This window comes from Oryzias latipes, chromosome 13 (genome assembly GCF_053564925.1).
Source record: "Oryzias latipes strain Hd-rR chromosome 13, Olatipes_Hd-rR_3.1".
Lineage (NCBI taxonomy): Eukaryota > Metazoa > Chordata > Actinopteri > Beloniformes > Adrianichthyidae > Oryzias > Oryzias latipes.
In genome coordinates, this window is record NC_136249.1 from 13,629,300 (window position 1) to 13,773,478 (window position 144,179).

Here is a 144,179-nt window from a genome sequence, read left to right on the forward strand (position 1 = left end):
AATCCACATGTGTTAATTCAGTTTTGATGCCTTCAGTGTGAATCCACAATTTTCAGTCATGAAAATGAAGAAAAGTCTTTGAATGAGAAGGTGTGTCCAAACCTTTGGTCTGTACTGTATATACTGTACTGTACTCTGTGTATAGATAGATAGATAGATAGATAGATAGATAGATAGATAGATAGATAGATAGATAGATAGATAGATAGATAGATAGATAGATAGATAGATAGATAGATAGATAGATGACTTTATTAATCCCACAATGGGGAAATTTCATTTCTGTATATATATATGTATCTATGTATCTATGTATGTATATATATATATATATATATATATATATATATATATATATATATATATATATATATATATATATATATATATATATACACACACACACTGAGATCCTCACAAAAAACTAATGTTTGTGTGAGATCCTGCTGCGATCCCCCAGGTAGCCACCAGAGGGAGTAATATGGCCAAGAAGAAGAGATGATGGGAGGAGAGACCGTGTGCTAATAACGCAAGTGCTGTGGTTTCTGTAACAATTGCAGGCCTAAATACCTCTTTGGTTCTAGACTTGAATCAAATGCACTGACATAGAGTAAGAAAATCTGCTTCAAAGATCACATTTCGCATGAAACCTGAGCAAGAAGGCAACTGTAACACAAGACAAAGGTAAGGATTTTATATTGTTTTATTTATTGTGTTTGCAGACACTTTGATGCATCAAGAAACAACTAATGTAGGGGGAAAAAAGCAGGCTGTTTATTACTAGAAAATAACACCATGTCTCAACCTGAGTCAGAAAACTGTTTATTAAAATGCACACGCACATATGTATGGGTCTGTTCTTAATGTTCTTTGACTCAGCTGTACGGATCTCACAGTGCCTTGAACTCTTATCACTTTTGGGTTCCATGCCCTATTATTAGCCTCCCACGCCACCGTCTCAGCTGAGTCTGGAAGGAAAAATATTCATTACGTAACAATAAAGGATCTGTCTCCCAGACCCACTTCCTGAATACCAAAGCAGCGTCAAGGCCTCATACTGAGGCAGAACGGAAGCCTCGTCCGTTTGTTCACTGGGGCCATGCAGATCCACGCTCACGCGTCTCCCACCCCTCCTTCTCAACACCTCTTTGTGGGTCAGTGATGCAGCAGGAATGACGCAGCCATGGCGGTAGCCTACAGAGGGCAACTTGGCACCGGGGGGTGGGAGCGCTCGTCTCCCAGAACCACAGCCCAGCAACAGAAGTGACAGGGGAGGGAGGTAAAGGCCCAACCTAGGCTGGAGGAGGAACGTTAGCCGGATGAGCGCTCTCTTCTCCTGAACAAACAACAGAGATTTCCACTGCGACACAGGCGGGCCTGGCTGGACCTTCTGCACAGAGGCCCTTTGGTATGTGTGTCTGCTTCCTATGGCTGCAAAAGGTGCTATCAGGGATGATAGAGTTAGTGTGCTTTGCTACAAGGCCTTCTCTGCCTCGTCATGCTCCCTCTGCCTCCCTACTGAGGAATGTCCCCACAGGCCGTAGCAGAGACCACAGGAGATCACTGAGGTCTGTTTACTTCATCTTCTGGTTCTGCAAATGTCCCGCTTGTGACATAAATGTTATGATCATCCAAACCCGCTTTGTGCAGCGGAGGGTCACAGGGGTTGCTGATGCTTATCCAAGTTACTTGTAAGGCGAAGGACAGGTCACTGATTTATTGCAGCGTCACTTGTTATTTATCTTTTGATTTTCAAAGCGTTCCAGTGGTCTTTTTGATGATTTTGTTTTGAGCCCAAATCAAACAAACCTGTGTCGGCTTCTAGGACGTAGTTTCTGTAGAGCGGCAGGAGTTCATTAGATATTCACCTTTGAGTTGTGGGCGGGACCGCTGGCGCAGAACTAACCATTTCCCCTCCCCGTTACCGAGAGTTCTCCGTTTCCACTCTCTCTCGCTAGCTTAAAGCCCCTCACAGCCCTAACCTAACATTACCGATGCAACAAAAACGGCGAGCAACAGCGGCGCTACAGCTTTGATCCAGATTCCAACTCAGACGAGACCCACTAGAGATCTTTCCTGCCCACGGCTGGAATTGCCCACAGCTCCCACAGAAAAGGAGTTACAACAATTCAGGGATTGTTAAAGAATAAAGGCATATTAGAAAATGTCACACATAGAAACAAAGGGAGATTTCATTTCTGAGAATCCCAAAATGCTGTGTGGAAGTTGGAGTCCTTGACATAACTGAATCAGAGGAGGAGAGCAGTGTTGGTTTAGCATTTCCTCAACATTGAGCTTCAGATGCCCTCAGAGGCTCCTGGCTGCTCTTTGCAGTCAACTTCTTCTCGGTCTTTCTGCACGAGTGTTGGGGACCACAATTTTCATCTTTTTTTGTTGTTTTTTGTTGTGCTACTTTTACAGTTTCCACACATCCGTTGTCACATGATCGATCTGGGGGGGGGGGACTTTTTTTTGTGTGTCTATATCGATAAATGTGAGAAAGAAATGAAACGTGGCGTTTGCTGCTGATGGGAAAGTCAAGCTTTTGGTCAAAGCTGGAGAAGTCATTTCCTGGCGAACAGGAAAGCGTCTGCGGCCGTCCTGATGATGATGAGACCTTGGCTGACTCAGAATTTGATCTCATAAAGGAAGCGGCAGAGGCTGGGTGGTGTTCAGTCACAGATGGAAGAACAAAGGAGTTGGCAGACTCCTGAACAGGACTAAGTTGCTGTGAAGGGGTAAATGTTGAAACTTCATACAAATTCTTCTGAAAAAAATGAATGAAATCTTTAATGACTTAACAAAAATAGGCATAAACAGCAAATTCTCCCAGTAGCCTTTGCATTAAATGTGTAAATTTAATCAATTTTGGACTTATTGCTGTTGCTATGTTTAAAGAAACCCGTTTTGTAGCAGATTTGGTGACTTTTTAAAAGCTTAATATTTGAAGTAAACGCGTTTTGTGCAGAAACGCAACGACGAGTTTAAGTTTCATTCTAGAATAAAGGAAGGAGCACTTCTAAAAGTGTGATTTCAACCAAGAAATGGTTTCTTTAGATGAGTCAGAGGTTAGAGGTCTACTTGCAGACGGAATCCCCCTTGATGCTAAATATTAACTCTTGACTCATTGCATTTTTAGTTTTGTGCTGTTTCGCTCTCGATGCATCCGCTTTTTTATAAGAACAGAAGAAGAAAAAAAGAACAACAAATAAATTTACAGCAGAAACCGTTTTTGCTGAATTGTGAAGATGTGTTCCGTTCCGGTTTCTATTTAGCAGAGCTTTGTGAAGAGGTGTAACCCATTGAACTTATTTTTGTTCCAACTTAAGACTGTGATGCTCTAAGATCAGCAGATGGAACTATTAAAAAAAAACACACATTTCCTTTTTTACCTAATAGATTGTAAAAAGCCGCCATCGACTTCTAAAGACCCACTCCAATCAAAAGTGGTGTTTTTTTTTTTTTACATGTTCTTGTGGCATTTTCCTCATGATGGAGGACATATAATAAGACAACTAAGCTCAAAATTGCATTTCTGAGTATTTATTTATTCAAATCGTTGCGAATGAGAAGCAGATGGAAAACTGTCGTTTTTTAAATAAAAGCTTATTTTGGAGCTCCCTGCTCCGTCTGATGCAATCTGATGCAACCGTTTGCAGAAGATTTTTTTACAGACTGTAATTTTATTTAATTGTAACTTTTTTAGACATTCAAGATATTTTGAAGTTGTTTTCCCTTCTCTTTGCGCTACACCAGTGGTGTCCAAATTCTTTACAGAGGACCAGATTTGATGAGGTGAAAATGTTTGACAGCTAACTATTTGGCCTGCTATTTTTTCAGCTATTTGAACCGCATTAAATGCAAATGAACTATTTAATGAACATTTTATTGCTGTGGTATACTTATAATTTCTTCACATCGAAAATAAACGCATCTAAAGACGTTTTTACCAAAATGATTTGTCAATCTTTTGCAGCGTTCATCCCAGTTAGCTTGTCATAGTTAACATGTTTTGTCTGCTCTTTACATTGAACTCTATGAAATCAGACACAGTCTCTTGGCATATTAGGCAGACACGGTTGGTTCATATTTCACTGAAACAAAAAGCACAATTTTCCTTTTTCCTGGAAACCGTGGCCCTCACTGTTCACTTGTCTTTTTCATTTACAGTTGATATCGTTGATTTTACAAAAGGAGCCCATGGGCCGGTGGAAATTTAAACGCCGGCCGGACATCCCTGCTCTATACCTTTCCAAGCTTTTCTCAAAATCAGTACAGTTATCTGTCTGATTAGAGCTAGGATCTACGAATAAGGAAATTATTTTTAAAATCAGTGAAATTTCTTTTGGATCTAAACTCTTAACAATGGAAAAACTTGATTTAAGACTCAAAAAAACTCAAATTCTTATTTTTGGTTCAGTTTTAAGAATGTTATTATAAAGTTCAATAAAGTTAAATTGCCATTGATTGGCATTATGTTAATGACAAAAAATTAGATTTATGTTAAGTGCTAGTTTCAGATTTGGGTTGTTTCTCCTTTTGTTCACATTTTGTTCTAAAATGACTCATTTCCACTTAGTATTGCACTAGTTTTTTTGTCGCTATAATCAAAATGCACTACTTATAGGTACGTAAACACTCCAAAAATTCAAACCATTTGCATAGAACTAGCAAAAACCTTGTTATGGGCTGTTTAACATTCAGTTTGAAGTAATTCTATCTCAAAGTGAGCTTTTTAGTTTATTTTTCCTTTTTTGAATGCTAATGTGGAACTCCTTGTTTCTTATAGTAAGATTTCTTGTTATGTAAAAACGATTTACTGCGAAGACAAATCATTTGACTACTTTCTAGTGATTTTCTTCTAAATGTTAGTCTGCTTTATCTAATTTTAGGGTCCCTCTTTACTGCAAAAACACGCCGCCTTAAAATAAGTCATAAAATAGTTTTAAATGTGAAAATTTTCCTTTAAATAAGTGTTGCTATTTAAAGACTTTCTTAATACGAATATTTTTTCTTGCAACACAGAAAATAGGACATTTTTTTCTTGAAACAAAGGTCTTTTTATTTTCTCAGGTTTGCGTTTTTGTAGTGTAGTTAGTCTGGGTAAAAATCCTCTGCAGTCATCTTTTGTAAACAGTCGCTTCTGTCCTCCGAGGCTTTGGAGCGTTTAGCTTCCTCCCCCCTCCCCCCCGTCTGCAGTGCTGACGCATCTGCTGTTTTTGCATCAATCAGCAGCAGCAGCAGCCTCCACGTTGGTCCACCTCTGAATCCCTGCTGGGAGCACACAGCTTACGTTGGTTTCCCCCGCCACAAAAAAAAAAAAGCCTGTCTGAACATCTGTCCCGCATGCCGTGGCTGCGCAGTGCAGCGGGGGACGCCTCTCGTCTGCTTCCACGTTATCTAACCACTCTGACTGAATAAGCATGGTGCGGCTGCACAGTCAGAGGCTGTGCGCGCCAGCTGGAAGCAGACGGCGTCGTTTTTGTGTGGAGGATGTATGTTCCTCCTAAGAGTGCTGCCGGCTTTTGAACGTTGCTAAATGGTTTCCCTGCTACGGTCCACATGCACTGAAGGAGACCGACTCCCGGCACAGACCAGAATGCAGCCGTGGAGTCCAGACCGGAGCTGATGTGGCGCCCTGCAACCCTCGGCTCTCCCTTCGGTCCTCCACCCAGCTTAGAAAAAGTTGCCGTTTCCTGCTCAGTGGCTCCCGAACAAACGCGCCCATGAGCCCCGTTTTCACCCACGCGTGCTCCACTTTAGCGGCATAAGCTGCGAGTTATCCCCCTGGAAGAGGCACAGCCGGGACATTGGCTGCACGGATGGAGGCGAAAGGACGTAGATGCTGGAGTCATCTGCACGCTGAGAGGGAGGGAGAGGAAGAAAGACGTCAGAAACAGCTCTGCTCCTGACAACACGGCTGTTCAGCCACCATCATAGGGGGAAAATACTTTCGCTTTGCTCTCCTCAAACTGGTTTGGGTTTTTTTAATGAGAAGCTTGGTAAACATGAGGCTGTAGGGAAGGGAATTCTGCATGAACACGGCTTCCTGCTCGCCGCCTCTCACTTTTCTGATTGACTAAGGTATGTTTTGCATGTTTACACTCAATTTCAGAGTAGTTCTGCGGAAGTCTGCTTTGCAGAGGTGCCTACAGACGACTGACAGTTCGCTCTTTGTTTCTCGGAGTGCTGCACCGTCATTTCTCAGTTTGTGGTTTCGCCTGTGGGGATTTCGACTTTTCACTAAAAGAGTATTATTAACTTTGACTTTGATCGTAACCTGGGTGGAGGTGTGGCGGCCCCAAAAGCGGCGGCGACAACGTCCCAATTTTCTCGTCGGTAAAAATGGACACAAAATGAATATAGTTCAGTTAAAAAATCAGCTGGTAGAGAGGTTAATACTACAGAATCAAACTCTTTGAAATCCACCCGCACTTTCGACGACACGTTTCTGATAACAAAGTGCTGTTTTTTGTTTTTTTTAGAAAAACAGGTGTTAAGTTGAAGACAAAGGTGAGGCCCGATTGATGCAGGTTCCCTTCATCCAGGTCAGTGTGCATGTGAGGGTGAGGGAAGCCGCTCGATCGCCAGCCAGCTGAATCCCAATAAGTGCTGCGCCATAGCATGTTGCCATGACAACGGAGGCCTGTCTGAGGCAGAAGGCAGCAGGGCGGTTGTTTCATCCGATTGTGAGGCTTTCCAGAACGGCGGCCATCTTGTATTTGTTGCACAGTCACAAAAGTGAAAAACAAATGTCCAAATATATATATATATATATATATATATATATTTTAAAAAGGGGCCAATGGATGACCGTATATCATCAAAAAATGGCTAACCAAAGTCTATCCTGTCGAGGAAAAATATATCCAGAATCGGAAACGGTTCTAAATACCAGTTATTCCTGGTCATTTAAAGAGCAGAAACACATTTTCACAAAATAAAAACGGAGTGACCTCCAGATTATTTAACCGAATCCTCTTTTGCACAAGAACCTTCCTGCAGCTCAGACAAACCATGTGAAATCTCAGTGCAGGTGAGCTGAATCACCAGACTGACGTGAGACTTCCAGCTGCCGGCGCTCAGACATCAGCGAGGCGGCGTGGGCTCAGGTGGCAGTGATAGGAGCGGGGTCACCCTCACAGCATCATGCTGAGTGAAATCCCTCTGCAGACACTGCCGCTCAAAGACCAGCTGAACTCCCGATAGGTCGACATCTGCGACGGACCAGAAATCTAGGCCTTTCAGTCTGGACCGCCTCAAACCTGAAATATCCCTGCGTTTTTGGGATTTCTTTGTGTTTTCATTAAGTCATTTAACTTTCTTTGGCCAAAATACCACATGAATAAGGTAAACTAATCCCTTCTTTCATTTCTGTGATAGTCTGATGGTGTGCTCTGAGTCACCTTCTCGCTGAACTATTCAGATTACACACTTTAAATAAACATCTGAGGTGAGCTGACGTACGCATGCGTTGGAGGGCTATGGCCTACAAATAAAACCTCAGATATGTTCACAAAGAAAGGATTTTCCGATTTCCTTTTTATAGTAAAACAAAAATTCTTTAATTTTGACATCTCCTTTAGGAGTTGACCTGCAACTAAATACAATCACTGCTTGTAAAACGGCGTGTTTTGTGAGCTGCTGCTGGCTTCAGTATTTTGTAGTGAGAAGCCTTTTCTGACCGACGGTTATAGTTGTGGAAGCTTCAAACAGATTTTGTTGCTCCAAGTCACCCAAAAACAAGCCAGTTCCATAGTACTGAAGAAAAAGTTCCTTTTCACACCTAAAACCCACGGCGAGGCCTCCTTTCAGCACCGTGGGCCTCGCCTGTGGAACAGCCTGCCTGAGGACGTGAGGGCGTCAGCCACTGTGGAGGTTTTTAAGAAAAAACTTAAAACACATCATTTTAGAAAAGCTTTTACATAGTTTTTACTTGTCCATATGTTTTTATTTTATTTTATAAAATTTTAACAACTAATTTGATTTGTTTTGATTTTAATGGTGGGATATGTATGTGTTGGGTTTTGTGTGTTTTATTAATTCATTTATTTTTTATTATTATTTGTATTATTTTTACTATGTTTATTATTTTAACTACTATATTTTTATCTTATTTTTATCTTTTATTCTTTCTCTGGGAGGCACTTTGAGATGCTCTGTAGCATGAAAAGCGATTTATAAATAAAGTTGAAGTTTAATTTGAATTTTTTGGTCAGCGCCAGTTGCCATTTTAACATCAGTCTGTCGTGACAGACGAGCGGGCTGACCTTTTCTCCAAACAACAGAACCCAAGAGAGCAGCGTGCAAGTGAAAAAAAAAATCCTAATTTCCCCCCCAAAAAAATATGCCTAAACAGCAAATTTGAATTAATCAATAAAAATCGATTTATCGCCCAGCTTTAATGCAGAGGAATGAATGCTAAGAAGCCGCCTAAATGTCATTCTGTTCATTGTATGTTCTGTAATGAATTAGAGTCACACCTGAAGGTTAAGGCTGCCTTCATGCTTTTCTTTATGACTGTGAGTATAAAAGCATCACATCAGAGGCGGCCTTTTCTCTCATCATGATACTACCACCGCGCCGAGAGGAAAACTTATTGTTTTTTATATTAAGATTGAGATAATTGTGAGATGTTACTGCCAAAAAAAAAAAACTCCACATGGAAAGTAACTGGACTAACAAAAAAAAAAGCAGCCGTGGATCACCTTCACTTTATTCCATTTCATGCTCATGTGCAGCCCGTTAAGAATTTAACAATGATGAATTTAACAAAAAATAAAACAGAGAAATTAGACTTTTATCTATATTTCTGTGGAAATGTTCTCAACACAATGTCTAAATAAGTGATATACAGTATGTTGCGTTTACAGAAACACAGAAGAGTCTACATTTTTATAAAAACAAAAATATTATTTTAATTTTAAATTTGTAAATTTTTGTTAAATGTTTTTGTTTTTAATTTAAGACAAAAATGTTGCAAAGGTATTTATTGTAAGAAGCTGCTCAGCATGATGTCCTATGTTGCACAGACTGGTCTGTAAGAATTATGCTGCCATCTAGTGTTAGAAAGGAGGAAGCAGGACTTCCATCATAGTAACCTTCTAGGCCTCAATAAAAAGCCACCTTCTCTGTTTTGAAGTAATCTGGACTAACTATGATCTTGGCTTTTTTCCAGATGACTGCGGTCCCCTCGTTTATCCGGACCTGATGGACAGCGCGCACCCTTTCGCCGTGCTAAACAAGCTCAATGAGCAGCGCTCACAAGGCCTCTTCTGTGACGTAACCATTGTGGTGGAGGATGTCAAGTTTCGAGCCCACAAGAACATTCTGGCGGCCTGCAGCAGGTATTTCAGGAATGCTCTGACGACCCCAGACCCGTGGACCTCTGGCCAAGTCCTGGAGCTTTTGGACCTTAAATCAGAGGTGTTTGCCAACATCCTCAACTTCATATACTGCTCAAAGGCGGCCTCAGATGGCGCAGAAGACAGAAGGGGACTCACGGCAGCTGGCAAAAGACTGGGCATTCCATTTCTGGAAATGCTTGCAGAAGAGGAGAAGCAGGATGAATGTGATAAATCCACAAACATGTTTAAAAAAAGAAAGAAGGACCTCGTAAGAGCAGACGAGGTAGACGGCAGCAGAGGGCCTCGCATCACCAATGCCTTTTCTATCACGGAAGAGTGCCCCACCAACAACCCTTTCACCCCTCTGGTTGAAGCCAACAGCGAGAGGCAGTCTCCAGATTTGACCCAACACCCTTCAAGCTCCACGTCCTGCCCTAACGGGACCGGCGAGACGACCCACACGCTGTCGGAGCACTCGTATGCAGTAAACAAATCCACTGAAGGCAAAGAAAGCAGTCAGTCGGACAGCAAGAAGGCCTGCAAGCCAGCCATGACGCAGCCAAAAAACCTCATTTACAAGAACGCCGGGCCGCTTAAAAAGCGCCACAGGCTGAGGGGCGTTTTAGGGAAAAGTGTGTTCCCAGCAGAAGCAGAAGTGGAAACGCCAAACACAATAACACCTGTGTTAACGGACTCTGCTGCAAGCGTCCCCGTGTTGACGCCGCCTTCCCTCTATTCAGAGGCAGAGGCGGAGGAGCAAATGAACTCGGGAGCGCCAGCAGCTGCTGACAGCCCCCATAAGGAGTTGGGCCCACCACCCCTCTCTCCTCACACAGAGGACAGCATTTTGATCTACAGCTGCGAGCACTGTCCAGAGATATTCTCTAACAAAGCTCTTCTCATCCTTCACTCAGAGGTGCATAAAAAGCGTTTTGTAAGTCATTTGTTTTGCAAATTTTGTCACAGAAAGTTCATACACCTCAAACGGCTACGCAACCACGAGCAGGGCTGTCCAAAGGCGGCAAGAGGCCCATCCATGGGAGATGTCAGGAAAATACCAAAAGAGACCGACCGCCTTCCAGAAGACACAGAAGAAAATAAAGCAGAAGACGTAGTGACATCACTCTCCCCAGCTGGCCTGTCCAGCCCTCCCACTCCAGAGTCCATTCCAATGTACCAAACACACGGTGAAAAGACAGTGAAGCCAAGCAGCAGTCAGAGGAAATATAACTGCAGCGTGTGCAAACGCGTCTATGTCACCTTGTCGAGCTTGAAACGCCATGAAAACGTGCACTCCTGGAGGAGGGCCTACCCATGTCATTACTGCAATAAAGTCTTTGCTCTGGCAGAGTACCGAACTAAGCATGAAATCTGGCACACAGGTGAACGGCGCTATCAGTGCATTTTCTGTCTGGAGACCTTCATGACGTATTACATCTTGAAGAACCATCAGAAGTCCTTTCATGGCATTGATCCAAGTCTGGCAGTTAAGAAGAAATCAGCCAACGGCGGGCTGAAGGGGAGCGTTTACCCCATAAAGCTCTACAGGCTTCTGCCCATGAAGTTCAGAAAAAGACAGTACAAGACGTACAGTCAGACCTACTCTGAGAGTCTAGAAGGAAGTGAGCCGTCTTCTCTGAGCAGCAGTTCTCTCATATCGCCATTTGACGATAATGGTCTGGTGGGCCTTCCCGACGCAAGTTCGATCCCTTTGACATTCATGGCCACAACAAAGATGGTCTCCCCGGTCATGCCTCGTATCAGCTATGACAAGCCACTTGATGTGGACCAAAGTCTGAACGTTGAGTTGGAGAGTCAATGTGGTCCAAGGAATGAAGAAAGTAGAGATGAGCCTTTTCAAAGCAGGAGCGCCATTTTTTCCGTGCAGCCAAACTTGAATTTTGCTGCAGATTATACCGATGACTCACAAGTGGTGTTAAACCCAGAGCGCGTCAATAATAACGTGTCGTTCTTAAGCTCCATGAGCACCGTTAAAAAGTTAGGCGAACTATCTGCTTCTGCAAAGAGAGTTGAGGACATGACCAAGAAAATCCTTCAGTCAAGCACGGAGAATCGGTTTGGGGCAAAAACAGAGACGTACATCGCCAAGCCTGCATGTCAGGGTGCATCGGTTGACAGTAACACGCTGCCTCTCTGCCAGATTACGGTAAAAATAGGCAATGAGGCCATCATCCGACGCCAAATCAAAGGTTCTAAACTCTTCCCCAGAAAGAAAAGGAGGATCCGAGATCTGAATGGTGGCCAAATCCTCAATCAATCTCCTCAGAGAAGAGAAAAATCAGAAAGTCAGAGACTCCGATATAGACCAGATGCTACTGCCACAGAAACCAACATGTTTGAAGACACCAACGACTGCGACACAGCTGATGAGCTCTGGCGTCCGTATTACTCATACAAAGCGAAGAAAAAGATCAAAAAGCTCCGATACAAGCACAGAAAAGCTTTGTTTCATCTTCATCCCGAGCCGTGTGTGGACAGAACGGCTGGCAGTGAGGCTCACGTCGACCGGACGACTACAGGACCCAAACAGAACCCAAGCAACAGCAGCCCCAGAGCCACTTACACCTGTGACATATGTGATAGCTCTTTCATCACAGAGACCGGTCTGAGAGCTCACGTGATTGGCTCTCACCCTTATTTCTGCAAGACCTGTGGTAAGCAAGGCCCTCCAGGTGAGGCACCTGCAGCCGCTGATTACATCTGCAACAGCTGCATGGAAGATGGTTCCTGCTTCGGTAACACACCTCGGAGTCCCAACCCAGAGAAGAAATACCGCTGCTCCTTTTGTCCGCAGCGGTTTCTGTACCTGGCCACTAAGAGGAGCCACGAGAAAAAACACCAGGAGACAAAGGGGTGTGGGTTTAACACATGCATGCCTTGCTCTACATTCTCAGCACATGAGGGTGAGGATAGTAAGCGAGATGCCATCAAAACAGAGGACAGCGATAATCAGGGAGGCACTGACATAAAAAGTGAAAGCATGGAAGGAGAGGACTTCTCGTGTAGCAAAAGTACGCCTAAAAGAGAGGACACTACAGACCTCTCGCATTCGGTCCTCTACGAAGATGTGTCAAAGCCCACTACTAGGAGGCCAGCTTCCCCGCACGCCAATTCCATGTTCTCCCTCACCTCACCAAAGGTCAAACATGAAGTGGCCAAAAAGTGGATGGACGAGCAGCAGTCTTTGCATCTACTGTCAAAAAGACAACCTTTCGATAAAGACGGCGAAACCAACAAAAACATCCCAGTGAGACCGGGAAAAAATGGCCACGGTGACCACGATAAGTCCAACAAGATGCTCAGAAGGAGCGACACTGTAGCTACACCCACCACGCTACTGAACACAGACAAATGGGTGTGCAAAGAGGAGCCCCTGTATTAGATGTACAGACAGACCTCTCATGTGGTTTGGAAACTGAAAATCTGCCTATTCAAACCTTAATATGAGAGTCATACATGTAAACAGAATGACATTTCTTCCTGAACCCAGAGACCCAGGCTTTGTCTGAATTCCCTCACTGCTTGGTGCATTATATAGGACGATCGCCGTTTTGTTTTGGGATGTCTGAATATTTCATTTCAAAATCTGGTGCACTGGAAACTTTCTAGAAGTCTCTAGATAGATACTTACTAGATTGGTGAACATAGACCACAAAACGTTGCGTTTGAACTATTTGTCATTTGAAAATAATTTACTTGCATTTATTATTTATAAATCATCCATGTTTTCATTGTCAGAATACAGTGGATTCATGCACAGTCTTTGTAAATTGTCTATATGTACTGTATTTTTCGGAGTATAACTTTTTTTACATAATTTGGTCAAGGGGCAAACTTATATGTGATTTTTCAAAATTATATATAGCGCTTTTCTACTTACACCAACGCCTTTAGAGTCACAGACCCATTCACCAAGTCATACACACACATTCACACACTGGTGGCAGTTCCGCTTGCCGAACACTGGCGCCAACCTCCCACCAGAGGCAAGGTGGGGTTCAGTGTCTTGCCCAAGGACACTTTGACTCGTGGACAAGCCGGGAATCGAACCTGCAATATTACGATCATGGGACGACCGCCCTATCGCTGCACCATTGCCGCTAGAGGGCGCAGTACGTTTGTGTATCAGTATTTGCTACTGACAGGAACCAAGAAGAAGCGCCGCCTAGTAGCCGGGCTTGGCGGAATTATTTCAAAGTGAGACAGAAGATATAGAATTGACCAGATTTAGTGATATTGATAAATTTATTTCAAGTATTGTAGTCAAAACAATAAAAAAACTCATTGCAGAAATGATGAAATGCATAGATTAAACAAAAACAAAGACACAAGTCACATTTACTTAATTAAATATAGTGATCATTAACTAAAGTCAGGGCTCGTAGGGCTCGATTTATTGGTTGAAAAGGAGTGGGAAGAGGCGGTCTTATATAATCCCACCCCTACTAAGCATGTGCTCTTTGACATGGTTAACAAATGTTGCGCTAACATACTAGATTCCACCTATTTTTTATGACGCTAGGTAAGAACTGATGCATTAGGGTAGTGAAGGAAATAGATGGTGTTGCATTTGGCAATTAAGAAATAAAGTAGTGAGCATGAATCACATTAAAATCCAGGGCACTGGATAGTCCCACACTATATAGGGCTGGTCTTTATAGGGGTCAGGAAGTAGTGAGGGAATTCAGACAAAGCACCACAGACTATTTTTTGGATAAAATAACAAACGCTGATACAATCTCTTTTTCTTTTTTGTTCATTGTCTATGCATGTAAGGCAGAGCCACTGGCACGTGGAATTTTTTTAAATGCTGTGCAATATTATACGAGAATCTGCACTGTCAGATAAACTTCACTTTATGAGCAAAATCATCTTTGTCACATTTTTTAACCTCCAGCCCACTTCCCTGGACCTGATGTGTTGCACTTTTTAGGTAGACCCTTTTTCTTTAATACTTTGATATTTGGAAATTTTCATTTTAAGGACCAATGTTTAAACTTTTGAATAATTCACACCAAGATGACTCACTTTGTGTGTTATGAAAAAAATAACATGGGGAAATATTTGAATAAAAAATATTGACAGCATAAGCACTTGGTCTTCATCTCTGCGCACAATTCAATCCTCATGGCTCTGACACTCCAGCGTCACGTCGAACAACTGCAGAAACATGGTTTCTAAAGCACAACACGCCAAACAGAATGATTTAGCCAGCCATTCAAAGTCTGTCCAAGAACCATTTCCCTGATCGTCAGCCATATGTTGGTGATCTTCTCTTTGAGCTGCGGGGAAGCGGAGGCCTTCTGAAAAGTTCCCACATTCTTCCACATAAACTGTGATGAGCCTCAAGACAAGATTTCCAGATGTTTCCAAATTCCATGATACTTTCTAACGACGGTAAGCGCAAACGTGTGGTGCAACAAGATGGATCCCTGCGTTACAAAGAAAACCTTCAGAATAAATTAGACGCCAAAATCCATCGAGAGAAAGCTGTCCTTTTAAGGATCATCTGTAGGTAGTAGCTGTTTAAAGTTTCACCTGTCAGAATAGCTTTTAATCGCTTGATACGTCAGATAAATCAAGCCAGCATTTAAGAAAAACTAGGTTTTTACTAGTTTTTCTGTTGTAACAGATTCATTTTTAGATGATGATTTTAGTTTATTTGTCAAAGTTTGACCAATTTTTGCTAAATCCTACATCTGTGCTTTAGTTTATATCATGGCCTGATATAGGCATGGGCATGGGGGGGGGGGGGGGGGGGCAACGACCCGCTAAATGTGATGACCCTCAAAAATCCCTACAATATATTATTATTATCAATACATTTATATTGTTGTTTATAATAGTTGAATTAGTACAAGGTTTAAAAAAGCTTCAGCTTCTGTCTAACTCCATTGCAAACATGTTTTTAATGACTGACTATAGTTATCAGTGAGTGTATGCATTTATCTATTGTTTTTATATGTTTGAGATATAATAAAACATTTTTTATAAAATTGCAACTGTTTATTTATTTTATTTCTATAGCCCAATATTACACCAATAGTCATCTCAATGGGCTTCATACCGATAATTGTATAAGAATATGAAATCAGTCATACAATATAATAGGTAACTAACTGCTAAACTGTAATGTCACTGTAATAATGCAAGAGCTTCATGATTTTCAGGTCTGTATCTGACAGTCACTGAGAATGAAGCATGCTTTTAGTCTTTATGGTTTACTGAAACTCTACCTGGGAAATTTTCTTGGACTGATTTGCACTTTATGCTGCAAAAAATATAGACATAAGTGTAAAAATAATTTTCAAGTAAATAAAAATTGAAATGAATACATTTAAAGTCCAATCAGTTTTTTTCTTTTTTTTAAAGCATTCGCAGTGGTCTTTTAACTACGATGATGCCGTTTTTAGCCTAAATCAAAACATCTGTGCCGTTTTCTAGGATGTAGGCACGGAGGAAGCCCACTTTGCGCATCCCATCTATTTACATGCTCTCCCCCAAACTCGCAACCCCTCACACTCCCAACCTAACATTACGGGTGTAACAAAAACGGCGAGCAGTATTGAAGCTATCCAGTTTAGAGCCAGATAACAGCTCAGACGAGGAAAACAAAGACATACATGGATCTATTTGTCTGCAAGCGGATGCATCAGAACAGTGACGTGCAGTCAGGAGAGGCAGGTGAGGCACAGCCTCACCTGTCATTATGGGAAGAAAAGAGAACAAATAAATTCAATTATTATATTTAATCAGTAAGTTGTGCTTTGCGGTCATTTTCCATTTAAATGTACCATTTTTGGGTGTTTTTTCTTTTCAAAATCGCTGAATTTCCGCATTTGCCGTTCAGATACTAAGTGACGTGCGATGAGGCACCAGCCCGCTGAGCCTCACCTTGGATTGCGCAATACCTATGCAGTCAGACGGTACTGCTGTCTCTCTGTATGTCGGTTCAATCACTTGTACTATATGAGCTGAGTTTAAATAATTTAGCAGATGTATATGATGCACAGTGCTTGTTTTTATAAATAACTGTATGTGAGGGACGTGTTTCTTGTGCTGAGCGCTAAACGACGGCGAAAAAGCCGCTGGGTGAGGCCAGCAGTTCTCGTGCCTCATGTTGCAGTTCTCGTGCCTCATGTTAGGGGGCGCCGGTGAGCCCTGAGATTATGACGCTAAAAAATACTAGAAGAAGTGATAGGAAGCGGCAACTCATTTTCTTCAGAAGGAGCGGCGTATGGACTTTATTTACAACTAAAGGTAAGACGATAATAACGTTTGTGCTTTTTTCTATGCTGCAGTTTGTATATGAAAAAAAACATGTTGAAATTATATTTTAAACAAAACGTTAACTGTTGTCAATCAAATGGTGAATAAGCTACTCAGTTATTTATACTCATGGTTCATATGTTTGTAAATCTGACTGATGACGTCAGTGCCTCACCAGCCATTAACCTCACCGCACGTCACTGCATCAGAATGGAGCAGAGTAGGGACCTTTTTGCTTGCCGTAGATTTTGTACGTCACACTTACAAGCTTTTACAAACTGCATTTTTCTTCTGCTCCAGATTCACAACGATTTGAATAAAGAAATACTCTGAAATGTGAGTTAAAGCTTAATTTTCTTTCTATATGTCCTCCATCAACAAAAATTGTCACAAGAACGCGTTAAAAACACCAAACGTTATTTTCATTTGTGTGGGTCTTTGAATCCATTCATTTGAGTAGTAAACCAGAAGTTTGGCAGCTTTTCCATTTTAAAATCAACTTTATGGGGGGGGGGGGGGGGTGTTTGCTCTGTAAAAAAAAAAAAAAGGTTTTGTTTTGTACGGTGATATTTAAATATAGAGGTAGATAATCCATACCTGATGTTTTCAGTCTATCATGTGCTGGAAACAGCTTATTATCAGGACTGGAGGACATGCCTCCAGAATGTCAGGAAGAAACCGGCAGCATCTAAAAAAAAAATGTAAAAGTATATTCATTGTTTTTGCCAAGAAGACCCAAAAAGAAAGTCAAGAAAATATAGAATATTCTAAGTAAAAATAGCCCCAACTGTTGTCACACAATACAAGAGATTTTACAATTAGTTCTATTAAAAAATAAATGTAAGGGCAAATAAATAAATAAAAACTATATCAAACACATGTTTAGCCAAAAACAAAGAAAACAAACATTATTAGCTGATTTTATGGTCAGCAAAATGTACATTTAATCTTTAGGCATTTTACTATTTTATTCTCTATTTTTAGTGTTTATTAATAATTAAAGGAGACAAAAAAGGTGGTATTTGCTCCTCAAAGTTCATGATCAGGTCTGTTCTGGCGTGTTAGCTCCAGTTTTAGACACGAACTGAACTGGTTCACTGGAAGTATCCCAGATTAGTTAGCTAAGCTAGATGTCCTTCTCTAAGTCTGGTTTCTCCCAAAGTGTGCCGTTGCATAAGAACTCCGACACCTTAAATCCCTTTTAACACTGCTCCACCTACACAGTTCCAGGCTGAGAAGCTCCTGAAGAGAGAAAACAAAAAAAACCTGAAGATTTCTCCAAATGTTTTCATTCTCGGGTTTGCACGAGAGCTGACGTGACGCGGTGTTGTTGGGGCTGGCTCTCCTCCGCTTTGCCTGCATTCATAAACGGATATGATGAACCAGCGCTGAATGCAGCGGAGCGGCAACAACAGACAGCCCTGACCATGGCGGAAGAAGACGACGCTAAGATCCGGATTTTACAGAGTCTGCGGGGGAAAATATGTAAGTGTGAAGCCGACGTGTCTCCCCCGACGGGAACGGGAGACTCCCAGACGGGCTTAGCGGCGAGGCTGGAGCCCTCGAGGGGCGCGGCGCTCTATCCTCAGGCGCGAGCGTGAAGGCAAAGACGGGCAGCTCATCTGCCCTCCCCGCTCTTCCGAACCCTAACTTAAGCTAGCGCGCTAGCAGGAGCTTCGACTCTGTTTTGTGAATGAATCCGCTCACCAGGCTGCCCAGCCTCCGCCAGCTTCGTCTCACCAAACCACCAACAAACACGCTGTTATTGTACGGCCATGCGAGATTCACCTTTATTTAAGAGAAAAGCTTCTCAGTGACTGAGCCATGTTAACGTTACAGAGGCTAGCTGCTATCATCAGCCTCTTCGGTCTAGCGTCACAAGCTAACCCATTCAGTTTTCGTGGTACTCACTGCAGGTGTAACACCAGAATCTGTGCCTGTTCAGTTTAATATTACCCAGTAGGTGTACTGCCGGAATCTGACCCATCAGATGTTATGTTACCCCATTCCGCTTCAGTGGACCCGCCATAGGTGTATTACAAGAATCTGTTACCTGTTCAATTTTCATGTTACTCAATGTAGGTGTACTGCCAGAATCTGTGACCCATTCTGTTTTAGTGTCACTTGCTGAAGGTGTACTACCAGAATCTGTGACCCATTCAACTTTAGTGTCATCCATATACGTGTACAGCCAGAATCGGTGACCATGACGTTATGATCCAAATACTAACGGAATATTAGTTGTATTTTTTATCAGCTAAATGCCCTTTTGCTGTGGATGGTAAATAGTGTGCTCATTAGATTTAGATAAATAAGGAAATTCTGATCAGGGAAATGTAATTAATTTGAATTTGTAGAGAATTTCTGTTTATGTTTGTTAGATACATCTGTATAACACTAACATCCATTTTTATTTATTTATTTATAAATGAGATAAATCACAGGTATAATGGGTTACTATTCTGTAAAACAGCTATATCTGTCATAAACGGTTGAAAATGAAAAGAGAAAAATGACAAAAGTCCAGTACCTGGAAATTTGTATACAGGATCAGATGATGCAAAGACGTTTCCTGTTATGTTTACATCCGGTTTTAAACTTTTAATACCTCATTAGAACTCCTCCTTTCCTGACATTATTTATTAAAAAACCTTTGAACAAAAGTCTCCTGCACTTACGGCTCCTAATTGCGTGTGCGGAACAATTTAATCAACGATTATATTAGAAATATTTCCAAATAAAAGCTAGACTCTGGAGTAAGTTCAAATAGGACCTATTTCATATTCAATATTGGTTCATGCAGTCATGGTTTTGCTCCGTAAAGTTTTGCCAGCTGCCAACATTTGGATGTTTCAAGTTCTACAAGCTGAACTGGTTCTTGTAAAGCAAAGGATGAGAATAAAAAGGGCATCATTCCGCTGGAGCAACCCCTCAGTGGACGGAGGGCAATCGGCACATCCTCACAGAAATATTTCATGACATGTCTGTTAAAGTTGATGCCTTTCCACATAGAAGGATGGACTCTTTTACTGCGCCAATGCGACTATGGATGTAGGCGAAAAAATGTTGGTACGTAAAGGGGCACAATAGAACGGTAAATGTCAGTTTCACTATTATGAATTAATGAGAAAATGGTAAGCAGAACAGAATTGAGGAACCATCCTGGCATGTAAGTCACTGTGCAGTGTTGTGAAACCCCCGTTCTTCCTCGTTCACATTTGGCCTTTTCCTTTCGCTGACATCAACCATGGTGGCATTTTGTGCAGATGTGTCTTTGCAACAGCAGATGGCTCCTAAGAGTTTTTTTTTTTAATTATTTTTTAGGCGATACATTGAAAAAAAATCAACTTTTAACTGGGTTTTGTTTCTTCGCCCTCATGTCTTGGATTTAAGTTTGTCCGTTCCAGTGGAAGTGTTGTGGAAAAAAAGAGGTGACCTAAAAAAGCTACGTGTGTTTGCATATTTGCTCCATTACATATTGTGTTCTTCACCTACAGGGTCATCTTAGCACAAGCTTAGTGTCACCAGCTCCTCTTCGTAAGATTAGCCCTGTTCTATTCTTGTTAGCCTGTTTTAAAACACTGATCTGCTGGTGGCTCCTCTTAACCAGCTTCTTGCCCATCTTTAGGTCATCAATCCAAAGCTGCCCAACTAATTTCGGCTACTGCTGTCCCTGTAATCCGGCGCCGCAAATCTTTCTCTGTTACGACTTCTCCGTGTGACACAGATTTGACGTATTTTTCTGCACGTCTGGCGTCTCTGCAGTAAGATGGAAGTGGCGTGCGTTGCAAAGGCTGTCATTTATGAATCAGCGATGTTCTGTCACCGTTGGTTATGCTGAGGAAGTCGATGTTTCGTGTTTTTAACCACATGAGAGCCTCCAGTCTACTTTAGCTACATCCTCCCTTCAGTTTGCCCTGACAGCTCAAAACCTCCTCACTTCATCCGAACGATGTCTAATAAATAACTATGCTGTCTGCTTTCAGGGTTCTTAGTCTTTTTTAGTTCATTTTTATTCTTAAAATGAATTAGAATTGGGATGTTATCACTGGTTCCACTGAACCGGAATTGAACAGAAATTTTCATAAAACTCAAAGTCCCACTCTGATCCTCTTTTGATCTATTTTAAAAGTGTTTCCCAGTAGATTTCTAATCATGATTATGCTGTTTTTAGCCAAAAACCTGTTGTTTTCGAAGACATAGTTTCTGCAGAGCAGCAGTAGTTGATTACAAACTCACCTCTGAGTTGTGGGTGGAACTGTTGGTGCAGAGTAAGCCCACCCCCCCTTCCCGTCATCCATTTATTACGCTCTCTCCACTGGCTTACAAAAATGACAAAATCAAATAGGTTAGGGTTTAACCTAACGTTAGCAATGCAACAAAAATGGCGAGCAATATTGGAGTTATCTAGCCGAACAGTATGGAGCCAGACTCCAGGTCGGACGAGGAAAACAAAGACGTGCATGGATGTATTTGTGGATGCATCAGAATGGAGCGGAGCAGGGAGCTTTGGACATGCAGATTGTAGCTTCCACTTCACACCTACAGGCGTTTTCTTCTGCTTCTGATTCACAACGATTTGAATAAAGACATACTCAGAAATTCTATTTTAAGCTTAATTTTCTTTAGATGTGTTTTCCATCAGGAGAAAAATGCCACAAGAACATTAGAAAAAACCCAACCAAAACATAGTTTTCATCAAGTGGGTCTTTAAACTGTTACAGCATACAAACTGCAAAGAATTTTCCTGCAAAACGCACAAACTCAAAAGCCCAACGTCCGGTGAGTTGTTTAAAAGGGGAACGGTCTTTTTAGTCGAAGAGTTTACCGTATGTGTTTAAGGTAAAGCCACAAAGTAAAATGTGTTACAGATGACAAAATGCTATTGGTTTAGTTACTAGAATGGATTTGGATTGTCATAGTGATGCACCAAGTACAGTCCTAAGCTCTGCCTTTGTTTGAGTGTTCATGTGTTTGATTCTCCTCATCTGAAGACGGGTTACATCAGCCGTGTTTCTGTTTGGGTTCAACAGGTGAAGCTAAGAACCTTGGTCCAGTCTCGGGTCAGAACCGTCAGAGGGATCTATGTACGTTTTGCACCATAAGTCTGGATCAGGAGGAAGTGTTCCGCACCAAAGTGTTTGACAAATCTGGCAGGTATGCAACTGTTCTATTTCAAGTATTATTAAAAGCCAATGTTTATTTATCAAAATATATCATTTTCCTTTAGAGCAATTTATTTGTATTTGTTTTAGGCAAAAAATTAAAATAAAAAAAGCTTTTTTGTTAGTTTTTAAGCTAGAAATTCCCTCAATGAATATTTTGTCTTGTGTTGAGTTAAAAACCGAACTGCATGGTGTAACTGTACGTTTCACCATTGAGCCGAATCACACGGGGAAGGTGAATCATTGCATCCTTACCGTTCACCTTGAAAGTGTCAAATATGTGTGTTGCACTGACTTAAAGAAAAATCCATAATTTATGGTTTCATTGCAATGAAGTAAGGTTTTTCTTTATTGTTACTTGCTTATTAGAAAATTAAAAAAGGATTTTTCTAAATTTTTTAAAAGCTTTTTGTTGTTCTGTAAAACATAAATCCTATGTGATCCAAACATTAAAGCTTGAACTGAATTGTAGAGAATCAAACAGTTACACTCCTAGTTTGAATCCCTGTGCGTTTCAAAACTGTTGGTGAATTGGTTTTATTTTATTTATCATGAAAGCATGAATTGAATTGTGAAGTTTTTGAATCAAAATAGACTTCTGCAGTGAGAGCATTACAGCGTCTGACTCGGTTATCTTTTTTTATGTATTTTTTGGTTAGGAAGTGGTAGAACTTCCTTTATCTTGGTTGGAAAATGTTTCCATTAGCCTGTAAGATGAACAGATTCAAATTTATCGTTGTCCAGATATTTTTATCTTCAATCTTCCGTCTGATGTTGAGCTCTGACTTGTTTGTATAGGCGGCTGCTGACAGCCATAGAGGAGCTTACATGTAATGTTAGTAATTGAACGGTTGTGTAATATCGAAACGATGAATCTGGCATGAAAAAAAAAAAAGCACAAAGGATGAGTGAGTGATGAGTGCGCCTTGACTGTCCTGAGCTCTGATGGAAGCCGGAGCGCTCTGCTGTTCCTCAGAACGCGTTAATGTCAGGAGACTCGTCAACACGAGTCACGTCACACCTCATTTAAGGGAAGTTATGCTGGTAATCCAAACAGGCCCGTGTTTACATGGAGGTAAAGATTCATTTTTGTCATTTCCTCCTCAGAGAAATTCTCTGAACTGAGCGGTGAATCATGGCCGCCTCGAGATGTTTAGTGTAAATTTCTATCAGTCATGTGAGTAAATGCCTCAGAAATGTGAAGAGACTCTTCATATGTTTTTTTAGGTGCAACAGCTAAAATCACAGGTAAAATAATACGGCCAGGCTTTCATTCAGCGAGCTTTTAAAGAGACATTAAATATGTCCAGAGTTGATCTATTTGGCTGTCAGAATATAAACATTAGGTACTTAAAAAGGGAGCGACAGATTATGTAATAAACACAAATAATCTCCTTTTTCTCTATCATTTATATCATCATCAATTATTCATTTATTTATAAAGCCCCTTCCACCCCCAGCATAGCAGGCCCAGCGCTGCACATGGGGAGAGCAAAACATTGTACAATCATAAAACAGAAAAGAATAAAAAGCATAAAACCAAATGACTGTTTCCCATTTTTTGATCAGTTTTTTTCTGGGGTCTTTTGGAAAACTTTATATCACTTTTCACGGCTGCTTTTTATTGGAGTTACGTGGACTGCAGCACATCGTGGGATTGCTGTGGGGTCTCCTGGACGTCCTTAAGAATTTCAGTTAAGGTGGAATTCTGCATGTGGACGGGGAAGCAGCACATTCCCGAAACCAGCCCTTTACAATTTGTTTGTCTGAATTCCTTCACTGCTCCCTGACAACTCCAAGACAGTGCAGGACCATCCAGTACCCTATAAATAAATGCAATTCAGACACATGCTCACCACATTTTTAGTGTGAATATTATTATTATTATTATTATAACGGCAAATATAATATCACCCATTTGCCGAAGTAAAAAGCCAATAACCATCAACATTTTATGGAGTATTTATCAATCCACTCTGTGCAGAAAATGAAAACTTGGATCATTTATAAAAAATTATTTTATGGATTTTAGTCTATATTCACCAATTTGCAGAGACTTCTGGGAAATTTCCAGGGCTCTGGATTTTGGAATTGTAGATTTGGACACCCCGAAACAAAGGCGAATGCCCTTTAGAAAGCACTAAGTAGAGAGAGAAATCTAACTCAGCAAAAGAGTCACAGGAAGAATAAAACCTTCATTGATTTTTTTTTTTTTTTCTATAAGAAAATGTGTCTATATTCACTTAGTTACATTTAATTGGAAAAGGTTTTTGTCAGTGATGAAATACTGTTACCAAACAGTGTGCTAGTCCTGGATTAGATATGTTAATACTTTAAAAACAAATTCATTTTTAAAGCTAAATGAATAAATTAATATACATTTTATACAGTAAATGTTTCCTGTTTCTTCCAATTTAGTTTCAGATTTATAGAAAGAAAATGAAATTAAAAGACATTTAAAATTTCACCCTAGAATCAGATTTAAGCAGAAAAAAAATAACAAACTACAATACAATATTTTGGTAATTGCTTATCTTCCACATCATCAAATCATGAAGAATCTTTTTTATGTAGTTTTTTTTAAATGAACATAAATGGGGGTATAAGGAAGAAGTTAGATTCTTATGGATGGAAGGTGGGCGGAAGAAGGATTGAGAAAGCTCTCGGCTTTCCTTCTTAACTCACCGAGCATCTGTCAGTAAACATGGACCCGTTTTTTTTTTTTTTTTTAAAGGTATTTCACAACAGCCTCCTTTTTTTATGCTTCTGCCTTTGATACCTCTCAAAGAGAATTAGTAGTCTCAGAGGAAGTGTTTCCTCTCACGTTCTCCTCCGTTTCTTTGTTTCACTTTCAACTACTGGATCCTTTTTTTTTTTTGGTTCACTTCGATGTTCTTCCAGCTGTGGAGCTTGATTTGATGCTCCGCTCCTGTTGTTGGACAGCGTTGCTGCTGATCCTCAGGAGATCGTCATTAGATTGTGGGGGAAAATACAGAGGGAAAGGTCAAATGGGGGGGGTCTGATAGTTAAGGCCTGATAGTTAAGTTGCGAGATTTCTAGTGAAAAAGACAATGGCTACATACAAATTCCATCCCTACTCCCTAACTACTAAAAAAACTACCCAGTGCCCTGGATTTTAAAAGTACAATGGAGTTTAAAAACTAAACACATTTTTTTAAAATTATGACTTTTAATTTACGAGAAAAAAGTCGTACATCAACTATGAAAAAAACACCAAAGTTATCGGAGCCATGCTCAAAGATAAAAAATGTGGAGCATTTTGTGAAGCTTCATTTCTTAATAGGTTTCAAAAACAAAGAAATTCTGAACCTTTTGGCGACTCAAAATCAAACTATTGTTAGCGTAGCCGTCTTTCCGGGGTTCAGAGACACGTTTGGGTGTAGAGAACCGCTACTTTATTTTCCTTTTCATTCACATACCCAGAAGTTCATTTGTCGCCTTTCGTCATGAACCTGTCAGGCACACAATAAAACACCAAAAGAAAAGAAAATATTCTGTTATATTAGCATAAGAACATTGAAAATGCCAAAAGTGCTTCTCCTCCTCAGACGGAAGCATCACACAAACGTAGGGATCTGGTCTTTGGTGGAGGAAGAAAGGATTCAAGTGGACAGATGCAGGGACACCGACGTCTTCATCAACGGCTGCAGAGATCCTGCAAACCACCCATCAATAAATAAAACATGAATAAATTGGAAATCAAACAAATGAGCTTCCAGACGTTTGGAACGTTATCAATAAACATTCAGCTCACCTGTTCAACTAAGTTTAGTCGGTCTGCGTTCACTTGTCGCACTGTATTTATTTATTTATTTTTAAATATGTCAATATCTGATTTTCCCAAAGTAAAAACCTGTGCATTCATGCAGACTGTTTTTTCCAGGCACTGGGTTTTAGAATTGCAGATTCGGACTCCAAGACGCTGGCGAAGGGATGTGCTAAAAGGTGACCACCAACTTTAGGGTGCTCTAAGCAGTGAAGGGATTCAGACACAACCCCGTTCCTACATCCCAAACAGGTGTCAACAATGACATGAAACGTGTCTTTAAACACCACCTTGCTTTCTCCACTCAACACACCAGATTGCTTTGGATCAAGTTTCATTTTAATGACATCTAAACACCTAAAAATGCTTTTTCTGCAGTGTTCAGATTTGTGCAAAGCTCTTAACCACCTCACAATCTGTACATCTCACTTCCTGCAGTCGCATTTCTTTTGTTTACCTGCAGAAACCTTGGGTAAACGTTGTGCAGGCCTCCTGACTGCTTTTAATCATCGTTATTTTTTTCCAACATTAACTGCTTATTTGGAAAATCCAGAAAGTCTAAAATTAGTTTTATTTCATTTGCCTCCAAACTCAACCTGGAAATTATTTCAGTCTAAGAAAAATTCCTCGACAACTCTCAGGATGAGCCTGTGTTGTGTGTCTTTGCGCTCTATTGTTTTTTAAATGAAAGATAATAGAATTCACAGATTTTTGTAAAATAGAGGATTTTAAATAATGTGAGTCCTTTATAAATGTTTACTGTTTAGCAGACAAAATATTTATTTAATTTGAGAAAAAGAGATTATCTGTAATTATAATTTAGAAGAACATGCAATTTTAAAAAAGAGAAAAAATGGTGAACTAAAAGTAAAGAAAGTTGTGTTTCTATGCAGATTATCTAGTTATGGAAAGATCTTCAAACACAAATAAACACAATAAACGCAAAAAAAACAATTTCCAGAATATGTACAATAAAAAATGTTGTCCATCTTGTCTGGTACGGTTATGTGTTTACATTTTTTTTCTTTTTTCCTTTTGTTGAGAGAAGAAAAAAAAAAGCACCAATAGTTTTAAAATTTAAGTAAAATGAGCAGAAATATTAAGTTTTCTCATTTCTGTTCCCCTTTCAATGTTTTTTTTTTGTGTTATTGTTTGTGGACACAAAAACAAAAAAATTATAAAAACAAAAAAAAAACGTCATGAAGGAAAAAAGGCAAACTGGATCTGTTTGTAGAGCTGCTTCATTAACAGAATGATTGTTTTCCATCAGAAGCGGTAACTCCCTTTTAAATGTAACGGATAAAGAAGGAACTTGTCTGACTTTATGACACCTTAACATGTAATTACACAAACATTGTGTGGAACTCTATAATACAAAGCAGCCTGTGTTCATTTGGGCAGAAAGAAAGTTAACGTCTGAGATGTTTTTGAACTCATTTTTTAAGCCAACTCTACAGATATAAATAGAATCAACGTGTCTATAGATGTTCTCTTGTTGCTTTAAGCTCAAGGCATTTGCATGCACATCGACATCACAAAATGCAAAACATATCGTTGACACACAACGGCTGCATCAATAAATGTGTGATTTATCTGAAAAAAGATTTTTACAGAGTGCATTTGCATGAAACTCTCTTGAATGTATGGCCTAACGAGGTTTAAAACTCCATAACTCCATCTTTATTATCTTCCTTTTTCCTTTAATTCACAGCCCTTTCTATGGAGAGGATTTTTACTTTGAGATCCCGCGGCCGTTTCAGTTTTTATCCTTCTACGTTTATGCCAAGGGGGTTTTTCAGAGGGACTTACCTGTTGGTGAGGCTCACACACAAAGCTTAAGGTAAATGCTGTGCTGCATGAATGGGCGTGTTGGCGCTGAATCTGCCTGCTTCTGTCTTCAAGGCAAGGTGTCGATCCGGAAGGACGATCTGTGTAAATACAGCGGAAAGGAGCACTGGTTTAGCCTGCAGCCAGTAGATCCCAACTCGGAAGTTCAGGTAATTTCTACACGTTTATCAGGTTTTTAAAGTCAAACTCATTGGCTTTATTTGAGCACTGGGCCAAGACAGTGTGACGACACTCAGAGGAAACGGTTTACTTCCACCAAATGAAGTCAGTTCAGTCGCCTTTTTTTTTTTTTTCGCAATACGGACGCCGCCATGTTTGGAGTCAGACTTCATCACTAAGCAGTGATTGGTCTGAGTCGAGGATTGAATGGCAACCACTCTGGCCAATCAGGAGTGAGCTTGTTGGAAGTCCACATCCAACTTTGGACGTGAGATCACCTACTTTTATCGAGGCAAATGATTGATCAGTTTATAACTTGAAAAAAACATGAGAAAGTCAGAGGTGGCAATATTTTACAGTCAATGATCCAAACTCTTGATCATGGCCTGATGTTTGAGACACTTTGAAGGAACCTGATGGTGTTTTTTTTTTTTTTTTAAAGAATTCCTGCCCGGTCAGTTTAGTACAAATGAAATTCCAGAATTTTTCTTCCTCTGATGAATGACAGCCTCCCCACAACCCTGTTGGAAATGTGAACAGGAAGTCTTTGAGAGGAAACTTTCTGAGAAATTTCGCCCTTTGTCACAAACATCACTGTTTTCGTCGGATTTGCAAAAAAGAACGTGAAGAAAGACACTCAGGCAATGCCGTTCTGTTGAGCTCATGCTTTCATTCAACCTTTTTTTTTTTTTTTTTTTTTGCATAAATAAGGCAGTTCCTTTAAACTCCGGACAACATTTCTGCAGCAAAAAAAGGTGTGCACTGACCAAAAAAAAAAAAAAGATGTCTGCTTCATCAGAGTAATACTGAAACGCATATTTAGATTCTGACCGTCCTAAGATTGTCTCAACAGTTCTGCTGAGGCACAGATGGGCCCACAGTGTGGTTTTGTTGGGAGAAGCAGCACCGGCGAGCCGCCTGTTGACATGCTGACCTGAGCTGCACTTTGATTGCATTTCAAAGTCGCTAATAGGGTCTGATCCTGTGTTTTTAGAGGCGCGGTCTTTTACTTCAGAAAGCATTTGTTTTAGACTTTTTAAAGAACAAATGGAGTCTCAAGTTCTCTGCTCTTTTCTTTTTACTTTTTGCAGGGTGGATGAAAAACATTGTAATGGACTAAAATGGCTAAATATGAAGGTTTCTCATCTGATCATTTCTCCTGGGCTTTCACTTAACCAAAAATAAGCCAAGTTATTAAATCATATGCCCCCCCCTCCTTCATCTGTGCCCTGGGATGCATGTGGCGCTTCAGAGAAAGTGACCTTAAAGTAATTCCGAATTCATGCAAATTTAAAACCGCCAGGGATTACTTTTAATCCCCTTTAATCTGTAAAGTACGGTAACTTTCTGCTCAGGAGTAAACGCCTTCATCTGTGAACCATGGAGGTGTCGACTTAAAAAAAACTTGATTATATGAGAAGTTGACAAGAAATAGTGTAAGTGTTTAAAAAAACAAACAGATATTCATCAGCCAGCGTCTGGGCTGCAGCTATCATGTTAGGAGCTTGCAAATGGAGGCTTTTCGGGCGACTCTAAGATGGTTATTTCAGATGAGAGTTCTTGCCTTGGCAGCACAGAATGAAAGTGTGGAGGCGTTTAGTTCAGCTCTGTTTTTCTCTCTGCGACACTTCGGAAGTGGAGACCTGCAGCGCTCACCACATCCGACCCTGTAAAGATCTGTCTCAGCGATGACAGGATTCTCAGCTGTTGTGGCTCTCATCACACGTTTTACCTCCCTCAATTAAAAGCTGAGCATGTGCGGTGAGGAAGCAGGCCCGTTTTACTCACCTGTAGGAGGAGGACTGCCGCTGTTTGTCAATTTTTAGGGCTTTCAAATTAAAAGCCACTCAGCTGAACCCCACAAATATGGTTTCATTGATTTTTCTGTTTTCCCGTCATGTGACACATTTCACATGTTCTGTGTCTGTGTGTACACAACCGTATTCAGAATCATCTAATCACTGCAAGTGTTGAAGTATTGAAAGCAAAAGCTTTTTGTTTCCTTTTGCCCCAAAATAGTGTTTATCCTTAAAAAAAAAGCGCAAATTATCACACTCCCTTCGCCGTTCTGAAGGCTGAAACAGGGATTTGGTTTGTCACATTGTTCCGAGGTGCTCTGTAATTTTAAATTCTCTTGTTTTTTTATGGATGATATCTCTTTTTTGACATCCGTCACCTGAGTTGGTTGAAGTTTGCTATTCATGGCTTTAAAACTAACTGCTCCCATGATCTTACAGGGCAAGGTTCACCTGGAGATGCGGCTGAATGAAGTGATCACAGAGAACGGCTCCATAGGTCAACATTTACTAGTCCGGTAAGTTTCACAACCTTTGTCGCGACTTAAACGCGTCTTTTACGGTTTGTTTCCATTTGAATTATGAAAGCTCACCTAGAAATAAAAAATATTCCTTTGGTTTTATTTAACAGAAGCTTCATGTTTTCATTCATAAATAAATGGAAGGATGTGTTCCTAAATATGACTTTTTTCTTTTGTATCTTCTTGCAAAAAAACTTCCAAAAAATAGTTCAAACTCAGAAGTAAGATCACGTGGGGAAAAAATTGGCTTCATTCAGATTTTTACATAAGATTAGCCTTTAAAAAATGTAAGTTTCATAAACAGTCACAGCAATCTAGGGGTGCAAAACTGTTCAGACGCACTTGTAAATATCATGATATATACTATAAGGGTAATTATTGTGTTGGTTCCTGTGTCCGTACTGCTTTTAGAAATGATCCAAAAAACCCTTTTGTTTAAATCTAGGCATGGGACAAAACATAATCCCCTCACTAATCACTGTTAGGGGCGCTTGCCATTTTTTTCGGGGTGTCTAAATCTAAAATACCAAAATCCAGTACCTGGAAATTTCCCAGAAGTCTTTGCGAAAAACCAGTGTGTGTCAATGTTTAAATATAGACCACAAAGCATCCCGTTTGCATATATTGTCATATAGAAAAAAATCTTTCTTTGGTGGATTCATAAATACTGTTTGTTAAATATTCAAATTTGCCACATAAAAGAAAAATAAATAAATATACAATTATTAAGGAACAGTATTCAAATTAGAGGGAAAAAGTCAAAATTTTGCCAGAAAAAAGTAATCCAATTTTTTGAAAAAAGTTGACATTCTAAGGAAATAAAATAGTAAATTTGTGATTTCAAAAAGTCGTAATTTCAAAAAAAAAAAAAAAAAAGTCGTAATTTCACAACGAAAAGGTCTTGCTTTGTAGTAATTTTAGGAAAATAAAGTTTACTTTTTCATTTGCAAAAAAAGGGGAGCAGATTCAGAGATTCTTGAGAAGCGTGGCGTCCATCCCATTTCTTGCCTGCAACAGAAATTAAAAAGGTCATGTTCGATTGTCTTTGTTGATACATTTTAAAAGCTAAATGTGACATTTTGTTTTTAAAGATACTTGACCTTTGCAGTAGTGTACAACTTTTTCAGGCAAATTGTACAACTGTTATCTCATAATTATACAAGTTTTTTTTAGGGAAAATTTCAACTTTTTTCTCATTATCGTACTGCTTTATGATTGTAAATTGTGTACCTTTTTTTTATAATTGTACAACTATTTTATCAAAATTGTAAGTATATTTTCTTGGAAATTTTTGGACTTTTTTGCCTTAATTATTTTTCTTTTATTGTTGTTAATGTTCTACTTTTTCTCTCATTTTGTACTACTTTATGCTTGTAAATTGTTTGATTTTTTTTTTTTTTTTTTGATTTTTTTTTTTCATTACCATACAACTATTGTCTGATAATCAGAAATATTTTTTCTTGTAAAATTTGTCTTTTTTCTCATGATTATACCACTTTTTGGGGTAAAATTTCTACTTTTTTCTCATAATTTTACAAATTTTATTCTCCCCAATTTTTGGATTTTTCTCAGAATGTTAAAAAATAACTTAGTCCGATTTGTAAAATCGAGGACTCTGGATAGTTCCGCACTAGGGATTAGGGAATAGTGAGTGAATTTGGAAATGGCTAATGTCCTTTTCTGTGTTATTCTTGTAACGTCGTTGTGCATCATGGGATTAGCTGATTGAAGGGCGTAGCTAAAAATGGAAGGATGATTCTAAAGTTGCAAGTTGAAAGACAAATCTTTTAGCGTGAGGGTGTGACATCTGCCGCTGTTTACTTCTGTTCTGCCGGCCTCATTCATACTTGAAGAGCGCTGTGATGTGGAGGAAGTGATGACTTGTGAACAGGAAGCCTGTGCGCCTCAGACTGCCGCTGCTGTGGTTTTCTCTTGCTGTCATTCATTGTGTCACCCCCGTTGTTTGCTCAAAACCCTCCACAGCAGCAGCTGAACCCGATGAAAGGTGAAGATAAGTCGCTATAAGCTCATCGTTGGCTTATCTTGTGCAAACCTCAAGTCTTCCTACACAGCTTCACAGGAGATGCTTAAAGCAAAAAGCAAAAAAATTGAGACAGGGTTAAGAGGGAAGGCACTGAGGGCTGCAGGGAACATCGTCATGATGATCTGGCGGAGCTTCGACAAACATCCTGATATTTGGCTGCTTGACTTCTCCCTGTGGCCTCACTTAGCGATGCGCTGCATGTATCCTTATCCTCCGGTGGCGACTGCTTAGCAGCCACATCCTGTTTAGGGTACCTGCAGAGTCTGTTTGTTGTGACATGAAACACGGGTGAAAACAGCAGCGGTCCCCGTGTGACTCCGGCCGAACATGAGGGCAAAGCACATCCTCAGCTGCTTTAGCTGTTTGTTCTTCAAGCTTGCTTGAACACAGAGGAACATTCTCATTTGATCATTGTATTTATTATCGGATTTTCAAGCAGAAATTAGCAAAAGCAAGATGCTCCGTTTTAGTTATTTTACAAAAAACCCTGAGTAATTGACTAAAAAGCATCTTTGTTAGAGCCAAACAGGTTCATTTGAGCAGGTGTAGAGCTCAGCCATTCACACACTCATGTTTTTGTGCCTCAGAGGACAGCGCAGCATAAAGGAGAGGTGGAAATAAAAGCTGTCATTCATACATTTGACTCAGGAGAGCATGGAGAGATGAAGGGATGGCGGAAATGCAGCCTGAATGGCGCCATTGATGACAGGTTAAGGAAGCGTCATGAAGCGGCGCTGTTGTCACGCCTCGGCTGACCTCTGTTTTTACATAGAAGATACAGCTTTCATTGACAGCCCTCTGCTGTATACCACGGGCATGTGTTTGGGCTAAAAACAAGTTCATTTTTATATTTTCAGAGGTTTTTCTGAATGAAACTTTTGTTTAGAAAATCAAACTCTGCTAAAGGAGGCACACAAAACCTCACGAACACACTATATAGCAAAAACACTAAATCAGCAAGTAATTTTGTCTAGTTTCTAGTTTAAAAATTGTTTTACACTTGATTAAAGACAAACGTACCATTGTCTTTCAGTAAGTTGTTTAAGACAATACATTTTGAATATCTTTTCAAGAATTTTTGATCTTGAAAACATAATTTTATAAGCAATATATTTATATTTTTAATTTAAAAAGTAATTTTAGGCAACGTTTTTTTTTTTTTTTTCAAAATAATTTTTAATTTATGAATAAGATACATTCATCTTCTATTCATTCATTCATCTTCTAATCCGTCTTCCCTTTCGGGGTCACGGGGCTGCCGGAGTCTACTTGGGGGCGAAGGCAGGGGGCATCCTGGACAGGTCGCCAGTCTGTCGCAGGGTCACAATCACACACCCGCGCAAACACTCTCACATTCAAACCTAGAGACAATTTAGAGTGACCAATTAACCTATGAAGCATGTTTTTGGACGGTGGGAGGAGAAAACCCACGCATGCACGGGGAGAACATGCAAACTCCACACAAAAAGATGGAGAATAGTTTGCTGTTCTGTTTCAGGTCCCCCAGCCAGGACTTGAACCAGGAGCCATCTTGCTGTGAGGCCAGAGCGCTAACCACTGCACCACCGTGCAGCCGAATGAGATTATTGTTTTAGAATAGGATTATTTAAAAACAAATTAATCTTGTTATTCTCGTCTTAATTTTAATTATGGTCTAGAAATGAGGATAGTTGGACTGTTGTATAAAAATACCTACTTTGAGGATGTGACACTTTTTTTGAGGACTAACACTTTTTAAAAGACAAATGCTGCTTGTTTTGTTGGCAAATAGTTTCACTTACAAAAACATCTAGTACTCCATATTTTTCTACTTTGTCTTGAAAACAGTTTTTCCTGTTAATTTTTTGAAGGTTTACAGACTTTCTTGTATACTTATCATTAATTTACCAATTAAAAGCCTTCCCGGTGGTCTTTTAATAATGATTATAACGTTATGTTTTTTTTGCCAAAATCAATGTCTTTTTCTAGAACATAGTTTCTGCAGAGAAGCTGGAGTTTATTAGAAATTCATCGCTGAGTTGTGGGCGGGACTGTTGGTGTGGAGCAACCCCACCTACACTAGCCCCTCCCCGTTGCTGAGAGCTCTCTGTTTACATGCTCTCCTGCTATCTTACAGACCCTCACACCACCAACCTAACGTAAAATGGCGAGCAATATTGGAGCTATCCAGCCGTCCAGTTTAGTTCCAGATTCCAGCTCAGATAAGAGAAAACGAAGACGTACATGAATCTATTTTTCTGCTTGTGGATGTATCGGAATGGATTAATCCACTTGCATTATTTCAATTCAATTCAATTTTATTTAGCCCAATATTACAACAATAGTCGCCTCAACAGGCTTAATACCGGTAACTGCATAATAAACATCCATAGAATTCAATAGGTGATGGCTAAACCAGTGTTTTTCAACCTTTTTTGAGCCACGGCACACTTTAACCTTGACAAAAATCCCGCGGCACACCAGCACCCCCCCCCCCCCCCCCCCAAAAAAAAAGCAGAAACTCATAGTCTGTTTTGATCTACAGCCCCCCCCCGGCAATCTGACGTGCATTTTTGTGATAATTGTGGCAGAAAAAGCAGGAAGTTGCAGATGTTTTTTCTAAAAGATGTAATAAAAGTTAAGTTACATACAAACTGTATGTTCGTCGTGGTTTCAATCCGTGTAACAAGGACGACTCATTGTACGCTAAGGCGCTGTCCCTTTAAGCCAATGCATCATGGGAGATGTAGTGTGAATACGGCGAAAAAACGGCAGAAACACTTGCGTCTCTGAGTTTCATGGTTTTGTTCACTTGTTCCACGGTCTGATACCGGATTCTGTGGAAAGCTACACCGCTAAAGATGAGCTTTAGCTGGTGTTTTTGTTGGAAATGAGTGAGTTATGAGCTAAATTGGAACAAGGAAGTTTAGACTTTAAACACTTCTGATTGGTCAGAATGATGACATGTGATTAAGCCTTCAAGAATGATTGGTGGAGTCGTGGAGACAGTAAAAGCTGCGGGACTTTTCAGAAAACAGTTATAGCTGCAGGTAAATCGCGGTGCCGTCATTCTTATCAAAATGTCTTTAATAGAATCAGTTAAACACAAAGAAATAAGTATTTTATGATCTTTCATATTCCTAACTACTCAGTGTTTTATCAGGACCTGTTTGGATGAACAAAGAGCTGATTTCCTGGAGATGGTTAATGTTTTTAGATCAGTTAATGAGGGCAATTTTCCACGGCACACTTGACCATCTCCCACGGTACACTAGTGTGCCGCGGCACACTGGTTGAAAAACACTGGGCTAAACTAAACAAAACCAACTAATCTAAACCGGGCATCCCTGCCCTTAGACCCTCCATCGTGGTAAGGAAAAATTATTTAAAAAAAACGGATTCCGAAAAAAAAAGAAGAAAAAAAAAAGAAACTTCAGGGATGTCCACATGAAGGAGGGATCCTCCCCCAGGGCGGACAGGCGATTTACCAGAACTCTTAGAGAAGAATTAGCCTATCTAACTCTACAACTACATTTTTATTTATTTATTTATTTATTTATTTGGAGCCCCATTACCTTCCACAAAGTGGTCTTCCTGGGGTCCATACACAAAAAATACATACATTTTACCAATTTCACAAAAACCAAAACTGATTTCAGAAAATACAGTGACTAATTCATCATATTTACCTTAAAAGCTTCACATGTTAAAATAAGTTAAAACAATTTCATTTTTATACCAGCATATCAAAACACATAGCAACATAACTTCAACAATAATACATAGCATATCATTCAAATTGTTAGTTATTGTTACATGTTTGAATAGTCCAGCAGACGGGCTTCATCCAGCGAGTTGGGAGTTGGCTGGGGGCGCAAGACGACCCAGAGGCAGGGTCCCGCTAACAATTGGAGCAATCCACTTGTCATCTTCTGATTCACAACCATTTAAATAAAGAAATAGTCAGAAATATAATTTTTAAGCCTAATGTTGTTTAGATATGTCCTCCATCATCCGAAATATATACTAAGAACATATTAAAAACACAAGTTTTTAGAGGGGGGTCCTTAAATAGAAAAAATGTTAGTCAAGTGGTAAAATATGGTTCTTGACTGGAGAAAGGTAGTTTGCCATTTCTCAGTGGGTGGAGTGTCCCTGCCCCAGGTGGAGGAGTTTAAATATTTTGGGGTCTTGTTCACGAGTGAGGGAAGACCGGAGCGTGAGATTGACAGGCGGATCGTAGCAGCGTCCGTAGTTATGCAGTCACTGTATCGGTCCGTTGTGGTGCAGAGAGAGCTGAGCCGAAAAGCAAAGCTCTCAATTTACCGGTCGATCTTTGTTCCAATACTCACCTATGGTCATGAGCTCTGGGTCATGACTGAAAGAACGAGGTCCCAAATACAAGCGGCTGAAATGAGTTTCTTCCGTAGGGTGGCTGGGCGCTCCCTTAGGGAAAGGGGGAGAAGCTCAGTCACCTGCAGAGAACTCTGAGTAAAACCGCTTCTCCTCCACATCAAAAGGAGCCAGTTGAGGTGGCTCGGGCATCTAGTCCGGATGCCTCCTGGATGCCTCCCTGGAGAGGTGTTACGGGCATGTCCTACTGGGCGGAGGCCCCGAGGAAGACCCAGGACACGCTGGAGAGACTACGTCTCTCGGCTGGGAACGCCTCGGGGGTCCCCCAGAGGAGCTGGAGGAAGTGGCCGGGGCCAGGGAAGTCTGGGCATCTCTGCTTAGGCTTCTCCCCCCGTGATCCCGGTTCTGGAAAAGCGGAGGAAGATGAATGGATGGATGGAAGTGGTAAAAAAAAATAATAACCCGTTTTGTGTTTTTGTTGGTTAAAGAGGCAAAAGTCAATTATTTAAGGGAACGTTTTCATGGATAGTTCCCTGGTTTTTTGCTGTGGGAATTCCAGTAATTCTATCTCTGTTGCATTCTCACATCAAACACTCTTCAAATCTGCAAATCAGTTCTTCAGCTAACATTTGACCACAGGGACAGATGCACAGTAGCTTGCATGCAAGTCTATTCATAAAAAGTGGCGTTTGGAGGCATCATTTGAAATCCTTCGACATTTTTAGCATTTTGCCGTCCCTGGATGAGCTAAATGATTACATTTTGCGTTTGAAAAACGACCGATCTGAAGACAAAGAAGGCAGAGTGACAGCTATTTACCGAGCGCAGTATGGTGAACCACAGCCGGTCTTCCTGCTTGATGTTTCAGAGCAACACAGGCTTTTTTCCTCATTGACGCATGACCTACAGTAGCTTCACACCTTCTCTTTGATGGTTTAACTCAAAAAGTCCAGTCGTTCAGCTCCAAACTGGACTGTTGGTGGTGTTTTGCTGTAGTAAAAGTGAAGGGAGAGGAAAGCAGTTTGAACTAAAGATCTGCTGAAGCCACGAGGAAACGCTTAAGCTGTCGTGAAACTGACAGAACTTTATCTCTGCGAAGGAACATTTGACACAAACTGGCAAAAGATTGGTGGTTTTATGAGCAGCAGCTCAGAAATCAAAAGGTCTGATAACTGATCTACAAGCAAAAATATAACAGTCGCACGTATATTTGTGAAATTTGCAATCTTTAACACTAAAAGAGCCATGGGGTGCAGTTTCTTTCAGAATAAAACCCAGCGAGAGCCACAAAGTCCCACCTCAGCGTTTAGAAAAAGAAACTTTATTTATATTTCTACTAAGCCATTCATTTATAAAGTTTAGCTTTAAAATATTTGCAATAATTGAATTCTGAAAAAGTTATGTTTTTCTACATGTAACAATTTGAATTTTTACATTTGACAGCATGTTCCTTTCGAAATAAAACATCCTATGTTAAATAGGATCCTGCTGCTGCAGCAGATTTACTTGCAGTTTTATTTTTAATGCGATCCTAATTAAAATGCAATTATATACTTTAAGAACTTCTGAACAGCAACTAGTCAGAGTTGTGTTGCAAGAGATCAGCTTCTTCTAATAATAAACCTCCCTGACAGTAGATAAAACCCTTTTATCATCGTTTAGACGTGTTAAAAATTCTAAAAACACTTGACTAACTGAAATAAATGAACCAAAACAGCAGCCTGAGGTCGCAGAGTCCCTGAAAGATTATTATAGATAGAGACAGAAAAGCAGGAGTTTCTGAAGCGGTTTGGGTTTTCCTGCTCACTCATGGCTTCCTTCTCTGTGTCTGTGCTTTTAGGATAATCGAGTGCAAGGAGCTGCCTTTGATCAGTGGCCAGAACTGCGACCCCTATGCCACAGTGTCACTCGTCGGGCCTGCCAGGTAACCCTGAACTGCACTCAACCTGCACAACCATGGCCAGTCTTTCCTTTAGATTGTATGTGACTCGTTACATCCAGATTGAGGTATTGAGCAACATTCTGTTCTGTCAAGCGAGCGTGTGGAACGTGGGCACCACCTACTTTTATTGAGGCATCTGTATGACCAGTTTATAATTTGAGCTACATAAAATATATCATAAAAAAACGAGGATTATCAAGAACAGGCAGCAGAGCAAGAGTTGTTTTTCTGTCCAATAGAATGACTGAGTAACAGCTCTTTATTTCTCTGTAGAAGTCTATGGGATTTTGGCTTCTTGGAGCCAACGGGTACTTCCTGTCCAGCTTTCCCATTCATTCAATGGTTGTAACCCTTTTGTCTCTGTGGTCAGGTCGGACCAAAAGAAAACGAAAGTCAAGAAGAAAACAAGCAACCCCTGCTTTGAAGAAACCTTCTTCTTTGAGGTAAGCGGTTTTCGTTTGTTCATCATAGACTAGAAAAACAAAAGACAACATTGTGTTTGTTGAAGGAAGCTGTGACGTGTTGATCTGCAGGTCACACGCTCCAGCAGCTACTCCAAAAAGTCTCATTTTCAAGTGGAGGAGGAGGACATAGAAAAGCTGGAGATCAAGTGAGTTTGGTTTTACCTGCACCACCTGTGTTCACTCTCCTCAAAAAACAAAAAAAAAAACAACCTTCTGATTGCCCTGGTTTCTGGTTAAGGACTTGGTGCTTCAATCCTACTGGACTCATGGGTAAGATTAGTCAGACGCGAAGGTAACCAGCCATGCATGAGTTTGAGGTTTGGATTTGAGGTGATGTCATTGCACTGCTTTTGCAGTAGTTTTCCTTCACCCAGCAGACAGGCCCCACTTTGCCATAAACCTTTGACAATACGGTTCTGTGCTGAACACACAACAGTTGTGACTTTTGCCGTTTGGTTTGCTGTGTTCCTACATGGTTCTGCCGCCAATGCAGCGTCTGTCTTTGCAGAGTGGACCTGTGGAACAGTGAAAACCTGGCTCAGGATGTGTTTCTGGGGGAAACCAGAGTCCCTGTCAAGGTCCTGCGTAACGACCTCACCCACAAAGCTTGGTAAGATCTTCTAATCATCCTTTACATCATCACAATCTGAAGAAAATGGTGGTTTTGGTGTTTTTAACATGTTCTTGTGGCATATTCCTGAGGATGGAGAACAGAAATAAAATAAAAATTAAGATTAAAATTGCAGTTCAAAGTATTTCTTGGTTCAAATGATTGTGAATCAGGATGAAAAAATGCTGTTGGAAAAAACATAGATAGAAAATACGATGAGCAGGCCACAGGCTCCATTCCAAATGCATCCGCTTGTAGACGACAGGTGGTCGTAAGGATCCATGTATGTTTTGAAAACTGTACCCCTGGATAGCTCCGACAATACTCGTCAGTTTTGTTGCTCCGGTAGTGTTTAGGTTTGGGGTGGGAGGGGCTTTAAGCCAGCAGGAGAGCGTGTAAACAGATGGGGGACTTGAAGTGTTGGTGGGTTTACTCCACGCCAAAAGTGGAAGGTGAATTTCTAATAAAATTGCTGCCCCTCTGCAGAAACTTTGTCCTATTTTGGCTAAAAATTAACAGACCACTTGAAAATAGATCCACAGAGGATTGGAGTGGATTTTTAAGCACCAGTTTTTAGATTGTTTGTGTTCAGAGGTCATGATTTTCCACCCATAACATCACAGTTTTTCTGTTGTTGTTTTTTTTCTTGCTGTTGTAGAATAGAATGAATCTGTCTTTAGATCAGATCTTTGTGAGGCCCAGCCTTCTGCTTTGTTGTTGCTAAAGCAGCTCCATATTGCATTTCTGCGAGCACAACATGTACTGCCAAGATTTTCTCCAAGGTGACTTGGAAAAAAAATAAAAGCCTCCCCAGATTTGTGCGTTCAGCAGTTTTCCCTTTTGTGTGGATGCGCCCTGGCTTTGCGTCAGAGTAGGTGATACAGAATTATGCCAGATCGCAATCTGCTGGTGCAGCGAGGCTCAGAGTGGAGTGCGTGGGTGGCTCTTTGCATGGTGGCGGTACCGAATGTCCTCTTTTCTTTGTGCTGGAGGAGGTCCACGATGCGTTCAGGTAAAAACTGCAAAACAGAAAAAAATCAGAAGGTGATCTGCTGAAGTGTCCTGCTGCTGTGATGACAGATTAGGAAGCATTTGCTCAGAATCCGATTGAGATTTGATTTTGTTGCTTTTTTAACTCTACATGTGTTCATGTTGCACCTGTTGGCTACTGGGGGGGGGTTGCTTATCTGCTTCGGATGAAGATGAGATTAAATGTAATCCAAGGAGAAAAAGCAGAGAATATTCTTCAAAAGGAAACGAAAATGATCATTTCGTTCCTTTTAATTGTTCTGGCCAATATTTTTGTTGAGTCAAATGCCAAATTTTAGTGTTTTTTTTTCCCAGTTCTCTGAATAATCTATATTATTATGGATTTAAATCCCCATATTTGGTTTGTAGATATTTTTTCTCAGTTTTAAGCAGTTTTTATTAATATTGGACTAAAGTCACTTTTTTAAACTATTACAATTCCACCCAATAAGAAATATTAACTCAAAACTTTCTTTTTTTCTAAATTTATTATAGAATTTCTCTAATGTGTCTAAATGTAATCCAGGCTTTAGCTGCATTTGACAGTCCTGGAAATTGTAGAAATAAGACAGTAGAAGCTCAAATTTATTTTTAACGCCACCAGATTAAATAAAGAAAAAGGCTAAAAAAAACAGATAAATGTAGGAACACCAGTTGCTGCCATGTTTTATTTTAACTTTTAGTTATGAAAAAAAGGGATTTTAGTTTAAGCCAAAGATGATATGAGTTTTTTTTTGTTTTTTTTTTTTTTTTACCAACTTCCTTTATACTACAATTAAAAACCAGTTTTGGGGGGTAAAACATTTTTTGTAAATGCATTTTTATTAGTAATATCCCTCTGAAATGTTTTTTTTTTTTTACACAAACCTTTAAAGTTCCTGCGATCATCTTATGATCTATTTTCAAAGCCTTCCCAGTGTTATTTAAATGATGCTGGTTTTAGCTACATTCAAAACACCTGGGACATAGTTTTTGCAGAGCGGCAGTTGTTCATTAGAAATTTGAGTTGTGAGCGGGACCGTTGGCGCAGAGCAACCCCGCCCCCCTTTCCCTCCTTGTTGCTGTAAGTTTAGAGCAGCGAGTTTGTGTCACGCTCAGCATATTTTCTACGTCACAAATACAATCTTTTTCAACAGCATTTTTTTTGTCTGCTACTGATTAACAATGATTTGAATAAAGAAACAATCCAAAAGTAAATTTTGGGCTGAATTTTCTAAACATGTCCTCCATGATCAGAGAAATGGTGCAAGAACATGTTAAAAGCAGCACTTTTATAGGACTGGGTGCCTGATGCAGATCAGTGGGGCGTCTTATCAGCCTCTGATCTGTTTGCTGACACGTGAAACAAAGTCAGCAGCTTTAAGACTTCCGCCTTGATGTGATCTTTCAGGTATCTTCTTCAGCCCAAGGGGAACGGTAGCAAGTCCAAATCTGATGACTTGGGGTCGCTGCGCCTGAAGTTGACCTACATCGAGGACATGGTGCTGCCATCTGCCTGCTACAAGCCACTCTGCAACCTGCTGCTGAAATCCCCAGACGTGAAGGTAACGCGAGTGTTCTGTCCAAGTAAACATTTTAAGACGCGCGATTTTTATCACTTCCCTCATCCGTTGATCCATCTCTGCTCCACCAATTAATTCACTGCGTTTGGTTTCCCTCCTCCAGCCCATCTCAGCATCAGCAGCACACATCTTGGGGGACATCTGCAGGGAGCGATACGAAGTCGTTCTGCCGATGGTCCGACTGCTGCTTTACCACAATCGCTTTGTGCCTTTTGTTTCTGCTGTGGCAGCGCTGGAGCTGGACAACACTCAGTAAGTTCTGACCTGTTCATGTAGACCAAACCCCAAATACCCCAAAGAAGAAAAACTGGAGAAAAACCATTCAACACCGTTTTGTCCATCAGTCAAGGGGTAAAAACTGTAGGACATTTTAGCCTATGAATTTGCAGGCACAGTCACAGAGATGAAAATTAACAAAGTAACCCCACCCCCCAAGCAGTCGCTAAAGTCTTAGTCACATGCACATGTATAGGGGGCACTGAAGGTTTCTGAGTTGTCTGAGCCCATGGAGGGTCATAGAGAGGGTCATAGAGAGGAGCGGCTGCATCTTAAGGTGAGCGCAGGTGTTTCTCGCTGCACGGCCACCTCACGGGATGTCATAAAAATGTAACATCCCATCGTTGTGCGTGTGGTGTATCTTTTGCGAAGTATTTTAAGGACTAGCGGCAGATGCACGTACAGGTGATGCTGTTTCGCCACACTCTGGTCATTAGTGAGGTGTGAGAACTGGACCCTTAATGGTCACAGGTGATGTGCAAGTGCCGGTAGGATGGCCAGACTAACTACGCTCTGATTCTCTCATTTTTTCATTTCTATCATGTCAACAGCACTAACGGGCTCCTGGGCGCAATCTGCAGGGTTTGGGGGGTAAAAACGCAAGAATTTCACGTAGTTTACTCTTACTTACCTTTGTGTGTTGTATACATGTTTGCTTAAAACCTGTCGCTCGAACACTTTGGCTCTATGGGTTCATCAAGCTGTCTATGACCTTCATGCTTCATGCGGGCCACCTGCGTACACGTTTGACTATCCAGTGTCCAGCCATAAGGAAGATAATGCCAAAAATAAATGTATAGAATGCCCCTTATGTTGTTTTTTCTTTAACTTTTGCTATTTGTGTAAAAAGCAAAAGACAAAACCAAACCTGCTTCAGACTAAGGAATCGCCAAATTGTCGTACTTTGCCCTTTTTCTCCCGAAAATCAGAGGAACTGTTTGTGTTTGTCGTTCATGCAGGGAGGCTAACACTATATTTCGGGGCAACTCTCTGGCAACGCGCTGCATCGACGACATGATGAAGATTGTGGGAAAGAGTTACCTCGCTGTTACCCTGAAGCCCGTAATAGATGAGGTACGATGACGAGGAACAAATAGACACACACACACACACACACACCCAGGTGCAGCATTAAGCCTTGGCTCCACACTTAACTGTTACAAATAGTCAAGATATTAGTCTGCTCTTCATTGAAATAATCTCCATGGTAACGTACTTCAGAGTCATTCTCTTTTTATCAACTAAATGTCAGTTACATGATGCAGAAACAAATTTATAACAATAACTGTGATAAACGCTGATAAATAATCATTGTAACTCCAGCGGTCTTCTTCACCCCCTCATCTCTTTGTTTTTACATCCATGAACCTCTTCTTTGGTCTTCTTCTAGACCTCTGTCCTGGTATCTCCAACTTCAGCATCATTTTACCAACATCATCACCGTCCCTCCTCTCAGACCATCTCAATCTGCTTCCTTCCATTTATCTCCAGACATCTACCATGAGCTGTTCCTCTCACTATTTCATTCATGTTCCTATCCATCCTCCTCACTCATCATGGGTATACCGGTACCTCAACTGTGAGAGACCAAATGAGAAGGAGGGTCTAAAGGTAGGGAAGCCCAGTTTAGTGCCTTTCAAAGTGGACTTTGAAATGTTTCTTACCAAGCCACTCCTTCATTTCGAGGGGCAGTGTGTTTGGGATTGTTGTCATGCTGAAAGTTCCAGCCTCGTTTCATCTTCAGTGCCCTTGCTGATGGAAGGAGGTTTTCACTCAAAATCTGACGATACATGGCCCCATTCGTTCTTTCCTTTACACGGATCGGTCGTCCTGGTCCCTTTGCTGAAAACAGTCCCAAAGCATGATGTTTCCACCTCCATGCTTTACAGTGGGTACAGTGTTCTTTGGATGTAATTCAGCATTCTTTCTCCTTTAAACTCGATGAGTAGAGTTCTTTCCAAAAACTTCTATTTTGATTTCATCTGACCACAGGACATTCTCCCAATACTTTTCTGGGTGATCCAGATGCTCTCTGGCAAACTTTAGATGGGCCTGCACATGTACTGGCTTTAGCAGGGGGACATGTCTGGCAGTGCAGGATTTGAGTCCCTGGCAGCGTAGTGTGTTACTTATGGTAGTTATTTGTGTCCCAGTTCTCTGCAGGTCATTCACTAGGTTCCCCATGTGGTTCTGGGATTTTTGCTCACCGTGTTTGTGATCATTTTGACCCCACAGGGTGAGATCTTGCAGGAAGCCCCATGTGGAAGGAGATTATCAGTGGTCTTGTGTGTCTTCCGTTTCCTAATAATTGCTCCAAAGGTTGATTTCTTCACATCAAGCTTCTTACCTATTGAAGATTCAGTCCTCCCAGCCGGGTGCAGGTCAACTATTTGGTTTCTGGTGTCCTTAGACAGCTCTTTGGTCTTGGCAATAGTAGAGTTTGGAGTATGACTGTTTGAGGTTGTGGACATTTGTCGTTTATATAGATGACCAGATCAAACTGGTGACATTAATACAGGTAATGAGTGGAGGACAGATGATTCTCTTCTAGAAGAAGTTGCAGGTCTGTGAGCCAGAAATCTAGCTTATTTGTAGGTGACCAAATACTTATTTTCCACCATAATTTACAAACAAATTCTTTAAAAATCAGACAATATGATTTTCTGGATTTTTTTCCCCTCATTGTGTCTCTCACAGTTGAGGTTTTCCTACGATGAAAATTACACACCTCTCTCATCTTTTTAAGTGGGAGAACTTGCACAGTTGGAGGCTGACTGAATACTTATTTTTGCCCCACTGCACCTCCAGCTCTGCCTCCTATCTCTTTCTCAGAGTCTCTACGACATGTGGCTGCTCTCACTGCAGTTTTCGACACCTTTCCTTTCGTTCTTGATGACACTCTTCAGTCACACATCTCACCTGAACCCATCCTCCACCCGTTCCAGCCAGCGCTCTAGACTAAAGTTCTCCACCCTTTTCACCTCTGCTCCCTGTTACCGCACCGTTCCACTTCACTTCCCCTTATTTACACAGAGAAACGGACCCGACATGTTGCTCCAACTGCTCCCTCTTGAGGTAAGTTTGCTTGAACATATTTTGATCTTTTTGTGTTTTTTATTTTCATTCAGATTTGTGATTCCAACAAAAGCTGTGAAATTGACCCCATTAAACTAAAGGAAGGGGACAACGTGGAGGTCAATAAGGTAAACAACACAAACTGAAGTATTTCAAAAACACTGAAGTCAGCAGCCGCATTCTCTCCAGTAACAAGCATTTGTGTCAACAGGAGAACCTTCAGGGTTACGTCCAGAAAGTTTTTTCTTTAATCACCCAGTCCAGCTCCAGCTGCCCCCCTCTCATGTGTGACGTCTTCAGGTCTTTAAGGCAACTGGCGTGCAAACGCTTCCCAGGTAGAGTTTTCCCATGTCAGAGCTTTCATTTCCCTTTTTTGTCTGATAAATGAAGATGTGAGGTCATCTGTTATCATGGAAACATTTAAACGTGTACATGATGGAAACAAATTGCACCACAAGTTATGTAACTGCTGATTAATTACTAGTTAAGCCGCCATCTCAACAAAAGGCAATTTGTAATCTACCAGGAGAGGGCGCCAGAGCTTCAAATGTAACTGAATGTTGTGAGGCAGTGTATGTTTTTCCTTTTATAAATACAGTTTGTTGATGCATGTCTTCAGGCGACCCACACGTTCAGTATTCGGCCGTCAGCAGCTTTGTGTTCCTGCGCTTTTTCGCCGTGGCCGTTCTTTCTCCGCACTCTTTCCAGCTTCGTTCCCATCTTCCTGTAAGTGCACACCTCAACTTTACACGAACACGCCTCGAACCGAAAGTGACCTGCTCCCTGGCACTGATTGCAGGATCCAGAAATTTCACGCACCCTCACGCTCATCTCAAAAACCATCCAGACTCTGGGTAGCTGGGGCAGCTTGTCCAAGAAACTGGTAAGAACAAAATAAAATGTTCAGCTGGGTAAAGAGAAAAGATGCTCAAAAAGCGTCTTACATTGTAACATAGCATCATCAAATGCACTTCTTCTAATCTGCATCATTTACATTACAGTCCAGCTTCAAAGAAACATATATGTATGACTTCTTCAAATCATTCCAAGAGGAAAAGTGCATTGAAAAAGTTAAAAAGGTACATTTAGTAAAAGTCCATATTGCTTGTAAATATTTATGTTTTTGTGTTAAAACTTGTGTGGACTTTGTTTTCAGTTTCTTGATGAAATCTCCTCCAACGTCAATAAGGAGTCCAGCGGCCTGGAGGATGCAGTGGTTCTTAAAGAAGGGTAGGAGTGGAAGAACGTGTGAAGATTTCCACATTTATGTTTTGAAATCAAGTCTTTGAGATGAATCAATGAAAAAACAAAAAGAAAGTGTGGTTTGCTCATTGACCACTCAGAAGGTTCAGGGATGAGAAAATATATTAATCTGCTTAAATGAGAAATGACTGAAGACTGAAATTTTATGAAAGCCATTTTATAACATCCCTGATGCTTCATGCAGATCACACTGGAGAGAAGCACTAAAACCAGACCAGAGCAATAAATACAAACCAAATGGGGAAAAAAAAGAATAAAAGAAGGGGCCAAAGACACTTGGAAAACCTTTTTTATTAACATTTATTTTGAAAATCTGAACTTTAACTAACTTTTATTCTGTAAAATATCTCAGATTTTTTTTTTTCTAAAATGAGACTTTAAAATTCACTCCCATTTAAACAGTATTATGGTGTTTTTAACATGTTCTTGTGGCATTTCTTTTTTGGTTATGGTGGACAAATGTTAAAAGTGAACTACTGCCACTCTGCAGAAACTATGCCCTACCCAGTTTGCGCGATTAATGCTAAAAAAAAGGCATAATGATAATTAAAAGACCTTTTAGAATAGATCAAAGGACAATCGGAGTGGTTCTTTAGATAACAAAACGTGTGTGTTTGACAGCCACACTTCCCTCCTCTTCTCTTTAAGGGAAGTGCAGAAACGTGCTCAGGGGAAAAAGCGCCTTGGCAAGAAAAACTTCAAAAAGAGATGGCTCAGAGTGACCAACAAGGAGCTCACCTACCACAAACACAAAGGTGAGCGCCGCATCCTCTCTTTTTAGTTCTTTTTGTCTTTTTCTGTTCATTTCATTACATGTGTAGCTCTTTTTTGAAAACTGAGAGATGTTTCTGCGTGCCTGTATCAGCCAGAAGACTTATGGGAAAATCAGGTGTTTAACAGCCATCCATCAATAAGCGGAAATATTTGAAGTGAAACAAATTAATTAATTGAGTTAGTTAAATAATTGAATTATTTAATGACATTTTAAGGAGGTGGATTTATTCTTACGTTTCTCTCCCAGATCAATATATTTCCCTTTGATTTTAAAGTTTTATAGTTTTCAGCTGTGAAACCTTTGATTTTTATAACAGAAAGTAAATTAAACCAAGTTTATCAGACGTTTGGTCATAAAATCTAAGCGGAATTCCTTAAAAGATAGGAGATTGATGGTAAATGAGATTTATTGCATATTTTATCAAATTTGTTGTAGCATTCAACCAGCTCAATATAGTAAACAATCTGCATAAATAATAGCAAAGGTCTGAGTGAATGCCTCACTTGTTGGTTGGAATAGAAATAAGTGTTTAGGGGATGGATTCTGGTCCGACACATCGCTTACTGTCCCAATGTAAATATGTACTTTTTTAGGTAATGGAATTTAAACTTTTTAATAGTTTAAAAAAGTTAGAAAAACATGACCTCTCTTTACAGGGAAGGAGGCCATCTGCATCATCAACGTCAAGAACATCCGAGCCGTGGAGAAACTGGATGAAAGTGCCTTTAACCGCAAAAATGTAAGGCAGCTGAACTGCAGTGTTTACATGACTGCCTTTCAAATGAGACAAGTGTCATTGTTTTTTTTTCTATCAACTGTTTTGGGGAGAGAGTTTTGTCGGGGGGGTAGTGGGCGCTGATTGTAACGCAGCTTCGTGTCCGTCAGATGTTCCAGGTGGTGCACTCTGAGAAGCCGTTGTACGTTCAGGCGGGAAACTGTGTGGAAGCCAGCGAGTGGCTGGAGATCCTGGGTCAGGTCAGCCGCTGCAACGAAGGGCGGCTGGCCACCTTCCATCCATCGAACTACACGGGCGGAGCCTGGCAGTGCTGCAAAAGCCAGAGCAGCAGCGCTCCGGGCTGCAAGCCCTGCACAGCGTAAGTGCTGCCCCCACGTTCACATCTCACAGTTCAATTCAGGTCCATTTTATTTACATAGCTCAATATTATAAAATAAACAACTGATAAAATCAGTTATAAAATAGGTCATTGCTAAACTAAACAGACTAGGCTTATTGGGGAATCCCTGCCTTAAAACCCTCCTCTTTGTTATGGAAAAACTCCAAAAAAAAAACAGATTTTAGAAAAACTTCAGGGATGTCCACATGAAGGAGGGATCCTCCCCCAGGACGGACAGGCGATGTACCAGAACTCTTAGAGAAGAATTAGCTTATCTAACTCTACAACTACATGTTTGAATAGTGTATTAGATGGGCTTCATCCACATGGAACTGGGGGACAGCTGGGAGCACGAGACAAGCCAGAGACGAGGTCCACGGCCAAGGACAGGAGCAATGACAAACCATGAATCGCACTGCACCAAACAGAGCCATGAAAAAAAACTAAATTCTATATAAATGATCAAGAATAGAGGAAAGTAGAAGTAAATAAAAATGGAGGACAGAACCCCAGTGAACCAAACTTTCCCCTTAAAAGCTAACTGTTATTATTGAATTTAAATGTGTTAATAGTAAGTTATATGCACTATGGCACATATAGCGAAGGATAATAGTAACAATAATAGAAATCTACATTTTTAGCATATCAAAATGGATACAATATAGTATTAATCTGAGCAGGGGGAATGGGACGCCCTGGCCCGGTCTATGAAACCATCTTCCCTCTGCTTATTTGTTCAGAGGTCAAAGTAAAAACGATGTTCCCGTCTCCTCTATCAGGAGAATTTTATAAGTTGTAGTAAAATGTGTGGTACAAAGACGGTATTTTGAGCTTGACTTCAGTTACAGAGGTTGGACAGAAGTACTGATGTAGCTTTTCCAGCACAGATGGATCTGCTGATGTTGAAGGGGGTTATCGATGTTAAAGTAAAGCTGCTTGTCAGTCAGATGGATGATTGAGATTCTGCTTTCCTGCTTTCACTTTTAAACGTCAAAGAGCCCCTTTAGACAAGTTGTCAAAGACTTCGACCCCGACTGCTGACCGATACCTGTCCGTGGGACAGTTGGTATCAGGCCGCAGAGGGAGAAAAAAAACACGACCTACTAAAAGAAAACAGAATCACACACCCACCTCAGCCTCACACAGGCCGGTCTGTGAACATATTGCCTGACGGTAAACCGGTCTGTTTCCTGAAAAAGGTTGAGGACCGCTGCTTTAGAGGTATTGTTGGTGCTGAAACTGAGTGTAGGTGAAGGATAAATCTCAGGTTTCCATCTTTGACTGGATAACCTCTGACAGATCCGTAGGAGGTCTCCGTCTGCGGGGCGGCCGTCGGGTTGACCCGTAACCCTAGAGCGCCGTTACAGAGAGCATGCAGGTCTGCTTTATGAAGAGCAGAGGAGAAGTCCATAAATAAAGTTCCTATGTGAGGGAGTGGAGGTGTCTGCTTACCATGTTCAAGGGGATCAAACCAGCATCCTTCAACAGCTGTGCGCCTATTATCCCACCACTGGCTGCACGGTCAGAGCTGTTGTTTTTTTTAAGCCCTTTTGTTTTATGGTGTTTTGGCAGTTGTGCAGTAACTGGGGTCAGTGAAGGCGTCGTCCTTCTTTTATCTGCCATGACGGATGGACGTGTCAGTAAGTCGCTGAGCCTGAGCGGCTGGGCCACTCCACCACAGCTCTCTATTCCCTCACCACGGATGAAGAGCGGATCAGAGTTTATTTTCATGCACTGATGGTGATGAATTGGATGAAGGTTCAGTTTATTACGTAATAAGCTCACATCATTCAGAGTTATTGCAGGTAGCGGCTGCATCCTGCCTCAACTCCGTAGTCTTTTGCAAATTCCACATCTGGATCTGCTTTTGCTCCGAGGTCACGTGACGTGACGATGCCTCTGCAGGCAGGAGTGGGGATGTTTCAGCTGTGTCCTGCGGTGTTTGTCTTTAGGTTCATCTTCTGTTGTTTTCTAGACTCTAATAAAGACAGTCATGATCCACTATTTAGTGCCAGACTGCTTTGAATGCCTCATTCAGTAAAGATCTATAGATATAACACCTCAACAGCTTCTCTAGATGTCCTTGATAAGAAGATTCATGCATTTTTCTTGACTTTACAGCAAAACTCTGCATATTAAGGGTAAATTTGAGCATTTAAAAACCAAAACAGGAAAACCTGTTCAGTCTGTTATTAGAAATCCTCAGGGCATATATAATTTTCTTTAGATATGTCCTCCTCCATCAGAAAAATGTCCCAAGGACGTGTTAAAAAAAACACCATTTTGATTGGACTGGGTCTTGAGAAACATATAGAGACTTCGTAAAGTTTCTGATTCACCTCAAACTCTGACCATTAGGCTGTGAATACTGTACTTTAGAGGAAATCACATCAAACTGTGGAACCGGATCACAGCTTGCCATTTGTAAAAGCTCCTTCAAAATAAAATGTAAAGTCATGGTTACAAAAGTGGATTTTCTGTTTTAGCCAAAATATTTTGAGTTTTCCCATAAATAGCTGAGGTTTTTTTTAAATGGTAAATATTTGTTTTGCTTGGAAGAAGTAAAACTTAGTGTTTTAAAGTCATGTTTTTTTAATTACCCTTTTTGATTTGGGCAAAAATTCCTGGGCTTGTTTTAATCAAAATTAAACCTGTGGTTAGGGGGGTCGTAAAGAATACTACCAACGTATTCCCTGCGTGTCGTAAAAGGCGACTAAAAGGGACGGAGCGAGAGGACTGGGAATCCTCTCCCCTGTAACTACATTCCTAATTACGGACAGGGCAGAGTTGGGAAGGGGAGATTACCTCCCCAAACCCTTAAGATTGGGTCTTTGAATGTGCGGGGGTGTAGTACGGACGGAAGCAAAAGAGATCTGATTGGAAGGATGTTTGGAAGGAGGGGAATGAGCGTGTTAGCACTGAGTGAGACAAAGATGAAAGGGAAGGGTGAGTGTGTGTTTGGAAGTGTGAGTGGGAGAATGTCTGGTGTAGAGAGCGGGAGAGCAAGAGAAGGTGTGGCTTTGCTGGTGAGCTGTGAGGTGAAACGATGTGTGGTTGAATGGAAGGAGGTTTCACCAAGACTGATATGGGTGAAAGTGAAATTTCGGAAGGAGCTGTGGGTGTTTGTGAGTGCATATGGTCCTGGCAGTGAGAGGAATGAAGAGGAGAGAGTGACCTTCTGGAACGACTTGGATGAGTGCTTGCAAGGATTTGGAGCAAATGTGAATGTAGTGCTGATGGGAGATCTGAATGCTAGAGTGGGTGATGTGAAAATTGAGGGTGTTGTTGGCGTGCATGGTGTTCCTGGAAAGAATGATAATGGTGAGAGACTGATAGGAATGTGCACTGAAAGAGAGATGGTGATTGGGAATACATGGTTCAGAAAGAAAGAGATCCATAAGTATACGTGGGTGAGGCAGAGTGGTGGAAGAGTGATTGACAAAGCACTGATGGATTATGTGGTGGTTTCAAAGGTTGCATGTAGTAGATTGCTGGATGTAAGTGTAAGGAGGGGAGAGTGTGGAGGTATGTCTGATCACTATTTGGTGGAAGGAAGGTTGCGTGTGGGTATGCCATGGGTGAGAGTGAGAAAGAGTGGGGAGGCAAGAAAAGTTCTGAGAGTGAGTGTTTTGAAGAACAGAGAGAAAATGTGTGAGTATCAGAAGGAATTAGGTGGCAAGTGGAATATGGTGAAGGAGCAAATGGTTGTTGGAGTGGAGGAAGAATGGCAACAGTTCAAGAGTGCAGTGGTTGGAAGTGCAGAGGAAGTGTGTGGTGTGAGACGTGTTGGGGGTGGTCTAAGAAAGGGAAGTGAATGGTGGTGCGAGGATGTAAGGTTGGCTGTAGCTGAGAAGAGATGTGCGTACGAAGTATGGCTACAGAGAAAGGACAGGGAGTCATATGAGTGTTATAAGGAGAAGAAAAGGGAGGCTAAGAGAGCTGTGCGTGAGGCAAGAGCGGCTGCGGACGAAAGGTGGGGCAGACAGTTGACTGATAATTTTCGTGAGAACAAGAAAATGTTTTGGAAGGAGGTGAAGAGGGTGCGAAAGGGAGTGTCGGGGAGGGAGGAGAAAGTGAAAACAGAGGATGGAAGGATGTTGAATGAGGGGAATGCAGTAAGAAAAAGATGGGCAGAGTATTTCGAGAGGCTGCTGAATGTGGAGGAAGATCGGGATGCTGTGATTGGGATGGATGGAAGGGAAAGTAGACTGAATGTATTAGAAGAGTTGAATGAAGCGTTGATTACGGGAGACGAAGTTGTGCAAGCTGTGGGAAAGTTGAAAGTAGGAAAGGCTGCAGGTGTGGATGGGTGTGCTGTGGAATGCCTGAAGTGTGGTGGAGCGATCGTGATTGAGTGGTTAGTGAGATTGTTGAATGTGTGTTTTGCAAATGGGCAGGTGCCGCTTGATTGGATGAGTGCGTGTGTGGTTCCCCTGTACAAGGGTAAGGGTGATAAGTATGAATGTGGTAGTTTTAGGGGTATTAGTCTGTTGAGTGTTGTAGGCAAAGTATATGGGAGAGTGCTGATTAATAGGGTAGTGGAGGGAACTGAGTGTATGATTGGTGAAGAGCAGTGTGGTTTCAGGAGAGGTAGAGGGTGTGTGGATCAGGTGTTTGTTGTGAGACAGGTGTGTGAAAAGTTTTTGGCTAAGGGGAGGGAGGTGTTTTGGGCATTCATGGATTTAGAGAAGGCGTATGATAGGATTGATAGAGAGGCGTTGTGGGTGGTGTTGAGTATGTATGGTATTGATGGTAGATTGTTGGAAGGTGTGAAGAGTTTTTATAGAAACAGTAGAGCGTGTGTGAGAGTGGGAAATAGCATGAGTGATTGGTTTCCTGTGAGGGTTGGTCTGCGTCAGGGATGCGTGATGTCTCCGTGGTTGTTTAACGTGTATTTGGATGGTGTGGTAAAAGAGGTGAATGAAAGGGTGTCGGGTACGGGTGTGAGCATGATAAATACTGACGGCAGCGAATGGAGTGTGAATCAGTTGCTGTTTGCAGATGATACTGCACTAGTGGCTGACTCAGAAGAGAGCTTGGCACGTCTGGTTGAGGAGTTTGGAAGGGTGTGCGACAGAAGGAAGTTGAGAGTGAATGTGGAAAAGAGTAAGGTGATGAGGTGTACGAGGTTAAAGGGTGAACGTAGATTGAATGTGGCATTAAATGGGGAGCTGTTGGAAGAGGTAGAGTGTTTTCAGTATTTGGGGTCGTGTGTCTGTGTGGATGGTGGAATGGGGGGAGAGGTAGAGTTTAGAATGAATGAAGTACGAAAGATATGGGGGGTAATGAAGAGAGTGTTTGAATGTAGGTCACTGGGAAAGGATGCAAAAAGGAGATTGTATGAGGGTGTGGTGGTGCCTGCAGCGTTATATGGGGCTGAAACATGGAGTCTGAAAGTGGCGGAAAAGAGGAAGCTGAATGTAGTTGAGATGAGATGTTTGAGGAGTATGTGTGGTGTGACGCGTATGGATCGTGTGAGAAATGAAGTTATCCGAGAGAGAACTGGTGTGACGCAAGAGTTGGCTGAAAGAGCAGAGCAAAAGGCACTGGGATGGTTTGGACATGTTGAAAGAATGGAAAGGGAGCGATTGGTGAAAAGGGTATACAAATCTGATGTGAGTGGAGTGAGAATGAGAGGAAGACCGCGAATGGGATGGACAGAGGGTGTAAGAAGAGCGTTGAGTGCAAGAGGGATGACTGTGGTGCAGGGGAGAGAGGCTGCTCAGGACAGGGATGGGTGGAGAGAGTTTGTCTATGGATGAATGGATGGGTGTGGTAGAGGTCTGGTCTTGGGATGAAGCGGCAAGGGGAAACCAGCCTTGGCTGAGGCCCTGCTGTGGAGGTGCCCACACTGGGCTGTGCAGCTGACCCTGGTGCAGTGTGGTGTGGCTTAGACCAGACCTCAGACCAGTCGCACGCACATACGCACACACGCACTCACACACTGAAGGAGGAGGGTTTGGGGAAGAGACAGAGGGAGCTAAAATTGTGTGCCTTGTCTAGGCTACCCCACCTTGGTGGGACACAGCCTTGGTAAATAAAAAAAAAAAAAAAAAAAGATTTTGTTTTATTGTTCTTGTGTTATTTTTGTCTAAAAATCCTAAAGTTTGAGGAAATGAAGTACGCTGAAGTACTAAACTACAGAGTTTAGTTGGTTTTGAGTGTAAACTAATAAACACGTTCCTCTCCGCTCCGGCTCGTCGGAGAGCCGATCTGATGCATCCTTCTCCCGTTTCAGCACCATGCTGGCCAACCTGCAGCTGGACATCGACTGCGACCGCGAGGCAGAGAGACTTTTCTCCTTCCTCTCCTCAAACGATGTCAAGCTCCATAACATGGAGGGTCAGTAAAACATTGAAGAACACGCTTTATGGAACACATATGACCTGTAGCCATGGCTGTAACATGTGAAAACACTGAAACTCATACAGGACTCTTGCATCTGTTTTTAATTGTTCGGTTCTCTGACTTTTGTACAGCTCTGCGGTGGTTTTCCTTGCTTTGTGGGTTTAGGTTCCCATGTGTGCACTTTCACTTCTTCTCCCAGTCCATAAATACCAGAACAAAGGCTAGAAGTCCTGTAAACATTTGTTAAACTCTCAACGTTCACCTCAAGTTAACAACCTTCCCCATTATCCTCCTGAACATCCTCTGGTGTTGTGAAGCATCACTAACTGCAGGGAAGTCTTGATGGAAGCCAGCTTTACGGTGCTTGTCTCCCCCCCTCAGATGCGTGTGCCAGCATGGCCGTGTACCAGGGCCCCCAGCGAGAGCCAGAGGAGTACTCCAAGTTCACCATCCAGGAACCCAAAGAGACCTTTCAGACACTCAAACAGCTACGGAACGTGATGGAGGAGCTGCAGAGGCAGCACGACACCCGCAGCGACACCACCGCACAATACGGCAGCCTGTGAGTCTACGACCATCCGCAATATCGGAGAAATGAAAGTTTGGGTTTGTTAAGTTATTACATGCAATTTCAAAATCAAAGGAATAAAGCCCATAATAATACATAGATTCATTATATCAAACATATTTGAGATATTCATTCATAAATTCATTAGAACATTAAAAAAAGTAATTTTCTTGGCAATGTAATTGCTCCTTTTCATTAATAGACATAAGGTTAAACTGGTATATGTGGGCCACAGCTCATAACAAAGTAAAAGAGAATACGTTCTGTTAAAAATAAGTATATTTTAGTTTATTTATTTCTGTTTTTTACAGTAAAATATAAAGCTTTGCAGTTTAAAACTGCTCTTTTTTTAAATTTTGAAACCCAAATACATTTTAGTACAAATTTTTTTTAAATTACAGTGTGATCTTTGTCATTTATAGTTTTTAAAAAGTAATCCAATAATGTCAGAGAATTGGCAGAGAAAAATCAGGACTTAAGGCCTGTTCACACCGGGACGAATTTCGCCGGCGATTTTCGCCGACGTTTAACGCCTCGTGACTAAACAAAGGGCACCAACGAGAGTGTGCACACCGACGCGAAAAAACGCCAGGCGTTAAAGCGTCGAAAAAAAAAAACGCCTCGGGTTCGTTTTTTTTTTTCGACGCGTCGCGTCGAAATCTACTCGACCAATGAGAACGGCGCTTTTGCTCACGTGTCTGGAGCTTCTGAAGTTACAGTAAAACACAACTTGGGGGCGCTCAAACACAAAACTGCCTTGCTGAGCACACATACCAGCGAAGAAGATATACGCCAAGTAGCGTCTACACTGCCGCGAAGCAATAATGACGGACATTCTAAAATATCCCCGAATCAAGCACCAGTTGGAGCAACTGGTGCTTGAAATATTCATGTTTTCTTTGTTTGATTCTGACAAGCGCGTAAATACTTGCTCTCTTCTTCTGAGTGAAAAGCGACTTTAAGAAGCGTAAAGTTGCGCAGCGCCACCTTGTGTACAGGAGTATTTCTGTTTTACATTAAGCGCCATCTAATGTCAGGGAATGAAATTGCATGTTCACTCCACTCATCGTCAGCGAAAATCGCCTGGGTGTGAACACAAAAAACGTGACGAAAAACGCTGGCGAATAACGCCTGGCGAATATTCGTCCCGGTGTGTACTGTAAAAAACAGAATAATGCGGGTTTCAGAAATCTTTAAATAGTCACCTACGTATAAAGATGATTGGGTCTGAATCCTCTAACTAACCTTTGTTCCAGTGATTAAAAACATAGAAGCAGAAACGCCTTCAGTCCTCAGATCATGATCTTGTTCTGCTCCTGCAAATCCCTTTTACTGTAATCATAAGTGCAGAGTCATGGCAGGTGCTCAGGTGAAGCTTCAGGCTCCGATTGCACAAGATATCAAAACATTTTAAACCATCCAGAACAAAAAAAGCTGCTCTGGAGACCATCTCCCTGCTGGAGTGGGTTCCATCATCTGCTGCAGAGTTCTTTGTTCTGCTGATCCAATGGTCCATTTTTTTTTTTACTTTAGCAAGTCGTAATAAAGTAGAAATGTGTAACTTCTTTCAAATTAAAACTGTATTTGGTTTATTTTAATCAATTTAGTAGAAAAACAGCTGTTCTTTTTGTTTTATTTTAAAAAAGCTGCATTTGCTTTCTTTGTTGCAGTGACAACCCTATTGTGGGGAAAACCTCTTAACCTGTGGAGTGGGTGTGGCTTAAACGGCCATGCAGCGGATTTTTATTGTCCTTGAAGAGCCCCGACCCATCGGAAAAGGCGTCTCCGTGACGGAAACCTTCAGACATGAAGAGGAACGCCTCTGCAGGGCTCGGTCGCTCCTCGTCTCTCAGGCAGAGGCGGCTCCCGATCTCTTTTTTTGTGTCCGCTCCGCGGTTCAGCATGGGCACGGTGGAAGCGTCGTCTGATGGTGTGTGAATAGGCTGCTATTACCTGTTTTTATTCACTCTGTTCGACATCCACAGCTGTGAAAATCCTTGGTTTCTAACATCCTGCTCTCCCCCCTTGAACCTTGGAGTTTCTTTCTGTCTTGGCTCCATAAACGTCCCTCCAGTTAATATATATATATATCTATATATATATAGATATATATATATAGATGTGTGTGTGTGTGTGTGTGTGTGTGTGTGTGTGTGTGTGTGTGTGTGTGTGTGTGTGTGTGTGTGTGTGTGTGTGTGTGTGTAGATAAAACCAGTCTGCCTTACTTTGATGGATGTTCCTTTCCCATTTAATGCTGAGGAAATAATGCAGAAGCACTTTACATATTTGGAAATGTCCAAATGAAAACGATTAGATACATGGTATCAGCTTTCCTCTTTTTGATCAGTTACATGATCTCAAATACAGTTTTGCTGTTTCGTTTCTGTACAATAAGATTTCTATAGCCTGTAGATTTTAAGATATTTTCTTGACCAAAGGCAGGACGTACATGTTGATGTATTTTGACTATAAACCTTTGAAAATGGAGACCAAAAAATAACAGAAATATATTGCATGTGTTCAGTTTTGAAGCCCGATAGCACGACTGTGGTGAAGAGTTGTTTTTCCTCGTGATTGTGAATCGTACATCTGAACCTGTGCTGTCATATGAAGAGCCTCCCGACACACCTATAGTGGCCTACGTGAGTCTAAACGGAGTTCAGGCACGTTTTGTCTCCGGCACGTCTAAGCCGGGTTTGACAATCGCAGGGCCATCTTTGCTTCTGTCCCTTACATTGACTGTATATGAAAACTGGACTGAGTGTCCCCTCCCCCCACTTGCGTTTTTAAGCAGGAAGTACGGTTTGCTCAAAGAAGCCAGAATCTCACAGACTTCAATTGAGAAGTTGCTGTGTTCACACTGGCCGGGTAACGCGCTGTCTAGTTACCACTTCCAATAAAAAGTCGTTGTAATTCAAAACTATCAGGTTCACATGTAGCTTCTTAAGCTTTTAGGACCAATTCCGGGATCTGTGTACAAAACGCTTGTCCAATGAACGTGCGTTGAAAGTTAAACCAGTTGAACTTTGGCCAATCAGAGACTCGGATTTGGGTGGAGTCCTTTTTAATTTCACTGAAGTCCCAACTTTTTGTTAAGTGATCATTAAGAAGAAATTAATATTTGCAGTTTGTGCCCGGCCGGAATTATATGACACCAAGGCCGAATCCGAATTCTTCCAATCCCTGTATAGCTTCTCCCTACCCTGACATGTAGCCCTCCAAACAGAGAGTTATAGAAAAATAGTGTCTTCTAATTCGGAGATCCTTCCCACTCGGAATAGGGAGAAGCCGGTGAGGTAGGGGAAGAATTCGAATTGAGCCCAAGTCTTTGGTATATCAGAATAAAGCTGTGACAGAAAAAAGCTGGAGCAAGATTCACAAGATTTGAACCAATTCAACATTTCACACCAAGCCTCTTCCAGCTGTCTGCACATGTGCTACTATTGGGTAGCAACAGTCCAGTGTAAACATCACACGCTAAACGCACATTTCAAGAATGCATGTTTAGCGTCTGTTCTTGATCATGTCACATGCCCGGTGTGAACGTAGCATCAGAATAACTATTTCTTGCTAACATGTTTTTGCTAATCCTCGTTTCTTTGTGATATTTTGTTCATTGGTGCAAGTTCTTTAAGTTATAAACTGGCCAATCAGATGCCTCAATGAAGTAGGTGGAGCCTGCGGGGCCTCAATGTACCACGTTTAAAACATTTTATTGAGCGATTTTGTGGTAGGGATGTGGACTTCAACAAGCTCACTTCTGATTGGTAGGAGTGGTCCCCATAGAAACTCAAACAAACTCGGACCAGTCACTGCTTACCAACGTCTGGCTCCAGCATGGTGGCGCCCCTGTTGCAAAATAAATGGCGATTGACTTGACCTCGTTTCGTTGAAGCTGAAAGTAACCCATTTTCTACGAGTGACATCACACTCACTCAGTCCACTTCTCATATACAGTCAATTGTCCCTCACCAGCATCACTCCACAGCTCTAGCTGTCCCGCTTCGTGGTTTTTACAGTTTTCTTCGAGACTCGGCGGCCTGGAGCGGAGCGTCAGAAATGCACATTTCTAAAATGCTTCTATTTTTAAACAACTCTGTATGGTGACGTTTTTAGTAAAACATGAGAAATATGAGAGAACTTTACTCATCGTAGCGTCGTTCGTCACCAAAATGCGATTAAAATTTATTAGATGTACTCTCCTAAATGGAAGTATTTTGTTTTTTAGCCGCCAAATCCTCCTGAAACCAACAGATTCCTGTGGTTGTCACTGACTCACTCCTCCTCAGCTGTTTTGGGCTGAAACACTTTTATTTTCTTGAACCTTTTTGTGCCCCCACCCCCCTAAGGTCACTCCTGCACCTTTTCCAACAATGAAGAAAGGGAAACTTGATGTAACATGTTGGACATTCATTCTGGTGAAACAGGGTCTGCCATCTTTTTTTATTATTATTATTATTTTATTTTTTTTATTAAATGATCTGTTTTGTCTTTGATTCATCACTTATATTTCTAACGTGCATGTTATTTCTTATTTAACGGTTTATTTTTCAAGATAAAAGTATTTGTATCCGTGTTGTTGTTTCTGTTGTTGCTTGCCTCTGCAGAGTAGATGTGTTGCTCTGCTGGTACCAGCCTTGTTCTTCGTCTGTCATGTGTTTTTTTTTCGGGGCTGCCTTTTGTTTGCGGACCTTCAGTTCGGAGATGAACGGCGGGGGGGGGGTTATTTAAGTGAATGTGTGGCGCCTCCTCTGTTAAACTCCAACAGGAATCGCTGCAGGTTAATGAGCTGAAGGACACTTGTTGAACTGTGAAACAGTTTAATGCTCATTTTAATTTGGAGAAAAAGCTCTTTTTTTTTTTTTAATTAAATTCAACCCCAGATGTGAGGATGAAGTTGTAGAAATTCACTGTATACGAAGTGGAATTTCAGCTTTGTTTCTAATTTTAAAAAAGGCCAGTGGAAGTTGATTAATGCATTTTTTAAATAGTTCCTTTAATCTCCATCCTAATATTTTCTGATCTGCTCCAGGAAACTCCTGCAGCAGCCTGGTGCTTTGGTACCAAACCTGCATCCTGAATTGATCCATCTGAGAGAAAAATGTGTGCTTTCAGACTAAAGTAGGATGTGACGTATGTGATTTTTAAGCACTTTGTTTAAATAATGAAAATGTTTATTTAGCTGGAAGAATAATTAGCACCAAAAGTAAACGAAAATGTGTAAAAATGTGTTTGTTTGTCCCCAAGAAAAATGAGAAAAGCTAAAAGTTTCCAATTTTTTTTTGTTTAAATCCAGTTTCTAATGTAAAAGAGATTATCTACATTTCTCCAACTTCTCTCTGAATGTGTCAGACTCTTTTTAATGTCTGGTTTTATACTCCACAACTGTTTTTTTCCATGCTGTGTCAGTAAAAAATAAAACCTTTGCAAACATTTAGCATATTTGTCATGTTTTTACACTTCTTCTGCATTGGTCATGATCATCAAAAGTCCATCCATCTACCGCTCATCCACACTGGTTAATACCTTGTGTGACATTTGCCTTGTGTGACATTGTGTGACCATTTGCCTCAGGCATAGCAACACATCTCCTTGGCATAGAGATAATGAGGTTGTGGATTATGGCCTGTGGAATGTTGGTCCAGTTTTTTTTATTTTATTTTTTTACTTGTCCTGTCCAACAGCTGAGCAAACAGACGAGAGCTGAAGGCCTCTTGTGTTGGACATATTTAACTGTTTTCTGACACACAAAGTGTATATTTGGATAAACCCCTTTTGTAATTTAGGCAAATTTTCTATTTATTTTTGATTATATTTGTGACTGTTTTTTGTTGGACTGAATGGTAAAGAAGAGGTGGACTTCTCTTGATTGGCTGTGCAAAGTTGCTGGATATCAGCAGGCACCGGAACACGCTGTCATTGTCAGAGTTCTGACTTTTTCCTTAATAAAGGGAAGAACCACACAGGAGATTAGAATTTTTGTTAGACTTCTGCAGAAGGAAAATCGGTCTGTCACAGCGCAAACTGTCAGAGGAGTTCTGCCAGTGTATCCAGTCTCTTTTTATTGAACACTGAAGGTTGCAGACATTCATGTGGGTCATTTAATCAGGAACAACAGGAACATCTTATTTTTGTATACTCAGGACTTTTCAGGTCATTGTTTTCTTACTGAAAGATAGAACTGAGACAATCATATTATGGTGAAAATAACATGTAAGTAAATGATAATTACATAATTCTAACATCCCTCCCTTTTTATCATTTCAAGTAAACACAGATAAATGGAAGGAACAAACGTGAAACATGGTTATTTAATCATAAGAACAAGGCATCAAAACATAATTTCACCACTTGCTTTAGGCACTTTCAGTGAGAGATTCAGACGATGCCTCTGAAGTAGGAGTATTCACATGGGTACGGGTCCTCCTCAGCTTGTTGGATCAGCTGGTAACCGATGAAAGCCTGGTATCTCTGTGTGTTCAAAATGCCACCAATAAAACTCACCTGTGTGTTGTTGTTTTTTACATACGCCTGCCCATACCATAATCCCACCGCCACCATGGGCCAATCGACAACCTGATCAACTCTATGAAAAGAAGAAGAGTTGCAACACATAAGGCCAAACCTGATTCTTTTCTTTATTTTCTTTAACCTGGGGGGGGGGGGGGGGGGGGGGGGGGGGGGTTCCATTGAGATTTAAAAGCTCTTTCTCAAGGGAGTCCTACCCCCCACCAAAAACACATTTCAGAGGGGCCTTTTATTGTAAAGCTTTCATTTTGTTGTCTAATCAGCATCTTGACACGGCAAACCTGTGAGGTGGGATGGATTATCTCTGCAAACGGGAATTGCTCCCAAATATGAAAAATATTAGAGAGAAATGGCTATTTTTTTAGTGTAATGTTTTAGATCTTTGAGTCATCTCATGACAAATGAGAGCAGAAACAAAAGTGTTGTGTTTATGTTTTTGTTTATTGTGTTAATGATGATTCTGATTCCATCCGTAATCGTTACCAAAAAGCATCTGAAAACGTAAGAAGTTTTTATTCTTTTGTTCTAATCTCTAATTAGATTTTATGGAGAGAAAACAAAGATGTCAGTCCGTCGTAAATCACGTTTTCTGGCTGTGTAAAGTATCAGAGTTAACACTGTTGTGGCCAAGTAAAAGTTGCCAAAAACTGTTCTCACCGTTTCTCCTGGCTGGATTTTAAGGGAGTCTTTTTTTGCCTTTTTTGTTGTTGTTGTTGATGCTTTAGTTTCTATTGTTTCTACTGATTTGAGGTTTCCTTTGTTGATTAAAGATAAGACAAATGACTTAAAGTGAGACATTGAGAAAGGTTCTCATCACCCCCATGGTCCTGGAGACGGGATCTTTACCAGCTGCTGAGCAAAACACTGTAACCTGGATCAAAGAGCCGACAGCCTTTTCCTTCACTAAAGAAATACTCAGCAGTTTAGAAAACGAACCAAAGCTCTTCATGGCAGTGGGGGATTTAATTTCAAAATATTGCTAAAATATTGCAAAAAATGCTAAAAGCATGAATCCAGGGGAAGATCACAGCCACATCTTAAAGTCTAATCTGTTGGTGGTCATTCTGGTGCTCCAGGATGTGGTGAGTCCTCACGTTTACCATGAGGAATCAAGTATAGAGGATCTCCTGACAGGAAAATATTAGTGTTCAAAGGGTGAAACAGACGCTCTCACCTTGAAGTCTTCACATTACGTGAGCCTGAGGCTCCATGTGGGAGCTGAGGCGTTTGGGGTGGTTAAGAAAACTTTTATCGCAGACATACAGACGTTATTCAAAGACATGCTGAGTTCAGATCTCTGAAGCCCTAAAGTTGTCTGCACCGGCCTTTTTTTTTTTTCTTTCTCGAAGGTCTAATAAAGAGAAAATTGGTGCTGATGGAAAAAAACAAGAACTATGTCTTACAGCTGAGGGATCGAACCACAAAAACGGTAAAAGCGTCACACGTTACTTTGAGGTTGTGTGCTTTCACTCATGGACATAATTAAGACCTAATTAAAAGAAAAGAGTGGCCTTGAGGCAACATGTAAACATTAAACTATGTGTGTTTAAAAAAAAAGAGAAATTTTATTGAGTAATAAAAAAAACGTATTCTAACAAACATTTCCCATCATTAACCAATAATCTGGAGCTTGGTTGTGGCGGCAAAAGCGGTCCAATCAAAGACAAGTCCTCCAGTTCTGATTAGACTTACTGGCTCTACGCCAATGAATCCAACTCGCCACTAGGTGGTGATGGGTTCAAAGTTCTGCCCCTTTTTCTTTACCTGAGTGTCAAACACACACAGCTTGAGTTCAGATGACACAACTATAGTCAATCAGTCGTCACCTGCCCTGGTGAACTGATGCAGATGTAAGAAATTTGTGTTTATTTGGGACAAAATGTGAACGCCTCAGGGGAAAAGCAGGCAGTTCCTCCTGATCATGCCCTGAACCCTATCACTAGTGGGCGTTGAAGGCTCCCATGAATGCAGGGGTCTGCAATGTGAGGCTCTGGAGCCACATGTTGCTCTCACATCCCCCCATCGTGGCTCTTAGGCTTTGAAGAAAAATGCTAACAGTCTGAACAAATGTCAGGTTTATAGTTTTAGTGAATTCATTTTGTCATTTTTGTTTAGATTTTTTAAATGTTAGATAACGGATCAAACCGATGCTAAAAAGCTTTAATCTACTGTCGGAGCTAAAATAAGCTTTAAGCACATTTTCTTATTATTTGCTGCACAACAGTGTCTACCTGCTGTTCAGAGGGAAATGATATAATTGCATTTACATGTAACCTAGTGATTTATGTAAAGAAATTGAATGCTACACCATTTTTTTAAAATTAAAAAGTAAAAGGAAAATAAACGATGACAGGAGCACCATAATGACAGAAAATGTCATGTTTGACTTTGTGTTTTTATTTCAACTTAATCTCTTGTAGCAGGAGGAACTTTTTTGACACAGGATGTATTCTATGTTGAAAATTATTTGTATGTGCTGCTGTAAAAAGTAAAACAGTTAAACTAATTAAAATAAGGAAAATGTGAGTTATATTTCAATTATTGTGCATATATAAAAATACAAAAATATGAATAAAATTTAATGATTTAATATGGGAAGTGGGATTAAATGTCTTTTGACTTTTCCATCTGACTGTTTTCCTCCAGTTCTTCCCTTGTGGGTTTTTGGTGGTCCTGTTGATGGTTCCCACCTGTTCTGATGTGTGATCACCACAGCTGTTTCCCATCGTCGATTGTCCTTCACTGTGGAGTCTGGTATTGTTTTGCTGGTTATTGTTCGGCAAAAATATGGAAGCAGCTCTCTGAGAACCAGTTTGTCTAAATGTTCACATTGTGGAGGAAAAAGATGGACGTGTTTCTTTACTCTTTACATGGAACATCTCCACTTTCCAGCCTTAAACTCTGTGGAAATTAAAAGAAACAAAACAGACTTTAGTTAAATGAGAGAAATGGAAAAATGTGATCACCCAGTTTAAAGCATTTCGGAGTAAAAATGTACACATTTTTAAGAGACTTAGAACATTTGCCAGTGTCAGAAGTCAGAGCTCTGTCTACCCCAGTGGGAGCAGTCTCCAGAGTACTGAGTGCACTTCATCTCCCAGCAACCTCCTCAGCGTGCACTTCCTGGATGCCACACACCTGGCTTACCGAATGTTGTATTAGGACCTGAGCTTCTGTCCCCTGACCCTGTATCTGACTCTAGTTGCTTGCCGCAACTCACCTGGATCCTGACTACCAGTCTCTCATCTGATGATCTTATGCCTGTTATTGACCCCTGCCTGCCTGTCACAAGAACAGGCAGATGGCTGGTTCCAAATGCAGCAGGTTTATAAGCTCAGCTAAAAGTCATCAAAGCTAAATCATGGTCAGACAGGCAGGAGTCAAAAGCAGGCATGAGATCACCAGAGGAGCACAGCGGTAGTCAGGCTCCAGGTGAGAATCAGGGCGGGAAAACAGTCAGTTACAGGGTAAGGAGACAGAAGATGAGGTCCAAATAAAACGGTAAGGAAGGCAGAGTGGCACAAACAATAATATGCATTAAGTGTGGCTCAGTGCAGCGCTTAACCCTTGTGCTATCCTAGGCACTTCAACATTTAGAGTGAGGTCATCTAGACTCCACAAGACAGTGCGCTGAACTTTTTTCTTCAGTGATTTGTGATCTTCACTGGTGTTAATGGATTACATGAAATCCTCTTCCCCTTTATCCACCTTTGTCATCGTAGGAATAACACATCAATGGTCATCTTGACCCCATGGGATAGCACAAGGGTTAAGTAGACTGTGGTTGATTGAGTGAATGAGAGTCAGGTGTGTGGCATCCAGGAAGTGCACACTGGGATTGCTGGGAGATGAAGTGCAATCAGTATTCTGAAGATGGTTCCGCTGGAGACCAGAGGGGGAGACAGAGCTCTGACTTCTGACACTGTTTCACTCACAGAACTTGAATTATTTAAAATAGTAATGTCATCTGCATACAGACTAAGTTTATGATGGCCGTGTTTTGTTTCAATTCCTCTAATGCTCTCATGCTGTCTTACTGCTGCAGCTAGAGGCTCAATAAATATAGCATAAAGAGAGTGGGGGAGTGGGCAACCCTATCTGTTTCCAAGAGAAAACCTGTCGGAAGTCTGTTTGTTAATTCTGAGTGATACATTGGGGTTGTGATCGAATATTTTAATCCAATCAATGAATGATTCCCCAAACCCAAATTCATGGAGGACAGCGATGAGAAAATTCCAGTTTACTCTGTCAAAAGCTTTTTCAGCATCCAATAAGAGTATGGTCATTTCCTGGTTTTTAACAGTGGCAAAGTCTATTATGTTAACAAGTCTGCGGATAATTATGTGAGGAGGGATTTTTTTTTTCTTTCTATTAACTATACTAGTGCCTTGAAAATAGTTTTTTTATCTGCCTGCATTGATTTTTGAAATGGGGCGATAGCTTGAAGGAGTTGTAGGATTTTTCTCTGGCTTGAGAAGAAGGATTATGTTTGCAAAATTCATGTTAGGAGGCATTGATTGGCTTAACTTGATAAATGTAACCATTTCAGAGGTGAATTTCGAACAATTTTCTGCTGCTCTGCAGAAACTGCAGAAAATTGTTTTTATTCGTTTATTTAGTTTGACTTAAAACGGCATTATCATATTTTAAAGACCAAAATGATAGATCAAAAGATGATCAGTGTGGGATTTCAACTGTTATTTATTGCTTTAAGCTGTTTATCTCGGGAACACATTTATGCTTTTGATTTTTTTTTAAACTCCATTCCAGTGTGTCTTTACATTCACAGATGCACAGATCATCAGGATCTTTTTCCAGTCACTCACTGCCTCATTTGCCCCACCCTCCCAGATGTCTTTTTACTGACTTATTAATGTTCTCCTTTGTCACATATGCTTTCAATGTTATGCTAAAACAGCTGTACATATGACCTATGTTATTTTTGTTTGGTAAGTCCCACTAAATATATAATCCTTGACAAATCGGCCCAAACACTGTGTTGACACATTAACAGCAGTTTCGTGTACATCTGTGATCTGCGATGATGCCACTGAACAAAGTCGAGTTCAGAAAAACACAAAGGCTTGGTTCAGTGAAGGACATAAATTCATTTTTGTAATGACAGCACATGTGGCTTTAAGGTAAAAAAAGACCCATTTAGAGGGTAAATATGGGAAAATATGAAAATATGAACTTAGAAGTGAGAGGAAAGCCTGTCAGCGTTTATGGATGCATTCATGAGTGTTTGGTTACAAAGATGAAAGAGTTTTGTTTCCCATGAAGGGGGAGCTTTCAATTCTTTGCTTTTATCTTTAGTCACTCAAGTCTTACTAGTTTTTATGTGCAAATAAAGTTTGACAAATCTTCACTAAAATTATGAATCTCAGTTTTAGTTCTAGTTTTGTGCTAAAAGTGTCCACAAAACTCTTTTGTAGATTCTGATTTGATGATCCTATTGTCAAACAAGCTTTGAGGTTTAGAAAAGTTTGGAAAAATGCTGGATTTTGAACATCAGCAACAGAGTCACAAATAATATAAGATGCATCATAAATTTCTCTGTTTTAGATGCAGAGAAATGTGAGCTGTGGTTGTTTGTGTCCCAAAGGTCTTTGATTCAACTGCTGGAGGGAAGAATTCTGCATATATTCCATTTATGTTGCAAGAACTTTATCAAATAAGAAAAAAAAAAAAATCTTTGTCATTGCTGGGAACCACTACACTTAGGCCAAATCCAAATTCATTCCCTACCCCTCCAGCTTCTCCCTATCCTACATTTATTCGTCCAAGAGGAGAGATATGGGCTAGGTCCGAATTTCTTAACACTCACTATATAGTCTGTTCGCCATTTTAGTAGTGCTGTCCGAATCAACAATTCCAAGATCGAGTGCCCTAGAAATATCCTAGAAGTCTCTGCGAAAAACCAGTGCGCATCGATGCTCACTAATATGGAATTTTTTATTTTCCATCAGATTCTGAATTTTTAAACCTTTGCATATTCTTTCTGAATTTTCTTTTAAACCCTTGATTTTCAAACAGTAAAATCTTATGCCCTGAAATATCATTTACTATCTTCAGTCTTTCAGTGTTTTAATTTCGAGAATAAACATCTTAATGGCCCAGAAATTTGATGGGAAAAAAGTCACTTTTATTGTCTCACTAGAACAACAAGTCGATCGAAGAACACATCGATATCCAGCCAATCAAATCATGACACCAACGAAAATAGAAAAGAAAGAAAGAAAAAAAGAAAAGTTAAAATCCAAACATACCTTCTGAAAAAAAACACATAACATATAAAGCATTAAAATTAGGTATATACAGTACATTTTCAGGCAAAAAAAAACAGAAAAGTATCAAGTTATTGTTAAACAAGTAAAAATACAGAAACATTTGTGAGAATACGTTTATTAATCCAGGAGATGTTTGAATCAGATTTCTCTCTTGGTCGTTAAATGTCTGAATTATCCTTACAGAGTGGTCGATCCTTTTTTTTCAGTTGACCGTATGATGATGTGAAGACTGTGTTCAAAAACAGCTCCCAGTATTGAGCGGCAGTGGGGCATTTCAGTTTAGGGGAACGCCGCATTCATTTCTTGTAACCCAAATGTTTTGAGGGTTTTGATGAAACAAATATTTGACAATAAGCTGCTATGCAATAAAATGAATGTTGGTGAAGGTTCTCATTCATCCAGGTGACGTCGTCTTGAAGCTGAACCATATCAAGCGGTCTTAAAATCTTGCACCGGTGTGAACCTAGCTAAAGATGTTTTATTTAAAACTACAACAAAACGTTTTGCTCCAAGCTTTTTGTTTCACAGTTCTATTCCGGTATGTGAAGGATATTGTGTCATAGAATTCCCGCACAATTTTTATTAATTTTTCTTTCATGATCAACGGTTGGCACTTCTGTAAATTCAAAGGGGCGCCATCAATACGTCGCTTCCAAATCCAAGTCCCTGACTGGTCAAAATTTGACCTGGTTTGACTTTCAGCGCGCGTTCAATGGCCACACGTTTTGAATGTAGAGCCCTAAAACAGTTGGAGAACCTTACGTAGCTCCGCTGAAGAGCAAATGTTTTGAACATGGAAGCCCAAATTGGGGATTTATGTGCATTTATATAGACTTTTCAATGGTTGTGGTTGCTTGAATCCTCATTGGCAAGGGTGGTGTGAACATAGCTTGAGGTTAGCTTTAAAGACCCACTCCAGTGAAAATTGTGTTTTGTGTATTGTGTGTGTTTCTGGCTCAAAACTGTTTTTATTGCACCAGTAATGTTAGGTTGGGCATTTGGGGGGCTCTAAGCCATAGCAGGAGAGTATAAACAGATGAGGGACTGGAAGGGGGGGTGTTGCTCTCTGCCAACGGTCCTGTCTTCACCTTAGAAGGGAATTGCTGATGAACTACTGCCGCTCTGCAGAAACTATGTCCTAGAAAACGACACAGGTTTTTTTATTTTGTCTAAAAACATAATCCTGATCACAGGGTTATGCAAAATCAATTTTTTTAACCTTTAAAGTGTATCATTATGTTCATTGCTCTCAAAAAACCCAACCCCAAAGTGGTATTTTGACCAATTCACGCATTTCTGAGCATTCCTCTAAAAACCTGAGCTCTGAGCACCAGCCCCCGCCCCCATCCCACTCACATTCGTTTGTATGAAAGTGAGGAACAGCCCCTTCTAGAAAGAGTCTGTGCCCATTTCATGGCTGTTGACATCTTACTTCTGAGTAAGAAAAGGAGCTACAAAAATGAATATTTAATTATAAAACCGTTCTTTAGTGTGCCAATGATAATATATGATCATAGAAATGGATATAGTTTACTCACAAAGGCTTAAGAATAGCATCTATTTCACAATAGATCAAACGATGATTGCAGTGGGTCTTCAAGGTTGTAATCACTTAAGGAACTTTGACCTATCTTTTGTTTTATTTTGTTAATTCTTCTATCACTTTATTTAAAGCCTCAATAAATCAAAAGGAAAATATTTTTAGCAGCGAGATAAAACCGTCCTTCTCATCTTTAAAGTACAGTATTCTTTATCTCTTTGAGGGCACCGTCGACATTTGGACCACCGTCAGCCGCGTTTATTTGCCAAAAAAAACCTCAACTTTAACTACGTGTTGTTAATCTTGACTCTCCATCCTCCTCAAAATCCATAAATCCTGAGAGATTACATCGAGTCTGTGCCAAGAGTGGGTGTTAGAAAGAATGCACCTGTCTGGCTCAATGGCACTCTTAACAGTTTTTTGGATGAATGCTGACACTTGTGGACGAACTCGTGCACTGGAAGTGCTCTGGGTGGGGATCTGGATGGGAGTTAGTCTACTGCAGGGTAATTGGGGGGGGTGTTGGCATCCATCAACAGAGGAGCTGTGGGAGAAGAATTCCTGCTCTCCGTGGATTCTGTCACAGGGTAGCTCCTCTGAAACACAAAAAAGTCAAAATATTCAACAAGAATGGTGAATTTTTTCAACACAGCATAATTGAATAAAAAAGCATAAAAATGTTGTATTTGACCAAATGTATGTCAGTTGTTAACATCAAATAAAATTCCAATTCCAACATCTACTGATGTTTCAGTGTACAGTAATCATCAAACACCAGAACATCATTTAAAGTTTGGCGACTTTATCTATATATGTTTCTGTTTGATCATTAAAAAAACAAATTACAAGAAAAAAAAGCAGCTGTGGTGCTTTAATTTTTCAAATGTTCAAATAAAGAGGGATGTAAAAATTTGATTTAGTTTTTTAGAAATGTCTGAAACTTCAGTTTGCGTGCAGAAAGAGACTTATGTGCTCTTTTTGTTTGAATAAATTAGATTTATGATTAAACAATTTAAACCATCAATACAACATAAGAAGATAGTGGGGAGTTGTTAGAGCAGAATTCAGGCCATCACAAAAGATCATTAAAAAAATCACATTTATTTTTACTTTTTAAATTTTCCATTTTATTATTAATTTTAATTTTCCTGTTAAAACACAAAACATGTTAGGTTGTTCATTTTATTTTTTTAAACTTCCTAAAACGAATCACACCCTCAAAACTTTAGTAAAAAACGATTTAGTTTGAGTGGTTTTAATAAAAAAATAAAAAAAATATCCTTTTAATAATATCAAAGTTTTCTGATTGGGTTGTAATTTGGGATGCATTTACAAAGATACATTATTCACTTTTCTTGCAACTTAAAAAAAGACAAATGAAACAAGTAAATTCTTCCAAATAACACAAACATTTGACAAATCGACTGAAAATTCAGTATAAATGACTCCCAAGAGCTAATTTCTGCTTCTTATCTGTCTAAAATAACGGTTCTTTCCAAAATGATTATTTCTGGGAGGAAAACATTTTAGATATCTAACCTTTTAATGATGGATGTTGCAGCAAATTAATCTTAACATCAGAAATAATGAAAATGCTAGAAAAGCATATTCTCACAGAGTGCAGGTCTGCTAGAATTTTGTTTAGCGCTGAAAGAAGAATCCACAAGTTTCTATGAGGGACGTTAAAAGAAAGGTTTTGTGGGTTTGCAGCTTTCCTTCTAAACAATCTGCTCTCACAGTCTGTTGGTCAGTTACTTTCTTGTTTTGTTTTCTGTTTTTAGTCTTCTGCAGAGGTTGGCTGTGACTTTCCTTGAGGGCTCCGCCCCCTCACCTGTCACTCACATGGAGTGGCGCACTGCTGCCTACAAATCAGTAAATCTTTTTGCGTTCCATTTAAGTTCTGTCATTTGTTACCTCCTGTTCTATAGCCAGTGCTTGTTAATGTGCTGATCTGGAGTTTTTAACATAACTGCATGATGTCTGGAACAATATCACTCTAAAGCACGGTGCCGGAAGGGGTCATTATATGGGCTCCTTTCATAGCTAAATGCCCATCCAGCCATTTTCAAACCCGCTTGTTCTTTGTACGGGGTCACAGGGATGCTGCTGAAGGGCGGTACACCTACACTCACATTCACACCTAATGAAACAATTTAGAATCACCAATTAACCTTTGAAGCATGTTCTTTGACTGTGGAAGCAAACCGGAGTGCTTGGAGAAAACCCAAACATGCACAAGGAGAACGTGCAAAACTCCACATAGAAAGGACCCATCCTGGATTTGAAACCAGACCTTTTTACTGTGAGCTAACCGCTACACCACACGGACAGTTTTTAAACTGACACAGGATTCAGGCTTGATGGAAATGTGTTGAGCTCAGTTCCTGGAATGATTGTCAAATGTGTGTTTTTGTTCTTGTGAGGTCATTTTTATCTTAACAGTAGACCTGATAAGGAACAAAAAACCAAATCAGACCTCGCCATCAAAGACTTTCCTTTAACTGCAATTTCCTTAATGTATATGTCATGGAATGTGGGGGAGGGAAGGATAAGGAACTGTGTTTGGTTATATTAAATCAAAGAACATGGGGGGAACTCTGACAACACCACTAAAGGAAAGATAACAGAAGGACCTGTGAGCGTTTTCCATAAAACAGAGCAGATAAATTTACTTCCTGAAGGAAGAAGAAACCCTAAAGTGAAGGATGAAAGACTGTGTGGTCTGCTCACAGACAAAGCTGCAATATTTTTGAAGAAAAAGACAAACTCGATGCAGAAAAAGTTCATACTGTACCTGTGTGTTAACACTAGACCTAAAGACACATTTTTGTGTGCTTTTCTACCAAAGACCTCTGTTGTAATCTTCTAAAAAGCCCAAAGGATTTTCTGAGTCTTCCAAAGTTCCACTGAGTTTTATATTAGTCATTTTACCAAACAATTTACTAAGGGATTTATATTTTGTATATTTATATTTTGTACCTGAAAGAAAACCAAAAAATGAAGAGAAAACACAAAGAAGTCGTTTTTTAAAAACAGTTGTGGTAGTCTGTTTAATAGCATTCTTCAGTAGAAATCCCTTCCTTAAGTAAATGTTTTCTTTTTCTGTGTTCTTTTCTCTAGAAACTTCCTAGGCTTTAGTCACATGCCCCAGTATAAATGGTTGCTACAAGTGAGTGCTGTGGGTTTTTGGGTTTTCTGGGTCCATGGAGGGTCGTTGAGAGGAGTGGCTGCATCCAAAGTTATGTCTACATCGCTCTCGGCAATCAAGCTGCCACTTTGAATGAAAAGTCTACGTAAACGCACTTAACCCTTGTGCTATCTTAAATGACCCCACCCTTACATTGACGTGTTCTCCCTACCATGATAAAGGTGAATAAAGGTGGAAAGATTTCATGTAATCCATGGACACCAGTGAAGATCACAAATCATTGAAGAAAAATGGTTCAGCACACTGTCTAGTGGGTATAGATCAGGGTTTTTCAACCAGTGTGCCGCGGCACACTAGTGTGCCGTGGAGAAATTGCCCTCATTAATCATTCACTGATCTAAAAACATTTCCCATCTCCAGGATATCAGCTCTTTGTTCATCCAAACAGGCCCTGATAAAACACTGAGTAGTTAGGAATATGAAAGATCTTAAAATTACTTTTTCTTTGTGTTTATTTAATTCTATTAAAGAAATTTTGATAAGGATTACGTTACCGCGATTTACCTGCAGCTATGACAGTTTGCGGAAAAGTCCCGTCCCTTTAACTGTCTCCACCAATCATTCTTGAAGGCTTAATCACATGTCATCAGTCTGACCAATAAGAAGTGCTTAAAGTCTTCACTTCCTTGTTCTTAATTCTGCTGATAAAGTCGCTCAGTTCTAACAAAAATACCGGCTAAAGCCCTTCTTTAGCGGTGTAGCTTTCCACAGAGTCCGGTGTCAGACCGTGAAACAAGTGGACAATACAATAAATCTCAGAGACGCCAGTCTTTCTGCAAGTTTTCGGCACTTTTCACACTACATCTCCCATGATGCATTGGCTTAAAGAGCCAGTGTCCCAGCGCACAATGAGTTGTCCTTGCGAAACGCCTTGAAACCCCAACAAACAAACAGTTTCTAAATTATTCTAATTTAACTTTCATTTCATCTCTTAGAAAAAACAGCCGCAACTTCCTGCTTTTCCGGCCACAATTATCACAAAAATACACGTGAGATTGCGGGCGGGCGGACGGGGGGGGGGGGGGGGGGGGGGGGGGGGGGGGCTGTCGATCAATACAGACCATGAATTTCTGTTTTTTTTTTTCTTTTTTTTTGGATGCTGGTGTGCCGCGGGATTTTTGTCAAGGTTAAAGTGTGCCGTGGCTCAAAAAAGGTTGAAAAACACTGGTATAGATGACCCAACTCCCAATGTTAAAGTGCCTAGGATAGCACAAGGGTTACATGCACGTTTCTGGCTTCCCCTACACTAGTTTTGCCGACCCTTTTTGGCCTATACGTACAAAACAAGTGGCCAGTGAGCGCACGCTGAAAGTTAAACCAGGTTGAACTTTGATCAATCAGGGACTCAGATTTAGTTGGGACGTATGGATGGCGTCCCTTTCAATTCGCCGGAGCGGCAACCATTTGAAAATGGATCATGGAGGAGAAATGAATGATTGAATGAGTTTGTGCCCAGTTGGAATTCTATGACACTAAGTCTTTCATAGATTGGAATAGAGCTGTGAAAGAAATAGCCTGAAACAAGATTTGCAACACTTTGACATTTTGCAGCAAGCCTCTTCCAACTGTGGGTGGCGAACATGCGCAAGGAAACAGTAGAAGAAGAAGAAGAATGAGAAGCCCCTCCCTGCTTGTCTAATGTGAACACCATAAGCTGAACGCGCGTTCAAGAACCCACTTATAACATATGGGTGATGCTATCATTCGATTGCGTTTTGAGGCTAAACTTCCTAAGGAGGAACAATGAATATAGAAACAAAAACCTTCTTCCTCTTTAGTTTTTGAACAAGCTGGAACATCTAACTGTCAATGTGTTCTCTACAATCCAGCTTTTGGGTTATGACTGAAAGTAAATGTAATCAGCTCCTCTCACGCAACAAAAGGGGCAAAAAAACAAAAAATCAAATCACAACCTAGCAGATCCACCAAATTGCTTGTTGACGTGAGTTTGGTGGGAAAAGTGCAGAAGACTCAGTTTGACAGATAGTCTTCCAGGTGGGAGCTGCAGGAGGAGCTGTGAAGGAATGTTTCTGAGACATCTCGCTGACGTGCAGCCGCCCTGCAGGCGGAAACAGCCCCGCCAACCCCGCTGGCCCAACATTCGGCTGTTTTCCAGCTTTTATGGCCCCCGCTCTCTCAACTTCACAGCTTCTACTACAACAAGTCACACGCACTTAAGGCCTCATGCCGCTAATGTTATGACTGTGTATTTCACTTTTATAGGGAACCGTAAAACAGAGACCACAAGAGATAAGGGGAAAGTGAAGCGGATCATCCAGAGAACACTAAATATGAGAATCCAAAACCCGGAGTGTGTTTTTCAATTTCATAGTTGATGATTCTCCTCAAAAATGTTATTTTTTTCCCCTAAAAACAGAAAGATTAGCGTCCAAAAACTCTAAAAGAAAAACAAGTAGCCTGAACAAACTCATCTACACACTCAAACCTCACGTTCATCCCTAAAGATACATCGGATGTAATTACATTCCAGAAAATATCCAGCATCATAAAAGTGGCAATCACTTAGAGTGGAGGGAAGGAACTGCCCAACACTGTCATTCCCATGCTCACTTTGTTACATTTGGCTCAATGCTTACATCCTAAACCTTTGGCCTGTGATTGTGATTAAAGTGCATGAGAAAAGGCTTCAGCTCGCATGTGACCACACTTTTTATTATTTATACTCAGACTTTCTGCACAGTTAAACCAAAAACAGCTCAATAGTTGCCAAAAGGACTATAAATGATCTTGTTTTTAAAAATGCCCTAAAAATGCTAAAAATCACAAATTAAAAGGAAACAAGTGGGTTGTTTTTCATAAGAAAGATAGGATCTCTCACCAAAAATTCAACTTGTCCATCAGTGCGTACAAAAACAAAAAAGAAAATGTTTTAAGCCAAAAAAACGTTTTGTTTATTTTAGGTATCCAGAAGCTGAATAATTAAAACAAAAACAAAGCAAATTAAAGCCGTGAGCAGCTTTGTGTGGCCCGTTTACTGGCTGAGCGGCTGCTACATGCCCCTCACTCTCCCCTTCTGCCCCTGCCACCTCCGTCAGAGCTGCTCATAACAACACGTTTTCAAAACCGCTGCTTTACTGTTGGTTTTATCTCCATGGCAACAACTTTATTTTTTAGTCCCAAGGGGTTGATAACCAGGTCTGTGTCATTTTTAGATCAAGCTGCAAAAGTAAACTTTTTGATTACGTCAGCCACAAAGGTTTTTTGGTAACCACGCCCACATTCCTAATATGTTCGTATTTATGTTATATCGTTTCATTCAGCTTGAGCCAATGATTTAGGTATTCAATTTTCACAATATTGTCATGGTGCAGGGTGGCTCGAGAGCCGGTTGGACCCAGACGCAGAGGTGGAGGCATGAGGATCAGAGTCTAGAGGGTTTAATGAACAAACAAAAGGCGCTGCAGAGCAGGATGACAAAACTAAACAAAACTCACTGTGGCGTGGAACAAGAAACGAGGAACATGGCATGACAAGGACAACCAGGACAGGAATAACTAATGGACCAACACTGGAGGAAGGCAGAGACCAGACTTATATACAGACAGGGCAGACAAGACACAGGTGGACACGATCAGGGCTGATGGGGACCAAAGGAAGTAAAACTCAAGAAAACAGACAAGACAGGAGACTTTCAAAATAAAACAGGAAACAGAAACAAGACAGAACAAGGACCAAAAACAAGACAAGTTCAAATCATGACAAATATTCCAGTAAAAAATATACGAGCAACAGGGGAACACCTCTTTTGCGATCTCGTCACACAAACGCCGTACAAATTCTACAGACGTTACCAATTTTTTTCCAAAGTAGCTTCCCAACGATTCCAAGGAGTTAGGAGACGATGGACCAAAATCCTTGGGAGCAGTTTAAATTTGTAGAAGGCTCTATGTGGGGTTTAAGAAATAGTCAAGATGATGGGTCAAAAGTTTTAAAAAATGTGAAAATTGCTCAATTTCAGAAAAAGGCTACCATGCCAAAGGTCCTGTGGCCATCCCATAATAGTTTCAAAACTTCTTTTAGAGATCCCTGACTATTTTCTGTTTTGCTAGTGGATTTTTCTTGAGCCCCATAAGAGATTCTGGGCCCATTCATGATACAGAAGAAACTACAAAAATATTCTAATATTCAAGTACAAATACAAAACAACCTCGCAGTGAACAATAGTGGTTTGAAGTTGCTAAGTTTTGCTGCAAGCATTTGCTTTTTTATTTGAGCAAAGGTTTATTACAAGTTTAAGAAACCAATAAAAATTGGTTAAAACAAACATTTAAATAATTTATTAAAATGTAATTAAGAAAACAAATATGTCTAATTCTATTTACTTTATTCGAGTGTATTAAAGAAAGTTGCATTAGGAAACTAAAATTCACTGCTGCTATCAGTATCTAAATTAAATCCATTGATGTTTAATTTGTTATTTAACCATTTTTCTGATTTTTTCTGTCACTTTTTGCTTTCCGTAGATTTGATTTGTGATGAGCTCAGATGATTCACATGTTACCAGGTGAAGAACACGTATGAAGACATGGTTTCTGCAAGATCTTACCACAGACTTGACGCTGCCCAGCACTGCCGTGGTCAGTATTCCCGTGAAGAAGGCCATCAGGTTTAGACCAGCGAGGACCCAAATGAACACGTACAGCGTGAAGACATCCTCGCAGCTCTCAACACCAACAAACTCATAGTAGTTGCTGAGGTAACCTCCGCTGCAAAGCACAACAGACAGCAGGAAGTGATGAAATAGTGATTTGTCTTATTCTTTAAGATTCAAAAGTGCCTGAAACACAAAGAGTGAACATAGGATGTGATGCATTTCTTTCAAATGTGTGTGTTTTTGACGTGTGTCTCCTCTCACTTGGCACAGTCGTAGAGGTCGCAGCAGTAACAGGTTCTACTCCGTACTGTTAGGGAGCAGGACTCCTTCAGATTCTGACATGACACCTGAAACAGGAACGTTCAGCCTCAGACAGGAAACAAAATATAAAAAAAATAAATATATATATATGTGCAATATTTGATCATTTATTCTGAAAAAAGTGTTGTTTTTTTTTACTGTGGCAAAGAAATTCTCATAGATGTAGCTCCTGCCGCTGCTGTAATACTGGCACCTCCCAGCGTTCAGTGGACGCATGTCCTGTGAAGAGCAGAAAAACAAAAAGTGACCTGACCGCCATCAGTGGCAGTAAAAGTTTTCACTGTGGAGACCCATGTCGACCTTTGAGGCCTGTGAGACATTTTAGCACAGAACAGTCCTGCAGCTCCTGCTATGTGAGGAAAAGGATGGGCCTCCTTCATGGTAGCAGGTGCAACATTAACAGGAACGTCTTTAAGTCGCATTAAAAAAGACACTGAAGACATTCAAAAAATCGATTCAGCCATGGTTTTTTATTAATGTATAAGTAAATGTGACCTTTTTAAAGCCTCTTATAAAGCAAAATGTACATCTTTTACCTCAGGTAGAGAGATTTGTAAAACTATGTATTAAGGTAAAAACAGACGTTGTTCTGTCAACCAAAAAATTGAATAATAGTGAAAGTTTTGGAAGAAAAAAACTTTAAAGTCATCCTCTGAGTTTCTAAATACTTTTCCTGTGGCCATGCGACAGTAAATTTGAAAAAAAAAAATTAATTATTTCCAGCCTTTTTTTTTAACTTCTAAAAACAAAAGGGGGGGGGGGGGGGGCTATGCCTGCATAATTGTTGGTCTCCCCTCAGACTAGCTTCCCTTCAGATATTTTTGTTGCAAAAACGTGCACCAATACTAATAAATCACAATAATCCATTCATCCATCCATCTTTCTTCAAAACTCACTGTATCCCTTTCAGGGTCTTGGGGTTGCTGGAGCCTATCCCAGTTACTGTTGGGAGGGTACACGTTTGATTTAAACTTGAACTTGCAACCAAATTGACCTGATTTTAAACACAAATCCCCCTGGACACCCCTGCACGGTGGGAAATTCCCCAGTGATTGATGTTTAAACCACATTCAGAGTTTCCCTCCCTGCAAACCAAATGGCTGCACCTCATCCAGAAAATTTTGAGAGGAATATTTCCACCTCTGGTTTTGTTTAATACTTGTGTGCCTCAATATTTTTTAATTTAAGGATTAATTTCTACTCCAACTTCTGATTCATCAATGTGAACATGTCTGGCAGAAACTTTAAGAACTCTGCAAAGTAAAACATTAAAAAATGAACAAAACTGCCTGCCACTTACTGGTGAATCTCGCTCCATGCTTTTTCTTTCACAGCTCAATGCCGATACAGTGTATGAAATGTTTTGTATGTAGAGTCTGGAAACTGACTTAAAAGTGTGTTTAGCTACATGTGAATGACAAGAGTTTTGAACACTGAAGAAGGGTAGACTTTTCATTGAAAGTGGTTACTTAAACGCACTATGCTGAGGGCGGTGTGAACGTAGCTTTACATGAAAGGTAAAACAAAAAGTTTAGAAAACTTTGTTGGTTTTCTCTGAGGAATCCTCCCTCCAGTAAAAATCTGCAATAATCCAGAATATCTGCACTCACAGAAATCATGAAACATTGTACTTAATGGATCTGTTTCGCAACTGGGTGGCAAAACAAAGCTGCCAAATGTATTCTGGGTACATATCCTTTCATGGACGCGATTGTACACACTGTCAAATCTGCCAACGCTGTAATGTAAGCTCGCAGTGAGGAGGGAACACAGTCCAGCTGGATGACAGTCACAGGCACCATGGTTTATTTATGAATGCTCAAAGACCTGCTGTTCCTGCAGTTTCATCATCAAATGCATGCATCTATGGGTAAACAGATTGGGTGACCCACCATGTTCAGGACGATGCTGACGCCATCTATCAGGAGGCAGAAGAAGGAAGTGATGATCCCTAAACTCAGGAAAACAATGGCGGCTGTCAGCTGCAAGAGGCGGAGAGAAAAAAACAAGAAAGACAAGGTAAAGCTAAAAAGGATAAACACCAACAGCACAGAAAATCCTATTAGTGTAAGTTAAACTACAAGTAGTCAATGCAAAGTCGTATAGAAAACTGTTTTATAAAGTCACATAAGATGGGCTGCAAAAAAATAAACTTCCCCGATTGTTTGTGTCTTTTTCCTAGTCGATATGAGACAAAATGAACTTAATAGCAACTTATCATTAAGATTTAAGAAGTTGTATTAGGACAACAAGTCTCGAATATCTTGAGTCATTTGATAAGATGTATTTTTGGGGTCAAATGACTCAAGATATTCGAGACTTAACAGTGGCACTATAATAAACTAAAAAAAATATAATTTTACAACATCCTTCTCAAAAAAAGTGAAAAACTAAAGAATACAAGATGTGTTTTCAATTGTTACAAGTGGAAAAAAACTTCTCAAGAAAGCTAGTAGAATTTGTATCTGTAAGATTTCTTAAAATACGTTGTGATGTCCTGCCTTTTTTACACAAATAGAAATCTTGAAAGTACCATAAAATAAGCTTATATTGCTAAATAGAATTAAAAAAAAGTTTTATATTGTGAAAGTAGGTATATTTACTCAAGATATATTATATTATATGAATCTCAACAGTATGATTTTTCGAAAATACAGTAATTATCTCAGTGTATGGGACTAGAATCACAGTTTTTAACATAAAATTGTTCTAAAAATTATACGTAAGTCTATGAATTTTCTTTTTACTCTTTCCTGTTTTTGCTATGAGTCAAAAAATGTCCAAGTTAATCTAAATCTGATAAGTCTGCTTCTTAAAAAAGACCCTAAAAAATAAACTTGTGCTTAAAAATACAATGTAAAGCATGTAAAACAATGTAAAAAAATTACTTTTTTAGAGATTAAGTTCAAATATGATGTTTTCAAGACCAAATGACTCAACAAGGTATGTATTGTCTTAAAGCTCAATGAAAACAGAAAACATTTAGGTTTGTATTAAATTAAGTGCAATAAAATGTTTTTGCAGAGTGAGGAACATTACTGAGTTTATCCACTAGTAGTCCCTATATTGAGCTTTTATCAGGGAAATGACTGTAAAAAATGTTGGTGTTGAGGTGATGAGCCATAAAAAACAAAGTGGAAGTAAATTCCACAAAACACTAAATGTGTTTCTTCAGTGTAATCAAGTGCCTGGTGCAGCACTGCACATTAAAGGACTGCTGAAACACTGAGGAGTGGATCAACATATCATTCTGTTTTTCTATCCTTTGCTGCACACATTCACAGTATTCCAGACCAGCAGGAGGAACATAAACTGCATCAGTTCTGGTTTTCTGCCACTGTAAACTCCATCTTGTTTGTTTTTCCGCTCGACCTGGTTCGACTCCACTATCAGCAGTTCACCGCTGCAGCATCAAACCAACACGCTGCCTTTTGCCAGACTGTCTGTGATCCGTTTGCAACAGTTTTCTAGGTTTCAAATGATTACTGATCTGAGAAACAAACATCAGGTTGAACCTCATCTGGCAGCAACTTCAGTATAACATTACAAAAAGTCTTTTATAAAGTCTCTGGAAACGTTTACTGAGTTTCTCCTCCTGCAGATCACACAAACTCACTGTCATGTTGCAAGAATTTAAACATGTTCCAAATTTCACTTATAAAATATCTCTTAAAATGCTTCAGTTGTTTGTTTTCTGATAAACATCAAATACCGTGAGATTTCAAATTGAGGCTTAGATGGATTTTTTTGGCTGATGATGATGTACAACCTGAAAAGTTCCCATCCAACTGAAGAACGATGAAGGCTATTATATTTCCCTTGAGCTCCTTCTTTGCACTTTACCATCAAACTTATCAAACACAGAAAGTATTAGAATGCTACATAGAAAACCCAGGATTTTTCTAAGCCCCATCCACTCATGCATTAGAGTGGACGGACGTCTCTTCAAGGATGTCAAAAGCAAATACTTTACTTCACTTTATTTGATGAAACACAGAAGCCCCCACCTGCTCTTACATAATCAGGGCACAATCAACATGTCCAACTGTATCTGAGTACCGGAAAAGGATGTCATGAAAGGCCTGATGCATGCAGTTCTACTCAATAACACCTCTACAGCCTCTTTTTCACCCCAAAAGTTTATTTAATCAAGAAGATGTTTGCTGGAGGAGCTGGAAGAAGGAGAAAAGCTTGGCACAGTCCTGGAACATGAGGCTGCCTTTTTTTAATTTATTTAATAGATGAATAAAAGAGATTAACAAATAGGATCATGATGAGTGCAGTTAGGCATCAATTATTTTCAGTAGTAAGCTCCTAAGAAGAACGAACGGAGGCGGAAAGCAAGAATCTCTGTCGGGTAAACCATGAAAGGCCTTACAGATTATTCAAAAAACACTTTAGGCAGCAGCAGAGTATAAAAACTTCAAAATTATGTTCTGTTATGCTCAAATACAGGTCAAAAGGGGACATATTTTTATTTTCCCATGTTGAGCTTCATCTCAGAACATAAAGAAACCATGCACAAGAACTCACAAATGTAAATAACCCCAATGAATTCATGAAAATGTTTCTTGCTAAGCTGCTTTTAAACGTTGTAAATCTTGCACAAACAGCATCCCTTCTGTACATCTGAGGCTTGAGGCGCATGCACCCATAAAGTTGGGTTGACCCGGATAGATTCTCTGGGTTTTTGAGTTGTCCGGACCAATGGAGGGTTACGGAGAGGAGGAGCCGCATCTCAAGGGGAGATGTTGCACTTCCCTTGAGGCTCATACGGCATCCTCAAGGGATATAATGAAAATGGAATGTACCATTTTTGTGCGTGTGGTAAGTGTATCGTGAAGGTTTTCTAAGGTAATGGAAGTTGCACGCACTTATGACGCACAGGTGGTGCCGTCGATGTCCTTACGCCACACTACTAACTGTTAGGCAGCAAGCAAGGAGCACGCACTTATCACTTGAACAGTCCTATAAGGCTCCTTGTGCAATGTGCAGTGTTCGGAAGGATTGAAAACAGGAAAGGTCTGTGCAACACGCCTGCGTCTCACCTACTTCCCTTACGTATTGTATAAGTATTCACTATGACCTGTTGCCCGTGGCATGCCCTCAAAAATTTTTTGCATAGACATTTTCTCTCTACAGGCTCGCTGAGTGGTCTATGATCTTAAAACTTTGTATGGCCCAACTGCATGCAATACAGGCGTGCCCATTTTTAGCCCACAGACAGCCCTTATCCACCCGTAAGGGCAGTTGGGGCTAATGCATAAACCAACACCACAATGCAATGAAAAAAATGCAGCAAGTGTGCCTCAGTGTGGTGTGTTTGTGGAGAGGAGGCCTGTGCGTTCACACTGTACCAGCTGCCGGCGGTTCTCGTCCAGGAGGAGTCCCAGAATTCCCAGAAAACAGCCAAGGGTCAGCTGCAGAGTTTGAAATATCATAAAGGGAGAGTTATGTAATCCACAAACAAACTGCTTTTTAATTAAAACCATCATACACTTTATGATTAGTTGGATATTACAGGAACAAACACGTCCCAATGATGAATGGAAAGGCAATATCAATACTTCCTTTGTGATCTTAACACACTGGATATTTTATAGACTCCAAAAACATCAAATTTCACCAAAGTATTTGTGTCTGCCTTCTGGTTTTTACACTTAAAATAAGACTAGTTACTTTTAATTAAGATGTTATGAATGTTTAAGACAATAAATCTTGTTCTTTTGATCTTGAAGGGATCTTGTTTTAAGCAAATGTTGTACTTTTGTTTTCTCACTTTTTATAACATTTCCAGAAAAAATAAGTGAATGTTTTCAAGAAAAAAAACTTGCCAGATTTAGGGAAACTGGAACTTTGTTTTTGTACTTCTCTTTTATCTATTTATTTTTAATTTAAAAAAATTAACAAAAAAGTTTTTTTTTTACTTCTAACGTAGTACAAATGTATTTAACAACAGCTCAGCAAGAGTTTTGGCAGACATGTATTATTTTAAAGGACAATTAATCTTTAAAAGTGTAATTTCAGTTTTACTTTAGATTATATCTAGAGCATCACTGGGAAGACAGTTCATTTTAAGGTTTGTCAATTTTGACCCACTTGCGAGCTCTTAGCCCTTGTGCTATCTTAGATGACACCACCCTCACATTGATGTGTTCTCCCTACCATGACAAAGGTGGATAAAGGTGGAAAGATTTCATGTAATCCATGGACACCAGTGAAGATCACAAATCATTGAAGAAAAAAGGTTCAGAGCACTGTCTAGTGGGTCTAGATGACCCAACTCCCAATGTTAAAGTGCCTAGGATAGCACAAGGGTTACAGTGGCGTTCCTTTATTGCTCCCACATTTGTAACTGTAAAATTGTGAAAATGTATTACATGAATCAATCGCTCAAGCTGAATGAAACAAAACAAAAACTGTGTTGCCAAGGAAAGCCAAAAATGTACTTTTGCAGATTTTTTTGTAAATCACATCGACCTGTTCGTTACCCTCAGGCAACAAAAAAATGCAATGGTGGCTAAGGAGATAAACCAACAGAAAAGCCGCCATTTATTTTTTTTATTTGTCATGTGTAGCTCTGACAAGGGTGGCTGGAGAGAAGGGGAGAGTAAAGGGAGTGCCTACCAGCTTTATCGGGAGATTTTGCTGTATTTATAAACAAAGTAAAATCATTTTTTCTAGTAAGCAATGATAAACACTTTGAATTATATGCAAATTCCTATTTTTGAGGCAAAACTATCACAGTTTCCCAAAAAATCCAATATTTTCCTTCAGGTTAAAAACGGTTGGAAGTCCAACAAATGTCTACTGTATAACTGTCCATCACTCCTGTTACACTCTTCCAAGCTAACACCTGCAGGGCTACAATGAGAGCATTTTATGGCTGTAACATCAGCATGGATTGCCGCTTTAATTCCATAATGAACACCACATGCTGGGAATGTTTGAGTACTTCCCGCTGGGAGCCACAAACCAGGCATGTTCAGGGTTGTCTGCAGTCACACGAGACCTCGTCTCATCTCACTGACGTACAAAAACGAACACATCAGTGACATGAGAACACAAAAACGACTCACAATGACTCCAGAAGTGTAGCCGGTCACAACCACGCTCTCTGTGATGGTCGTTGTGTAGATCCCCAGCACCACCAGCAGCAGGGACAGACTGAGCATGCCCAGTACCAGCCAGAGGGCCTTCCTGACCCTCAGCATCGCCTCTGTCAGAAGGAACAAACCTTTCAGTCAAATTCTCAGGAGGAGGATGAGGGAAAAACATCAAACATCTGTCTGCGGGGCTCTTAAGAGAAGCCAAACAAACCACACAATTGAATTTCATCTCCATCTCCATTTTGCTTTATTGGATTAAAGATGTTTAGCCTCAGTTTTCTCAGAAAAACACTCTAATTTAATATTCCAAATGAATACAGAAATATTTTGCATCTATCTCTCTAAACTTTGAAAAGCCATGACAAAAGGCAACGCTTCAATACAGATGTTTCTGGGGGGAAAAAATGGCTAAATGCACCGGATGAGTCCCACACATCTTTACTCCCTCAGCACTGAAGATCTATGGAGTTCTTGCAAGAACTGCCTGCCGATAAAGATGAAGTTAAAAACATAGAACAGGGGGACAACAAAAGGCTTTGCTTCATTCTGTACAAGATGTTCTGAGAACATTTCAATTTAAGGTCCCGAAAGAAACTGTGCAAAACCTTTAAAAAAAGAAGAAAATTCTATGAGAAGAAGCATCCAGCATGACGGTGATTCTGTCTCCTCTCATCCTTGATGAATTTGCTGCTTCATGTGTCCGAAGTTGGAAAGAAACCAAGCAACACAAAAAAACACCCACCAAGCTTTCATCTTTCCCATATAAAACGTTAATGAGCTGCGTTCACAGACCACTATTTCCAAAAACAATGACCCTTGACAGAATGCAGCTCATCAAACAGAATCTTTGAATCTTTGGATGAAGCGTCCCCTCTCAGACTTGGTCTCCTCACCTGCTTCTCTGTTCGGTGAAAAACCTGACAGCCTCCAACTTTTAATGGTTTTCATTTTCAATTTCTTTTCATCTGATTGCACTTCTGTTCTGTTTTGTAAGTATGTTCAGACTAGATAACTGATTGTGATATGATAAAACATATTTGTCACCAACATTTGGTTTACAAATGAGAGTTTCTGAGCAGCAAGGCTCAGGATTTACACATTTAAAATGTTCAATTGCTTACAAGGATGTTCCACAGAGGAAACACTGTTAGATATTCCCAAATTCCATCATTCTGGATGCTGTTATTACCCATGGAGACCCTATGGGATAAGGGGGATGGTGTTACTTTCAGTGTATAGAATTTACAGGGTACAACTCTGGATCCAGTCAGTCCTCCTAACCGGACTCTGCCGGTTCTAGATCTGACAGCTGGAGTTTCACATCAAGGATATTATGTTTAAACACGTAACCTGAGTTTAAGTTTCATAGTGCAAGACATTTATTTGTCATTGTGGACAGTTAACTCCACGTAGCTCAGTGTGAAAATAAACACAGGTTGTTGATTCCCCCCTTTTCTCAAGTGCATAAAAGACAGTCTGACAAATGCACTGCAAACTATTTCAAACCTTGTTTTTAAACATCCATTTTACTAGGTTTTTAGTTGTTTTAACTTCTCTTTGCTCTAAACTTTTCCAAGCTTTTCTCAAAATTAGCACGCTGGAGAATGTTTTGTGTCATTAAGAGTTGGAATTTAGAAATTATTATTAAAATGAGTCAAAATCAAATTTTTGCTTCATACTCCTAACAATAGAAAAACATGATTTAGGACAAAAAAATAAATAAAATCGTACTGGAATTTTTGGTTCAATTTTAAAGGTGTTATTTTCAAGTTCAATAATGGTAAAAATGCATTTGTTATCATTACTTTGGAAAGAAAAAAACAGATTTGTGTCATAAGAGTAAACGCTTGTTTTAGATTTTAAAAGGGCCAACTTGCTTTAAGATGATATTCAAATTTTGTTTAAAAAAGAGTCATTTCCACTTATTACACTAGTTTATTGTCACTGTTATTAAAAATAAACAACAATTAAGTCAATAAAATCTTAAAGAATACAAACCATCTGCTTATAACTCACAAAACAATACTTCTATTTGGGCTGTATAGCCAATTTGAAGTAATTCTATCAAACAGCTGTTTTTCCATTTTTGAAGGCTTCTTCAAAATGGAATACTTCTTCTTTTTAGATGTTGATCTTTTATTATAGTATGTAATGTTAATTAAAGATGACTTTCTGCATGGACAGGTAATTTTGTTTCTTTTGTAGTGATTTTTCAATAAGAGTATTGTTGTTTTCGTATTTTTTTCAATTTGGTCCTTTCTGCTCCAGACTTTTCAATTGAAGAAGGATTTTTCAGACTGGTGGAAAAAATGGTAATCCAGATATGCAGCTAAAGTGTGAATTAGTTTAATAAAAAAGGAAGAAAGAGGTTTGCAACCTTCATATTGACATTTTAAGTTTTACATTCCTCAGGGGTTGGTTTTCTTCCAGCCTTTTTTGCTGCATAACTTTGTTACACCAGAATGTGAAAACATGTAATCGACTCCACAAAAGCTATTTCAGTTCATTATTGGATTCATGCGTGACTCTGGTTAGTGATCACCTGCAGTTCTCACCTCAACACAACAATATTACTTTTGAATTTTGCATGAAATATTTGCAGAAAATGTGCATCTGAAATGCCATGTTACTGAGAATATTTTTGTTAGCGTTTATGTTTGCATCACATGCAAATTCTTATTTTTGCTGAAAAGCAATTTAAAAAAAATCAATTTAAACACATTTCCTTACTTAACTCAGATCTTGTCAAAGATATTACCACTCATTCTTTGCAAATGTGCATTCTTGTTGTTAAAAAGTCCTAAAAATATTAAAGTATTGTTTGAGCAAATGTTTAAAATTAAGTCATTGTGTCATAAATATTACTGAACGAATTCTCACAATTTTCAGCTGAGCCTTCATCGTCATGAATGGATGAAATAGAAATGCCTTCTGGGTAAATCTTTCTTTCAGAAGCCTCTTTCAGCTGACAGCTTACCTGTTGTTTTGCTGAGAAACACAGAAGTTTGTAACTTTCCAGCCGCTGCTTGAATCCTTGCAGTCATGACAGAAGCAGTGGATGAAATGAAGACGAGCCACACCTCTCCCTCAGGCAGCGTCCGTCTCCTGAACCACAGCTCTGATGAGGGTTCAATGCTGGGAATCTGTGTGAGTGCTGACTACAACCACTGAGTGTTGCAGGGCAGCGTTAAGTGATCCTGCCTCTGCTGCATTCAAGGAATGATGGAAACACCAGACTTCCCTCTTTTCTTTTCTTTTTTCTACAGAGGGACACAAAAAATTGGGCAGTTATGTTTCTGTGGCACTAAAGTGCAAAACGGACAATCGGGAAAAGCAGTTGGACTCTTAACCAGATGACATTTAAAGCCCTTTTAAATGTCATTTTTAAAGAAGATTGTATTTATGATGTAGCTCCCTGGTCCACTCCAGTCTGTTGCATCCACTTGTAGATGACTAGATCCATGTATGTCTTTGTTTTCCTAGTCTGAGCTGATATCTAGCTCAAAACTGTACTATGTTCTGGAAAACGACACGTTTTTTTGCTTTAAAAAGCGTCACTGGGAATGATTTGAAAAAAGATCAAAAGATGAGTGGGACTTTAAATGATTTGATCCTGAGGTGGATTCTCTTTCCTGTTTCTCGACGAGACTCATCAAGAGATGCAAAATGTAGACATGGCAAAAGAATCGCAACAAAGTTAACTCAGACTAAAGTCTGACAGAAAAATTAAAAGGAACCCTTAAGAATGTGGGAAACAAAATTGATTTACGGGTAAAAGTGAGTCATTTATTCCAAAAAAACTGAACACATATTTGTCCAAAGGATAAAACACTGCATATTACTCATGAAAACATTGTCTCTCTCTGTGGATGCTGATGTTCTGTTTGGACTTCCTGACCTAAACGATTTCTCAGCAAACACTTTGGCTCCTCTTTCATTAAGACACTTTTCCAGTTAAGAGTGCTGCTTTGTGATGCAACAGATGGTCTGTGAACTCACAACACACTTGAGGATCCAGCTGCTGTGAAAAGATAGGAGCCGCCAGCCAAATTAAACTTTCAGAAGCTTGTCCTAAAGAATCAGAGTTCGTTTCAGACTCCAGAGGCGTCGCCATGATGTTCTGTGCCTGTTTCTGTTTCATCTGATGAAGACTGACAGTTTCCTTTGTGGATCTCTAAACAGAAACACGTTTAAGGACAAAGCAGCTTCGAAATGGAAGGCTTTGAAGGAAGCAACGCTCCTCTGAACTTACTGTTGACCGTCCATCCTGAGAAATGGACTCCTTTAACAAAAATGACAAAAGCAAAGCATTGATGTCATTCTAGAAAAAAAAAGTATTTTATGATAGTAAATTTGATATCTGTATAAAAGAATTTCTGTGTATAGCTGGAAATTTGTTTGGTTGTGTTTAAATACATCTGATGAAATGAGGTAGCATTTATTTTTATTTTTTTATTGTCTTGTATACTATAATTTATGTTAAATAGGTAATAAATATTAAGGTGTTGTTAGACAGCAGCATTAAAGAGAAAACTTTATATTGTGTTTTTTCCTAAATTATAATACTACACTGTAGTTAATTATATTAATGGCTTGTTTTTTATATAAACATACAAATTAGATGTTCATCTTTATATGAAGCATGTTTACATAACAAATGATGTATATTTTTTACATAAGCTGGTGTGTTAAAATGTCATTTAATAAAATAGCTAATGAAACCTTTCCTGACTGATTACATTTTAGATTTTTCTTTGTCCATATCTTCAGTGGAGCATTCCTTAATAATGAGTAGTTTATATGCTACAGATTACAGTTTCAAGACAAAATTAGTTTTTAAAATTAAGACATTACATTTTTTATTGAAATATAAAGCATGTTAGATGTTTTTATATAATTTCCTAAAATACAATAAATTGTCTTGAAGCATATTTTAAAAAAATTGCATACACTATAAAACAGGTGCAAACTTCAAGATGGTTTCTTCTTTTTACTAAAAATAGAGAAACAGCGCCCTCTGCCGTCGCTGTGAGAACAAGCATCCAGCTTGTTTAGCTAAGCTAACGTGGGAGCTGCAGAGATGGACGACGGGGACGAGCCGGGTTTGGTGCTTTCTCACACCTCTTCGGGATCCAAGACGGGGAGTGACAAGATGTTTTCCCTGAAGAAATGGAACGCTGTGGCCATGTGGAGCTGGGACGTGGAATGCGACACGTGTGCGATTTGTCGGGTACAAGTAATGGGTAAGTGTTTGACAGCTAGCTTGGGACGCATACCCGGCTAACCCGTGCTAGCTTAGCTAACACGGACGTGTTTGGTGGATGTAGGCTGCTTGGTGCTTTAACTTTATTTCTGACACTTTTACAGACGCGTGCCTCCGATGTCAGGCGGAGAACAAACAGGAAGACTGTGTCGGTAAGACGCCCCGAGCTCTAAAAGTTGCATCAACAGCACAATCGGTTAACCGGATATGCTAAAGAGCGTTATCATCAACCCTGCGTCCCACCACAATAAAAGCTCAGGCGCGCAGCTTTCACGATATTGAAAGAAAAAAGTTATTATTATTATTTTATGTAAAATACAACAAAAGAACATAGAACAATAACAGTGAGAATGCCAGAGTTTGGCACATACACTACAAAACACATTGTAATACATTAAAAACATCCAACCATAGACAGCTTTCTTAATGTTTTTGTAGTTTTCTTACATTGGCAACAAAATAAACACTGAAAACAAAAAAACTGTTTTGTGATTTTTTTAAATTTACCAAATAGCCTGTAATAAAGAGATGAATTGCCACTTTTATGTTCAAGTTCATGTTTTTTAATAATTTGAATAAAGCAATCGTTCGTTATACATGTCCTCCATCATCAAAAAACAAAAAAAATCACAAGAACATGATAAGAACGCCAAAAACGTGATTTTCATTGGAGGTGGTCTTTAATAGTTTGAGACACAATCAAACGAACTTTAATGTTCTTCCCTTCTTCATGTGAAGATTTCTCTATAATCTGTCACAGAAGTCCTGCTGTGTTTGTGAAAATAAGAGTACTAATGAAAACGTACATGTTTCATACAATATATTGTCTTTGAACATGTTTGTCATTCAGTTTTTAACCTGTTTGTCTGCCTCCATCTTCCAGTTGTTTGGGGGGAGTGCAACCACTCCTTCCACAACTGCTGCATGTCCCTCTGGGTGAAGCAGAACAACCGTTGCCCCCTCTGCCAACAAGACTGGGTGGTGCAGAGAATCGGCAAATGAGGACTGAGCCCGTGTTTTCTTCAGAGCCGTCCCGGCCTTCTCCTGTGCCGTCTTCCTGCTCGCCATCGCATGTTTCCTGTAGTCACAGCGTAAAAGGAGGGCGGGGAACAAAAACGCGTACAGATCAGCTGCTCTACCCCTTTAGAAGCCTCATGGAGGGATGGATGACAATTTACAGTGTTTGACATTTAAGATTAACTTTGATGTATGTTGCGATGTTTGGCACAAGAAGTGGTTTTTATTTTAGAAATAAAAGAATTGTGAAAGCTGCAGGTCTGTTTTCATTTGAATAGTTTCCATTAATCCTATATAACCATTTGCATCATATTTTATACATGCCTTCCTGAGACCCCAATATTATTAACATGATCCAAACTTTCTTTAAAAACCATTGGTCCATGTTTTCTGTCCTGTAATTCATCATCATTCCACTAGGGGCAGTAGAATGACTTTTCCTGCTGATTTCAAAATGGCTGTTTCCATGAAATCTCAAAAACACTTGACGGGAAACGTTTAGCTAATTTTCTAAATTTTATGCTGAGAATAACTCATCTATTGTTTTACACTTTTCTAAATGACTACTGAAAAAACACACAAGTCTTTGATAATTAACTTTTTATAACACATTGACCCAATGTGGTCACATTTACCCATGGGTCAAATGTGAGAGTGGATAAATAAGGTGATTTTATTTTCCCCTAAACACTAATTTTTTTTTCCCTAAGAACTAATGTCAATTTTTTTGCATCTTAAAATTACATTGTTGTGAGATAAAACTTACCAAAACACCCGACATACCGTAATTGATTATATCTATATCATTACAACATGATTTGGCTGTATTTTTATACATGTAAAAAACAAAATTTCTGTCAGTTCCTTGATGTTGTAGCCTTTATGAGGTTAAACAAAAAGATTTTAGTTCTGAGATTTACTAGTGAAACAGGAATTTGTGCATGAAATGGTCTGTAGTCTTTGGCGGTTAGGTTCTGGGCGGGAGACTTCTTGCATACTTGGGATGACCTCGGACCGTGTGAGAAGAGACCCCAGAGCCTGGACGCTGATGGTGATTAACCTTTGGGCTATCCTAGGCACTTTAACATTGAGAGTTGGGTCATATAGACCCACTAGACAGTGCTCTGAACCTTTTTTCTTCAATGATTTGTGAACCTCACTGGTGTCCATGGATTACATGAAATCTTTCCACCTTTATCCACCTTTATCATGGTAGGAATAACACGTAAGTAAGGGTTGGGTCATATAAGATAGCACAAGGGTTAAGCCCCAGACCGCTCCGAATCAAAGAGCCAGGAGGAGAACAGGGCGGAGGTGGGCCGGTGAAGTGTCTAGAATGCAGATAAACTAACTTCCATGAATTCAAAGGCAGGAATTTGATTGTGATTGGCTGTGAAGAAAGTGAGCATTTTAGCTATTGGCTAAGACTGAAGACTAACTGATGAGTGGCATGTAGTATGAAGAACTTGGTGTACCAGAAGATGAGATAGCTCTCCCGTATTGAAATTGCGCCATGGCTTCACATGGTTGTAAGTGGGTGTATCAGAATGGAGAAGAGCAGGGAGCTTGTGCATGTCTCAAAAAGCTTTTTTTTAAACTGCATTTTTGGTCTGCTCCTGATTCACAACTATTTGAATAAAGAAAAACTCAGAAATGCAATTTTAAGCTTGATTTTCTTTATATATGTCCTCTATCATCAGAAAAAAGGCCAAAATAAGATGTTAAAAACACCAAAACCACCATTTTCATCAGTGGTTCTTTAATGTTAATGCGCAGATAAACTCACTAATGAGAGTAATTTGATTGGGAAGAGGCTGCACTCTGTGCTGTGAGCGCTGGATCACATAGAGCTTAAGCTGGTGTTCTTACACCACTAAGCAGCACGACATTAACCCAACAAAACCAGGAAAATCTTAGAAGTGGGTTCATTTTGTTCTTTGTGTATTTTTAGTTTTAGATGAGTTCATTGTGTTTTCTGCCTTTGCTTGTGCACACAAAACGCACAAACTTGGAGAATTGAGAGAGGAAGAATTACCGGCGTAATTGACTTAGTCATGAGGCTAATGATGGCTGGACTGATTGTCCTTGTTTGACATGTGAGCTTTTATGCCATAAAGCTGTTTCAGGCAAATCCACCAAGCAAATCCATCCATTTATGCTCTTCTGTAGCCACCTTTCACCAAAACCTGGAGTAACCCTTGTGCTATCCTAGACACTTTAACATTGGGAGTGGGGTCATCTAGACCCACTAGACCAGAGGTGGGCACTGAGGGCCGCAGTCCTGCATGTTTTCCAGCATACCCTGCTCTGGCATGTTCTGATTGGCTGGACACACCTGAACCAGGTAATCAGCCATGAGTAGGGGAAGAGTATCTGGAAATCATGCAGACACACCGGCCCTCGAGGCCTGGACTTGCCCACCCCTGCACTAGACAGTGCGCTGAACCTTTTTTCTTCAATGATTTGTGATCTTCACTGGTGTCCATGGATTACATGAAATCTTTCCACTTTCATCCACCTTTGTCATGGTAGGGAGAACACATCAATGTGAGGGTGGGGTCATCTAAGATAGCACAAGGGTTAAGAAAAGAAACGTTTAGTTTTAACTAGACAAAACTCCCTCAGCTTCTGAGCTTCTAAGTGTGTAGGTTTGATCAAGTGTAGGTGCGTTTAAAAAAAGTTGTTCTTGCTTTAACTTTTCAGGTATGGCCTGCCACTTTGTTAGCTGCTGTCCAATCACAGCACGGCTCCCTGTGTCTTCTAAGAATAGATTGGCCCAAAGCCTCTTAACCACAGACCACATAAGTTGCTTTCCCTGCGTGCCCATCTTTGCACAAACGTGCAAAGGCACTTAGCAGGAGCCAAATCCCTGAGCGGCGTGTGGACATGGAGGATGTTCACCAAGCAGGTGCTGCCAGCGCTCACTTGTGCCCAATGATTTGCAAGATGGATGTCCTCAAGTCTTGTCATTTGTCTGCTGCCTTTCAACATGCCACATGATTCACCCCCTAAGGCTGACCCGGCAGGGCTGGAGAGTCTGGTGGTGAACACGGCTTACCTCAAGGGACAACAGGCCGGCCGCAATGAGCAGAGGATGCGAAGAGAATCCCTGACGCTGCCCAACCCAAAGAAATCGACTGCTCCCCGGGCAGGGGCCGAGAAAAGCTACGAGTGGCTGTGTGAGCTGCAGCCCATCGGGAGGAAGCTTTTCCTGCAGTTCCTCATGACCTCTGACCCCCAGAGGGCAGCCGCTGCAGTGTTCCTGCAGGAGCTAGACGACTGGAGCTTTGCTGAGGACGCAACAAAAGAGAAGGTCAGACAAAGGATACTTGCCAAGTTCTGTCATCCTCAGTCTCAGACGTTTCTGTCTTACCTCACAGAAGACTCAAACCTGTGCAGGACCTTGTCAGTCAAAAGCCTTGATGAGGAAACAGTTCAGAAGATAACAAATGCAACAAAGGACTTCCTGAAGGGTAAACCTTTCCTGGAATACTTGAAGAGCCCCCATTTCTACAGGTTTCTGCAGTGGAAGGAGTGTGAGAGGCAGAAGATTACTGACAAGTACTTTTATGAGTTCAGGACTTTGGGAAGAGGAGGCTTTGGTGAGGTACGCACCCAAAATTTCAACATCTACAAACTAAATTCATGCCTTGGCACTGAAGTGTGTTGCAAATTGTCCTCCTTTGTGCAAACAAAGTCAAAGTCTACATCATTTACTATAATTCTTGAAAGACCCACTCAGGCGAAATTCACATTAGTGGCCTTTTCTGCTGATGGAGTCTGAGAGCTCGTCCGAGCTGGCATCTAGCTCAAAACTGTACGACAGGACAGCCATTTTTGTTACACCGAAGATGTTAGGTTGAGGGTGTGAGGGGTTATAAGTCAACGGGAGGATGGGAAATAAGGCCAGGTTTACGTTCCAACAGTGCAGAAACTAGAAAACGACACAAGTTTTGTGGTTTTGGCTTCATCATAATTAAAAGACTAATCAACGGCAGTGGCTCAGGTGGTTGAGTCCAATGATCGAAGGGTCGGCCAGTCAACTGTCGCTGTGTCCTTGGGCAAGACACTTCACCTTCCCTGCCTCCAGTGTTACTCCACTGATGTGTGAATGCACATGAATGTCTCGAGGATGGTCAGAGGGGTCGTAGGCGCAAACTGGCAGCCACGTACGCCTCTGTCAGTTTGCCCCAGGGCAGCTGTGGCTACATCAGTAGCTTACCATCACCAAGTATGAATGAGGAGTGGATGAATAATGGACACATTGTAAGTGCTTTGTGTGTCTGAAAAGCTCAGATAAATCCAATTCATTAATATTATTATTACTATTAAAATAGCATAAAAGATGATTGGAGTGGGACTTTAAAATGTAGATGACCTACACAATGTCTGTTATGGTTTTTTGCTGTTCTGGTTTGGCAGGTTTGTGTTGTGCAGGTGAAGTACACAGGCCACATGTACGCCTGCAAGAAGCTGGACAAGAGACGTCTGAAAAAGAAAAGCGGGGAGAGGCTGGCCCTTCAGGAAAAGCAGATCCTGGAAAAGGTTAACAGCCCCTTCATCGTAAACCTGGCTTACGCCTACGAAAGCAGGACTCACCTGTGCCTGGTCATGGACCTGATGTCTGGAGGAGACCTCAAGTTTCACATCTATGAGTTGGGGGAGAGAGGCATCCGCATGGAGCGTGTAGTTTACTACACCGCACAGATAATCTCCGGCATCCTCCACCTGCACTCCATGGACATTGTGTACCGGGATATGAAGCCGGAGAATGTGCTGCTGGACGGCAAAGGACAGTGCCGAGTGTCCGACCTCGGATTGGCTGTGGAGCTGCCGAACGGGAAAATGATCTGCCAGAGGGTTAGTGGAATAATCTGAACACACAGATTATTACACATTTTCACTGAAAAATAGTCAAAACGCACTCCATCAAGTGGGTTCTGCACACACATGTTGCACACGTCTTGTAGAAATCACACAACTTTCTATCCTCATCGTCACATAAACATTTCATCAGATTAACGGGAGAAAAGAAGAGACCCAGTGGGATTGGGATTAATCTGATTTGAAGAGTGCCTGACCTCATGCTCGGTTGGACTTTGAAGCGCATGCTTGACCAACCAGAGCTTGTTAGTGTTAGCTCTCTAATCTTTGCACGATGGAAGTGTCTGTAGGAGTAGACGAGCCTGGAGATCCCCTGCAGAGTGCAGACAGGTTATGGTCCAAAGGACTGTCCACCCAGACCTTCCCGGATGTGCTGGAATTTGATGGAAAACATCTCAACATCATAGGAAAATGTCAAACTTTACTCTGTTTACCACTGGAAGAAAGTTTACAAAACATAATAGCAGTAGAAATGAAATATATAGACTGTAGTGACATTTGGCCAAATGTATAATTGCCAAATGTTATTTTGAAGGACATTATAATATCCAATAGAAATACACATATTTACATCATTATAGTAAATCCAGGACATGACAGATTGTCAATATATCTTTTTTTTCTAAGGCAAATAAAACATCACTGTAGTAAACATATTTTTAAAAAGAAGACGTGCTATTAAGTGAGAAAAATGTGCCAGATAGCTTGAAGATAAAAACAATTTTCTTAAAATGTATAAAGAACTTAAACCATAGATCTTGCTAACGTTTTCTCTGTATCTTGAATTGTTTAAATTAGATGTTAACATATTAAAAACCAGGGACTGTATTTATTTATTTATTTAAAATAAAAGGAAAGGAGAAAATGGTTTCTATTATTTCCAAAAAAAACTTTCAGAAATATTTAGAATGACTGAAGTATTATTGATGATTTTTTTTAATTTGGTTTAAGTTAAACAATATATATAAATTTACTGTTAAAGTGGACATCCTAAATATATATTAATGAGCCTGCGGCTTATAAACCTCTGACTGAAAATACATGATTTAAAAATTCCTCCACAATGAAGGCGTTCAGAGGTTTTCTGGTCTCATAGCCAAGCAGAATCTGAGAACAAATTAGATTTCTGAATATAAATAAATATTGAGACAAGGTAAATAAAAAGCGTCTGCAACCTTAAGATAACCATTTGGGCTGGTTTCTTACTGACTCAAACCCAGAAAGAGCCACTTTGCGATTTAGAAACATGATCTCTATGTTTTTGTTAGTTTATTTATAAAATGTAGCTTTTTTTATATTTAGAATAATTGAATTGCAACAAAGTTAAAATGTTCTCTGTATAACAATTTGAACTTCTTTTACTTATGACAGCAGCACTTACAAGTTCATTTCAAAATAAAACACATCCTGTGTCAAATAGGATCCTCATGCTTCAGCAGATTTACTTGAATCAAAAATACAATAAGGTGAAACATAACATTTTTCTATGAACATGACTTTAGTGTGCCTTTATCTTTTTGATCCTTTTCCTATCAATAAAAAAACATCACGCCATTGGTGTAGAGTCCATTACTGATACATGTTTTTACATAATAGAAAAAATGGTATGTATAAAATACTGAACCACTCTTAATGTAAACCATCATTTTGCTGAGTTATTGGACATCTAAACATAACTGACAAAACTTAATTAGCAAATGAATCAAAACTACAAACCTATGATCAATTTAAACTTATCAGCGTTTTTCTTCAAAGCCACAATGGAGGGAGGAAGGAGCAGCATGTGGCTCCCGAGCCTCGAGTCACAGACCCCTAGGTTAGAAGATTTAAAAAAAATTTTTAGAAAGAAGGTTATAATAAAATGCAACTCAATGCATAAACAAAGAAATTCTGACTCATCTTTTTAAGTTAATCTGAAAGTGTTCTTTTTTTACCCCCTCTGTGGGTATCTGCAGGCTGGAACAACAGGTTACATGGCTCCTGAGGTTCTCAAGCAGGAGTACTACCGCACGTCTGTGGACTGGTGGGCTCTGGGCTGCAGCATTTATGAGATGGTTGCCGCTCGCTTGCCTTTCAGAGACTTCAGGGAAAAAGTCCAGAACACTGAGGTTACTCGTCGTACTCTGGAGGACGACTGCAAGTTTGAAGACAAACGATTTGATTCTCCAACGAAGGAAATCATTGTCCAGTTCCTCAGGAAGAAGGTTGCACATCGCCTCGGGTGCCGGTGAGAAAATCTGTCCCTTTGGGTTCAACAGTGCCAAAAAGATTAAAGTCTGAGAGTCAAGGGTGGATCTCTTCACAGCACTCTGACAACTAGTCCAGAAAAGACAAGAATCAAAAAAGATGAAAGAAATAAACCAACAGAAGCTTCAAACATAAGATTGAAATAATACTTCTTTCATATTAATTAAGTAAATGTTTATTTCTGTGGCAGCTTTCTCAGATAAAATCATAAAGTGCTTGATAATAGTAAAAGGGAGCATGAAATCAAACAGAAACAGGAAATTACAACAATTATCACATAATTATGAATACGGACAAACAAAAATAAAGATTTCAGATCGAATGGTAGTACACTGCAAACATATAAGTCTAAACGCCTTACAACACTGGCAGATTTTATTTAAATAATTTCTTTAAAAATCTGCCAATGTGGTAAGAAAAATGGTTTCACCAAAAATTCTTAATTTAAGAAAAAAAATGTCGTCACTAAGACATTTTCTGTTGAAAAGCTTTCTCGATAAGATTATTTTTCAAATGTTTTAAGATTGGGAAGAATTAGATTAAGATTGGTGAAGCTAAACTCAGTTTGAAGCCAGTTTTTGCAGTAAAAAAAAAGTTTGAAAAGGGATTTTTTTGTCCAATGACACAAAAAAAAGAACACAGTTTTTACTGTTTGATATCAATCTGTATGATTTTAGACTGAGGGCAGGCCAATCGAGCAGAAGCTCATGCAAACAATGTCTTCTTCCTTTCGTGTCAAGAACTTTATAGCGTTGATGGTAGCGTTATGATCCCCTTGCTTAAAACCTCCCACCAAATGCTGTTTTCCGTTTGTGATTGCAATGGAGAGGTTTGTTGTGTTAAAAGCATCTTCTGAAGGACTTCGAAACAGTGGATGTTGGTCTTTTTACACAAAATAATCACTCCAATTGGTTTTATCTCCATAGTAACCATTTCAGTTTTGGGCTGCTTTGGGAAGACGAACAGGTCTATGTATTTTTTGGGAAGAATTGGCAAAAGTAAACATTTTTTATCAACCACACCCACATTCTTAATATGTTCATATCTTATTTTGTTTCCCTCAGCTTGACCCAACAATTCATGTTCATTCATTTTCACAACATTTCTGTAAAACAAATGTGAGAGTAATAAAGGAATGGTACTTTTGTAAGGCCTCCACGCCAACGCCAATCACACCAAGTAGCTTCCTAATGATGGAGTTATGGGGCGATTACATGAGGAGATTACGTTTGTAGAAGGTACTAAAGGTGATATTCTTGGACCTCTTCCCGAGGTCAAAGGTCAGCAAAATTTTAATTTTGCTTCAAGTTTCATGACCTTTTTCTTTCATCTCTACACCTGTTTTATGAAAGCAAATGTTCACTAAATCTACAAAAAGTTTTTCTGAAGTTCTCTGACGTGTGACCTGCGTATGTTGCTTCCACAGCAAGGGGGACGACCCACGAAACCACTCATTTTTCAAGAACATCAACTTCCACCGGCTGGAAGCAGGGCTGGTGGAGCCCCCCTGGGTGCCGAAGGCCAACGTGGTCTACGCCAAAAACATCGAGGACTGTCGGGACAACTCTGATGTGAGGGATGTAGAACTGAACTGCAAGGACGAGAAGTTCTTTAAGGAGTTCAGCACGGGTGCTGTTCCCATCCGATGGCAAAGGGAAATCATTGACAGTGGATTGTTTGATGAACTGAACAACTCCCAAATGAACGGGAATTGCCACAAAACTGTTTGGATTTCTAGGATGTGCATCATTTTGTGAGCTAAACTAAGCTGGAAGTTGAGGTTCTTGAAAGTTTTTGTTGGAAAAACACGTGCCTGTTTGAATTGCATTGCTAAAGTCTCTCTTCTAAATGAGTAAGTAAAGCAAACATAACTTAAATTAAAGCTGCGAGCGGCATTGTATGGTACCCGCCCTTCCCGCCTCCATCTAAGATGCCCTCTTGTAAAAATTATGCAAGCTCAGGGAAACGCCACTTTTGCAAGCTCTCCACGCTAATGCCAATCAAAATCTACAACTCAGTTTTACATCAAGTAGCTTCTCAATGAGGCTCGAGGAGTTAACCCTTGTGCTATCCTAGGCACTTTAACATTGGGAGTTGGGTCATCTAGACCCACTAGACAGTGCGCTAAACCTTTTTTCTTAAATGATTTGTGAACCTCACTGGTGTCCATGGATTAACTGAAATCTTTCCACATTTATCCACCTTTGTCATGGTAGGGAAAACACATCACTGTAAGGGTGGGGTCATCTAAGATAGCACAAGGGTTAAAGGTCAAAGGTCAACAAAACTTTGGTTGTGGTTGTAGACTTAATCCGGTGGCGTGAGTGGGAAATTTCATAAAGATCACTCAAACTAAAGTAAATTCACTATGCCCCATATTTATTTTCCCCGGTGGACCAGTCATGTGTAAATGTTTTTGGGGCTGTATTTGATTTGTTAAATATTACAAGCTGAGAATGTTCTATCTTGTGCATAAACATTTAAGGTAACGAGTTATCACAGTTTACGATACGCCTACTGCACAGGCTGACATCGCAATAGATTTTCAATCTATTGTGCAGCCGTACCTAATAGACAGAAACTGCAGGTGCTTTCATAGCCTCCATCATGCAGACATTTTTTATTTTTCTTTGCTGCATAAAGATTGTAGCCCCTCGTAAGATGTGGTTATATTTCAGCACTTGGCATTCTAATAAGTGAAGTGTCATAACTTTAAAAAAGTTCAGCAGGCCAATTGCAACCTCACTGATCTGTCAGTTACAGAAATGTACCACTAAGTGCCGCCAGACACCACTTATGTGCCTTCAGCCTCTTTCACCCTTCCTTATCATCCTGACAGCATTCATCAGGCATTTATTAGCGTTCATTATCTTCCACACATGGTGTTTATATACTTAAAAAATGCCAGTCTCCTCTAAAAATCTTCAAAAGTCTGAGCACAGCCAATAAAACTACAAGAATGGAGATATTAAGAGATGAGAAACCAGCTGCAAAAAAGCTGTTTATGAAGTAGAACCTGTTGAATCACAAAAAGACAGGTGGGAGGGTCACTCTGCTGTTCCTGTCAGCTGGTCTCCATCAGTGTTTTCACCTGTGTTCACATCAGCTCCAATAAACCAGAACGTTTTGCAGGTGGAACCTTCAGAGACACGACTCTTTCTTCTGACTGTGTTTACAGGAAGTGCAACAGTTTTACCCTTATAAGAAGCAGTACTCCTGAAGTTTAATTTATTAAGTGTAATTGAGTATAAGTATGGTCAAGTGTACCAAGTGTAGGACGTATACTTAATAAATATTCAGTCTAAATCTGAACATTTTAAGCTTACAATATATTGATAGTATACAAAAAGTCAACTTCAACTATACTACCTCACTTTTAGTATAGTATACTTGTAGTACACTCAAATAGACTCTTTTTTGCTAATAGGACAATTTGAACCAGTTTGTAGGAAAGAAAACAGCACATTCAATTGTAAACATTTGTTTGCAAGCTTAAAAATAAATATTCAACAATGCTTTTATTATTGATTGCTAACTAAATTTCTATTGTTAGCTGACAGAGTTAGCGGTTTATCTAGCTCACAGTTTGTAGCTAATAAGAGCACCTGTTTATGTCTGCATCTCCACTGAAATTCTAGTTTGTACATAAAAACTATGTCATGTTTTTAAGCACCATCAGCTAAATTATTACAAAGCTGCATCCTCTATGATTAATTGAGCAGGTTTTTGGTTATTTTGTCCCCTTTAAAGTGTGATCTGTTCAGGTTTCGCTTTAATTGCTTCAAATCAGTGGGTTAGTGGTTCGTGCTATTTCCTCACAGGCAAGAAAAAGGCCTTGGTTCAAATCCCGACTGGGACCTTTTTGTGTGGAGTTTGCGTGTTCCCCTGATGCATGCATGGGTTTTTTTGGGGATTCTCCGGCTTCCTCCCACAGTCAAATAAAAGTCCAGTAGCAGCTGGGATAGGCTCCAGCAACCCTGTGACCCTGAAAAGGAATTCGGCAGGCTCTGAAAACGAATGGATGGATGCTTTATTTCAATACTTTTGGATCAGTTTACACAACTTCCTGTTCCTTGTTTATCTACTCAATAACTGAAATAATAACTAGTGTACTAAGGTTTACATAATTCTATCTGATAGGTGTAAGTGCAGAAGCAACGACATCAAACTTGAATCTGTGTTTGACTTGACTTCCGTAAAAATAGACGTGATGACGTGAAATAATTGTTCTTCATAAATACAAGCTTAATGCATAAATGTCAGTTTTTACTCTGTGAGTGCCAACATTTTATTTTATATACTTTTCATAAGGATCGCTTAAGCTTTGGTAAACAATAATTCCATGTTTTATATAGACCTTTTCTACATTTTAGATTTTTTCTCTCACACGTTTTAAAAAATAAAAGAAAATGTGTTCTTATTGGTGTACATTGCAATTTTATCTTTACTATTTTCTTGTCATTTTTTTGTTATTTATTTTTCTGCATGTTTGCATTGAGGTCTGAGACGAAGGAAATTTCATCTGTGCCAAATGTTAAAATGTATTGCACATTTGACAACAAAGAGACCTCAAATCTTGAAAAGTGAAATTAAGTGGATGCATCAGAACGGAGCAGAGCAGGATGCTCGTGTCCTGCTGAAATCATAGCTGCAAAGTTTGCAATGATTTAAATAAATAAATACACAGAAATGCCATTTTTAGCGTAATTTCCTTAATATATTACCTCTATCACGATCTAAATGCCACAAGAACATGTTAAAAACCCCAAAACATTTTTTCAATCAGAGTGGGTCTTCAAATAAACAAAACAAAAAATCATTCTTGGCCCTGCAATGGACTTTTGACCTGTGTAAAGTTACACAGGTCTTGTTTTGATATCCTTGTTAATCGTCCTGACAAACAGTTTCTGTCTGAGAGGAAGAACGTGTGTCTAATTACAACATGGTGTCGACACAACATTACAGGCACACTTATTAATTTGTCGCTGTAACACCACAAACCCTCTGACATACCCAGGTAATGAGGAGCAAATAAATGTCTTTTGTGTTAAATCCTGCAAAGGGGGCGACCTTACACGGCTGCAAAGTGGTTACATTCACGGTTGACAGTCTTGAGATTAAAGGGCTGCTCAGATGGAAATCCAAGACGCAACATGATCATCATCGGCTGTGAAGGCAGAGAAGGGAGTTGACTGTGGACTATGCAACAACATGACAAACTCAGCAGAAGGTCTCCAGGAACACGTTTTTGGTAGGCACTTACAAGACCCCGCCAGGGTTCGGTTCCCTGCATGCAGCAGCGCATAAACATGCCACAATGCCTGCAACTCAGTCATGCTCAGGCGTAAACACACGCAGGAATGCATGTATAATTCTGCTTTGTCACTTGCAGGAAAATGTGTACGCTCTGCAGCACACTGCACGCACATTCGAACTCATTACCTCTGTAGAATCAGGCGTGCGGTTTTGGAGATCAAAGCAGGACAGAATGTAATTTGGTATCTACGTTTGTTACATTCCCGTGCTCTGGATTCACATCAAAGGCATGTGCCACACTTCAGTTCTGCCTTGGCATCCTCACCATGGTTTCACACCACTGATGTTGCTGCTTTCCTCCCATTTGGCTCTTAGTATCCATTTATGAGTCAGAGCAAAAGGTTTTTGTCTGCAGGCTTCAAAAACCATCAACACAAACCCTGCATTGGTGTTTTAGTTCCACCTTGGTGGGAATATCTGAGGGAGGAGGTTTATATTTAGCACAAGTTAAAAAATAATGATTAAGAGTTAACAGGCTCTGCTGATGGAAAGCTGGATGTGTGTGAGAAACTTTTATGTTATGTTCCTCTAGGTGCCCCTAGACATAAAAAGGGGCATAACACAAAGTTATTTGTATAAAAGAACTGCTTCTAATATCTGTTTAAAGGACGGATCCAATTTCAGACTTTATTCAGTTTAGAGAAACTTGAAGTTAAGTTTAAATTCAAGTAATAACAAAATTAAAAAAAATTAAAAAGCATTAAGGTTAAGTTCCCACAGACAAATTCAACTAAAATGAAACAATTTAATCAGCCAAAAAGAAATTAAACATTTTTGATGTAGACAAAAGAAAAATGTGATCGCTTTTTTTTTTATTGTTGTCCCAGAAATTATAAACATGAATAAAATGTTGGATTTTTTGTCTAAAGTTGATCAGACATGGTGTGATGTTATTTTTGTTCAAAAATAGCTAAAAAATTAAATTACAGTTTAGAAAGTCATTTTATTTGGTTTTTGTGAGGGTACATGAAATCGCATTTTAATAAACTGGAGGGTTAAACAACCACATGCATGGGCAAATTTTCCGCTGATTCAACAAAACGAATTTCTAATAACTGCTGCCACTCCACAGAAATTATGTCATAGAAAACAACAGAGGTTTTTGGATTTTGGCTAAAAACTGCCTAATCATAATTAAAAGAACACTGGGAACACTTTGAAAATAGATCAAAAGATGATTGGAGTGGGTCTTTTAAGGTTAGAAATCAACAACATGGCTGTAGGTGTAAATCCATTTTTAGTATCATAAAAAAAACACAAGAATTCTGCCTTAAACTCCGTGCTGAGATGCACACCAATTATTCTTGATCTGAGCTTTTTACAGCTCCTGCATAAATCTGAGCTCCATCATCTCTCTGGTCACCTGTCGCCAGGAATGAAGTATTCCCCCCCAAGAAGAAAATCTCACGGACACAGCTTAAAGTTCAAAAAGTTAGAGCATCCTGATCCAGAGTTAGCCTGAGTGCAAAGCGCTCTGATGTCCTTGGCCCTGATTGAAGATCAACACATCAAACGGAGAGGAGAGCAATAATGATATCGAATACTGTTCCAGGGAAACACTTTATTACTTCTCATCCTGGGCAGTGAAGGAAAAACCAGTTGTGTCGCATGTGTTAATGTACTTTAATCACCATACGGCGTGGTTACTTCAAGGTCACAGGCAGAGTGTGAGACATCTGTGTTTGCCTATGTGTGTGTGTGTGTGTGTGCTTGTGTGTGCGTGTGTGTGTGTGTATGTGTATGTGTTGTCAGCAGGGAAGCAGAAAGAAAGAGGGTGTGGATGTATAAAAGCAATCGATTCCAGTGTTGGATGACAGGTCAGCAAAACAGAAATACAAGCTGTGAGAGGATATGAGCGCCTCCAGTTTGATTTAATTAGCTGGTACTTATTGCATTCTTTGTCAGCGGTGTAATGTGACTGACAGTTGGTGAGGGAAGAAGTCTGGACACAGTCCAAATTCATCCAGCCTCAGGCTGTAACCCACCTCCTGATGTCTGGCAGTGTTACGAAGTGAGTGTGTGTTTGACACATCGTCCTCTGACATCTGCAGTGCGTCCATGATGCTAATTGAGGCATTGCTGTAGCTTTAATGAAGAAAGGTGCTGAGGGGGCAGTAAAATTCAGCCTCTTTGAAGGCCGACAGGCCCTCACACAAAAAATAAAAAAAATAATTATTGAAGGTACAAATGCAAACAACAGCATTGCGCAGTGGGGTGGTGGTTGGAAATCCCACCTCAAAGTCACATTGCCCTAGTTCAAAACCCAACTGTGTCCTTTCCTTTGTGGAGTTTGCATGTGTGGGTTTTCTCTGGGCACTCCAGTTTCCTCTCACAGTCCAAAAACATGGTTCACAGGTTGATTGATGACTCAGTTGTCCCTAAATGTGAATGTGAGTGTGGTTGTTTAGCCCTCCAACAGACTTGCAACCTGTCCAGGTGTAACCATTGACTGCATAAAGCTACCTTCAGACCTAACTCAATTTGCGTTTCAGGGGCATCCAGATTCAACGTCAGGTCAATGTACAGATGCGATAAGAGGTCCTGCGGTGCATTTTGAATGTCGGGCATGGCGTATTGGTCTAATGTCCATAGTTAAATCAGAACTTTGGCGAAGAAGACACGTCACATCAACCAATCAGGGATTCAGCTTTGGCTTGTGATGTGTTGATGGCATGATCAGTGCGTGGAGTTTAAAATAAACAACATAGAAGAGAATCTGATTGATCTCCTATTTAACTTTAAGTTTTTTTTGTTTGTTTTTTGCATCGGAACAATGATAAAATTTCACGTCATTATATTCCTTTTTTTCCTCTTTGGACTAATGCGGGACAGTAAGTCATCAAACTGGGTCACAGAGAGACGGAAGTACTGCTGAAAGCGGTCGTCATTCTGATGCAGCTCCTGCAGGAGACTGTGAACCTCCTCAACGTACTAAGAGAGTCTCTAAACTATCTCATAACACCACACACGGAGAGATGATGAAAAGCTTTTGTCGAACTGTTTTACAATAAACAAACCTGACCTTTCAACATCCTCCCTGTCTTCAATGCTTTGACTGTTAATGAGATATACAGTCAATGCATCCATGTAGCGATGAGGCTAAAAACCTGTGACAGAAGTTCCTCCCACACACATCAGACGTGTCAGGTTTATAAACACCTTTTTGGACCAGCGTCGAGGAGCAAATTTGATGCATGTCACAGGAATTGTGTCCAACCTAAAATTTACATGGAAGTCGGAGAGCAAGAAGGTTATTTTTGACAAACGGTATGACTGAGTAATAGTTGATTATTTCTCTATAAACGTCTACCGGATTTTGGCTTATGAGGGCCAGCAGGTACTTCCTGTTTGAAATTTTAGGGGGGAGGGATCACTCAGTTCAGTTGAATGGATGGATGGATGGATGGATGGATGGATGGATGGATGGATGGATGGATGGATGGATGGATGGATGGATGGATGGATGGATGGATGGATGGATGGATGGATGGATGGACGGACAGACGGACGGACAGATGGACAGACTGACGGACGATTGGATGGATGGTGACAAAAATTATTACGTTGCAGTAACTTTTACCAGACAGAACTCAGTATCCTTTTGGGTTACTTTCAGTGACTGACTGCATTTTTAATAGTTTATTATTTAGAATTTCTTGCAAAAGAATGTCATTTCTTTATCAACTTTTACTCCATATTCTTTTTATCTATTCTTTGACACATTTAACTACCTTTTTTTTTTATTCGTTACTAAATAAACAGTACTTCATGCTTCATTGTCATGTTCTTTGGTCAGTGCATCATTCATAAATTAATAAAATGATGCAATAATAAAAGAGAAAAATAATTATGACAATAAAGAAAGAAAAAAGTGCATGGTATCACTGACTATTGTGTTTGAATGTCAAACACATTCAAGCATACCATCATATTCACTCCAAACAAGGTTGCTCAAAACTGCTCTGGAGTGAAATGACGGTTTTTCACTTTTATAACAGGATTTTAGGAAGAAACATGGGACACAAAGTTGCATTCATATTTGAATGAAAGGCTTTCAAAAGAGTCCATCTATAAAACTACTGGCAAATTATGGTCACTGTGAAGAATCAACTGAAATGTCCAATTGTAGCAAATATTTTAAACTATTAAACCAAAAATAAATGTTTGCACACGTGTCTGAAGGCGTGTTTATAGGCTCTTCTTTTACTTTTAACAGACAGGCTAATTCAGGGGTGCAGCTTTGGGCTTTTCCCTGCTTCAGGCCAGCTTTCGGTATTAAAAAAAATCAAACTCTGCTCACGTTGCCAATGCACCCGCGGTGGCACTAGCACGCTCTGAGAATACTTTCAGTGGTAACACCCCCTTTCATCTAAAAACTCCCCGCTGTAACCTTACCTCCCTTATTTTTATCTTTGGTGAATGTCGTTTTACACTAGCATGCGCGGTGGATTACAGGGTCGGGCTTTATCTTGTGATGATCAAGAGGCTGTGGTTTGCAGATCTCCAGACAGAAATGCACACAGACACGCAAACAGGCCAACATCAAGATGTGCACATTCAACCCAGATGTTTCTCTGTTCACTTCACCTGCAACTGCAGAACATGTATTTACTGCTGCATTCATGAGCAAAGTTAACGGTTCTCAGCAGCTTTTCTCTAGTCACCATTGACTGTAAACGAGAATTGGACTGAGTGACACCCCCCCCCCCCCCCCCCCCGGTGTTCCAAACAGGAAGTACCCGCTGGCTCCAAGAAGCCAAAATCCCATAGACTCCTTTAGAGTAATTAACAGCTATAATTCTGTCATTTTATTTGTCAGAATAACCATTCTTGCTCTACAACATTTTTTAAAATGTTCTTGTAATCCTCATTGTTTTTCACTGTATTTTTGTGTAGTGCAAGTTATTTAAGTTATAAAATGACCAATCAATTATAAAATGCCTGAATAAAAGCAGGTGGATCCCGCTGCCCCCACGTCCAATATTTAAAAAATTTGCTTGACAGATTTTGTGTAGCCCCCTTTTAAGTGGTGGGGGTGTGGACTTCTAATACAGTGTTTTTCCACCTTTTTTGAGCCACGGCACACTTTAACCTTGACAAAAATCCCGCGGCACACCAGCATCCAAAAAAAAAAAAAAAAGCAGAAATTCATGGTCTGTATTGATCGACAGCCCCCCCCCCCCCCCCCGCGCGCAATCTCACGTGGATTTTTGTGATAATTGTGGCAGAAAAAGCAGGAAGTTGCGGCTGTTTTTTTCTAAGAGATGAACCACCAGCTAAAGACGAGCTCTAGCTGGTATTTTTGTTAGAACTGAGCGACTTTATCAGCAGAATTAAGAACAAGGAAGTGGAGACTTTAACCACTTCTGATTGGTCAGACTGATGACATGTGATTAAGTCTTGAAGAATGATTGGCGGAGACAGTTAAAGGGGCGGGACTTTTCCTTACACAGTTATAGCTGCAGTTAAATCGCGGTACCGTGATTCTTATCCAAATGTCTTTGATAGAATTAAATAAACACAAAGAAAAAGTAATTTTAAGATCTTTTATATTCCTAACTACTCAGTGTTTTATCAGGGCCTGTTTGGATGAACAAAGAGCTGATTTCCTGGAGATGGAAAATGTTTTAGATCAGTTAATGAGGGCAATTTCTCCACGGCGCACTTGACCATCTCACACGGCACACTAGTGTGCCGCGGCACACTGGTTGAAAAACACTGTTCTAATAGGCTCAAACCTGATTGGCAAAAAGGTTGCCATAGAAGCGTCGACTCAGATTATCTTGGACTAATCACTGCCTAGTGATGTCGGGCTCCAATATTGATGGTTTCCATGTTGCACTAAAATGGCGACTGAATTGACATAATTTTGTTGGAGCCAAAAGTAAACCTTTTGTGGGAGTCGAACATTTGAGCTGCTTAAAAAACCAAAAGTTAATGAAATCTATATATTCATGTATACTGATAGAATGTAATGAGGCTGATTGATGACTTGATTCAACAATTTAACTGAGGTTTTGTTACAATATATACAGTTCAGACCAAAAGGTTGGACACACCTTCTCATTCAAAGGGTTTTCTTTATTTTCATGACTATGAAAATTGTAGATTCACACTGAAGGCATCAAAACTGTGAATTAACACATGTGGAATTACATACATAACAAAAACGTGTGAAACAACTGAAAATATGTCATATTGTAGATTCCTTATAGTAGCCACATTTTGCTTTGATTACTGCTTTGCACACTCTTGGCATTCTCTTGATGAGCTTCAAGAGGTAGATGGTCTTCCAACAGTCTTGAAGGAGTTCCCAGAGATGCTTAGCACTTGTTGGCCCTTTTGCCTTCACTCTGTGGTCCAGCTCACCCCAAACCATCTTTATTGGGTTCAGGTCTGGTGACTGTGGAGGCCAGGTCATCTGATGCAGCACCCCATCACTCCCCTTCTTGGTCAAATAGCCCTCACACAGCCTGGAGGTGTGTTTGGGGTCTTTGTCCTGTTGAAAAATACATGATGGTCCAACTAAACGCAAACCGGATGGAATAGCATGCTGCTGCAAGATGCTGTGGTAGCCATGCTGGTTCAGTATTCCTTCAATTTGGAATAAATCCCCAACAGTGTCACCATCAAAGCACCCCCACACCATCACACCTCTTCCTCCATGCTTCATGGTGGGAACCAGGCATGTAAAGTCCATCCGTTCACCTTTTCTGCGTCACACAAAGACACAGTGGTTGGAACCAAAAATCTGATATTTGGACTCATCAGACCAAAGCACAGACTTCCACTGGTCTAATGTCCATTCCTTGTGTTCTTTAGCCCAAACAAGTCTCTTCTGCTTGTTGCCTTTCTTTAGCAGTGGTTTCCTAGCAGATATTCTACCATGAAGGCCTGATTCACACAGTCTCCTTTTAACAGTTGTTGTAGAGATGTGTCTGCTGCTAGAACTCTGTGTACCATTGACCTGCTCTCTAATCTGCGCTGCTGTTAACCTGTGATTTCTGAGGCTGGTGACTCAGATGAACTTATCCTCTGCAGCAGAGGTGACTCTTGGACTTCCTTTCCTGGGTTGGTCCTCATGTAAGCCAGTTTCTTTGTAGCGCTTGATGGTTTTTGTGTCTGCACTTGGGGTCACTTTCAAAGTTTTCCCAATTTTTCGGACTGACTGACCTTCCTATTTTTAAAGTAATGATGGCCACTCGTTTTTCTGTATTTAGCTGCTTTATTCTTGGCATAATAGGAAGCTGAGGTCTTTCAATGTGTGCAGAAAGATCCTGGGGATCTTCTACCAGTCTGTGGTAGCCAGCACCTTGTTCTCCTCTGTGGTCTGCTGGGGAAGCAGTATTGCAGTCATTGACACCAACAGACTGAACAAGCTGATCAGGAAGGCGGGTTCTGTCATTGGCTGCAAACAGGACACATTTGAAACAGTGATGGAGAGGAGGTCACTGAACAGACTGCTTTCAATCATGGACAACCCGGACCATCCTCTCCACCCTGTTCTGGACAAACAGCGGAGCTCCTTCTCTAGGAGGCTCAGACAGCTCCACTCCAAAATTGCCCTGTACCAAAAGTCATTCATACCCTATGCAATAACCCTGTACAACAACACACAATGCAAAAGATAACCTTTGCACATTTTTATTATCTATTTATTTAGTTTTTTTGTATTTTGCACATTTCTTTTGCACATCTTTTTACCTGCACTGTTCTGTAAATAGCTTTTTAAATTATAATAACTTGATGTCTGCATTTATGCTACATTTTCTTGTTCTTGCTTTTTTTATTTAATTCTAAGTCTTTTTTTCCCTCTGCGGTCAGTTGCTATGGTGACAAACAAATTTCCCACGTGTGGGATCAAGAAAGTATTTCTGATTCTGATTCTGATTGTAATACAAATTCTAACAGTCTAATTAGTAGGACTAACGTCTGTGTCTCCACCTGACTTCTGCACAACACAACTGATGGTCCCAACCCCATTTATAAGGCAAGAAATCACACTTTTAAACCTGACAGGGCACACCTGTGAAGTGAAAAACATTTCAGGTGACTACCTGTTGAAGCTCATCAAGAGAATGCCAAGAGTGTGCAAAGCAGTAATCAAAGCAAAAGGTGGCTACTTTGAAGGACCCACAATATGACGTATTTTCAGTTGTTTCACACGTTTTTGTTATGTATATAATTCCACATGTGTTAATTCATAGTTTTGATGCCTTCAGTGTGAATCTACAATTTTCATAGTCATGAAAATAAAGAAAACTCTTTGAATGAGAAGATTTGTCCAAACTTTTGGTCTGTACTGTAGCTATATATATATATATGTGTGTGTGTGTGTTGTTTTTTCCTGTTTCAAGGTCAGGGAAAGTGTTTTGTTTCAGACCACAATGAAATCCTTTTGCATGTTAGATCCAGGTGTTCTGGAGACAGGAATACTTGACCAGTTCAAGACCCAGGAAGATCAAGATCTTAATGTGACAAAGCCGTGGTGAGGGGAAGTGAAAACAGACGACAGGTGGATGGTCCGCATACTGACCGTGAAGATTTTGGTTATTTGATTGCAGTTCAGTTTTCTTGACTCTTGTCTTGTTCTGTTTTCAGGTTTGGTACGTTCCAGCCATCACAGTCACATCAGGTTCAGATTGTCAATTAACAATTGTCGAGCTATATTGATTAAACAAATAATTGACCCTCTGTATATTTAAGTGTCTCGTTTGCAGGAGATCTCCTTTCTCCCCTTTTTTGTTCCTTAAGTATGTCTTTTGTTGAAGTTTCTTAGATTTTGAAGTGTCTGCAGTCAGGCCTGGTCTCCTGCATTTTGGGCCATTCCTGACTCTGACATGGGCCATTCAAAGACCCTGGTAAGTCACATTTGTTCAGTAGTCAGAGGAAATTCGTTTTTAAAAGGTGTCACATTAAACCCTAAGAGTTTACTGCTTCTTTAAATTTCTGTTGATTATTTAATACTGAAAAACTAAATTGTGGACAGTTTCTTTCTTTTTTTCAGGACCATGAAGTTTCTGACCTCATTGTTTCCAGATTCAGACTGAAGAAACTAAATATTTTATTTTTAATTTTTTTCTTCCTTGGTTCTTTTGGGTAGCCCCTTTTCGCAACAGTTATTTGTAAATCGAAATTATTTTTACATCATTTTTAACTTTTTTTTTTGTTCTTAATTTTAACAGGTTTAGTTTCCTAAACTTATCTGCAAAACTCAATTTTTATCCTGAATTTTTAGGTGATGTCTCTTATTAGTTATTAAGTATTTTTAAGGGTTTCTTGTTGGATTTCATGGCGGGGGGGATATTTCTTGTGTGATAATCAATGTGCTCATTCCATAGGACATGTGGCGTATCATTTTTTATACAAAAGGTTTTCGCATCTATTTAAAAAAAAGATAATGGGTTATTCATAACCGACATTACTGAAATTAAAACGTATTTAACATTTTTTTTTACAGTAAATAAGTTTAGATGAGGAAAATTTTAAAGCATTCTTTTTTAGCTTGTCTTTCAGTAAAATGCTGAAAAGTGTTTTGTTTTAAGGAGTGATTGAAAAGGTTTTCTATGTTCACACAGCAGATTCATTCAGTGCAGCTTCATGCAGGCATAATGCAGTGAGGAGACTCGGCCTGCCAGGACTTTTCTGGGAAAAAGGATCACATCTGAGCCTCTGAAACCTGACAAGAACTATTTGTGCTCCAGCTGCACCTTGCCAACTCAAACCACCTCACTCATTCAAATCAATTAGTGTTTTTTGTCTTTTTAACTTTTAGTGTTCATACATGACTGTGTTTTACCCATTCACAAAAACATTTTATACTTTTTACAATACACTAAACTTTTGTAAAGGTATCGTAAACACTACTTGTATACACAGAAATCTTAATCAGAACTTGAACTGCATTTTTTGATGCTACTTTAATTGATTACATGTATTTTTTTTATTTCATTTTTTCTGATTAAGTATGTTTAAACACAACTTTTTCTTCCCCCACTTCCCAAAATGAATTCATTCTGATTTGGCTTTTACTCCAGACGGTTTTTGAACCTTTGATGTTCTTTCTTGTTGGTTCTCTCAGCCTTATAAAAAGAAATGCATGCCTGTGCTGATGCTTTGAAGAAAACTGTTGTGGATTAATTTAAATGCTAAAAAATTCTGTGTGTGTGGGAGGGCAGCAGTGGATGCAGTTTATTTTACAAACCAATAATTTCGCCTTGTTTGCACAACTTTATAGAAACTTTTTTGACAAAACTCAGCGTGAAGTATTTATGCCACAATGTTTGTCTTGGCCAGGAGCCTGCATAAAAAAACAGCTGACGTGATCAAACAGCATCAGCAAAGTTAAGCGTGTAATGAAAGTGTGCTAAAGGGTGTTGTGTATGCTTTCATTAAAATCTATTTCCCATTTACTTTAGACTAAGGATAAACAAAAGATGTTTCAAAGTTTCATTTGGTTGTACTGTAATCACATTTTTTACAGTAAAGTTCTGCTTTACTGATGAAAAGCTCTGGAATCTAATTGCAATTTATTTGAATTTAAAATTTTATTCACTAACAAATTAATTGTCAACTTTTTATTTTTCAAAAAATTCAAAATCTATCGATTTAAACTGACCTGATGTGGAACATTCTCTATTATAAATATTGACCCTAACATTAAAAGAAATAGATTTTTTTTCTGAGAAACTTAAAATTGCTTTCAAAGAAAACAAATTCATGAATTTAATTTTTTGATTAAGCATCTTCTTGTTTCGGTCCAGCTCTAAAGTCAGTTGACCCATTAGCCTATTTAAAACTAACATAAAGTGTTGAACTAGTTCTGAACGTTCACATCAAAGACCTTTAATCGTGATTGTTATTTTATGACCCAGCCTGTAAAAACTTACCATTTAGATGCTTGTTAGCTCTCCAATGTTAAAAAAAGCGCATGCACTGCTTAACTCCACAAACAGATTCCAGGAAGGGATGATCTACCCTCACTAATACATTTAAATGCAGTCAGTGTAAAACATATCCTGTACCTCTGGCAAGACACATCCATGCAAATGTTTAAAACAGTCCATGCTGGTCTCCTCATGGTCAAAGATTGCTGGTTACATCTTGGTTTGGAGTTTGTGACACGTCCAGTGACAAGGCCACGGCCACACACGTGTGCAGCGCACTCACAAAAGGTCTGCAAGGGATTAGGCTGGTGACCTGTTTCACAGCGCTCAACTGTTTTCCACATGCTGGCCTCACAGCCACAAGGACATCAGAGATGGACTGAGGCAGGCAGAGGAATGAGGCAGACAGAAATAGTCAGGGGCCAAATGAACACATAGACAATGAGTGACAGAGAGACGCTGAGAGGTGAAAACAGGAGCAGAGGGTAAACGGAGCAGAAGCGACAGACTGTATGGATAAAATAGCAGGAGAACAGAAAGACGGGAACAAAGAGCAGACTGTCTTTGCACGGTGCTAATCATCTCCTCTTAGGCTGCCAGAGACAACAGGTGAGAGTAGTTTGACTCCCTGTGGGCTTCGTGACGCTTTCATGGCTGTGTGTGCACATGTGTGGGTTTGTGCACCAGTGAGGGGCCACAGGAGCAGGCCGGAGCCAACTCAAGTGACAAGTGAAGAATGAGCAACACACTGTTGGATCTTTGTTTTCAGGCTTTCTCCTACCTCTAATATACAGTATAGATAGTTTTCTAGAACATGAGCACTTAGAGCAGGGGTGTCCAAGCTTTTTGCAAGAAGGCCAGATTTGGTGAGGTGAAAATGTGTGAAGGTCAATCATTCAGCCTGTCATTCTTTTGAACAATTTTAATACTATTAAATGCAAATTAACTATTTAAAGTGCAACTCCATTTTATTTTTTGTTTTAATTTTGTTCTCAGTGGGCTTATATCATGATTACGCAATTTTTAGCCAAAAATAAAAAGCTTTTTAATTTACATTTTTTTTTAAGACTGCAAATTGGCAGTAGCTCATTAGAAATTTGCCCCTGAATTGTGGACAGGACAGTTGGCTACACCGCCCCCTTCCCCTCCCCATCGCTGAGAGCTAACAACATTAGCAATGTTGGAGCTATCCGGCCGAATAATTTCTAGCCAGATGGCAGCTCACATGAGGAAAGCAAACACGTACATAAGGGGGGTGAGGAGGAAGAGCGGAGTAGAGCAGTGAGACTTTGGACCGCCCATTTCAGTCGCTCCATCACAAACCTGAACTTTTTCAAACGATACATTTGTATCTGCTTCTGATCCATCACGGTTTGAATAAATAAATCCTCAGAAACACAGTTTTAATCTTTAAATATTTTAAATACATGTCCTCCATTATGAAAAAAATGCTACAAGAACATGTAGCATGTTTTTTACTGAACATGGCTTACTTTTTATTTCTTCACAAAGAACATATCTAACTACATTTGTACCCAAATTACTGTCAATTCGAGAATTTTTTTGCATAGTTTATTCCCAGTTAGCTTGTCATAGTTAACATGTCTCATCTGGTAGTGCCTCTAGTTATTGGACACTTTGGAAACAGTAACAGTCTCCTCAAGCATATTCATATTTCACTGAAAAATGTCCCAATTTCCACTTGTCCAGGAAGCGGTGGCCATCGCTCTTTTTTTATTACCAGTTGACTTTTTTTTTAAATGAGCTAGAAAGCGTCACAGAAGGATCGCTCAACAGTGTTGTCACAGGTTTACAACAATTTAAGACATCATTTAATCACATTAAAGAAATCATACACAGTTTTTGTAAGTGCTGAAGGCAGCATAATATTGATTTTGTAAAAGGAGTCTGGCCCACAGGCCAGACTTTGGACATGCTTGAGTTAAGGGTTGTGTCTGAATTCCTTCACTACTCACTGTATAGTGCACTATCTAGTGCGTGTGCCATTTTGTAGTGCTGTCCGAATCTACAATTGTCCTGGAAATTTCCCAGAAGTCTCTGCAAAAAACAAGTGCGCGTCGATGATCACTAGATCTGCAAATACAGACCACAATGCATTGCAAAGAAAATTTATTTAAATGTATTTTTTTATAAACCATCAACGTTTTTATCTTCAGAAGACAGTGAATTCATAAATGATTGTCGCAAAATGCTCATATTAATAAAATTTAACTTTGTAAAATTGATTACGTAATATCCGGTTTAGAAGAAAAAAAAGAAAAGTAGTGTGCATGGTGTCTGAATTGCTTTCTAAAATTCAGGGCACTACATAGTCCCACACTATATAATTTTTTAGTAGTTAGGGGTTAGGGTGGGAACTCGGACAGAATCAAGGTTTCTTCAAGGCACTCGACCTCTTCTGGATATTACAACAGTAAATGTGGCAATTTATGAGGGCTGTGGGAAAACATTGATTCAGTGCAATATCACAATACTCAATTTGGTGATACTTGTATAGATTTAAAATGCTGCCAAGATGATATTTCAATAAATCGTCATGTTGTTTTCCACTAAAACCGCTGACTGCTATTTAGCGCCACACCACACCTTGACATTTAAACATGTTTGGTGTCCACATTTTATGTAATAGGTTCTTGAAAAACAACATTGTACTGTAAAGTGCACACAGGTATGAAACAAAACAAACAAACAAACAAACAAACATGTGCTAACAAGCAACTCAGCAAGAAGGAGATTCAATCACAAAACACAGGAGAGTGACTTATCTTTCTGAAATTACAGCTCTTTGCCTTCAGATAAACCTGAGTCGTGTTCAAAGTCCATGATTTCAGGTTTTATTTGTCCTGTTTGTAAACTATATGTCATGACTATAGAACGACTGAGACCCAGATGCTGAAACCCGGAATGAGACACAGGACAGAGATGTCTTGGCGAGAAGGTAGATTTAATATGATGGCCAGACAGGTAGGTAACTGTTACTGGAGGTCCGAGAATGTAACTGCGGCTCGTGGCGTCACTGGTGGAACTGCTCGTTCGGGTCTGGAGTCGGCAGCGTGGGTCCGTTTCGTGAGGCAGCTGGTTCGGCAGAGGCTCGTGGTGAGGATGGGGGGGAACAGACCAGTAGAGGAGTCCGGATTACGGCTGCTGTGGGTGACCACTCGTGGCTGAGGTTTCCTGGAGACAGGTAAGACAGCATATGTTAACTACTTGGCTTAAGGCAAGGCAACAAAGCATGAACTTGACGTGAGGCCAAATATGCACCATCAGGGGCAACGGACTGGCGTTGAATGAAGATCCTGGAGCTCCTTAAGAAGGCAGGTGTGTCGATGAGGTGAGTGGAAGCAGCTGGGGATAATCAGGAACCAAGCGGAGAGGAGAGGGGGGAGGAGTCTGACAGAGGCACCATGACAGTACCCCCCCCTCAACGACCGCCTCCAGGCGGTCAAGGGCGGCGATCCGGGTGGGCCCGGTAGAAATCCTCAATGAGCGAGGGGTCCAAAATGAGAGAGCGGGAAATCCAGGAGCGCTCCTCCGGCCCGTAACCCACCCAGTCGACCAGGAACTGGAATCCGCGACCCCGACGGCGGACATCCAGGATCCGATTGACGTCGTAAGCCGGAGCACCGTCGATGAGCCGGGCGGGTGGCGGGGAAGCGGACGGCGGGCACAGAGGACTGTCCAGAACTGGCTTGATCTGGGAAACATGAAATGACGGGTGAACCTTCAGAGCCTTGGGAAGACGGAGTCGGACGCAGGTGGGGTTGATGAGTTTCTCTATGACGTAAGGTCCGATGAATCGTGGAGCCAGTTTCTTGGAGGTGGCTTGGATGGGGATATTACGTGTGGAGAGCCAGACCCTTTGGCCAGGTTGGTACTCGGGTCCCACCAGACGATGAAAGGCTGCTCGGCTCCCTCCAACCAGTGACGCCACTCCTCCCCCGTGGGAGCAGGCTTTTTCTTTGTGCAGAAAAAAGACAAGTCCCTCCGACCATGCATTGATTATCGCGAACTAAATCAAATCACCGTAAAAGACAAATACTCACTGCCATTAATCACCTCTGTTTTTGATTCCGTCCAGAAGGCTCGCATATTCACTAAGTTAGATCTCCGCAATGCCTACCATTTGGTCCGAATTAAGGAAGGGGACGAGTGGAAAACTGCCTTTAACACCCCGTTAGGGCATTACGAATATTTAGTAATGCCTTTCGGCCTCACCAACGCCCCGGCAGTTTTCCAAAGGCTAGTTAACGATGTCCTTCGGGACTTCATTAATCGATTCGTCTTTGTCTATTTGGACGATATTCTTGTCTACTCCCACGATCTGGCTCAACACGAGCATCACGTTCGCCTGGTGTTGGAGAGACTATTGGAAAATCAGCTTTTCGTTAAGCATGAAAAGTGCGAATTTCATTCCCCCACTGTACAGTTTCTCGGTTACATTATCGAGGCTGGCTGCATACGCCCTGATCCATCCAAAATAGAAGCTGTTACCAACTGGGAACCTCCAACCAGCCGTAAGAAGCTACAGCAATTCCTGGGCTTTGCTAACTTTTACAGACGCTTCATACGCAATTACAGCAGTATTGCTTCTCCCCTTACACGCCTCACTTCCATAAAGCATCCCTTTGTCTGGTCCAACGAAGCCCAACAGGCCTTCGACAGGTTAAAGAAACTGTTTGTCTCTGCCCCGATCCTCATCCAACCTGACCCCTCACGGCAATTTATCGTTGAGGTCGATGCCTCTGACTCAGGGGTGGGCGCTGTCCTCTCACAGAAGGAGGGGAGTTCTGGAAAACTCAAACCTTGTGCGTTTTTCTCTCGCAAGCTGTCCCCTTCTGAGCAGAATTACGACGTTGGCAACCGGGAACTCTTAGCCATCAAACTTGCCCTGGAGGAGTGGCGTCACTGGTGGCACTGCTCGTTCGGGTCTGGAGTCGGCAGCGTGGGTCCGTTTCGTGAGGCAGCTGGTTCGGCAGAGGCTCGTGGTGAGGATGGGGGGGAACAGACCAGTAGAGGAGTCCGGATTACGGCTGCTGTGGGTGACCACTCGTGGCTGAGGTTTCCTGGAGACAGGTAAGACAGCATATGTTAACTACTTGGCTTAAGGCAAGGCAACAAAGCATGAACTTGACGTGAGGCCAAATATGCACCATCAGGGGCAACGGACTGGCGTTGAATGAAGATCCTGGAGCTCCTTAAGAAGGCAGGTGTGTCGATGAGGTGAGTGGAAGCAGCTGGGGATAATCAGGAACCAAGCGGAGAGGAGAGGGGGGAGGAGTCTGACAGAGGCACCATGACACTATAAATGCAGAAATATCACTAACTGTATACCTTTTCAATGAAATTCTGATGGTTTTGAACCTTTTAATTGTTTTTTCTATCTTGGCAACCCATTTTTCATGTTTTCAACTGATTATTTTAAGTTTGCTTTTTCTGAAGGGCTTGTAAATAAGCCATGCTAAATATTCTAAATACTGGTACATTGTGTACTTATTAGGAGGATAACTGTTTTAAATACTAAACAGACATCAAAAAAAGTCAAATTTATAATGGTAACTGGCACACTTTTTAAGTTTTAAAATCAGTTCAAACTTTTGAGTTTGCGAGATATTACAATTTTTCAATTTTCAAGTTACCTTGCCTTAAAATTTAGATTTTTCTTTAATGTTTAAACGAGGAGGTAGTATAAATACTTATAAAATATGCAATATACATTAATTATTTGTTTAGATAAAGACTCTCCTTCCAAATTCTATGAGAAAACTGTTCCTTACCGTTTGTTTTATGACTAAACATTCCAAACCAATTCACTTTTTTTAGATTAAAATATTGAATATTTTGGAATATTTTCATGCATCATAATTTTAAGAAGTTTGTAATAAATAGTGTTACGGTAGTTTTTCTGGATGAAGTGAAAATTTGACCCTCTGAACAAAAAAAAAGGCCTCATGCCTTCTCAGGGTGGAGGACAAAGGAGTGTTAGACAATCTTTCTTTCCACCCTGCTGTTTTACTCATTTCCACCCACAGTCCCCCTCCCCACACCTACATCACTGCAGGTCAGGCTGATCTTAACGCTTCATATAAAACATGAATGTGCGAAGGGAGACCCACGGCGCCGGCCAAGCGATTGGAGCTTCAGGTAGTTCATTTCATTAATGTAAAAGTCAAACAGAAGTCCAGGCTAGTGTGACCTTCAGAAGCTAAAGTTCCTACACTTATCAAAATAATTCATAACCTGCATGTGTTTATTTTTGGAAACAAGGGAATTCATTTAAATGAGAACAAAACATGAACCTGTTAAAAAAAATCCCCTACTGGACATGAGAGGTAATTCACTGTAATAGTTTTTAAGTCTATTCTTTTAATTTAATCATCTTTCAATGACAGAAACAGGCACTCAGGCCTTAGAAATTGATTAGTATCATAATGTTTGTTTTTCTTAGTAATGATAAAGGTTAAGCTTTGTTTGCCGGATTCCCCTGCTAAGGTGAGTGTTGCCATTTTTCCAGATTGAGAAAGTTCTGTGCTTATTCTCTGACAGCAACAAGAATCAGAAGCCTATTTTCATTCTTCCACACCTTCTTCCAGGGTAATGGAGGAAAGGAATTGACCCAGCAACCATCTGGCAAAAGCAGGGTTCCCCTGGACAGTCTTATAGTCCATAACAGGACCACAGAATGACCAAAAACCACATTCACACCTAAGAGATGATTGAGAGTCCCCAATGAACCATGTTTTGGACTCCGGGAGGAGACTGAAATGTCTGGAGAAAACCCATACATGCATTAGGAGAACAAGCTAACTCCAGTGATTCCAGCTGGGATTTGAAACAGTTTTTTTCTGGCTGTGCGACTAAAGTGCTAACCACTACACCATATGTGTCAAACTCAAGGCCAAATGTGGCCCGCCATGTCATTTTATGTGGCCCGCGAGAGCATAAAAGTTTTTAATTTCTTAAAATAAAAATTGGTGTGTATTTATTCATATCTAGGGGGAATTGGACTTGAAATATCGGAATCGGGCAACTATACCTTAGGACTCTAAGCACTGTCCATATAGCCTAACCTGGCAGAATCAAATTTAAAAGGATTTATGCTAGATGAACAAGCAAACATATGTTTTCTATACAACTGTAATTCTCACTTTAAAAAGTTATAATAAATGAATACATTTGTTATTTAACATTAAGGAGTAGTTACATTTATTTTTCATGACATTTAGTTATATGTATAAGTTATATCTGGCCCTTTGAGGACAACCACTATGCTGATGTGACCCTCGGTGAAAATGAGTTTGACACCCCTGCATTACACCATCATGCAGCTTCAGGTATTATGCTTTTAATTTTCATGCAAAACTCTGCCATGAGAAAACATAAACTTTAGGGCAGGGGTGTCCAAATCCAGGTCTCAAGGGCCGGCCTCCGGCTGATTTTTCAGAAATCTTGCCTTATCTGCTGTTGGTTACCTGGATCAGGTGTGTTTAGCCAATAAGGAGCTTCAATGCCGGGTTGGTTAGAAAACATGTAGGACTGGAATGGGACACCCCTGCTTTAGGGACATTTTAGCCACAGACATTTTTGTGTGTTGGTTAAGGTTGGGAAAATGTTCCAAATCTTGTCTGCTCAAAGGCTTTCTTACATTTGCAATTAACTCATTTTGACCTTCTGATACCAACAGGGTCTTAAGGCTCGAAACTCCAGAGAAAGTGAAAAAACGCCAAGCTAAATACTGCATTCAAAAGGTTTTTGTCTGGGATGTCGTGGTGCAGAAACGTTTTTAGAATTAAGCATATTATCATAGAAAAGATCCTGCTGGAAGAATGGGTTCCCATTCGGTTGCGTTGTGTCCCAACACAGGTCCAGGCTGTGGCTGTGTGGTTTTAAAAAAGTTAGAAATTTCAAACCTCTTGTAAAAAGTCAACAAACAACCTCAAAATGAAGTTAGAAGCAGAATGGACCATTCAGTAAATACATTTTTTTTCTTAGTTCCAAATAACACACTATTGGTGGCTGGAGGCATAACTTTGTAGCTACAAGGGGGCCAAAGTCTGGGTCCCCTGTGCTGGTCCATAACAAGGGCATCTGGTGTAAATATTTCTGCCAAACCACCTGTGCGAATTTGTGAGGGATGATTTATTAGTGAAAGAGGAATTTAGGAAATCCTGAAAAGTCAACACACTAACCTCCTCTGCTCACCACACTATTATCTGTTCCTGAAGATTTTTGGATTGCACTGTTTCAAAGACAAACAGACAAAAAAACGTTTGATAATTTATCAGACAATACTGATTTATTAACGCTAAATAGTCACATGACTTGCTAAGCCAGTCACACAAAAAAAAACTGTACCTCTGTACAGGGATATACAGAGGTTATTGTTAAATTGGTGCAAATTTGCAAGAGCATGGGATATTTTCCATTGATCAATGATTTGTTGTTTTCTATTAAAGCATTTTTAAACATACCATACAGAGCAGAAGGGAATTTGGGGAGTTTTCTCATTTCTTTGAAGTTTCTACATTTGGGCCTTTTTCTAAGGGCGAAAAATAGGCAAACCTGTAGAAGGCACGCAGATGGCCTGCACCAAATATCAAGGATGTAGAGCACTAAGTAAGCACTTAAAACCAAAATGTTCATGCACATTTCTTTCTGCGGGCAACAAGTGGTAGTAAACACTTATACATGTGACGGTGAAGTAGGTCAGATGCAGGCGTGTTGTACGCATTTTTTAATTTGAAACCCCCCCAAATCCTAAGGACTGTGGAAGGAGTCAGTAAGTGCTGTTCACGTGATAAGTGCATCCTCCTTGCATGCACCTTGACTGATAGAAATAAGGAAATTAGACAGAGCGTAGTTTGTTTTGGCATCCCTCTGGCGTCCTATAGCTACTTACATATCACCTGCAAACCGCTTGCGTGCAACATTTGGGTGTGGTTAGTAAGGAGGCAGTACTTGCACCCTGATAACAATTAGAGTGTGGAGTAAGGGCAACCTACAACAGCATCACCTGTATGTCATAAGTACGTGGAAATTACATAATCCTTACCAATACTTCACAATACACTTACCACATGCACGAAAATGGTACATTCTTTGCCAAGTTAACCATGCGACTCATACTCGAGAGAAGGGTTGTTTCGCTGTGGCGACCCCTGATGGGAAAAGCCGAAAGAGAAAGAAGATCTGCACTCCCCCTAAGATGTAGCCGCTCCTGTTTATGAGTCTCCACGGTCCTCCACAAAAAAAAAACCCCATACTTGTGATAAAGGCTTTTGTGATCACTCTATTTGATCTTCCTTTATCAAGTCAGCAATTTTGAGCCTGACTCACATGTATGAGGAATTTTAACTGCCAGATTCCAAACTTTATTTTCTTAAAAAAATATTTTACTTTAAATGAAAGCAGCAGGGCATAGTAGCTATACAGCTGACAGACAATACCCAAATGTATGCAGATCTCTGGGAAATATGACGGCCTCATATTTTTTTCTTCCCGTCTTTCCTCTAACCATATCCTTGTTTCCTCCGCTAGCTTTTCCTTTTATGCCTGCTGCATGGAGGGGGCTGTTTTGAGTTGAAGTTACAGGATGAAAACCTAAACATCAATGTTTTGGATTTCATTATCAGAGAGATCCGTTTTCTGCTGCACGGTCACTCATACAGGCACTTTATCTAACATCATCCTCCCCCATCTTAGATGAGGGCTGGGATGAGCCAAGGTACAATGCACAGCCTTTTGTTTAGATACAAAATTGCAAGCTGACACAAAAGCGCCAAAAAAACTGTCCCCCCTTAAAGACCCCTCTACTTTTTTTTTGCAAGGTAAACGCTGTGCCACGGGCGTGTGACGCACATGAAGCCAGGTCTTTCACTTGTAGTACAAGAGTAAACTGTGTGGGCACAAAAGCTTATTCAATAACGGTCTGCTGTAATTTATCTGCTCTCAAATCAGCGTAACTGTGACTCTGAACAGCTCCCTTTTGATGAAGCATAACTAATTATTCAGCATTTCATGAGGGAATCTTTTTTCTTCAAAATAAAAAATCACTTTCCATGGAAAAAACTCAAATGGAGAGAATTTAGCCAAAGGGAAACCAGAGGGGGTTTCTCTCCGAACTTCTGGAGTAACTCAAATATAGCCAGAGGTGAGGTGAAAGAGGATTAAAATTTAAAGTAGAACTTTGAGAGGATTACAAAAGAAACAAGTTTTTTTTTTCTTATGTCCTCTTTAGAAAAACCAAAGCAAGCTGTGTTGGTTGGCGTCCAGTGAATGTGCTCTCTATGCTCTGACAGACAGCAGAATGAGCTGCTTTATTACCTCTTTGCAGGGCTGCCAATCATCATAGGGCAGGTATGCCCCACGGTGGTGGAGAAACAACCAGAGTTTAGTGTGAGAGCTTAAATACTTCCAACTCAACAGATATTCATTGTCATCCTGATTTTTTTTCCCCGTAGTGAGCGGAGTAACCAGGCAGCTGACAAAAAGACCAAACACTGGAGGTTTTGTATCCGATCCACACACTTCCATCTTTTCCACCGTCCAGTAAGAGTTATGGCTTTCACATCCTCCATCCATCTCCAGGGTCACACTTCCTGTAATTTTAGGTTTTATTCTGTGTTCTTTAATCCAAATTTCACCAAAAACAACCCAAACGTACCCATGATGGCTACACTTGCCTGCTTAATTTGCCTTTTTCTTTTAAATTAAAGAAAATCCTGTGGAAACATCCTGTTTTAGGATTGGAAAAGGTACTGTCAATCCAAAGCGAAAAACTTTCATCCTAAACTGACCTCCATCGCTCCAAAATATTTTTAATAGTTGCTATAACTTACAACTGAACAACCTGCATGTATTTTCAAGTTCCATCAGATAAGGTTAAAGGTAAACATGATTATGTGCTTATAGATAATGTTTTAAAATCCTCCTCAGTAAGAGGAGGACTGTTTTATATCACAATGATGATTGTTGAAATTTTCGTTTTTAGCTTTTATTTTGTTTGAAAAAAAAAAATTTTTTTTTAGGGAAGCTGACAACGCATCAGAAAGTCTGTCAGTTAAATACACTGAGGATGATTTACTTAAATGAAAACAGCTGTGGATGATTAACAGCTTGAACCTGGTGTGACTGACAGAGTAACAAACGCAAAACCTAAAAACTGAAAATGACCAAGAAAACAACTTTAAGAAGAGCAAAAACCTCCCAGAAGCAGCAAAGGATAGAAATAGAAAGTATTTTTTGTTTGAGCTACTTTAGGAGAGAAACCTTCATTAACGAAACTTGGAGAAAAACTAAAAAAATACAACAGCTTTTTTGAAATAGTAACAGTAACAAACAATCTAAGCATTGTTTCATGTTAATTAAAGGTACAGAGTGGATAAGTGTGATAAGATGAAAACTAAAAGGTTACATTATTGAGTAAAAGAAGCTGTGGTGCAGTGGTTTGATTCATTTTCTGTCTCATCACAAACAGTACACAAGCCTGTACAGCTCCTAAAAACTGTTAAAAACACAAGATGCAAAATGTTGTGGGTTTTTTTCATGTTGACCAATTAGAACATGTTCTTGCTAATCTTTGACTTCAGTGGAAGAGGAACATCACACAAAGTTCATCCTGTTGAAGAAAGATAGGCTAAAGAGGGTCAAATGTCAACATTTCTGAAGCTATAGGCAGGAATGAATGCTTTTGAAAAGCAACACATAATTAACAATGTATAGACTTAAACAGTTTTATGAATTATGCCTCTAAAGAACTCCTTTTTTTTAAAGTGTCTTGGGAGAAACATTAACTTATCAAAAATTCCTTTAGTTTCAATCCAGCCACACATGGAGTGAGTGACTACAGTCTTCTCTAACCCTGATCAGCCTTTCTGTAACACTTTTTGATTTTTAAGGTATTTTGGTATTTGTAAATGCATTTGATGTCCCACCCCCTTAAAGACCCACTTCGATGAAAATAGTGTTCTTTTAATATGTTCTTTTAGCATTTTTCTGATGATGGAGGACATGTATGAAGAAAATTAAGCACAAAATTGCATTTCTTTGCATTTCTTTTTTCAAATCATTGAGAATTGCAGGAGCAGATGAAAACCTGCAGCTTTAAAAAGAGCTTATTAAAGGGGGAGGGGTTGCTCCACGCCAACGGTCCCGCCCACAATTCAGAGTTGAACTTCTAAATAACCCCGCCACCCTGCAGAAACTATGTATTGGGGTATGTATTGGCAAGAGTCTGGCGATACGATACGTATACTGATGCGCGCCCCGTGATACGATGCGTATCCCGATATTTTACCGAAACATATTTTCTTTCTTTTTTTTTAAATATGACTTTGAAAAAACGACCTGAATTTCAATGTCTTCCACTGTAATAAAATGGTCAAATTCAGTTTATTTATTGATCACAATGTTAAGCACTGCAACTGTATCTCATATATAAGTTGCGTTTACCAAAGCAAATTCACAGTGCTTTTATTTTGGTGAGTTAAAATATAGAAAGGGAACAGTCAACATTGTCTGATTTCAACAACAAAATATTTTTCAGTATAATAAAAAACAAAGAATGAATGTGCCTTAACCAATAAGTTTCTATTGGGGAATATAAAATGCTGTTTATTTTTCAGCATTGTTAAATGTAGCTTCTCCAGTATTTAGGGTTCAGGAGCCTGAATGGTGCTTCAAAAACAGGGGGGGGGGGGGGGGGGGGGGGGGGGCACAGATTTTTTCCAGAAAAAAATAAAGTGTGATGATGAGGCAGCACGACAGAACGAAGGAAAGTTGCTTTAATGTTAAAAAAGGTGCTTTGTTTACATATCAGTCTGCTCTGCTTCACCTTTGCAGCCACGCTTCTCACACGCGGAAGTAAACTGGTAACGCTCCTCGCCACGATGTCGGCCCCCTTTTTTCAGAGCGTTGTAAACACATCCCTCTGATCTTTCAGGTCGCTAAACTAGTATCTATTGCTGGGAGGTTCTACAGAACTTTTGCCCGCTTTGCCGAAAGCAATTTAGCCGATGCTAAGCGCAGTAGGTAGCCGCTGCCATGCTTCACTCGTATTTATCTGAGCCGCTAAAAAGCTAAGCAATCCACGTTTTCATATGTTACTGGCAGCCACATGGCTCAGAGTTTCTGTTTGGTATCCATCCCAAGTAAAAACGAAGTAGTTAATGTCTCATAACAACGAAACAAGCTGCCTCTGGCTGCAGTCTTCCTGTTGTTTTGTGTGGAGTAGAGCTGCTCAAAGAGGCTCCGTGTGCTCTGCTGCCAACTAGCGGTCGGAGGGTGAAGTGGACAACAAGAGTCAAACACTGAAGGACGCTCATAAATAATAAAAAAAAATCGTCCTGGCAGCCTTTTGAATCAATACAAGTATCGCCAAATGAACTATTGCGATATTTTGCTGAATCGATTTTTTTACACCCCTAGAAACTATGTCCTAAAGAATGGCTAAAAACAGCACAATCATAATTAAAAGACCACTGGGAACGCGTTGAAAATAGATCAGAAGGTGATCAGAGTGGGTCTTTAAATATTGGTGCTTGCTGCTGAAATGGGGGGCAGTAAGGTGATCCTCAGACTATCAGCAGACCATCAGTACCATCCGGGGTATCCGTGTCATGTCTGGCATGTTCCAGCGGGCTCAGTTTGCATCACTACATCCCGAAGTCAAGGATGAAAGATAGTTGCTGTCCGGGCTCCACGCGACTCACATCAAAGAGGGGCAGCCATCTCCTTCGATTAGGTTCAGCAATTAAGCCCTGTTTAATCTCTGGTTGTTCAGTGTTTCCACATGCCAACAGAGCTTTGTGACCGCACCGCTGAGTGCTACAGAGCAGCCGGCCTTCATGTAACACAGAGAGACCGGGGGGAGCCTCTGACCGTCTGTTTGAGCTGACACTCAGAGGCACTTTCCAACACAAGTTGTCACTCATTCATTCCTCCTGTCAGGCGGCGTTGGACCGATCGAGCATTAAACACAAAGCTCCAAATTTCAGACAAGCTTCAGAACAAGGCAAAACTTTGTCTGGCCCCTGCCATACACAAACAGACAGGCACCCCCACCCGCTGACCCCCACCACCATATGCCAAAAATTATCATACAAGTTTCTCTTTGTATCCATATATAAAACATGATGGAGAAGAATTGAGCCTTTATGTGACGGGAAGGCCGTGTGTTTATCCAACAGCGCCAGCACCAAGAAACAAGAGAAAGCCCCCATTGCTGCCGGAGGAAGCCGGAAAGTGTTGGAGGCTGCGGTGCTGGAGGGAGGAGAAGTGAGTGGAGACTGGGAGGGGAGGAAAAAAAACACTTTGACAGACAGCTTTTTTCCTCAAAGTACCTGAAGTTGAGAAAAGCTCAAAGATTTATGAAAGACAATCATGAAGGTGTTTTAACCTCAGAAACAAAAGAGAATCTATTTGCAGGTGTGTCTGTTTCTAATTTTCACTTTTAAACATTTAATGTTTAACATGTAGAATCAATCAAATCATCAAGATTTTCCTTTTGAGTAAATAATTTGAAGTTGCAGCAGCAGACTGTGTGCTTTTAAAAGAGGAGCTGTGTGATTTATTGCTCACTTTTCCTTTAGCCATGTGAAACGCAGGACTCCCCCATGACGACAGCTGACTGACATTTGAGATCCACTGGTTGTTAACATGCATGTTGGTTATTTCTGCGCTGTGTTCTCCAACTGAGCATGTCTAAAAAGCTTTCGGAAAAATACTGATTCCAGACACTTTTTCTAAAAGAAACGTCTGTTTACCATATTTAAAAACTGTCATCTGTTATCGAGTAAGAAATGTAATAAAAGGCCTCACAGTAATCTACAAACCATTACGTAAAACAAATATTCTTTGTTTTTCAATGCTAGATTGCAAATTATTTTGTGATTGTTTTGATATTCAAGCCATGGTTTTTACATATCATGAGGAAACAACTACATGAGGGCTGAATCCCGGCTGGGACCTTTCTGTGTGGGGTTTACGTGTTCTTCTCATGCTTGTGTGGTCAGTTGCTGAATAATCGAGCAAAAGTTCAAATATTTTGAAAACCTTTTATATTTTCTGTAAACTGTAATTTTTTTTAGACTAAAATGTGATTGAAAGCCCTGCTAGGAACTTCCAAGGTCTGAAAATCCAAAACGATCAAGTCTGAAGATCCTCGACAGACCCTCACTTTGCACATTTGGCAGTCCAGCCTTCGCTCCGTGTAAACTGGCCTGCATTCAATCAACATCAAGCCGTGAATGCAGCTAGAACTTAAATAGAATAAACTGCAATGCATGAGGCAACTGGAAAATGCCATTTTTTATTAAATAAAGTATTCATCCTTTTGTTTTCTTTTCTGTAAAGCTGTGTTGCCAAAAATATGATGTTTCAGCTTTGTGTCCTCTTAAATTCACAAAACTGCACTGTTCTGAAAGTACACGCCAGCAAACTATTGAGAGGGAACAAAATGTAGGTATGCAGGGTTTATAAATGGACCTACTGATGGATCTGTGTTTTTGCTTGTGTCAAACAGACCAAAGACTGAATGGGCCTCCTCACGACCCTCTGGCCCTCGTTCCACATTCGGGACGCTCAGGAAGGCCTGTGGCTTGAAGGTTCTAAACCACAAAGACCTTCTCACTCCGTCCATTTCACTTTTGGACTTTTAAACGTCGGAATTAGACTCTAGATAAATTACAGCGACCATGAAGGGCCCCCTTGTTCTGCAAGAATAATAAAGAAAGGATACCCTGGTGAAGAACTTTGCAGTAATTTTGCCTGTAAGTGTCTGGGAGTGGGTTTGGACTCAGCTGAGGGAGGCGGGGCAGAGAGCAGACGGAGAACAGGGGTACAGCCAACCTCTGTCATTTGGGAAATGATGAATGGTCCAACGTGTTGTCCAGTGTTGGACAGGTTGGGCTTTGCGTCGTGCTAACACAAATCACAGCTGAAATTAAAAAAGAGAAAAAGACCTGATGGAGTTTACACAATTTTCTTGAATGAGAAATGAGAAATATTTTTCAAAACTAATAACCAAATGTTGATAGTATGAGGACCACACAGCTGATTGAGTGTCAAGGTGATTCTGTGGCAAAAAATAGCTCAAATAAAAATACAATCAAACTATTTGAGATTTGTACTCTTTCACTTTTTACTTGGTTACGGTCAGGTTCTGGTTTTCATGACACGCTGGTTTCTCTCAGTCACTGTCACACCTGGTTGAATTAGCTAATTATCCCCAGCTGTCTTCTGTTACTCATTCATCCTCCTCAGTCTGTTATTGGTTGATCTTTTGTTGTATAATACTTTTTGGTTTTTCTCTTTGTCCACGGTCATGTTTAAATGTCGTTCATCAACGTTTTGTGTTTCTGTCATCAAGCCTGGTCTCCTGCATTTTGAAAAACTTAATAAAATGGTCTCCTAAACTTTTCCTGACCAAATGAACCCAACGTAAGATTTATTGCAGTGGCAGTTTTATCCACACTGTAAACCGTGCTGCAACAGATACAAGTTTTCTTCTGTTCCCCAGGTGGGTTTATGTGGCTGCTCTTCTTCACCACTCTATTTCCTGAAAAGAGTCACCAGGGCCGCTCTTTTTCACATCTCCTGTACCTAAGTAAGCTAACCAGGGCTGCTCTTCTTCAAACCTATCTTTGATAGAGGTCTTTAGGTCCACTGCTCTTCTTCCTGTCTTTTCTGTGAGGAGGAGGTTGCACCTGCTTGACTATAAGCATCTGGACTGCTCTAACAGCTCTGTTTTTGTTGTCCTCCCACCCGATGGATTGTCTTAGGACACATGGTATCTGCTCTTTTAGTGGGGGTACTGTGAGAGTTGTGTCCTTTCTTTTAATCATCATTTGATTTTCACATCATGTTGTGTCATCAAATTTTGTTTTTCCTCAGTTTTAGGTTTAGTTCCATCATTAAATCTACTTATCCAGGTTTTAAGTGTCTGCCACTGAGCTCAGTCTCCTGCACTTTGGACTCCAAGAACCCTTTTCTCAACCCGTTGTTGTTTTTTTAACTGTATGTTTTTCTGTTGCCATTTGCTTCATTTTCTCTTCACAGGTGGTCACTCATAATTATTCCTTAAATGTTAAAGGCATTAAAATAATTTGAAAGTTAAAATAAAAACTGTTAATGGCCTTTCAAGGAACAACAAAGATCAAGTATAGCTTAACTCTATAAATAAATTGAAGTTGCTCCACACTGGCACATCAGATTTATCTCTGCATGTTCCATTGTGAGCACAGTGCTTTACTTCAATCTCCAACCTCTACACAAAAACAGCCCACACACCCTTTACATGTGGACTCTTTCCAGAGGAGAGTCCACCTGATTCCCTCATCCATCCACAGGTTATAAATAGGACTCGCGCGACGAACTGGGGCCGGGGCTGCAGGGTGGATGGTTGGGGTGGGGAGGTGGGGGGGTCACAGTCAGTTGATATCCCTGTGTCTGTCCTCCAAGCTCTCTCCAGAACAACCCTCTCTGTGCTGCCAACTCTTTCTCACATGCAAGTCTGTCACAACTTTCTTCCCTTTTAATTCCCTCTCTGCCATGGCCCGCCATATGTCCCACTTTCCTCGGCCTGTATAACTTGTGTCACTCCCAAACTCTCTGGCCTGCCCCTCAACACCCCATTCCCCTAAATCCAGCTGACAGATTGTAATTGAAATGGTCAAGCACATGAAAACATGACAAATGGTAAAAAGAATTTGTGCTTCATCATCTTCATCGCCCCGTATTTCCATCTCTGTCTCACTTGACAGCTCGTGATTAAACTGCTCCGGTACACAGCCAAGGGGGGGCAAATTATCATCATTTTATTTGCTTAATCAAGATTTATTTATTTATTTTTATATATATTATATTATAATAAATAATAATATATAATAATAATAAATATATAAATATATTATATTTTTATGATGTTTTACCACATATTCTTTTTAATTCAAATTAGACTGTTTACGAGTGTTTTCTCACCCTCGGCTGGGGTGTTTGGGTCTATACTGACACCCCTGCCAATAGGAGGACAGGGCAGACGGCGCCTTCTGGTTTCTCTTTATTCTGGTTTCTCTTTATTTTATTTATTTATTTATTTTCCACTGGTGTTTGTCTTTGTGTATTTTATTGCGCAGGGCTAATTGAATGTATTTTATTGTATTTTATTGCATTTGTTTTTGTTTTTATGTACAGCACCTTGAGCTGTCTTCTCGTCATGAAAGGTGCTATATAAATAAAATTAATTTGAATTTGAATTAGCAGATTTGTACTTCATTGTTATAATAATAGCGATGCAGCATCTGCATGGGTTGTGTCAACAAACTGATTAAAGACACATTTAAAGTGCCACTCTGATCAACTTCGAATCTATTTTTAAAGTGTTCCCAGTAGTTTTTTAATTATGATGATTTTTAGGCAAAGTTAAAAAACCTGAGTCATTTGCTAAGACATAGTTACTGCAGAGTGGCAGGAGCTCATTAGAAATTCCCTTCTGAGTTGTGGGGAGAACCCTTGGCCCAGATAAAGCCCATTCCCATTTTCCATCATTTATCTGTTTGCACGCTCTCCCCCTAGCTTACAGCCCCTCACAGTCCCAACCTAACACTACCGGTGCAACAAAAATGGTGAACAATATCGTAGCTCTCCAGCTGTACAGTTTTGAGCCAGATACCAGCTCAGACAAGGAAAACAAATACGTTCATGGATCTAATGTCTACAAGTGGATGCATCAGAATGGAGCGGGATGCTTGTGGCGACTGTAGCACCTACGTCAAACTTACAAGCTTTTTCCAACTACATTTTTTTTGTCTGCTCCTTTTCCACAACGATTTGAAAAAAGATATACTCTGAAATGCAATTTAAGCTTAATTTTTCTTGTATATATGTCCTCCATCATTAGAAAAATGCCAAAATAACATGTTAAAAACACAAAAATACAATTTTCATTGGGATGGGTCTTTAATGACCCAAATGGATAAGAGAATGGATTAACAGTCCTGCATACACAGACCATATCTTCTGACTTATGTATTTAAGGCTATACAGTACAGACTATAAGTTTGGACAAATCTTCTCATTCAAGGAGATTTCTTTATTTTCATGACTATAAAAATTGTTGATTCACACAATGAATTAACACATGTGGAATTATATACATAACAAAAAAGTGTGAAACAACTGAAAATACGTCATATTGTAGGTTCTTCAAAGTAGCCACCTTATGCTTTGATTACTGCTTTGCACACTTTTGGCATTGTCTTGATGAGCTTCAACAGGTAGTCACCTGAAATGGTCTTCCAACAGTCTTGAAGGAGTTCCCAGAGATGCTTAGCACTTGTTGGCCCTTTTGCCTTCACTCTGTGGTCCAGCTGACCCCAAACCATCTTGATTGGGTTTAGGTCTGGTGACTGTGGAGGCCAGGTCATCTGATGCAGCACCCCATCACTCTCCTTCTTGGTCAAATAGCCCTCACACAGCCTGGACGTGTGTTTGGGGTCATTGTCCTGTTGAAAAATAAATGATGGTCCAACTAAACGCAAACCGGATTGAATAGCATGCTGCTGCAAGATGCTGTGGTAGCCATGCTGGTTCAGTATTCCTTCAATTTGGAATAAATCCCCAACAGTGTCACCATCAAAGCACCCCCACACCATCACACCTCCTCCTCCATGCTTCATGGTGGGAACCAGGCATGTAAAGTCCATCCGTTCACCTTTCCTGCGTCGCACAAAGACGACAGTGGTTGGAACCAAAAATCTCCAATTTGGACTCATCAGACCAAAGCACAGACTTCCACTGGTCTAATGTCCATTCCTTTGTTCTTTAGCCCAAACAAGTCTCTTCTGCTTGTTGCCTTTCTTTAGCAGTGGTTTCCTAGCAGATATTCTACCATGAAGGCCTGATTCACACAGTCTCCTTTTAACAGTTGTTGTAGAGATGTGTCTGCTGCTAGAACTCTGTGTACCATTGACCTGCTCTCTAATCTGAGCCGCTGTTAACCTGCCATTTCTGAGGCTGGTGATTCTGATGAACTTATCCTCTGCAGCAGAGGTGACTCTTGGTATTCCTTTCCTGGGGTGGTCCGCATGTGAGCCATTTTCTTTGTAGCGCTTGATGGTTTTTGTGACTGCACTGGGGGACACTTTCAAAGTTTTCCCAATTCTTTGGACTGACTGACCTTCCTATTTTTAAAGTAATGATGGCCACACGTTTTTCTGTACTTTGCTGCTTTTTTCTTGCCATAATACAAATTCTAACAGTGTAATTCAGTAGGACTATCAGCTGTGTGTCCACTTAATTTCTGGACAACACAACTGATGGTCCCAACCTCATTTATAAGGCAAGAAATCACACTTTTAAACCTGACAGGGCACATCTGTGAAGTGAAAACTACCTGTTGAAGCTCATCAAGAGAATGCCACGAGTGTGCAAAGCAGTAATCAAATCAAAAGGTAGCTAATATGAAGAACCTACAATATGACGTATTTTCAGTTGTTTCACAATTTTTTGTTATGTATATAATTCCACATGTGTTAATTCATAGTTTTGATGCCTTCAGTGTCGATCTACAATTTTAATAGTCATGAAAATGAAGAAAACCTTTTAAAGGTGTGTCCATACTTTTGGTCTGTACTGTAGCTCCAAACGAAAGAAGGTCGAGTATCAAGCTTCCTGTGCCTTTGTTATCCTGGGAACAGAGATAGGACCGTTATCATTAAAAGACAGGAGGTTCCACGCTGGGCCACTTGCCTGGGGCAGAAAAAAACAACAGCAGTTATCCACTCGTGCTGATATAATGGGTCTGCCTGCCACATTGTGTCCATCAAATGAAAAGTAGACACAAAGCTGTTCAACATGCACCATACACTTTGTGCTAGCTTGGTTCTTTTATTGACTTGTTTTTCCAAGTGCTTTGACCCATCCTCACAAGTACAGTGTAAAAGTAATCCAAACCAAATGAAGGTAGGACATTTTTTAACCATCCTTGGTGAGGTGAACTGAATTGACATCAGCCTGGTCTGTTCTTCAAAAGTCTTTAAATCCAAGCTCTCAATAATCCTCATGTGTCATTTTTGTGATGAAATTCATTTGTCTTTATGTCAAAAATAGTAAGATGTTAATGCTTTTGAAATCTCTTCCCTGGCAAACTGCTGTTCATTAAAAAAACTGAAATATATGGCAGCACAAAACACACACTTTTTTCTTTTTTTCACCATAAGAAGAGATTTCAATGAAATATTTGGTATGATTGGTTTATGGATGTGTTACTCTTATGTCTTTAGCTAAAATGTCTGTGTTACTTTTGATCTGTTGTGAAAGCATTTCCATTGATCTTTTAATTAAGTAGTTTCTGCAGAGCGGCAGCAGTTCATTAGAAAATCACTTCTGAGTTGTGGGTGACAACGTTTGCGTGGAACAACCCTGCCCCCTCTTACAACTGAGAGCTCTCTGTTTACACATTCTCTGACTAGCTTACAGTCCCTAACCTAACGTTACCAGTGCAACAAAAATGGAGAGCTATGTTGGAGCTATCCAGCCGTTCATTTTTGAGCCTAATATCAGCTCAGACTAAGAAAATGAAGATGTCAATGGAGCCTAGCCTGCCCATTTTACTTGATGCGTTAAAATAAAGAGCTTTTTCAAACCGAATTTTTTAAATCTTCTTATTTACCAACATTTGAATAAAGAAATCCTCATAAATGCAATTTTAATCTTAAATTTTTGCTTAGGGTAAAAATGCTACGAGAACATGTCTTTAATAATATTTCATCTGCTATAACAAAAGGAAAGTTTATCAGTTTAATGTAACTATACATGAAGCTAAAAGATTTAATGTTTTAATGATATTCTATGTATTTTTTTTATAGTAGAAATGTTTTACTAACAGTTTTTACAAGTCAGCCTATATTTATAAAGATCTTCGAGTCCAGACTTTGACCTCAAACAAATTTGATCTCAGGCAAACATTAGCTTAAACTATGACTAAACTGTGTTTGACTGATATCTCCTGAGTTTCATTGTTGTTATCTTTGCTCCTTAAAGTCCCTGTTGACTCTAATTAAAGGGTAAAAGCTGCTTTGTATCGCAGCGCACACATCCAGCTCTGTGGGCTGAATTTAATTGTTCTGCCCTGCTGTTTTGTTGATAATGATTTGATAACATGACACTACACACACTTACATGCACAGGAATGCATCCGGGGAATGTAGCGTGTGGAATATCAGCAACTGCTCCCTCTTGCCAAATGCATAATCAGGTTGTTTTGGTATTTCCAGCTATCTAAAGCAGCCATCTTTCAGCTATCTTAAGCAGCTATCTTATGTCTCTGTCCTGTCCGCCATCAGTCGGAAAGAGAAGAGTGAAAGGCAGACAACACTGGATGCAGTGATAGTGGCGGGGTCTTGTTTTCCCATGTGCACTGCCGGGATGCGGTGTATAAATAGGCTCTCCGAGCTGTTTGTGTGTGAGGAGGCCTGAGTTATGTGACTATAGCTCGATAGGGGCCGTATGTGGCTGCAAGGCGGTGGCCAGTAAAGTTATGGTGGGTCAGGCCTGTCGGTGTCTTCTCATGTCCTGAGATCTGAGAAGCCTCACCCAGGAGGTGGTGACGGGTGGCAGAAGGGCATGGATTCAGAGTATTTTGGTGTTAATTGAGCTTATTGGTCTGCTATTCACAGGCTTGACATGTGATTGATTTACAGACCAGTGTGGGCGCATGACTGAACTGACCTCTATGGCGGTGGCTCCTTAGATACAACCCCATGATCACACAGCTGTAACCAATGATCTTCTCCCTTTTTATAACTGAGCACTCTGTTTACCGTGTTTTTACTCTTTCTGTGTTTTTGTTTCCCTGAAGATAAGGAAAATATGAGGTCCTGTCAGGGGCGACAGGGGACTCAAACATGAGCATTTCAATAAGTATTCAAAAAATCTTTATTTACAAGCTAAAGATTTGGACTCCACAGTTAAATAAAATGATTGGACCGGGTTTACCTCTGCATAACAAACTGCGAAGCAGCGAAACATTTCTGTGCCCTCAGCTCTGCAGTTTTGTCATGTTCACACAGTAACTTTGAAGCTACAACCTGGATCTTGTTATCACAAAGATGTGAAATGAGGATAGGGGGGTAGGACATGTTTTGCTCTGCCTGGAAGCTGTAGTTCGCCCAACAAATAATCCTTCCATGAAAGTACGACGTTTATTTATCTGTGTTTTAACCCCAGAGGTAGGAGGATCAGGGAAAAGCCAGAGGGCTGTGCCACAAAACAAGATTAGAGGCTTAGCAAGCCAACTTTCATGCTAAACTGGATTTTTAGTGTTTAAAAGCTGCTTTACCGTTTTACAAAGATGGTGAGTGCATGAAAAAAATTGTTCTTTTTTATTTTATTTTATTTTTTTGAAGGAACATTTCACACAGTGTTGTGTGTGACGAAATACAACTGTGTAATTTTATTGACCTCATTAGACTGAACAGAAACATAGTCACTCGCGATCACTTGTCTGTTTTTGCTGTAGAAGTGTTGACAGTGATGTTGACAAACCCAGTGATTGACACAGTAGTTTAAGTCTATTTGAGTTAAGGAAAATGGAGTGACTCTTAACTGTTGATCCAGCACATCAGAAAGATTAGCTTTGTTGAAGTCGGACTGCCGATTTAGTTACATCTACAAAGTGTGAAGACGGTGGGATCATTGGCCCACTTACAGACTCTCAGCAGACCCTTTCATAGGTGCACCTTGCTAGAACCGCGTTCGACCTCATTTTGCCTTCAGAACTGCTTCAACCCTTGGTTGTATAGATTCAACAAGGTACTGGAAACATTCCTCAGAGAGTTTGGAACATGTTGACATGATAGCATCACACAGTTGCTGCAGATTTTTCGGATGCACATCCATGATGCCAATCTCCCGTTCCACATCCCAAAGGTGATCTATTGGGGTGAGATCTGGTGACTGTGGAGGCAATTTGAGTCCAGTGAACTCATAGTCATGTTCAAGGAACCAGTCTGACATGATTCCAGCTTTATGACACGGCGCCTTATCCTGCTGGAAGTAGCCATCAGTAGATGGGGATACTATGGTCATAAAGGGATGGACATGGTCAGCAACACACTTAGTTAGGCTGTGGCAGTGTAACCATGCTCAGCTAAGTGGGCAAAGAAAATATCCCATAAGAAGTATCTGTCCAGTGTCTAAATATCTATGTGTTTCAAAGATACCAAAGCTCTTTTAGTTCCTTTAAAGCCCTTTGCATTGGCTCTGTGGAGTCTTGCCTAAAGCCAGCATTATTGAGCCTCAGGCCCAACAGGTTCTGACCAACAAAGATATTCAATTAAACCCAAAAATTCATTTAGGGTTCAAAAAATCTCAAAATCACATTTAAAAACATTTAAAGTCCAATGTACAGTAAGTCTATAAAACATTCAGAATCAGTCCTACTACTACTGATTCTGAATGTTTTCAATCTTCTCTATCTGCTGCAGATAGAGAAGATCATAAACAGCAGAGCTACTACGTTGCTCTGCTGTTTATGATCTTCTCTATCTGCAGCAGAATGTTGGGCACCCCGGTGACCCCCATTAGCTTTCTCAGAAGACTTTTAAAAGCTTCGTCACCGGCCTTAACAGAATAAACAGCAACTGCAAGTGTTATTTCCAGTCAGATATGCTGCTTGTTCCTTTAACCTTGCTTGGTCCAACACCCCTCAGTCCATTTTTAGTTTTTCCATGTGGGTCTGGCCTACAGCCTGAAGTTGGTCACTTGCTTCAACCCACAGTGAAACTCAATCGATTCCAACTTTTATTGGTGCAGGAGGATTTCTTTTCATCAGCGAAGAAGGATTTCAACATCTCCAGCATACAACCTTAGCTAATGATAATCGGCCCTTATTTTGACCTCTGACAGAAACAACAGAAAAAAGTAAAATTTTATCTTTAAACTTATCATCCTGCAAACGTATCCTGAACTTACATCTAAATCCTTTGACCTCCCCTTTTCCCCTCATGCAAAGTCTTGATAATTCAAAACAGCCCCCACCCCTCCTGACTAAGACTGTATGACTAAACACTTCTGCTGCTTCAGAAATGCCGTTCTGAGGACATTTGATCATGGAGGTGTGTGTGTGTGCAGAGACTTTAGTCTTTAAAAACAAAGGGGAGATGCTTAGCTGTTAGCAAAAGGAGCTATTCAGCGTGAGCTTCCATGAGCAAAAATACACAAACCCAAGGATTGCATGCAGCTCTGCGTAAACACACAAGCACCACTGTTTGCTGTCTGGAGCCCATAATCTACCTTTGCTGAAATAACCACATTCTGGACTTTATTTTTACAGCTAACACAAACTTTTGGACCCTTAACATCTGCAAAAATTCCTCCTTGTGAACACAATTTATATTAGAATGTCTCTGAAAAATATTATTCTCTTGTGGGCATTTTTTCTTCAGATTGGAATAAAAGATGAATGTGCAAAATCGGGAAGTCTTAATAATCTCAAAAATATGAACAAACATTCTGGAGCACCTAATGCCAAAGAAATATTGAACCTAAATTTATATTTTCATTCCAAAGACTTTCGTTTTTGCAGATAAGTCACAGTAAACTGGACATGGTGTTTAGGATTGGTTTGTTCTGGATGCCCCGCCTTCTCTTTCAGAAAACCCTTACAGAAGAACTTGAAGGTTTGAGATGGCAAAGGTCAAACTGCAAGAGGTAATTGTCAATGGAAATGCTTCCCACATTTTTTCCAATTGAGTCTTTCAATTACCACATTGTTTGCAAAGATAAGATTAGACCATTGCAGAGGGCTTTCTCTGCACTAAATAGGAAGTATGCTGTGTGTGTTTTTTTGAACAAATAAAAGCACATTGTTTGAAGGCAAAATCCAAAATAAATCCACATTTTCTGGATTTCTATAACCCTCCAATTCAACACGATGGAGATGTTTTGGGACTCCTTCAGCTCAAATCTAATTTCAAGCTTTTTGTGCTGCAACTATAAAAAGAAATGCAGTTTAGATCCTTGAGTGCATCATTTACACAGACTAGGAGTTTCTTTTTTTGTTTTTACATTTTTGTTTTCTGGTGTGCCCCTTGATTTTTGTTTTTGGGAAAAGTTTATCTTGGCTTAAAAAAGGTGGAAAAACAATGCCTTAAACAACCAAACCAAGGCTCTAATTAATGTAATTTCCATTAAACAGAACAAACTTTGCAGTTGCTTGCAGGAAAAAACGACAGATTTTCCACCAGCTGTTTAAATGCAGGTTCCTAACAAATTTGTACTGTTCAAAGGTGAAATAAAACAGCTTCTGCACAGTGGTGTAGTGGTTAGCACTCTCTTCTCACAGCAAGAAGGCCCCAGTTTGAATCCTGGCAGGTTCCTTTCTGTGTTCTCCTCTTACATGTGTGGGTTTTCTCCTGGCACTCAAGTTTCCCCTTAAAGTCCACAATTTTCCTTAAAATTAATTGGACATCAATAACGTGAGTTAACCATTAGAAATGAAGATGGATGAGCAGCAAAATGTCAGCTTTTAAAGTCCACTTGCCCTGAAGAAATCCTGCAATCCACATCACAGAGAATCTCCAGACATATTTTAAAATTGGTATTAAGAGCATTTGTTTTGGAAGAAAGTACCCACGTCAACTTTTTAAAAACTTCACTCAGGTAGTGATAATTGTCTCCATAGTTCTGAGTGCACTACATCTCCCAGCAACCCTAGCACATAGTTTCTGGATCACACTCAACTGACTTTTATTAGCAACCACTCACAGCATACTTAAGCACTGAGCCACACTCAGTGCAAAGTATTGTTTGTGCTACTCTGCCTGCATTACTGAGCGTTATATCCAGACCTGCTCTGATTGAAATTGCATTTCTGAGTATTTCTTTATTCAAATAGTGGTGAATCAGGAGCAGAACAAAAAATGCTGTTTGAAAAAGCTCTTAGTTGTATCATAGAAATTGTGATGGGAGGGGCAAAGTTCCACTACTCCACTCCATTCCAATGCATCCACTTATAGACAAATAGACTCATGTACATCTTCATTTTCCTCATCCTCGTTGGTATCTGACCCAGTACTGTTGGTGTAAGAAACTGATCTGGTGGATCCAAGTAGCAGATAGAAGGCAGACAAAAGTTCAGACATTTTATAATGACTAGAAGACAAAAACAGGAGAAGAGGCTGAACTGAGCTGGGGCTGGCTGCCTGGTTTTTCAGGAGCTGGAGATGAGACCTAGAGCTGGAGATCAGGCCTGGAACTGAGAGCGTGAGCAGCAAGACAGGCAGGCAGGCAGGCAGGCAGGAACAATGAATGCTCATTTGATGATCTGGCATTGGGTAAGGGAAGGAGCTTGGTATTTATCCTGCAAGAGTATGGGCGTCAGGTGAGTGGGAGGCGGTATCAGGGGAGGAGGCAACCCCAGCAACTCTCTGCCAAGCTCCTGCAGCGAGAAAGTGGGAGACAGATGGAAACGGCCAGTTTGCACGGCTGGATCGCTCGCCATTTTTGTTGCGATGCCAATGTTAGCTTGAATTTGTGAGGGGTTTTGAGCTGTAAACAAAGGGATCATGGGAAATAAGCAGAGGCTTACTTCCCCACCAACAGTCCCGCCCACAACTCAGAGGCAGGTTTCTAATGAACTGTTGTTGATCTGCAGAGACTATGGCCAAGCAAACGCTTTAAAAAATGGGGGGGGGGGGGGCTAAAAACAGCGTATTCATAATGATAAGACCACTGGGAATGCTTTAAGAATAGATGAAAAGATGATTGGAGTGGGACTTTATCAGAGATGTCATCATCCGCGGGATCAACATGAATCTGCTCATTTTGACGAGGACAAAAGTGGCTTTGGCTTCCAGCTTTACACTGACATGCAACACATTACTAGCACCGCAAAGCATCTTTTCTCCGCAACAGAATGAGCAGATTTTCACTGACTGCATAAACACTTCACTACTGTGAAGTATTGTATAGCTACTTTTCTCGCTTCAGAATCCGCTGGAATTACGTTAATTGCGTGAACGGTTGAAGAGTTACGGTAGTCGAAAGATGGAGCTAGTGCTTCTGTGTTGAAGGGTTAAACTAGAATAAAGCCGAAAAACTATCCTTCCTCCTCACAATCAGTACGATTAATGCTGCTTTGCAAATTCATTTTACAAGATCTTCTGGAAAACTTGCGTCTGAGAAAAGGCTGAACTGTCTATGGATTCATTTGCAGTAATGTAGACATTTTCACAAAGAGGCAGCAGGGATTTCTTACCTGCTCCAGACTGCAAAGAACATTATCTCATTTCATGACTGCAGGATGAGGAACACAGATGAACTGTTGTGATGAATCGATCCCATTCACTCAGCCACCTAATAGCACTACATAAAACTGCAGAGCAGGGAAACTGAGATATTTTGTGCACATTGTCCTGTCATTAAAGCTAATAACTTTTTCAAGCTGCAGACTTGGACCGAGAGAAGCACAGTTTCTTAAATGAACATCATTGCACAAAATGAAAAATGATAGTTAATTTCACCATTGGTCCGGGTCGGCGGCAGATTTCAATTCAAAGGACAATAAAGGAACTAATGATGTGATTCGAGCTTCAATAATTTCCTGTTATAGATCCCGTTAAAAGGCATGTTCTGGTCCAGATGCCCTGCTTTGTGAGTGATGTGTCTCCTGTTACACTCATAATAACCTGAAAAAACCTGTGCCTGTGGGATAGGAGAGCCATGCCAGCTTGTGGCGAGGTTCTCCCATTGTTCCACATGAAGTTTATGGCTGCGTTCCTGATATATGATAACCAGTAAGTAAGAGGCGGTCAGTGTACGACCCACACTCGAACCAACCGCCTGATAAATGTGTGAAATAAAAGATGGGGGGTTATTTGTAAAGGCTACTTATTACAGAGATGGAGACTTGACATGCAGCGGTACAACATACAGTGAGTGAGTTGTACCGAGTGAGTGGGAGAAATAAATAACACATATCCATTTTCTCCACAAATGTTAAAGTGAATAGCACTGACCTTCTAAAAAACACATCTGCTCCAAGCCAGAAACAATTGAACCTTCTCTATTTGCCCATATTCCTGCACCCGTGCGTGTTTCAGGTCAGGAAGAAATAACACGATTAGGTGAAATAAAAACACACCAAAAAAGTATAATGGTATCCTATTGTGGGGCCCAGGAATCACAGCAATACTGTGGTCAGACCTTGTGGCTCCTGGACCAATCAGGGACACAATGTTATTTGTTCTCCGTGGATGTTTTTCAGTGAAAAGGGGGAGAGTTATTGGTAGGATTTGTTTGTGTTTTTGTCCTTGATAGTTTTGCCAAAAGTAGATGAGAAGCAAAAGTTAAACTTTGTTTGGCGTCAGGTTTGCAAAGCATGTTGGCACAGAAATGTAAGACACTGAGCTTGAACATGCAGCTTTGTTGCCCCCGCATTCACACAGGGGAAAGTCTCACTGTGAAAACGTGGAATGATTTTTTTTCTTTATTTCTCTTCCGCAATCAGTGCAGGTGTTTACTTGGACTCTTTTTACATATTGTGTAAAAGGACAGTCCAACAGAGAAAGTCACAGAAAAGTTGATTAAATAGCACTTTTATTTTAAAAAACTATCAACTACCC

At 40.2% G+C, this 144,179-nt stretch overlaps 5 protein-coding genes and 2 long non-coding RNA genes across 10 annotated transcripts; 4 read left to right on the top strand and 3 right to left on the bottom strand.

Moving 5' to 3' along the window:
• Window positions 1–501: 501 nt before the first annotated feature.
• zbtb38 (zinc finger and BTB domain containing 38) lies at window positions 502–14,458 on the top strand. Of its 3 annotated transcripts, none has more exons than XM_011482800.4 (2): window positions 502–684; window positions 9,179–14,458. In XM_011482800.4, the coding sequence occupies exon 2, from the start codon at window positions 9,211–9,213 to the stop codon at window positions 12,748–12,750; it is 3,540 nt and encodes a 1,179-aa protein (XP_011481102.1). In that variant the 5' UTR covers window positions 502–684; window positions 9,179–9,210; the 3' UTR covers window positions 12,751–14,458. The 3 variants fall into 3 exon arrangements, with proteins under 3 accessions (XP_011481102.1, XP_011481104.1, XP_011481103.1); XM_011482802.4 differs by lacking the exon at window positions 502–684 and adding an exon at window positions 1,055–1,408; XM_011482801.4 differs by lacking the exon at window positions 502–684 and adding an exon at window positions 5,860–6,084.
• LOC110016246 (uncharacterized) lies at window positions 5,037–18,203 on the bottom strand. Its single transcript, XR_002291562.3, has 4 exons — window positions 18,064–18,203; window positions 17,858–17,993; window positions 17,235–17,325; window positions 5,037–5,862 (listed from the first exon to the last, which is right to left on the bottom strand). It is a non-coding gene; the product is annotated as an uncharacterized LOC110016246 (long non-coding RNA).
• Window positions 17,989–60,753, top strand: rasa2 (RAS p21 protein activator 2). The gene is made up of 24 exons (XM_023961781.2): window positions 17,989–18,122; window positions 21,671–21,794; window positions 27,301–27,404; window positions 27,492–27,586; window positions 29,834–29,910; window positions 38,130–38,213; window positions 38,602–38,674; window positions 38,765–38,841; window positions 39,204–39,305; window positions 41,725–41,878; window positions 42,000–42,148; window positions 43,132–43,246; window positions 45,301–45,375; window positions 45,459–45,582; window positions 45,867–45,973; window positions 46,047–46,130; window positions 46,249–46,326; window positions 46,404–46,477; window positions 47,159–47,265; window positions 47,942–48,024; window positions 48,171–48,379; window positions 54,639–54,742; window positions 55,130–55,310; window positions 56,987–60,753. The coding sequence occupies exons 1-24, from the start codon at window positions 18,065–18,067 to the stop codon at window positions 57,015–57,017; spliced, it is 2,469 nt and encodes an 822-aa protein (XP_023817549.1). The 5' UTR covers window positions 17,989–18,064; the 3' UTR covers window positions 57,018–60,753.
• A 7,214-nt stretch (window positions 60,754–67,967) lies between these two features.
• Window positions 67,968–88,120, bottom strand: LOC101167223 (transmembrane protein 255B). The gene is made up of 8 exons (XM_004075816.5): window positions 87,905–88,120; window positions 84,898–85,037; window positions 83,176–83,238; window positions 79,711–79,800; window positions 77,957–78,037; window positions 77,759–77,844; window positions 77,450–77,609; window positions 67,968–70,270 (listed from the first exon to the last, which is right to left on the bottom strand). The coding sequence occupies exons 1-8, from the start codon at window positions 87,969–87,971 to the stop codon at window positions 70,166–70,168; spliced, it is 792 nt and encodes a 263-aa protein (XP_004075864.2). The 5' UTR covers window positions 87,972–88,120; the 3' UTR covers window positions 67,968–70,165.
• Window positions 88,121–89,947: 1,827 nt separating this feature from the next.
• On the top strand, window positions 89,948–91,462 carry rnf7 (ring finger protein 7). Its single transcript, XM_004075766.5, has 3 exons — window positions 89,948–90,170; window positions 90,295–90,342; window positions 91,074–91,462. The coding sequence occupies exons 1-3, from the start codon at window positions 90,008–90,010 to the stop codon at window positions 91,190–91,192; spliced, it is 330 nt and encodes a 109-aa protein (XP_004075814.1). The 5' UTR covers window positions 89,948–90,007; the 3' UTR covers window positions 91,193–91,462.
• Window positions 91,463–93,921: 2,459 nt separating this feature from the next.
• On the top strand, window positions 93,922–102,980 carry grk7b (G protein-coupled receptor kinase 7b). The gene is made up of 4 exons (XM_004075815.4): window positions 93,922–94,814; window positions 95,630–96,067; window positions 98,047–98,318; window positions 99,765–102,980. The coding sequence occupies exons 1-4, from the start codon at window positions 94,158–94,160 to the stop codon at window positions 100,093–100,095; spliced, it is 1,698 nt and encodes a 565-aa protein (XP_004075863.2). The 5' UTR covers window positions 93,922–94,157; the 3' UTR covers window positions 100,096–102,980.
• Window positions 94,363–98,162, bottom strand: LOC144996801 (uncharacterized). Of its 2 annotated transcripts, XR_013659612.1 has the most exons (5): window positions 98,026–98,162; window positions 97,808–97,903; window positions 95,807–96,464; window positions 94,581–94,727; window positions 94,363–94,497 (listed from the first exon to the last, which is right to left on the bottom strand). It is a non-coding gene; the product is annotated as an uncharacterized LOC144996801 (long non-coding RNA). The 2 variants fall into 2 exon arrangements; XR_013659611.1 differs by having other exon boundaries at window positions 95,807–97,903.
• Window positions 102,981–144,179: the final 41,199 nt, after the last annotated feature.

Bases quoted from the DNA above. Each gene is read 5' to 3' on its own strand.
- zbtb38 (XM_011482800.4), top strand. From the start codon at position 9,211: ATGGACAGCGCGCACCCTTTCGCCGTGCTAAACAAGCTCAATGAGCAG.
- rasa2 (XM_023961781.2), top strand. From the start codon at position 18,065: ATGGCGGAAGAAGACGACGCTAAGATCCGGATTTTACAGAGTCTGCGG. The intron at 27,405-27,491 runs GTGAGGCTCACA...TCTGTCTTCAAG, and splicing joins TCAGAGGGACTTACCTGTTG to GCAAGGTGTCGATCCGGAAG. The intron at 55,311-56,986 runs GTGAGTCTACGA...TCTTTGTTGCAG, and splicing joins ACCGCACAATACGGCAGCCT to TGACAACCCTATTGTGGGGA.
- LOC101167223 (XM_004075816.5), bottom strand. From the start codon at position 87,971: ATGACTGCAAGGATTCAAGCAGCGGCTGGAAAGTTACAAACTTCTGTG. The intron at 79,801-83,175 runs GTACAGTGTGAA...CGCCTCTTGCAG, and splicing joins ACGAGAACCGCCGGCAGCTG to CTGACAGCCGCCATTGTTTT. The intron at 77,610-77,758 runs GTGAGAGGAGAC...TGTGCTTTGCAG, and splicing joins GACCTCTACGACTGTGCCAA to CGGAGGTTACCTCAGCAACT.
- rnf7 (XM_004075766.5), top strand. From the start codon at position 90,008: ATGGACGACGGGGACGAGCCGGGTTTGGTGCTTTCTCACACCTCTTCG. The intron at 90,171-90,294 runs GTAAGTGTTTGA...ACACTTTTACAG, and splicing joins TTGTCGGGTACAAGTAATGG to ACGCGTGCCTCCGATGTCAG. The intron at 90,343-91,073 runs GTAAGACGCCCC...TCCATCTTCCAG, and splicing joins CAAACAGGAAGACTGTGTCG to TTGTTTGGGGGGAGTGCAAC.
- grk7b (XM_004075815.4), top strand. From the start codon at position 94,158: ATGTCCTCAAGTCTTGTCATTTGTCTGCTGCCTTTCAACATGCCACAT. The intron at 94,815-95,629 runs GTACGCACCCAA...CTGGTTTGGCAG, and splicing joins GAAGAGGAGGCTTTGGTGAG to GTTTGTGTTGTGCAGGTGAA. The intron at 98,319-99,764 runs GTGAGAAAATCT...TTGCTTCCACAG, and splicing joins GCACATCGCCTCGGGTGCCG to CAAGGGGGACGACCCACGAA.